The sequence below is a fragment of the Xiphophorus couchianus genome, chromosome 12 (genome assembly GCF_001444195.1).
Source record: "Xiphophorus couchianus chromosome 12, X_couchianus-1.0, whole genome shotgun sequence".
Lineage (NCBI taxonomy): Eukaryota > Metazoa > Chordata > Actinopteri > Cyprinodontiformes > Poeciliidae > Xiphophorus > Xiphophorus couchianus.
This window is the reverse complement of record NC_040239.1, coordinates 25,048,667-25,165,010: the sequence shown is the minus strand read 5'-3', so window position 1 is coordinate 25,165,010 and position 116,344 is coordinate 25,048,667. Positions and strand designations below refer to the sequence as shown.

At 39.1% G+C, this 116,344-nt stretch overlaps 3 protein-coding genes across 19 annotated transcripts; 2 read left to right on the top strand and 1 right to left on the bottom strand.

The window, feature by feature from the left end:
• Positions 1 to 1,682: 1,682 nt before the first annotated feature.
• stx2b (syntaxin 2b) lies at positions 1,683 to 9,077 on the top strand. 4 transcript variants are annotated; one of them, XM_028032675.1, is made up of 12 exons: positions 1,683 to 2,059; positions 2,967 to 3,128; positions 3,203 to 3,277; positions 3,361 to 3,460; positions 4,297 to 4,371; positions 4,449 to 4,522; positions 4,749 to 4,857; positions 6,575 to 6,648; positions 6,839 to 6,976; positions 7,057 to 7,167; positions 7,276 to 7,395; positions 8,441 to 9,077. In XM_028032675.1, exons 2-11 carry the CDS (start codon positions 3,099 to 3,101, stop codon positions 7,369 to 7,371), a joined length of 882 nt encoding a protein of 293 aa, XP_027888476.1. In that variant the 5' UTR covers positions 1,683 to 2,059; positions 2,967 to 3,098; the 3' UTR covers positions 7,372 to 7,395; positions 8,441 to 9,077. The 4 variants fall into 4 exon arrangements, with proteins under 4 accessions (XP_027888476.1, XP_027888473.1, XP_027888472.1 ...); XM_028032672.1 differs by lacking the exon at positions 1,683 to 2,059 and adding an exon at positions 2,653 to 2,808 and having other exon boundaries at positions 8,444 to 9,077; XM_028032671.1 differs by lacking the exon at positions 1,683 to 2,059 and adding an exon at positions 2,653 to 2,808.
• Positions 9,078 to 11,914: 2,837 nt separating this feature from the next.
• Positions 11,915 to 106,820, top strand: rimbp2b (RIMS binding protein 2b). Of its 14 annotated transcripts, XM_028033882.1 has the most exons (30): positions 11,915 to 12,008; positions 12,094 to 12,222; positions 27,981 to 28,103; positions 60,218 to 60,301; positions 68,845 to 68,934; positions 71,258 to 71,380; positions 75,494 to 75,598; positions 78,260 to 78,310; positions 78,715 to 78,735; positions 81,493 to 81,697; positions 82,033 to 82,181; positions 83,417 to 83,496; positions 84,164 to 84,273; positions 84,364 to 85,236; positions 88,294 to 88,445; positions 89,445 to 90,116; positions 90,323 to 90,472; positions 91,351 to 91,512; positions 92,820 to 93,599; positions 95,885 to 95,993; positions 96,428 to 96,553; positions 97,909 to 98,090; positions 98,840 to 99,008; positions 99,182 to 99,244; positions 99,830 to 99,933; positions 100,373 to 100,399; positions 100,938 to 101,009; positions 102,451 to 102,585; positions 103,469 to 103,513; positions 105,161 to 105,257. In XM_028033882.1, the coding sequence occupies exons 1-29, from the start codon at positions 11,943 to 11,945 to the stop codon at positions 103,493 to 103,495; spliced, it is 5,139 nt and encodes a 1,712-aa protein (XP_027889683.1). In that variant the 5' UTR covers positions 11,915 to 11,942; the 3' UTR covers positions 103,496 to 103,513; positions 105,161 to 105,257. The 14 variants fall into 14 exon arrangements, with proteins under 14 accessions (XP_027889683.1, XP_027889675.1, XP_027889674.1 ...); XM_028033874.1 differs by lacking the exon at positions 103,469 to 103,513 and having other exon boundaries at positions 68,848 to 68,934; positions 105,161 to 106,820; XM_028033873.1 differs by lacking the exon at positions 103,469 to 103,513 and having other exon boundaries at positions 105,161 to 106,820.
• A 439-nt stretch (positions 106,821 to 107,259) lies between these two features.
• piwil1 (piwi-like RNA-mediated gene silencing 1) lies at positions 107,260 to 115,215 on the bottom strand. The gene is made up of 21 exons (XM_028033888.1): positions 115,088 to 115,215; positions 114,560 to 114,870; positions 113,506 to 113,608; positions 113,107 to 113,235; positions 112,781 to 112,995; positions 112,431 to 112,552; positions 112,270 to 112,350; positions 111,800 to 111,997; positions 111,569 to 111,677; positions 111,248 to 111,374; positions 110,853 to 110,970; positions 110,534 to 110,648; positions 110,266 to 110,453; positions 110,014 to 110,086; positions 109,410 to 109,610; positions 109,099 to 109,202; positions 108,870 to 108,940; positions 108,614 to 108,767; positions 108,257 to 108,382; positions 108,032 to 108,179; positions 107,260 to 107,598 (listed from the first exon to the last, which is right to left on the bottom strand). The coding sequence occupies exons 2-21, from the start codon at positions 114,626 to 114,628 to the stop codon at positions 107,482 to 107,484; spliced, it is 2,568 nt and encodes an 855-aa protein (XP_027889689.1). The 5' UTR covers positions 114,629 to 114,870; positions 115,088 to 115,215; the 3' UTR covers positions 107,260 to 107,481.
• Between the last annotated feature and the right edge of the window lie 1,129 nt (positions 115,216 to 116,344).

Sequence of the window (116,344 nt, the reverse complement as noted above, 5' to 3'; positions counted from 1 at the left end):
TAAGTACATCTGACGTTTCACATCCGAGTGAATTTGCATATTTTCACTGTCATTTTGTAGCCACGTGTTGCCACATCTTCAATACTACTGCCGTTTGCTTCCCGTAAACAACTTCATTTTCTTCTAATCTACCTTTCCAAAACTGGTTTTATTTGTCTGTATAGTTCGGTATTTCTGATTGTTTTATATAACATTTTATATAATGGTGAAAATGCTCAGTTGTCAAGTATTATTTAACCGTATTTTTTTCTATTCTATACAATTTATATAAGGCTACACCGTATGTACATTGCTTTTCTAATGTCTGTGAGAGATAATTGGTGTCGTTTACCTCGACGAAGAGCTACAACAAAAAAACTGACTCATAAGCAATGATTTCAGTGCATAAGTACGAGATGGTGTGATAGGTACGAAACAGTAAGAGGAAAGGATGAAATGGTAACAAATAAGTGGAGGTATGAATCGAGAAAGTGTCTCACTGACGAAGCCCATTAGGACCCGCCATAATACCTCGGAGCAGCCTCCAGCTGCTTGTAGAAGCAAGCTCTGGCAAGTCGAAGCAAGAAAAAGTGGGGTAGAATATTACCAAAACGTTAAAGGTATGAAATGACGCAGGAACATGGAACATGGAAAGGAACAGCACCAATAAATAAACATATAAATAAGTAAATAAAATTAAAAAGGACTAAAGGGAAAAAGAAAAACAAACAACAAAACATGATACCATGACTTTTATGTGTCAACACAAAGACCTATATTTAACTATCACTTTAGATTTTTGAAACTTATAAGGTTTATTTTAGATTTACAATCGACACCTGCTCCGTCTCCCAATCTTGAGTCCAAATCAAGGCAAACAGTGCCACCTTGTGGTCAGGTAAATAATACTTTGGCCGTTTAATCCAATCCAGTTTTGCACATTTATTATTTATTTATAAAACCTTCTCATGTAACCCGACTGGTGTCCCTGCAGCTGAGCTTTTAAAAATGGTGGGGTTCACATTGTTTGACCTATCAGACACAGTTCAACAACAGTGTTTGGTTGTGTTTTTATTTTGTTTTATGAGATTTTCCTCTTTGTGCACTGCTAAAATTTAACCACTGCTGCAACAATTTGCATACATTTTTAGAAAGATTTTGATGATTAATTCATTACAATTGGAAACGCCAAAAAACAAACAAACTTTACATTTATTTACATGTTATTTAAATGGTAGGTAAATTAAATAAAGTCAGATTTATTGTTAATATTTTATTTAAGTGGAAATACAAACATCTGCATAATCAGTAGCTCATTAATACATGAATAGCAGGTGTTTGACATCCATTCATTGCCGTCTTCCTTACTCTACATTTAAAATCTATAAGCTTAAAATAGTCTTTCAACATTGCAGTCATTAGTGTGACGTCACAAGCTGCCACACTTCGGTGGCAGCTTATATGAAATATTTTCATTTTGCGTCTAATGCGGTTCGTTCCTGACAACAGCGATTTTGTTCGTGTATCTTATTCTTGAACATTGGTCAAGAATGTCCACATATTATCTTTTTGTTGGTCTCGGAAGTCATAGGTCTGCAATGAACAGCGCATGCGCTTACCTACTAAAATGGCGCGGGTCACTTCCGGTTCAGATTTTTGGATTCTCTTTATCACAGCTGATACCTATTAAAAGCTGCGCGGAAACTTAAGTCTTAAATTTCTGGTCCAAGAAAGAGACCTTCTCAACCACAAGACTACGGCCCAGCCGTAAACATGGATGGATGGAAGACTATGCTGACTATGCGTTAAACGTTGCGCTAACGAGTTTATGTTGACATTATCCAACATCTAAACAGTGAATCGAACATGAACCGGAAGTGTTCTGGCTGGATCTCATTGGCGGAAATCGATTCAGATACTGTTGCTATAGAAATCGGCAAGTCCTGTGTTTTTAACTATTGCGTCGGACGTGTTAAAAAAAAAAATCGATTATATATACAACAAAACAACATCAACAACACATTACTTGAGCAACGACTGGAGCAATTCTGCTCCGCCAGCAGCCAGAGTTCATCCAGAAGTGAGAAAAACCCAACATTTATTTTTGATATTTCACTTCCGCTTATCGGCAAGCTAATTTGCATATTAGCTAATATTTAGCTTGGACTTAAGTATTTAGTTGCGAGCTAAATATGTAGTGGCTATCATTCTAAATATTTAGTTATCAAGCAAATTTAGTTAGAAAATTAAACGTTTAATTGACAAAATATGTATTTTCGGGCTAAATATTTAGTTTGCAAAAATAAATATTTAATTTGGAGCAAAATATTTGGGTTGTAAACTAAATAGTTAGCTTGTGAAGTAAATAGTTGAAATTCTGCTAAATGTCTGAATAAAATGGTGAAAATGTAACTTTAAAAAAAGAGTTTTTTTCTGTCACAACTTAGAGTTGTTAATTTTTTATTGTGTAATTTTACAAACGGCACCGCGTCGTTTAAGCATAATTATATATTAGCATATTTAGTAATTTGTTACTAAAATAGAATTCAACCGCTTATAGATTACATTCATAAACTTGCTCGCTTGAACAAAATTTGTAAGAATTTTATTGCCCAATATTTGATGACCTCCAAAAACAAAATGGTCGTGTCTGTCTATTTAGCAGTTTTTGAGGGGTGACTTTTAATTGCTCTGCAGACAGAGTGGGTGTGTGTTGTGTGGAGGTGGGGAGTGTTGTTTCTATGTACGTGAAACCGAGCTGGGAAAGGAAGCGTATTCACGGTGGGGCGGTATTGTAGATCTGTGGCGGATTTCAAGCGTCGTCCTGAGGTAAATATACTCTACAAAAAAAAATACAAAATTACAGATACATTATAATGGGCTGTTTTGCAAAGGTGTCGCTTTAACCCACTTTGAGTACCAACTTCAACATCTCTGCGAGGGTTGTCTTGTCAAAGGAGATCTTATCAGTTGAACTTTTCCGACAGTCACCGGAGCTTCAGTCCTCACAATGGTGGGCCTGCTGTAAGACCACACATGGAGGTTTTTAAGAAGGATTGGGATATGTTTCGCTGAAATTACCTGAGAAGGAGATGCAAGGATCGGACTAGGAGAGTGTAATGAAGGATCGTCTGGCTGAACTGGCTGCTGTAAGTGCTACCTCAGCCTGGGCCGATACTGCAAGTTGTACAAAAAATGCATTCTTGTTTTTAAATGTTCACAGAATAAAAGTCAACTAGCGGAGGTTGCTGTCACTGAGGACTGCAGTGATGACTTCATGGAGAGTTATTTCAGGAGGGTAGGGATGGCTGGATGCATATTAAGATTGGGGTTAACTTCACACAACAATGAGTTATTTGTCTGCTTTTTCGACTAATTAAGGTGGAGGAAGTTAGGGGACTCATTGATAAAATCTCCTACCAAGTGGAGGAGGTGAAGAAGCTGCACAGCACGATCCTGTCTGCGCCCAATCCAGATCACAGTAAGTTTTTTATTTATTTATTTATTTTTATACAGGTATTTAAAAATGCTGTGTTTGTTTCTTCATATGTTCAGTAGACTTTAGTATTTTTGATGGTTCTTAAGGCTGAAGTAATCAAAACTATTTTGGGCTCAACTGGAGCTTTTTGGCCAACAGATTTACTTTACTTCTGGATAGAAATAAAAAGCTCGTGGAACGGAAACCTGTGAACAAAAAACAGCCCCAAACATCTGAGGCCGTTATAGGTTGAGATCTCACCTGTCACTGTTACAGACCACTCAAAGTCTCTGCACACTGTTATGTATGGAGGTGTATGGAAAGTATTGTTTATTATTAAAAATAAACAACTACATCAAGTGTTTTAAAGCCACGTGATGGGTAACTTCTGATAAGCGGTGTTATTATCCGTCTGTCCGTTCATTATCTGTTCTTATCTACTGATTTGCCCATCGTCCTGCGGAAATATCTATCATAAATCCACAGTAAACCTCTGTATTTACTTTCTGGAGATTTCTGTCTGAAAGAAATGTGTACATTTTGATTTTAAACAAATGATAGGAACCCTGAAAAGGACATGAGAGTCTTCCTGTTGCATAAAAGGGAGAACAGCAAGACAGTCCATGACAGATTACAATGTCTTGCCATCATCTGTATTTGTTTATTGATAACTGGGGAAAAACCCAGAAGTTGTGCATTTTGTTATCTTAGGATGGTTGATAGGTGTCAGGATAAAATTAGAGGAGATTCAAGTTGTACATAAAGACAGTAATTCAGTATGACACTTTCTTTTCTTGCCAATAAGTACAACCTGATGTATTTCCTTTCTGCATATGAAGGTACAAAGAGTCAGCTAGATGGACTGACCAACGATATCAAAGGGAATGCCAATGTGGTGCGAACTAAATTAAAATGTGAGTTTAGCTGTGATTGTTGCACTTTTCTGTCATGTGTTGTGTGAAGTCAGTTAATGCTGTCGTCCCTGTGCTAGTCATGGAGCAAAATATGCCAAAAGACGACGTCATTAACAGGGCTTCTGTCGACTTCAGGATCCAGAAAACACAGGTCAGACAGCCAGTCAATGGATGGATATGTGAAAAAACAATTACAAATCCTGTGTGGCTTCTTTCACACCCATTGAGCTGTTGCTTACCTTAATTTGGTGCTGTCAGTCAGTTTTTGGCAGAGCATTTCTGAAAGCATAATCAACTATTTAAATTCTAAAAATCTCAATGTGAACCACTTTTGGGGAATCCTCACTTTCTACCTTTATATCTTATCTTCTCATCAGCACTCTGTGCTGTCAAGGAAGTTTGTGGAAGTCATGACTCAATACAATGAGACTCAAGTGTCCTTTCGGGAACGAAGCAAAGGAAGGATCCAGAGACAACTGGAGATAAGTAAGGGATTCATATTAGATGTGCATTCTCTGAATGTGCATCCTTCATTGACTTATGAAGTACAGACCAAAACATCAGCTTAATTTCCTCTTGCAACTGCATGCAAACTTTAGATGTGTTGTTTTTATGAAAACTAAGTGAATACAGGTTGAAGGTTGACAGGTGGAACAGAATTTTTTTAATGTAAGCAGAAACAAAATATTTAAGAAGACTTGTATAGTATATATTTCTGTACAGTAGAATTTGTACACTACGAGCTACATAGCATGCAAACATTTAAAGTTATTAAACAGCTCCCAGAATTTCATACTGAATATTTGACTTTCTTTGTTAGAGATAACAGTCAAATCTATAGTTTTATGTCCATATTGACAACATAACAATAATGAGAAGTATATAATAGAGCTGTTTTCCTTAGTCCCTGTGGCTTTAATGATAGGCTCCATGACTCCACACCGCAGACAGAAGATACTGATACTGGAGACGTCTCCTGTGTTTAGGTTGCCAGGGAAATGGGCAGAGGACTCCGAGTAACCTGCGCAACAGAACACACACGCAATCTTCAATCTCTGCTCACATAGACTTACACAGTTTATTTAAATCACCCAGAATGGATAGAGTTTGTACCAGATGACAGGTCGGGCTCTTTGCTCTGTGTATTTTGCTCGGTTTGTGTCCCTGAGGAATAGGCATTGCAAGAGGTGTGACACAATAAGCCCCTGCACAGCGATCTCGCTCTCTAGGGAGAGTGTTTCACAACAGGAGGCAAAGCTTTCTGTTTGTAGTGTTTCAGCTGGAGCTTCTTTGTGAGCAATGTCAAGGTCCTTTGTACCTAAAACGTTATCAATCTTGGGAAGAAATAGAACCTCTACTGTTCTGTCAGAATTACAAGCGGCAATAAAATCTAATTATAAAAAACTAGTAGCAAGTAAATGAAATAAAATGTTGTTTCTGTTGTCCACAGGATATCAGCAAAGCGGTATGTTTCTTTAGATGTTAGGTAATCAGATAGCACTTGGGAGTGGAGCAATACCTGACATTCAGCCTGAAGCAGCACTTTTTAAGAAATCACTGTAACTCCTGAAGCAGCAATGTCTCTCTGTTGGCCTTTGTTTAGTCTCCATGGTAAATAATTGTTTGTTTTGACCCACTTATGACCATCATCATCATAACTTTCATTACTGCTTCAGAGATGGACTACAGCAGCAGGACGTAGGTTTCACAGCAGACCTTTATGGTCTGGACAGAAGGATGTTAGCTGCCAGCACAGATTACATCCATCTAGGTTTTAGAGATGTTGCTATGGAGTTGATCAATAACAAAAACACAGCAGTCTCTTACTTGTGTGTTCTTGTAGCTCTAAATAAACATCTGTTATCCAAGGGGTGTACTTCAGCCACATGTGTTTATCCCCAGCAGTCATTGTGAAAAACAGTCCATCACAGCTTACTTAAAATCAGACTAATACATAGTAATGATTAATAGACTAAAGAAGCAAAAATTAACCTCAGGGGAAGTTGTTATAAATATCTAAAAGCAATCATGGAGCAATTTGTAGTTGCAGTTTCAACTGAATAAAACAAAAAAAAAAACGGCAACATGGGGGCACATTAATATATCATGTCAGCAATGAGGGTTTACTGAAATCCCTGTTAAATTTGTTTGGTGAGTTAAGATTGGCGATTTCTGAAAAAGACTTAAATTATGTCATTTGTAGCTGGAAGAGTGACCACCAATGAAGAACTGGAGGAAATGCTGGAGAGCGGAAATCCATCAATCTTCACATCCGATGTATGTCTGTTAATTCATACTTGTGTCTTATTCTGATTGATTTAAAGTCTGTTTCTCTGATTTGGCCTTGTTGAGATCAGTTGGCTGCATGGAGGTTTATATCAGCTGCATTTTTTTATACATGTAGGAAATTCCATTAGGCATGTTTCAGAAAGTCCATAATATTTTTGTTTTCCCGTTTTCCCTACAGATCATTTCTGATTCCCAAATCACTCGTCAAGCCTTAAATGAGATCGAATCCCGTCACCAGGACATCATGCGTCTGGAGTCCAGCATCAGGGAGCTTCATGTGATGTTCATGGACATGGCAATGCTGGTAGAAACTCAGGTATTAGCTTACCTGGACACTTCCATGTCACAATGTCTGTCAAATATTGTCATTTTAGGGCTAATGCAAACTTTTAACAGGGGGATATGGTGAACAACATTGAGAATAATGTCTCTAATGCAGCTGAGTATATTTATCGTGCAAAAGAAGAGACTAAAAAGGCAGTGAGATACCAGAAGAAATCGCGTAGGGTAAGTGTTCTTTTTATGTCTAACATAAAAACATAAAATATGCAAGTTCAAAGAAGTTATGTTCAATTACAAAATATTTCAAGTTTTTGTTACTACTTTACTTTTCAGAAATACATGATCCTTGCCTTTGCCCTGTTGATCCTTCTTGCTGTCATCGCACTAATTGTTGGCCTGTCTGTCGGACTAACCAAACGCCCTCAATGAGGCCTGTTGTCATCATTGCATGAGGTAACAGACACACCACACCCACAAACTTCAGTTTTTTGAGCAGAAAATTTATTTAGCCATTCATTTTTTTAAAATAAGGTAATGTAGTATCTTGATAAAAGTAAGGATGCAGCAATTAAAGACTTGCATCAAATTTCAGAGGTAGGATTTTTGTTTTTAATTTTCAATTTTACTAATTCACATTTCTCTTTAACTGGAGTCAAAATAACTTTTCTAGCCTTCCAGCCCTGTAAGATTACAAACTGCATACCTTAGGTTCCCAGGCTCCTTCATTTCTGTCAGAATCATTTCTGAAAGACAAAGACAAAAATCACTTGGAGATGAGATTTTAAAAGTCTAAGATTTGTGATTGACATGATTAACATAACAAACAGTAAACTGGAGTCTCTGTCTGTATTCTATATAGATTGTGCAACCTCACCTTAACTGTAATATTCCTACAAGGCTTTCAGCATTTCCAGTATTGCAAACTCAAAGGAATAAAGTACCATATTTGCTGTAATATGATCAATGGTCCTGGTGTCTGGTGAAGCTGGCTCCTTGTCAGCCCACTGCTTCTCTAACTGAACAAAATGTTCAAAGACAAGTGTGAACTGATGTCCTGTGGCAAGTGCCTCCTATTGAACTTAATAAAGTCAAACAACTGCAGAGGAACAGAACTGCAAACTGGCAAAATGAGCAGCACCGTCCAAAGTGTAGCTCTTTCATCCTAGTAAGTAAATTAACAAGTGCTTTGCCTACATAGAAGGTTCAGCTTTTAATTTGCTGCCTCTGATTTCATTTTTAAACACATCACTATTACCAAAGTAGCTAAAGTTGAGTTTTCTTTTAGTTACAGCTTCCACATTGAGGAGTGTTGTTATTAATACAACCAGTAATTCTATGAGTGTGTTTATGATTTTGGAGTTTCAGACTGGCCAGTCACAAAGTTGAACACCCAAGTTCTCTGTTCATTTCTGCTTGAAAAGTTTAATGAATTTACTACTACTTTCTAGTGCTACTTTTATGCAACAGTGACTGATTTCCCCATTTGTCTTGATTTTAGCAGACATTTCTCTACCTCGTCTTGTTTGGAGGATCCTACTTTTACTGTTACTCAGAAAGGTTGGAGTCTAAGACTGATGGACTTCTTGGTTCACAAGATGTCAGAAAAAACGCTTTGACCACTTCCACCATATGATTACCCTCTTCCATTTAGTACTATTACAAGATTCATTTCCATAGCACAGAGAAGTAAGTATAATGTAGTGCAGTTTGCACAAGATTCAGATTTCTGTTTAACTGCACTCAAAATACCTCTTCTAGCCTCTCTGCCCTTTGTGAGCGGAAACTGTTTTATTTAATTTTAAAAGGCTCAAACATTGCAATCTTCTTGGATAATGTTTTAATGTGAACTTGTTTTGTTGTCTATCTTCTTTTTATGTATTACTGCTGTATGTTCATTCATTTTAATAGAGTATGAAACCATTAGGACTTTGGTGTACTTTTGAAATAGAAAAACGTATTGACCTTATATGGTGTGTAATGACTGAAATAATCGTGAAAAAAGTGATGCATTAATGCAGTACTCTTGGAAAATTCTTTCAGGAGCACCCATTTGAGTTGTTCTGTATTTTGTACTGAAACTAAATAATTGAATCATTTGTTTAAAATATTAAGAATAAAAGGTTTGTGCAGAATGATTTTTTTTCCCTTTTCATTGCTATGCGGATTGAATTTGATTAAAGTAAACATATGGGTTAAAACTGCACAGCTTAAAATTATATCTATATCTTTATATATATATATATAGATATAGATATATCTATATTATCTTCCACCGGTGCTTGGGATCCATCCATCCATCCATCCATCCTAATCTAGTAAGCAAAACAATGTCGCAAAAAAGAACTCGTTCTTCTGGGACAGAGAAAGTAAAGAGGAAGAATTGAAAAAGAAAAGCAAAGATAAAGGTATGTTTGCATGTCTCTTTGTAATATAATGCTTCGTAGAGCTGCTAATAGCTTGATAGCAACCTTGAACGGTCCAGTTCAACAGCCAAACTTTTATGCCATAGTCTTTGTATTTGCGTGAAACTAAGTTTAACATTAAATAAATTGACTCTCGTGGTTGGTCCTATATATGTTTGAGGTTTTTTGGCTTCAAACGTCGTGTTTGATAAGGAGCCGAATGTATAGTTTCTTTATTTTGTTTACTTCCACCTGAATATCACTGTTATCACTGCATACAGGAGCTCTAATTATTTTTCTTGATTGGAAGCGGATGGTTATTATGAATTTAGTTAAATTACTTGTAATATGTTTTACATGTTCTTTAAAAATCAGGTGTTCTATAGCTGTTTCACTTTTATATCTGTAATAAAGGGTGAAGCTGTAATGAGAAATGATGAAGGTGGAGCCTTAGGATCCTTGGGTTTACTTCCAAGTATAATGGAAATGGTGCCTGTGAGCAAACAAGGACTACCACTTCTGGGGCCCTCTGGACTCATACATGTTTAGTGTCTCAATTTAACATTTTCCAAATAATCCATCCATCCATCCATTGTCTGTTCACCCTTGTCCCTAATGGGGTCGGGAGGGTTGCTGGTGCCCATCTCCAGCTACGTTCCAGGCGGGAGGCGGGGTACGCCCTGGACAGGTCGCCAGTCTGTCGCAGGGCAAATTTTCCAAATAATCACTGTTATAATTAAGTTCACTATGGTAACATCAACACTGTAAATGCAATAGATAGTCTGAAAAATATTGTAGCTTACAGTTTGACTTCTGAGGCCAATTATGTTAAAAAGAGGCGTCAGGTTCCAGTATTTCATACATTGTGTATATAATATGTCAGAGTTTCGGAAAGTACGTGGTTTCTTTTTTGAGTTTATATTTATTAAAAAAAAATAATGACAAAGTGGGATATGTTGTATGTTTTTCAAAAATTTGGACTATCTTTACATCATTTTGAAATTTTATATAAGATTCTTACAACCTTGGAATTAAAACAGGGAGTACTTTAATTTTCTTTACCATTAGTTTACTCTCAATAAAATTTCCCAAACAAAAACACACGAACAACTTATTTCCCAGTGCTTGAGTAGACTAGGAAATCACATCTTTATTAAGGCAGATAGGATTAATAATGCAGATAAATAGACATTTAAAGGGTTTAAACCTCTTGGCACCTGCAGAAGTAAAAGAAAACATCTAAGGAACATACACGAGAACCTTAGTATACAGAGATCCAGCTAAGTGCACAAAGAAGAGCACAAGCATGTTACGATATATGAAGCATAATGCATCTTTTTTAATAGCTTATTTAGTGTTTTTTATTTCTATAAGTTCTAACAATGCCATGTTCATACTTGGCTCCTCTGGATCTCCAAGATCTTACTGCTACAAGATTCAGGTTAAAATTTTAACCTGAGGTCTTTTTGCTTGGAGTTTGCATGTTCCCTTTATAGATACGTTGTCTCTGGGTTCTCCAGCTTCCTTCCCCCGTCCAAAGGTATGTGTGTTAGGTTAAATGTGGACGTGTATGTTTAAGTCTCTTTGTGTTTCATGGACTGGCAACCCGTTCAGACTGCACCATGCCTCCTGCCCCACTCCCTGTATGGATAAGTAGGTTTAGATGATGGATTGTTTGATATTTCCACTTTGCCATGGAGATTATACAAGAATATTTTAGTTCATTTAGCCCAATTGACACATTTGTGCAATAAGATCCTTTTCATCTCTTCTAATTGTGGCTCTTACTAAAAGAAGTAACTAAGCAAATGTTTCGGTAGGACAGCTGGAGTTTATTTCAGGATAGTTAAGTAAATCATTTATAATTTGTTAGGTGTCTTTCTAACATAAACGTTAAAACTGAATCAAAGGTTGCATAAAACAGACATAAGGGTGTGCAAATAACGCAACCAGGTCATAACCTATTTATTTTTCATGGCTCAAATGTTGCAGCTCAACTGAAATCGAAGCTGAGAGCAAATAAAAATTCACCGGCAAGTAATCTATTCTGCCCTGGGTATTTAACACGCGGTTTCCACAGATGACACAGTGGAACCTGAATTGTACTGATGACTACTTGACCGCTGTGCTCTGTACGGTGTCATTAGTTCTCAGTCAGATTACACCCTGCATCTAGTGTGGATCAGAATGACAGTGGAGGGTTTAATTTTAGGATCCGGTCCGATAAAGAACCCAGTCTTTTAGACAATAAATTTAAGCATGTATAAAACTAAATAAAATGTATAAATACAGTATATTTCTATATTTTTTCTGACTTTTTAACTATAATACACTATTCTCTTGTTAGCGTACAGCACAGAAAGCTTTAAAATAAAATCTGAAATCCTTTGACCGATGACCAAAACAATTTATTTCATGCACTATACTTCACATCTCTGTTTCTGTTTAGGATTATTTAGGATGCACTTGTAGACATCCTTACATATCCCGTGGCAGCTGTGCTATCTTTTGTGTCTTTTTGTGCCTACAATAATCCAACATCCATTATTATGTAACTCTGCAGAATACAGATATTTATAATCTGAGCATGCTGGAGTTATGACATCATCCGGCACTGCTAACCATGACCAGCGTTGGGGGAAGCATGCAAACCGTTCTGTCATGGTGGGTTACTGCTCTTCACAAACAGGAAGTATCATTGAGACGTATAATGTGACTGATAGGTGGCTTATCTGCTGTCATGTACCAGGGGACAATGGGCTGTGAGAAGACTTGCGCGGCGGAGAAACTCCTGAGACCTCACAGGGAAGTGGTGGAAAGCCAGAAACAGAGGTTAGCCACAGCAAAGAGGAGCAGTCGGATGAGAAGCACAGATAAGGTGGGCATAGTGTGCTGTTTGTCAGTGTGCCGTTTGGTAAGCTTTCAGAGGAAAGGCTTTGACTGAACCGGGTCTGCGCACCGCCCGGATCAGCAACAGTTGATGCTTGAAGCTGTAATCAGGATTCAGCGACCGCTCTTCATTTTCAACAATCTTGCCCAGATCAGACTTCTCAGCACATCTGGTTTCCTACTAACATTTGAATAACTTACTAAACATAGGCTGCATTGCATTTTTCCTGTGCTTCTCCTTGTCACTAAAAGATTACCCAACATGTTATTATGTAATGTGCATTAAAAGAAATGTATTATTAAACAGAGATCTTTGCCTGTGGTCAGATTTGACACGTGAGTAACAACTGTGTGATATGCATGTCCGCATTTCTAAAAATGTATGAAATGTTTAATAACTCTGATAGTTTAGAAAAAAAAATTATGTAATACATCCTAGGATCCAAGACTATTTGTGTTTGCCGCTAAGTATATTTCCACAAAGGTTAAAAAGAAACACTGATTTCCCTTTTCTTTTTTCCCCCTCAGAGAGGACTGTGTTAACTACACAAATTACTATAAAATAAATAGCACAATCATATTTCAGAGTCCGCACCGAGAATCATTAGTACAGGCTCTTTCATATTAAACTTTAAGTTCCTATCTTTGCAGATTTTGTGCATCAGTTATTCATTCACACTTGGAGTAATTTTGTTTACTGGCCACTCTTCCATATTTTCCCAGCTTGAGGATAATGGCTCAAACTGTGGTTTGCTGAAGTTTTGATAACATAAGAAATAACTTTGTGATCCTTTCCAGACTGATAGATTATTGACTTCTCATCAGCTCTTGACTCCTTAGATGAAGGCATGAGGTGTTGGTTTGTGAGCTCTTTTGGCCTACTTCATGTTGTCACACATGGCATAATTAACAGATTTATATTTCAATTGGTTTGGTGGTAATCCATCCTGAGTGTGACCAGAGAAATTGAACCAAGAAAATGTAGTTGTTACATCATGGCGTTTCCAGACAGGGCCAGGTCGTTTTTAAAGCTAAATGAAACTGAATCATTATTTGAAATCTTTAAGGTGGGGAGGAGGCTTTCTTCACAACCTCGTATAAGATTGGGAAAATCTTGGTACCTAATGTTGAGGCGGAGGACCTCAACATGACATCCTTAGTACATAGAAGTGTCTCGTGTGGATTTACTAAGACTCCAAGAAAATCCTTTCTCAGAGGGCGTGAGGCATGTGGGACCATTATGTCACTGATATAGCATGGTGCCCTAAAGTCATACTCCATGTAATCCTACACTACGGGGAGAGGAGTAACACAGGTTTGTTTCTCAATAGCACTGACGGAGTTGGTCCTCTTGGTTTCACCAAACACATACATATTTGTCATCAGATATGATGTGCAATAGAAATCTAATGCCTAACTGAGCTCTTCTGTTTAGCTGTATTTCTCTCCCAGATGAAACCAAAAACACAGATACTACTGTCGTGTCTTCTGTGTGCTTAGTTTTACCTTCCCATAGACATTAAAACTAAGTGCTGATGTGTTTCCCTTTTTCCATTTCTGCTTTCTGAAAACAATGCAGATGGCTAGTTTGTCTGAGCTAGGTTCTGCTGAAGGCCGCCTTCTGCTTAATGGGAGATTTTTCTTCCCACTGCTGCAACATGCTAGCTCAGGAAGAGAGCCAGTTTGAGCTGTCGCATTTGTTTTGGCTTTCTTAGCTAGCATTTTGTGATTAACTGAGTTAGACTGCATAATAAAATTACAACTTAATTGTACAGTATGTAATTGAATCTGAATCTGTCTATCTGTATATCCACCAAATTACAGCCAAATCGAAACATTCCTGTGGTTCGGTGCTTTGTTCTTCTTGAAAGTCTTGGCACCTCAAAGCATTAGCTACTACAAGGCAGGCAGCTGTTTGGAACGTAAGCTACAAAAAGAATAGAAAAGAGTCTCAAAAAATATATTAACTTCTTTAAATCCATGTCATTTTGAACTTTTAAAATGTGAAGTGAAACAGTGAAGTATTGATTCGTTCTTGCCCCATAACCCTGTTTACTGTGTAAAACATGCAAAGGTTATTTGTTACGGTTGTTTAAATAGTCTGAGAAACTTACACCTGTTTCCATGAGCAGATAAGAGTTCTTTCACAAAGTTATGTGGACGAAACCTTCGGCATTAACATTTGCCAAGTAATGGTAAGACAGCCTAGTTCTCCACTGCGACAGACAGTTTGCTCGGTTTGCCTTTGGGCTCATGTTAGGTGGCACATTCTTGTCTAGATCTGATGTACAATTTTAGTTGAATAATAACACATTATATTCTTACTCTTCTTCTGCACTTCTAATAGGATCACATGTAGAGTTTTCTAAATGTGTCATACCACTGTTCTTCAGACAATCTAACTATGTGCACCCCTACAGGTAGAGAAGGGGTAAAAGGACACCACAAGAAAAAGTAAAGAAAGAAAAAAGTTTTTTAATTGACTGACTTCTGTTCTACCTGTCTGGTGCAGTTCAGATCAGCAATTTTACTCTCTTCTGAAATGAGGATGAAGAAACTACTTTTACTTTCAGAGTTATCCATTTTATAAGATACATGTTTGGCTTCAGTATTACTAATTTTCAGAACACCTTCAGATGTAAGCCTAGCTCTTTCTTGTTTCCACACTCAGCTTTTAGTTAACGCGAGTCTTTCACTAAAGGGAATGTCAAAGCAGTTGTTTACACCTCCAGACGTGTCTAAGTCAGTTTGGCTGAGGCAGGCCCAGAGCTGCTGCTGCGTTGCCCTCTGACATCCGTTGACAGCTGTCTGCACAGGTTTAGATCCCTTTTAACATTCGAAGGTAGTCAGGCATCCACTGCAGTACTATTTAAAGAATCCATAACGCAAGTCCAACAGCAGCATAGCTAGCTGGGACGCTACATGCGGTTACTACTGTCTTCCACGGTGAAAAGCAAACTAATTCTTGAAGATGATTCTGTTTATTTATTATTTTTAAAAAAGTGAAAAAAACCCCCAAAACCCTGTTTAGTCAATATGATAGAAGAGGTATGAATATCCCAAGATGTTGCTGAAAGCAGCCATTATATTTGAAACATCAGGTGTCCTTCCTGGTAATTTTCAGAGCTCAGCACCTTTTTTGATAAATGTTTAAACTGCAGTTAGAAGACATGCGTGGGACGCTTTGACATCAACTGTGTACCTAGTGTAGTATGTCTGTAAGCTTTTAACAGGTGCTGCACAATATATGCTCCCGACTGGAACTATACAGATTGTCCCGCTGGAGGGGAAGGGAGAGTCATAAAGGGACAGCTGTGGTTGCTAAGCATCCACAGTCAGCAAAGTGTGTTTGTTTTTGGGCCCGGCTCTTCCTCTGTGCTTTTCTGAGAGAAAAATGCAACACCATCGTCAGCCACAGAGGGCAGCCACACTGTACACGATGTTCCTCTCTGCTCCATATCTAAGCAGTTGGGGAGAAAAAAAAAACCCACACCAGGATGGTCAAAATAATCTCCTTTAATACCCTTCTGCACTTTCCTGATCTGAGATTGGATGGTAATGATGTTACTGCTGTTTGTGATAGCTGATTGGTCTGGACCACTGTGCAGTGAGTGAGGGTTTCACAAGCTCAGCCTCCAGGGAGGTCTTGGTGGCATAATGACCTGTGACGAGGCATGGCACTGTCCCGGTGTCAGTTTGCAAAAAAAAAGAAAAAGGATAAAAAAAGAAAATTAAAATCCTAGAAGGGAAGGTGCTGCAACAGAATCAGGAGCATATTGTGGGGTCGGGGGGGATGCCTGAGGAACTTATGTGACCTTGCGAGCTTAAATCCTGATGGCTCATCGACAGCGGTTGACGGGGCAGTGCGTTGAAGAATGTTCCTGGGAGCGTTCATTGATTGGACTGTTTGTGACTGCTGAGAATAAGATGGAGAATGACCAGTTCTGATCTAAGAAAAACCAAAGGCGTCCTGGAGAGGGAGTGCTGCTCGGTGCTGCTGCGCATTGCACTGCCTCTGCACCCCTGCGTGCTCGCATCTGTGTGACTAAGCGTGCGTGTGTGTGAGAGAAAGTGATAGAGAGGGAGAAAGCAAGGGGGCGTGTTGATGTGTGTTCTCTGCTGCACAGCCTCGGTAGTGTGAGCTGAACGATGCTCGCTGGCCGTCTCTCTCTCTCTCTCTTCCTCTCTCTATCTCTCTCCTTGTGCTTGCCTGGCTGTGCCTCTTTCTGCCGAGCACTGATGAACCATTTTATGCAACATAGCTGCCATAGCCATCCCTGCTTTTCTGTCCTCCCAGTACATTAGGAAACACATGGCATTTCATCGCCACTTTGTGCAAAGGTAATGTACCATCTACTGTCTGCTGTCAAGCTGTGTATGTTTCGCTGAGCCTCGGATTGTTGTACTGACTCTGCTGCATGTTCCTCGCGGTGCTGGCGCTGGTGTAGGGAGAGGGATGCTCAGAACCTTTCTTAGTGGCAAAGGTAATTGAAATGCACCCTGCTTCCTTGCTTACACTCATAGCCTACTTTGATATGAATTTCTTGGGAGATGAATGAGCCTGTTTTGGTCTGTGCTGTGCAGGAATTGCAGGCTTGACAGTCTACAGAGAAGCCAGAGGACACTGGATATTATTTGCAAGCAATAACTCATTGCCTTATTTTTTTTTTTTTAAATCGCTTCAAGTCTGCAACAAAATGCTGCAGCGTATGGAAAGAAGCATTCAATTATAATAGCAAGTGCTGTTTTTTTTTCTTTTTTTTTAGCTTTATGTGTAATGAACCAAATTTTTTGATGATTTTTAAAAAAATCCTCAAATAAAATGTCAGTGTTTTTACATCTGGTGGATGCTAAAGATGTGTGTCAGTTTTAATATATGAGAAAAGGACCAAGACTGAGGCTATTAAAGAGAACTTTCAACTAAAACTGAGCAAGTTGCTTGGATAGCTAGTATTAACCAAATATGCAAGGTTAGCCATCAAAACTGGGATTTATAGGAGCTCACTGTAAGTCAGCAGCTGATACTATGTTACTGGTGTGTAGGGGTGTCTGTATGAGTGTGTGCTTGCACCTCTCTGTTATGACATTTAATAGCATGTGTTGTAAGGGGGGCATTTAGGTTTAATAAATGTGTCTGTGCACATGTATGTTTTACCAATTGCTCCGGAGCTCACTTTGCAGTGATACTAAGTCCTATAGATGGCAGCCATGAGAATGAATACAAGGAGTGGAAGTAGACGATTGACGCCGGACTATTTGTTTTTTTTCTGTGGAAAAAAAACATTTCATGTTTTCTTTCTGCACGTTTGCACATACAAACAGCAGTTTCTTTTTTATTCCAAGGTCAATTACTTAAAAGGCGACCACAATTGGATTTGTCAGTCCCGTCTCACACCTCCTGATATGAAAGAGTGCTCCGACGCTCGCCTCCCATTCATACTGTAGCTCATCCTGCCCACCTTGACAAGCAGGCATGGCCATTCATCATTTCAACCATTACCCCTGAGGTGCTAGCAAGTGGCTTTTGTCTTCACTATGCACAAGAGACAAGCAGTCATCTTTCAAGCTCAAATTTCTTGTCTCTTCAGTGAGTTGAGGGCGGGGGATTTAACTAGAGAAAGTTCTGTTGAACATATTTTTTAAGTTATGGCTCTCTTCCTTCCTTCCTTCTGTCCTCTGGTTTTCCCAGACTACATATTTTTAAGCCTGTAATCTTTAGGAAAATTATGCCATAAATTTATGATAAACTCTTGTTTCATAGTTTAAAATTTACATAAACAACTCAACATAAACAAAGTCATAACTTTTTTATACAAAATGAGTGGTTGAACATGCACCAGCAATAAGTGAGTAAATCCATAAACTTTAAAATCTTTGGCATATGTAGAACATTCACCAGAAGGCGTTAGGTGGTGCCATCAGTAATGGAGCAGCTAGTGGAGTGTGTCAGGCATTTGTTGGAGGTTTGCTAGACACAGTTGATCTCAGATAGACATGATAAAATGTATTAACAGAGCTTGATGGAATTTGATGGGGTGCATGAGGCTAAGTTGTGGAACGGTAAGAATATCTGGCATTTAGGGCAAACATGAAAGGCTTCTGTCCCCCCAAGACGTGCTGACACCAAGGGAGTGTGTCAAGCATTTATAAAACTTTGTTGCAAGCTTACTTAACCATTAAATCACAAGAGCTTTGTGTGGACTTACAGGAGAGAAGGATACAACAGCTGTATGACTCGGTTCCATGCTGAGTTGCTCCTTATTTCCTGACCTGAGGGGCTACCACACGCTGCTGACCAGCAGTCTGTCCCAAATCTGTCATCCAATTTATCTGATATTGATGATGTTGTAATCACTGCTATACAGTCTGTTTTATTCAGAGTGTAGAACAGATATATATTAGGGCTACAACTATTTTTATACTACAACGATTGTTATTGTTAGATTATTTTAAAGATGCAAGAACAAATAATTCAATTATTTTTTAAAAATAAAATATTTTATTGCCGCCCTGCGACAGACTGGCGACCTGTCCAGGGTGAACCCCGCCTCCCGCCCGGAACGTAGCTGGAGATGGGCACCAGCAACCCTCCCGACCCCATTAGGGACAAGGGTGAACAGAAAATGGATGGATGGATGGATATTTTATTGCCTAAACATTGCATTCCTTTTGTGAACACTTGATTTTTTTGTAGCAAAGGTTGCATCTGCAGCTAAAACAATACTTGTGAAAAGCTCCACCTTTTCTGTTTGACTTAACATCAGTACAGTGTAGTGCTTATCTGTTGATTATTTCTGGATTAGCCAACTGATAATTAGATTGCACCAGGTGCTTAGAAGTAGAGCTGGTCAGTAAAGCAATATGATATCTACCATGTGATCAATATCAAAAATACATTCGAGAATTTAGATAATTTCACTTAACTCCGATCCAGAGTCACACGGCATTCTGACTCGCACCGGAACCTGCTTGGGAGGAAACAGTATTCACATGAGCACAACCAGTCACAAAAAGTCGTAGTGCGATGAATACTGTCAAAGGCCAGTTTGACAGCATTTTGGATATTTAAAACCAAAAATTAATCAATAATTATTGAACCAGGTGAAGCTAAACCTATGCCACTTGAGGAATTTTAGGTAGAACATACTTAAAGACAAAGGTGGTTTTTTTTATCTTAAATGCAGAATATACACATTTTTGTACAGTTTTGGCTTATTTACTACTCTTAGTGTATTGCTTTTTCAGCAAATGTCTTTATAATATACGTATATTCCACACAAGATAGAGCCCGGCCCCACTCTGGGAAACAGCAAGGATTAGCTGGTATATACAATAGATGGATATTTGAATGGACTCTGCACTGTATCATAATGATACAACTCATTTATGTCCAGGACATCTTCAGCATGTTCCAGCTTCAACTACATTAATGCATCTTAGCTGGATATTACTAATATACTTTGCTCAGAAATGACAGCAAAGCATGACAGCCTTCTTAAATAGTCGAGCTTTTTTGACAAAATTTCTCCTTTTATCCTGCTGCTGTTGCAAAAGAACATATTGCAGCAAATAGCACTGGCATAAAAAAACAAGTATACAGAGATACAATTGAAACGTAGTTGCTCATAATAGCAAATGACAATCAATAAAAGTGGTCTATCTAGGAGGGTTCAACTAGTCGCATAAAGTCATTGCATTGCAGCAATCCTTTCTCCTAAACAAGCATGTGACAACAGTGGAAAGGGACGACCCGCTTTTAATGGAGAGAAACCTTCTGGAGAACAGTTTTCAGTATCTGTGGTCATATCCTCGATGAAAAAAAATAAATGTGGACACTCTTTTACAGCAACAAAATCAGAATACAGGACACAGTGTTCACTGATGATCAGAATACGATCAGCGCTCCCTCCGGTGCCGGCGTCGAAGACACCCGTACAGCTAAACATGGCTGCTAAGTGGAGGGTTAGCAGTGTGGGTAAGGCATGGCTCAGCATGGTCCTGAGTGACTGAGGCTACGCTGTAGTAACAGCTGGAACAGTGCTGCTGCTGGCGCCTGGATGTGGCCTGGATAAAGCACGTGACCCTGCCACAGTGTGAGGCATTAGTGATATGAACAGCAGGGTCCACAGTGGTTGTTACATAACATCGTCTTCACTGGGAAATCTCTGTGAAGATGACTTCAGGAGACTGTGACTGCAGAGTGAAAGTGCATTATCATTGTCAGCATCCACATCACCGGCTCCGAATGCTGGTCTGTTCTGTGCATGGCAATTTAAGCATTTGCCTTTAATGTGTCTGCAGGGTGTTTTATTTTATTTAATCAGAATTTTATATACACATTCTTTGGCTTCAAAGCCTCTAGGTTTTATCTTGTCTACTCACATTTTATTGAGTACTTTTTCTTGTCTTCTTATACTTGTGAATATTGCTGACATCACTTAAGGTTGAAACACGGCTTCCAATTGAGACATTTCACCGTTTACACAGTCAAAACCAGATATTTACATACTCCGGGGCCCGTCCGTTTTTTTTTTCTTGCTGTGAGGCACTAGATGAAACTAAACTCTTCTTGATTTAGCTGAGCTAGAATTACAAATTAGTTGTGACTTAAGATGAAGGCTCTCACTTCTAATTGAAAAGATTTTCTTTGATCCATTACTGGTCTATTGCTTCTGGAATATAAAATAGAATTTGTTGGTCTGGAAAAAAAAAAGACATAAATGCACGTTAAATATTTTTATTGGAGGTAAGCTCAAAAGTCCTCGAGAAAAAAAAAATTCACAGGAAATCTCAACTTTAAACATATGGATGAACGTAACAGCGTAAGTTTACAGAATGGAGACAATGACTTGGATGTGAACTACAAGCTGGACCTGCTTGTGTTACACTGAAAGAAATGGATTGACTGTGAAATACCAGGCAGGATTTGGACTTTGTTTGTAGAGATGGCTTCATATGAAGTAAATATAAATTTGCATCTGAATATTAATACAATTAAATTAAATAATACAAATTGATTAATTAATACAGGCGTAAGTTGCCTGTAAGTTATCATTGTCACTACTGGTGATCTTATATGCTGTCCCTCACTCTTAGATATGACTCTGTTCCAAAGAAAATCCCACATTTATTAACTGCAAGATTGGCGTGATCCAGATCAGCATGGTCTGGTACCAACGTGCTTAGAGCTGCATGCATACAACGAAAGGATTGAATGTTGCTGCCTCTATGATCCTCCTGTTTGTTTTTCACATAGGGAGGAGGGTGAGTTACATTTCAGTTTTTTCTACGAGGAAGAGATGTGTTCCTGTATGAAAGCATCTTTTAATATAAGATTTATGAGCTGTTTAAAAAGCGGCTTTTTAGAGTTTCACTTAAGAGTTTGGCTGTGCTCTAGTCTGAGTTCAAGGAACAGATACTTCAGAGCGTTTTATGTCGCCCCTTTTAAGTTACAGGACAAAATCAGTTTTTCCCCCCTTTTCTCCTCCATCTATTAAATTCAGCAGACGCTTCAGCCGCTGTTTCTTCATAAGTCCGATGAGGAAAACATTACTGTGCCGTTTTTCTGTCAGCTTCAGCTACAGACGACCTTATGCATGTTTAAAGCGATGTGCTGAATTGAGGGTGTGTTCTTAGACTTCAAACATCTGTTGTTCTTTCATATGATTATAATCAGAACTATAGAAATGAATAGCATGTACAGTATATGTGAAGAATTGATTGCTGCAGGTGAGAATGAACCGTTTTCTGGTTTCACGGTGAAATACAACTTTGGTGAGTCACATATGCTGACAATATGATAGAATAGTGAGGATGTGTATTGATAAAATCAACAGACTATTACAGATAATCATGGAAATTAACTACAGTGCTTTGCAGAAGTATTCATACTGGGCAGTTTTTTTCTTATTTTGTCACATCACAAAAGCAAACATCAATGTGTTTTATGTGACTGTGCAGGACAATGATACAGGTCAAGGATTCGGTTGTGGAGAAGTTTAAAGCAGGAATAGGTTTTAAAACAACAACTAAAGTTTTCAACATTTCAAAGAGTTTATCCAATGAACCATTTGAAAATGCAAAGAGTGTCCAACAACTAAAAATCTATCAATACCTCAGCAAGAGGAATGTTAATTAGATAAATAATCATGATAACTCTGGAAGATTTACAGATATCTATAGCTAAGGTAGAAGAATATTTTAATACCACAATTATTAGTCATTCACCCCACAACAAATCTTGTCTTTATGAAAGAGACGCAAGAAGAAGAAAGGAAGCAAAGTCATATAAAGTCCAAAATGCAGTTTGTACGGAGCAATGTAGGCCACACAGTAAACATGTAGAAGAAGGTTCCCTGGGCAAATGAAAACAAAATTAAACTTTAGCTATACATGTAAAATGCTGTGCATGTGTGTTTGTGTGGAAAACGTCCCCTACACACCACTCTAACTACACTATACCCAGTGTAGTGTGAAATGGTGATGGCAGCATCATGCTATGGAACTGCTATTCTTTAGTAAGGATAAGGAAGGGCGGTAGAGTTGATTGGAAGAGAGTTGCAAGATAAATACACAATCATCCTGGAAGAAAAAGTGTTAGAGGCTGCATAAGACCAGAGCAGATATTCATCTTCCATCAGGTCAATGGCCGTAAACATACAGGTGGAGCTACAATGGAATAGTTTAGGCCAAAGCATAATTATGTGTAGAATGACCCAGTCAAACTTCAGACCTAAATTCAATTGATGGTCTATAGATTTAATAATTGATGTTCAATCTTAAGGGCTGCACAGTGGCGCAGTTGGTAGCACTGTTGCCTTGCAGCAAGAAGGTCCTGGGTTCGATTTCTGCATGGAGTTTGCATGTTCTCCCTGCGTGGGTTCTCTCCGGCTTCCTCCCACAGTCCAAAAACATGACTGTCAGGTTAATTGGTCTCTCTAAATTCTCCCTAGGTGTGAGTGACTGTGTGCATGGTTGTTTGTCCTGTATGTCTCTATGTTGCCCTGTGACGCACTAGCGACCTGTCTAGGGTGAACCTCGCCTCTCGCCCGGAACGTAGCTGGAGATAGGCACCAGCAACCCTCCCGACCCCATTAGGGAAAAGGGTGAACAGAAAATGGATGGATGGATGTTCAATCTTTGTTTATCTGACTATACTTGAGGTACTATTGGCAAACATTTAAAACTCTAGATGTGCAAATCTATTGGAGATCTAACCAAGAAGATTTGTAGATCAAATTTAGCTGAAGGCTGTTTTATTTAGTTCTGAGTCAGGAAGCTGTACATTTGATTACAGACCAATTTAGATATTTATTTATGAGAGTAAAAGATTTTCTTCTATTTCACAATCTCGTGCTACTTTGTGTTTGTCACATAAAATTCTAATGAAATGCTTTCCCGTTTGTGGCTGTAATGTGACAAAATTAGAAAAAGCTTAGGAAGCATGACTGCCTCTGCAAGGCAGTGTGCAGAAGAGGTCGAGTGGTTTTTGAGTCAACAGGTTTGTTTTTATGTTTGTTCTTGCGATTTGAAGCTATGTTTGAATTTGCTCTGATAGGCGGGCCAATCACACATAAAGGTGGGGGCTGGGGATGATTAAGTGGATCTTGCCAAAATCCACAGGCACTGACAATTATTTGTCAGGATTTGTTTTGTGATAAAACAGCTTATCTCCATGGATTTAATCTTGGAGTCTGTGCCTGCCTTTGTGCTTATGCTAAAGGTTTAGGTTATTGTGTCTGCCCCATATTCACGCTGTGCTTCACACAGCTTCAGACTGATTTTAAATTAACATCTTGCTAACTTGCTGAATTACCGTCCTTTCATATGCACATCAGCAGGCTCCGCATTGTTCCATTCACACCGCTTGCAAACACAACAAAAGAAGACTCTTCTAATGTGTAGCGTGTTTGTTGGACACCACTTTCAGTTTTCATGTCCTTAAATCAGTTACATTCTGCTTTGTGTACTGTCCACCTCATTGGAGGTTAAAAGCCTGCTTTTTGATGAAATGTTATTGGCAGGCTTTGCAACAGACACACTGTGCCAGTCAGTTGAAGTCATTGCACACCTCTGCTAATACTGGGAATAAATAGTGGGATGTAAAGTGGCTGCAGAGTTCTCCATTCTTTATTTTATTTTTTTTTATGTAGGGGTACATTTCATTCTATTAGAAGAAGACACATTAGACCAGAAAAGTAATATTTTGCAACAAAAACCAAATATGTTTTTGTCCAGTGGCCTCTACAACATAGTGGCTTCTGTTGTGCAGTGATTCGTATTTGTTGACTCGCTGATGAGGTACATTATGTTACAGGTCTCTTCAGGTTAGGTCAGTAGGCTTGCTGCCCAGTCCATTGTCTCCATGCTGGCCCATCAATGAGCATGGGTGCAGGATAATTGCATAAAGAAGCTGTAATAGGGGGAATTGGATTAGATTTGCCCTAACAAAAATAAATTAAAGAGGTTATCATGACATGCAGACTCCTAAACAGACTCATTATAGCTGCTCATCCAAATATAGCGTAATGCACTGCATCATTTGCTGTCAGTTAAGCACAACAATTTAGCAGGAGTTTCAACAAATAACATCATGTTTGACCAACGTGACGGCCCTTCGAAGCTTTAACCATTATCTGATATGAGATGTAGGACAGAACATGCAAAAGCGCAAAGGATCCCATTACAGAGGGGAAGAAATATTTCTTACTGCACTTTCTGACTCAAATGATCTAAAACTTGTTTCTTCCGTCTCCCAGATTTATAGACATCCATGGTTTTTTTTACTAAATGTTTCATTACCCACGCCGGGTGTCGGGGAGCCACTTTCCAACATTAAGGATGTTTGAGAAATAGAAAGGCTTATGTTTTTCTTAAGACCGTGCACGGATAACCTTTAAAATGTGTTTAGTCAAAACGGAGAGAAGAGATCAAAAATCTTCAAAATTCTTACTAAAAGCTATCGGAGATGTAATCTGTTTACATCAGAAAGGGAAAGGTGGATTAGTGAAAAAATATCAAAGGGGCTCAAGAATAAAATGTGGACCGTACTATTGTTGATGAGTTCATAGCCTCTTCCTCCTTCATGTATATTTTATTTGATTGTACTTTATTTCTCTTATAAGTAAAACTTGTCTGCAAGTGTCACAACTCTATATACATGTATATATACTGTACGTTCAAGTGTCTGTTTAGCTGGTTATTCTTTAAAGCTGTCATTTAGATTTTGGAGATTTGTTGACATTTTATATATTTATTCTGAAGGCAAAACTTCCAGTAGTGAATTTAAATGAAATTATTTTTTGTTTGTTTTTAAACGTATTTATAAATTTTTTTTTAAAAAAGCAGTCAGAAATTGCCAACTTTATACTAATTTGTTATTCTAGGATTTAACGGTCCTTTTAAAAAAATTTATTAAAGGCAATGAACAACAAAAATAAATAACATGCAAAATGATATTGCAACACATAAGTAACTGCAGACGATACAGCAACCTGCGTGCAATAAAATGTGGAGCTGTTCAAAGGCACAGTTGTTGCTTTGAGAGCCTTGCCTTGCGGCTGGGTAAGGTACAGGACAAAAACACCCCACTTCCAGATGTCTTCCTGGGTTAGGGAGAATCTAGCGCTGCCCCTGCCATGAGAAACAAACACTAATTGCCCACTGGCCCCTGGTTGGAGATGTGCAGCTGGGGACAAGTGGTTAAAAATAGCATCACTTGTTCCCATGAGTGGCGGGCACAAAGCAGCGCAGCATTAGTATTCAGCATTGAAACACAGAGTGGATTTAAAAAAAAAAGAAGAAAAAAGGTCATCTTCTGGCCATGGTAACAAATGTTAATGTTGGCTACCAACAGAGTACAACAGACTGGGGCAGTAAACTGCACCCTGGGCTTTGTCCCTCCATAGCCCACCTTACTGAACCACTGTCCTCTGAAAGATCCCAGGAAAATATTGCATGGAAGCAGCCAAGGGAATGTCATGACATCCGTGTTGTTTTGCTTGTAGCTCAGCAGCATCCATGCTTGTTAGATGAAGTGCTTCTCTCCACGCAGCGATGGCCCTTTACACTTGAGTCGAGTTACAGTTCTCCTTCTATGACACAAAAGCAGCATCTGGTTCCACCTGACTGGAACCATGAATAATTTAATGGTGGACATTATTATTTCCAGCCAGCACCACTAGCTTGGCAATAACATGCGACTTAGGTAGTGCTATCAACCTCAATCGCTAAGTGGTTGAACACAGAGAGGGGATGTTATTTTTACCTTGCTGGCATCTTACACTTTAGTGGGTTTGTGAGTATCTGCTTGAATGAGTGCTTCAGTGTTATTTTTAAGTAGTACGCTTTGCAGTGTTTGTTGGGTAAACAAAGCTGTGCTAAGCACTGAGGAGAGCTAATACAATCAAGATAGAGGCCACAATCTAGTTACCCTGATGCCACTCACCGAAAGCGTTCCCAAACAAAGTTCTCATGAGACAGCACTATTATTTGATTTTTATCACTTGAAATCTACAATTAAATACTGTATCAATAAGTTTTTTGTTCATTTATCTAACTGAAGCTATCCATTGAGGTGAAAACATATTTTGTTTGCACACCTCAAGCTGCTTGGTGTCAAATCACTTCACTGCTTTTGCTGAAAAGTCTGGCGGACCAGCATGAAATTCTCATGGTGTGAACACACTGAGTGAAAGTATCATGTACTCACTTTGTGTCATAATACAAACTTCTTTGTGAAATGAAGATAAGTTTGAATTTTAGGGTTATAAACCTCGGGTAACAAGTCAGCGGTCTAACACAGGGCAGCATCAAGATATAAATAAATGGACTGAACTTATATAGCGCGTTTCCAGTCATTTTGACCACTCATAGCACTTTACACTAGAGTCACATTCACCCAGTTGCACTCACAAACAAACACATTTATACACCGATATGCAGATCGGTAGGCAATTTGGGGTTAAGTGCCTTGCCCAGAGGCACATCGACATGTGGCAGGAGGAAGCTGGAATCGAACCTACAACCTTCCGATCGCAAGACAACTACTCTACCATATACCATATATGGGGCAAAAGACTGTGCATGTACACTCACTCATACCTAAGGGCAGAGACCAATTAACCTAACATGAGACCTGGAGAGAGCCAGGGCATGCATGGGGAAAAAGTACAGGCTGGGATTCAAACACATCACCTTCTACTTTTTATAATAACACAAGTACAACAAGCTATTAACTTTTGATTACAGAAGTTTTAAAACAGTAACAATTTGTGCTAATTTAGTTATTAGGCCATAATTGTCTATGGTATATTTTTTTCACTTCAAATTTTCCAGTCAAATTAATATTTTCTTTGAGCAAGGGCAAAGTGTAGCAGCCACCTTTAAGTAGACTAACCAACAGAGCACAACAGGTAGCGTCAGTGTGGCTCTGGAGAAACCTCTGGTCATGCTAACACTTTCCCTAGCATCACTTTAAAGTGATGTTAAGCCATAGAAACAGTACGGTGGAAAATTCTAGCAGTTTTGAAACTGCATCTCATTAAACATCTTTTACACCTTGATGCCGTCAACTGATGTGAACTGATGGTTCATGTTTCCAGAATAACCTTAAAGTATAACAGTAACATCAGTAATTCAGATATTGTTTCCAAGTACATATGTGTTACACAAGGACAGTTCTTTTCCATGGATTGCAGAAACGTAACCAGTGAGCAGTGATTGACTTCATCCTTGTGATCTTTTCAGCTGAAAAATTATGTTTTGCCCCTTCACTGTGTGGACAACGTTCATCCACTAGAGGACAACAGCAGAGCTCCACAACTACACCAAGAGTCCCTGAACCACCAAAAGCTCCATCAAAAGTTACTGGTGAGTGCTCTGTGTGAAAGTGAGATAAAGGCTTGTTGACGCTCACTATATCATGGGCTATTAGGGGCAGTTGGAGTCTCCACTGGAGGCATTCGCCTTCAGCTTTTTTCTGAATTTATTTTGCTCTCCCTTTAACTGGTGAACCACAGATAATCTTGCCTTCAGTAGTTGGGTTAATTTTAAAATGAGCTGTGCCTACTTCTGTTTATGTTCTTTGAATCCTTCCTGGTACCGACTGAGGTCAAATTTGCAGATTTATTGGTATTTTCATGAGTGAAAATGTTTAAAAAGATGTAATTTCCTATATAAAATGATATAATGTACTTACATACAAGATAGCGATGATTGTCAGTTTTGTACTCAAAGGTAAACTATGGATGAAGGTGCTTCTCGTTACCACACACATATCGACCACCCCAACTGGCTTGTACTGGTTTGGCTACCATTTTTACTTTAGAACTAGCTTTTCTTCAAGAAACCAATTTGATGATTTTAGTTTTGTGACGTACTATTCAGCTGAATTAGCCGTAAGAAGATGGGTTCACTGCAGTCATAAAGGCATGGACACAATCAACAGCATTGCTTAGGCAGGCTGTGGTGTTTTACAGTTTCAGAGATTCTCAATAAAATAACCTACACAACATTATGCTACCACCTCCAGCTTTACGCATTGATGAAAGGTGAGGGGAATCCATGCATATTTCTGTCTCATCATCTTAATATTCATCGGATCAGGCAGTGTTTTTTCAGTCTGTTGCTGTCTAATTGTGATGAGTCTTTGCTCAGTTTAGACTCAGTTTTCTCTTATTAAATAAAAGGAGGGGCATCAAGTATGGTCTTTAATCAGTCTCCTTAAAAGTTTGATGAGTTGTATGTTCAGCGATGGTCTCCCAGGTGTTTTGGTTGTTAAAAGTGGTTATTCAAGCTTCTGTTGTCTTCCTCTCATCTCACATCCGTCTCCCCATCCCACTTTAAACCCTCTCACCATGAAGCAGTTTTTTTTTCCACAGGACTGCTCCTCACTTTCTCTTTTTCTGACAATAAACCGAAGAGATGGCTGTTCGTGCAAACCCTTATAGATCAGCAGTTTCTGAAGTCTTTCACTGACAACTATGCTGCATTCAATCTTATGTAAATCCGATTTCTTCTTCGAACTTCAGCAAGTAGCTTGCATCACGTATAGATTACTAAATGTATTGAATTGCTTCTGTCTGCTTCCAGTAATTCCATGTGTTGTTATTCTGATCCGGTAGCCATGTTGCTCAAAGTTTTAAGGATGGTAAATGAGTTTTCTAACGCTTTTGCAGGCTTAGTCTATTTCAGGGATTCCTTGGCAATGTAGTCCCACATAGACTGGTGGTATTTCTGCTGATTTCTCCCAATGTGTGTAGACCAGTTTAAATAATCTCTGTTAATTAGATTCCAGTGCAGCAAAACAGAACGAGCTGAGTATTTATGTGTGTAATTGTGCCCACGAGGCTGCTGGCCCTCCTTCCGATGTCTCGTCAGCACTTAGCAGACTGTTGTTTTCATGTTATGGGTGACATCTTTTCACTAAGCCATGAACCGAAGCTTTGTTATTAACAGTTTTTGTGTGTTGATTCACAATGGAGCTGACATTTGCTAATGGTGTGATGAGTTTGAGGAACAATTTTGGCTGCATGGTTTCCAAATAACAAAGCTGTTGCCTCGATCACAAATTTTAATGGCATGCTAATTAAGATTAGTTCAGATAAAAGGCAAAAGACAAAGGCTTGGATTCTTAAAAGGCTTGCAGATCCCTCAAACCTTCTTGTCTCGCGCCGAGAGTGTGACCCCCTTGCGTTAAAGTCTGCCAGCTGTAGTCTGGTGGGGTGTGAGGTTAGCTCCAAGTACCATGATTGTTTACATAATGATGGTGGTGTGAACCTTATTTTTAAAATTTCTGCCCACTTGTGACAGAGCTGCTTGATAATTAGCTTGTCAGCATGTCTTCAGGGTTTGCTTGGCATTTCAGTCACGCGCAGCAGGATGCTCAAAGCAGCTGAGCATGGCTAGAAATGAAGTGGAAAGTAAAACATTTGTCTTTCTTATTTCCAAAGATCTTTGTATGATTTCACATGAAGATTGTTTAAAGACTTGATGATTAATGAGACTTATTTAGCAAGAATCTTTGACCAATATGTGCCAGACCTCATTTACTGGCACATATTATCATAATATTGGAAGGAATCTAATACCACAAAAAAATCACCAGTTCTTTGTAGTAACCATATGTCTGATTCTTTAGAGACAGACAACAGATAATGGAAAGGAAAAGTAGGAATTTTAGTAATTTAAAGTGTGGGTGAAAGGCAGTGATGTTGGGTCCCTCAGGAAAAAAAAAAGAGACGATGATGATGAATTCAAAACAATCTGTTACAGCGTCAATAATTACAAATATTACATGGTCCTATATAACACTGAGTGAGGTGATTATGAAAAACTGACAGAGTGGGGGACTTCTTCAGAAAACTCCATTAGCCTGCAGCACTGGTATTTTACGACAGAGATGCAATCAGCGGACTTCTGTTGATGGTGTTTTCCCTTTGATGCAGCTGACTGTCGCTGCGCCGTCATGTTTGTGAGCAAAAGTTTGAAGAACAAAGGCTGGTTTTAATAGAAGTGATGCTTTGAGTCTAGGGACAAAAAACATCTGACTATCTGAAAATGTAAAGAAAATAATCCAATGAGTTTCTTTGGTTAAGCACATCTACTTCAGGGATCTCTCCAGTGTATTATAAAACTGGTGGGCCACCAGGCGTTACTTGTGCCCCCACCAGGCTAAGCATTGCATATTTTTTAAGTCTTTTTAAAATGTTTGTATTTTTTAAGACTTTATAGTTGGTCTTCAGGTATTAATCTTCCAATCTTCTGATAATACATAATTATCAAGTGATACTTTCAAATTTCCTGTCAACTTTAAACATTTTTTAACCCAAAAACACGACTGGCTGCTGGATGAATGACTGACCTAGTTCCCAACCATTGGCCTTAGCAAGTTGTCCCGGGGAAACCTTGTACTTTCTTACATACATTTAGCTAAATTTGTCTATTGTGCAGTGTATTAAACTGCTGTCACACAGTTTAGTACACTGGCATTTTTTAGTTAAGTGAGTGCAAACAGGAGGAACTGATGGGGAATTTCCAGAACATCAAACTTCATGTATTTGAAGTATGTGTATCATTTTGGTGTGCTCCTGTCAGGCCAACCAGGGCCGGCCCAAGACTCCATGGGGCCCTAAGCGAAATTTGGTTTTGAGGCCCTCTAGTTCTGCTAACAACGTGGACTGACTGCAATCAGCAGCCCGATCATTAGGTCATTCACACACCTGCTATAAACTTATTGCATCTCTGGCAGTGCTGTTTACATTATATACATGTATAATATAGGATACATTTATTGGCCAACTGATTTATCGACCAGTTGATTTCTGGGCGCCGATTTCCTTAATTTTGGGGGATCATGATCGGCCGATACTTGCACGTGAAGCTGATCTTATCCCCTAATCATATCTTCGTCAGCAAAGGTTTAAAAATCAGTCTCTGTCCTTTTCTGCTCTACAGTGAGAGGTTTGACTGACAGACCGGCCCACCAGGTCAGGTCTGAACGGTTGGAGTTAACAATATTCACTCCATTGTTGCCAACTCAGCGACTTTCTTGCTATATTTAGCGACATTTCAGACAAAAAAAAAATCATATCAGCCAAAATCAAAATCAGCAGGTAAATTAATTTCTCTTAAGCGTTACTCCAATAGCTAAAAATGTAATGTATACCAGGTGAGTCTTTCTCCCCTGGAATGTGGACTGGTACCGGACTGATTCTGAGCCTTCAAAGGATTTTCACATAACTTAGAAGTTGATGTAAAAATAATGTTTGTTTTAGCCACAAAAAGTTTTAGTCATTCAGCATCCTGATGGGAGGGAACTGGCCGACTGGCATCATTTGGAGTTAATTAAAATGAAAGAGTCTGACAGGCTCATAAATAATAGTGAGATCTTTCTGTATCTGTGTGGGTATCAGCCATGTCAGAGGGGTCATAAGACGGAACAATAATGCAGAAAAATACAGATCGCATGTACCTGGGACTGATTTATAATCTGCATTCTCATGTAATTTAAACTTATTAAAATTCTGACATGGTCCTCCAAGTTCTGCAAAAGTCCAAAAAAATTTAATAGTGTATGTCTAAACTATTCGATTGAAACTGCAGTTTGGGAAACTGAAAAAACTGGGTGATATGCTGCTTGATCCGGTAGCTGCATTTATTTTCCTTGGCACTGATTGGCTGTACCCTGCAAGAGTGGAAATAAGACTGGCTAAGACTGTTTCAACTGTGTGTACAATATTAATGCAGACTAAGGTATATTTGGTCTTTGACATATTAAAATAGGCAGGTAGATTGACAGGATTTTAGCTATTCACTGTAGCTGTAGTGTCTAATCCCCGTAAATACCAGGGGTCCACAGTACAGGAAATTATTTGAGTCTTTATACTTCAGTTAAAATAAAAAATAGCCACTTAATGCCCACTATCATTTCTCTTGTGGGTCATTTTGTTTTTATTAGAGGCTGCAGTAAGACTTGTACACTTGTGACTGGAACATGAGTGTTACAGAGTCCCATGCATTATGCGCTTTTGCAAGTGGGGAGAAGCATATGGAGGCCATAAGTGCTAAAGATGCATAGCAAAAGAACATCAGCTATCAAGTGTGAAAACACCCATAGAAAATCCTCGTTTTGCTTTTAGACCTAAAAAAGTGTTAAAATACAGATTGTAAAACAAAAGCGAAATTAATTGCTTCACAGGAAAGCTCTCACTTTCATCACTTGCATTTTTAATGTAGTCTATTTCTCCGGAGACATAAAGTTCATCTTATTTGCTTTTTCATTACATCTCATCTAATGTCAGTGTAGTCAGATAAAAAAAAAACAAAGAAAAATATCTGTTTCTTAACAGTTAAGAAACTGAAGTTTCTTAACTTCAGTTTCAGAAAATATCTGTTTCTTAACAGTTAAGAAACAGATATTTTTCTTGGTAAAATATGAGACAGTTTGATGTTTATTATTTATTGTTTTGGAGTAGATGAGCAACAAGATACAAAGCAAAGCACAGTTTTTCCAGGAATAGGTTCCCTGCTCATCTACAAAAACAAAGAAGCTCTTTGCTTCATGCAACCCTGACTGAACACTGACTTATGTGGTAAAAATTGCAATTTTCTTAGGGAGTATAGAGCACAAGGGGAAGGAGCTGCTATGTTAGTGAAGTGACTAAGTATCTATTTATACTGAAATATCCTTTTTCAGACATTTTCGATATGTGGGTTGCATGAGCAGATTTGCTGTCTGTTGTGAAGATAATTTAGCAATTTAGTGTCTTGTGTTGTAATGTGATATGCAATGCTTGGCAAGGCGATTCTCCAAACACCATTTGCGAAACATGTGTTTCTCTTTCTCTCTGCTTCATTACTGTGCTCTTTATTCTTCACTTGAAAATTGATATGGAAGCCGTCTCTTTTCGGGGCTTATCGTCAGAACTGAGGGCTTATTTGAGCTGCATTCAGTTTGATGGCAAAGTGAATCATCAGGCCAAGAACCTTTAACACCCCGATCCCAGTATGGCAAAGTAGAGACATCATACAAAGCTAAAAATATTGAGTGTATTTTACGTTTCAAGTTTTACACATTTCAGCAGCAAGGCAGTTCAAAATGTTTTACGTCATGAAATAATTTTTACCATCCCAAATGCTTATGCAGCATAAGATTTACTGGCAGTGTCTGCACCTTATCATCACCTTATCACCTTGCGTACATAACTACACCTCTTGAACTTGTGATAGATGTGATAGGTGAATATGAAGTGGTGCATAATTGTGAAATAATAGGTAAATTATGTCTGCTTTTGCACTTCTTTTGTTTTTGTTTTTTTACCAATGCAGTTTGTTTGCTGCAACTGCAAACAAACCACATTTGTTTGCAGTTGCAATAGAAATTTTTTTGAGGTACCTCTCTACCACTTTTGCACATATAGAGACTAATATTTGGCAGATGTTTTGTAAAATAGCTCAAGCGTAGTCAGATTGAATAAAATGTGTTTGTAAGCAGCAGCTTTTAGGTATTGTTAACTGATTCTGAATAGGATTTATGCCTAAACTTTAAATACATACATGAATATGATTTGGTCCTAAACCATTACATTGTAGCTCTTCACATTGGAAGGGGAACCTTCAAATGTTCTAAATTTTTTTTTCAGCCTGTAACAGACTTACTGTCAGGATTACACTGTAGAGCCGTCTATTGTATCATCAAATCTGTCCAACCTCCATGTTCCTCCTGAGAAATGGCGATGCTGCCACCATCACCATGTTAGCATGATAGCATATTCAGGGTGGTGGTGCAGTGTTGGTTTTATGTGATTCATAGCAAGTCAAAAGCTGTTCAGTTGTGGTCTGTCCACACAAGAGCACCATGTCAAAAAAGATTTCTACAACTGCTTTCTATTATTTCCCTTCAACTTTAAAATTATGTACCACTTTTATTGTTCGATTTCTTAAAATCCTAATAAATGACTCTGAAGTTTATGGTTGTAATGTGGCAAAGTTTGTGGGGTATGAAAACCACCGCGAGGACTTTAAAGACTTTTTAAAAACATTGTTTTGTTGCAGCACACCGTACACTCTTTGAAGTGGGGTTATGTTTTTATTTATCTAAAATAATTTAACGACTGAGTAGGAATTACCTTTGCCAATGAGCTTGGATTGTAAGTACGTGTTTGTGTTTTTGTGCATGTATCAATATTAGAGGCTTTAAGCGCTGGGAGCAAACCTCATGTTTACATCACTTGTAATGAAATTAGAGCTGTGTGGCGCCCACACTACGGGCCTTCACTGATCCTCTAATTCAATTACTCCCCTTATTAACGCTCAGATGCTGCTGACTGACCCAGGACCACATTCTTCCCTTGCTACGCACCATTCACTCAACAGCTCCTTTTTTCTTCTCTAATGAACTGATTAGTTCTCTTTGTTTTATTGATGCACGTGGGTTATCCAGGATTCTCCTTGACAGCAGAGTATGACTATCTATCCTGAATCCTCCTGTGTCAGGATGACACAAAAATCTTCATAGGATAGTATCAGGTTCTGATGATTTTGGGACATTTGAGAAAATCCAAGTAACTGAGATTAAGGGTTTCTGCATTGGTGTGACGAGGAACAGGAACTGTCACAAACAAAGCAGAGTTTTGGGTTTTCCTCAGTTTAGTCATATGCTTTTGTCACTCTTCAATGTACGTTTTTATAGAAATAACACGCATGTTCACAACTACATTGACAGTATTGAAAATAAGGTGGTTATATGAACCATTAATCATTTATGGAGATGAAAAATAAGAACTGAATCCTGTTCATAACATAATTTTTCTCATAATTCCATATTTGCATGTTCAAGGTTTCCCTCAGAAAACTCGCTAAGCCTGGTGGTTGGGTGCCAGGGCAGTCATTCATCCAGCCGCCCGTCGTGTAATTATACTTTTTGAGTTAAAAAAATGTTTAAAGTTGACAGAAAATTTGAAAATATCACTCAATAATCATGTGTTAATGAAAGTTTGGAAGAACACCAACTAAAACATGCAAACATTTAAAAAAGACTTAAATAAATAAGCAATGTTTAGCCTGGTGGGAGCACAAGTAAAGCCTGGTGGCCCACCAGGCTTATAATACACTCGGGGAAACCCTGCATATTTACGTAACACCTAGATGTTTTCTCAGTTTCTCAATAGTTTGCCAGTCATTTTTCATAATGAAACCTAGAAGTGCTTCATCACTGCTTCATGCCAACAGCAAGGCGTAATGGCTCCACATTGCATCACATGATTACATCACAATCTACGCCGTGTTTTTGTTTTCTGCTGGCAAACAACTTGGTGATTAGCCGCCCATAGCTCACATGCATACCTAACAGTTGTTTTGTTTTCTCTGCACCAGTGAATAGCTCAGTCAAGAAACAAAGCAACAGTATTCATCAGTGTTATCAGAGTCCTTGCTTGGTCTCCTTCAAGGTCAGGTGTGTTTGAGCTCAGCTGACACCAGCCGCCTTCATGTGCGGCCTGGCCTGTGACGATAGCCACATATGTAAGCGTCACATTATACTTTTTATTCATTCAACAGCGCTGTGGCATCCCAAGGTAAAGCCAAAGGTTAGAATGTTGGAAAGCGTGCATATTGTGACACAACACCAAATATTGTGCATTGAATGTTGAAATCATAGAAGGTTTTCGAGCCGAACTTGCTACAACTTTAAAAACATTTGCTTCTTATCTCTGATTAAAAGCTGGAGGAAGTCCTTTATATGGATTTATCATATGTTTGCACAATCGCCCTGTTTTTTTTATCTGCCTGAGCTCATGCATGACACAATGGAGCTAAATCATCTTGTGCCAATATTTAGTCTATCAAAACTAAGTCACTGCCAAGTTTCTCAATCTCCAAGACCTGCATCGAGCTTATTAAATTTTCAATCTGCTACCGGCTCCCTTTCTCGCCTCACAGGATGAATGTGGCCTTTTAATAATGTAACCGGTTTTAACAAGATTGTAAAATGTTCATCTAACTTTCATAGACTCTTTTAGCAAAGTGACAAATTCATAAGATTGCAGGAATTATTGAGGCAGTCCATCAATCATTTATATATTTTTTCCTCCATGTAGATCTGAGTGATTTGCCAAAGTTTACAGCTTTCTGCAAAGAAGTTGCGTGCAACTGCGGCTTAGAAATAAAATAAAAGTATGACATAAGACATTAAATCACACTTCTGGAACCTAAGAGTACTTTAATGATCGCTCCTCTTCTCCTCTTCCTCATATCTAAGGTACATAAATTACACAAGTATAAATCTTGAAAACAAAGCTCCCTTCAAATGCAGCATCTGCCACAAAAGTTTTTTTTTTAATGAATTAGTTTGTAGTTGACGATTCCTCTCTGTTTTTACACACACTGTGTGTTTCGGTGACACTAGTCGTCAGGTCTGGGTGAAGGCAAAGTACATGTGAACGCCTCTAGCTGCCGTAGCGTGCACTCTTCGGCCTCTCAGGCATTGTTTGAGTAATGTGACCTTCATGGGGAGATTAAAATATGTAACAAGCGTACATTGATTTCTGGATTGGCCGTTGGTATTTATGGACACAGTCAGTGCATAAATATTGATACTTTTGCTGCTCTGGAGGGAGGAGGATGAGCTTGTCTTGAGAGCCAGCAGAGGGGAAACAAGTGAGAATAGAAACAAGGATTTGTATGTGATGTAAAAGTACAATTCATAGCGCATGTGATTTGGTAACCTAAATCAGCTTGTGACCCATCAGCTTTAATAGGGCCACTCTCATTACATGGTGGCTAATTACAATGCCTGTTATTTATATCGCTAAGCTTCAATATCTAGTAAACGAGGCGCTTCAAGGAGTAGTTCGTACCTACATCAAGTTAAAACCCACCTTTTTGTCTCAAAGTGCTATTTATGCTTTTTAAAAAGGTGTTTTATGATATTTTTAGTTTATGTTTATTTCTCTTTTTGTTTTTATACATGTTGCTCTTTTAGTTCAAGCTTATCTATTGACGTGTCTTTCAGTGGTTACTTTGAAAAGGAGATGTTTTAAATGAATCTCTTAGTCATGGTTACCTGCCTGTAACTATGTGCTGGCCTTATTGCTTTGCGTGAAAAAGGCATCGCAAGCAAGGATATTAATACTTGTTATATGAATGCACTCTAATCAACTATTTATTGAGTCATGAAGAACTTCCAGGAGAGAGAGATGTTCAGGTACTGTGAAGAAAGCTTTTATGTCTGAGAATGTCCACCGAGTGTCTCCTTAAAAGGAGTTAGCAAAAGAGTAGGGCTACCTCCAGTGCAGAGCTTGCTCAGCTATGGCGCCATGTGTGATTAATCAGATCTGGCCAATGATTCAGGAGAAGTTTGGCGATGAAGAATTCACTTTAAAGCGAGATGTTAAAGAAATAACAAAGTAGCTCAGAAAACGTCAATACGTTGACGTTTTGGCCGTTGACGGCCAAAATGTGGCTTTAGACACCTTACATCCTCAACTCAGTCAGGTGTAGAGATTTCAAAAGCTTCTTTGGTAAAGAGATTTTTTTACCAACACAGAATCAGAAAAATCTGCAACAAACCCCCCCAAAAACGACACATATTAGGTATTGTTGCTCTATTTGGCAAAGAGTAGAAAAGGACCGTATAACTAATTGGACTGTTTTCATTATTTACAAAAAATGTGGTTATTTATAGAAAACATGTCTGGGTTTTTTTGTTTTGTTTGGATATAAAGTATTTGGAGGTTGCTAATTGACCAGAGTCAAGTACCCGTTAATTAGAGTGGTGTTGGGGTGAAATTAAAGGCCGCTGAGAGCACCCAGCATTTCTCCTAGACAGAGAGAGGCTCGAGCTGATAACATGTTATAAGACATGTTATGAGCTTCGTTATTGTTTGCTGCAAAGCCCTTTGCTGTTTTCTCAAATTTCCCTCCTGTTGCAGTTGACAATTTCTTGTTCATCAGAGCATTTTGCTCAGATTTTCAGCATTTTTATTCCGAAAGCTTGTTGTTGACACTCATGCCTCTCGCTACATTTTGAAACCGTTGTAGGAGTTTTGTTCTTAGGAGGTTCTTCTTGATAAGTGTTAGGGGCAAGTGCTTCTGACAGTTTAAGTGGAGATGACTCAAAGTTGCATTACTTTTTCTTCAATGAAATGTGAAAAAAGTGGCTGTCAGGGGGATTCGTGCAGATTCCTTAGATCAATCTTCAATCTCTGTTTTTGTTTGTTCACTTGTCCTTTTATTTGTTAGAGTTTAGGTTTTTTGAAGTGATGTTCTGTAATGTTATTATTAGTAATAGATTCCATTCTGTAACTTGGACTGAAATGTGCATTTTGACAGGATACAGCCTTGTATTTAAGTGATCAGCCCAAATTATCTGATCGTGACAAGAAAAGCACAGGTATACAGTGCCATTCAAAATGCTCTGCAAAAGCCTGTTACACAGTCCAAATTATGCTGCACCCTTTGCAGACTTGGAACAACTGATCAGTTCCAGTTAAAGAGGACTGATGCTTTGTGCAGTTTCACTCGACATAACTTTAGTGTAGCAAAACGTTGAGTAATGTCAGCTAAAATGCTCTTGTATCCTATGGATGTAAATGATTTACCAATTGCCTTAATTTGCTAAACTTAGCTAAGATTGGGATCTATGTGACCAGCTGTTGGCCATTTAGGACTTATTTCTAACAAACCCACAATGTTGTGACCACTTCTTACTTCAGGTAAAAGAACAATTAATGATAACGACAGTGCATTTCTTCAAAACAAAATCTAACTAATCCTTCTCTATTTTCCAGATTTTTTTAGTTTTCCTATCAGCAATAAAATGTAGCAAGGGATAGGTTTCACACTTGCTGTTTGCTCAGGTCTCTCTCAGTATTTCAGCAGAGTTGAAAACGGATCACATCAAAGTGACGGACAGGGAGCTACTGAAATCTCTCATTGTGAACTGCATTGTAATCGTTGGAAAAAACAAACCCATAAGATTATTAAGGGAAATCCACATTCCTTATCTCAAATATGTACACCCTAACATACAGCTTTGCAAACATAAAAATATGAAAATATACTGCAGTTGAAATAAAATGGCCACACTTCTCATTGGTGATACAGCTGACAAAATCCCAGAGTAACAGGTGAGTTTTGTTAAGGACAATGATACTGATTAGTTAACATCTGGAACTAGATTCATTAATTAATATTAAGAAACCTTGAAACCTTTGTTGAGACTTTTACTTGAATTGTTACAAGTAACAAATGCGTCTCATACTTTGTGGAGTTTACTGAATATGTGGAATAATTTAATTGGTGTTGTTTGCAATGCTGTGCCATTGGCTAGCTGCAGCTACCTATACACACTCTGTAACTTAATACAAAGGGTTGGATGACAGCGAAGCCTTCGGCTGATGTTCAGGATCACGTTGCAGTCTTTTGCTGCAGTTTCAGAATTCAGTGAAGACTAGTTTGTCGAGCTTCAAGGCGCAGACATAGATGTGGAAATCTGTCACTGGCTACCCGAATGCGAGCTGGATATGAGGGAACTAGTCTTTAAAGCTTGCACATACTCTGTGTGGGAGAAGGTAAGGCCATTCTAGAGAGACAATTTAGAGAAATGATTCGCTATAGTGCTGAGGTTTGTGTTGCATTTAAGTTAGGGCTTTGCTACTTACTCTGCTGAAATGTTTAAAGTTTTGATTTGGTAATAAAGTTATTTGTTTGAGGCAAAAAGTAGTAATATATACAAAGTTTCCATGTTAACACAGACTTAACAGCAGAGATGGACAGCTATGCCTCCTTGTAGTGCAGTCAGGAGTTTTCTTACCCATTGTGGAAGGATCCTGAGTCAGACATTACTACGAAAGAGACATAATAGGGGCAGATGTCAGAGAAAGGCAGTGAAATTTATGCCAAACGGTTTCGGATGATTCTTTTGTATTAATAATGCCAGCAATGAGCATTTTTTTAGTTTTTCATAATTAATGACTTTTTGTCATAATGTTCCAACACAAAATGAATTCCGCATATCCATTTTCTCCTTTAATAGCCCGTCAAATATGAAAATGTTGTGTAGATTTCTATGTGTCTGCACAATATTGAGAAAACATTTGGGTGTTATTATTGAACGTTGCAACGATGTTAGTGACTTCAGTTGTCCCATATTTTTATAGCCTCTCAAAAAGAGCAATAAAGACCACTCTGTACTATACTCTATACGTTTTACAGCTGGTTTCAGCTCTGGAAATATATCTGAGATATATGTAAATTAAATATACATACATTTATATTTTGTATGAAAATCAGATTGTGCTTTTATATAATTATTTCTAAAGAAACAACTCTTGCCTATAGAGTTTTTTTCTGTTGGCACACTGGTATGTAAGTCATTATCAACTCAAGCTAAAAATGTAGAACTTATAACGATATGTAGGCTTTTATGTAAGGGCCACTTATTGAAAAATCCATGTCGGCATTTTGTCAAAGACAGCTTGAAATGCAATACTTTTTTGTTGGTATTTTGACAGTTTCATGAATAAACACTTTCCATACCAATAAGGAGATCATACCCACACCTGACACTGATGATAGTGTCCACTGTACTTAAGGCCACAGAGAGTTTTGAAGGCAATACGATCACAACACAATTTTCTGATATTTACTAAAGTCAAAGGTGAAGCTAATCTATTTGTGGAGAACAAAAATGGGAAACATTTTTTTGTTTATTTGTTTTTTTTGTGTGTGTGTGGAACCATGTACTGAGAATATTAAGCACAGAGCACAAAGTAGTCTACGTCTCCAGGTCTCGATGCTCATTTCTTAGTTTTTGCTGAAATATGATTTTTTGTGTGTGTGGCCATTCACGTGATTCAAATGATACGACCGCAATCAGACTTCTGCATGACCCCAAAGGTGCAACCCGCATGCACAGGAGACGTTTCACAGTAATAATGGATGCCACCACCCAGGAGCTAATAGGAATTCAAATAGAAAAATAAAGTAAAAAAATCTAATGAACACCCATTAAATAGCAGACATAAAATAACTTAATACACTGTTAATATTATGTATTACATGTTATCAGACTAATTATAGAGGGGAAAATAAGCAATTGTTAATTAAAATTTTGGGGGGAATTAATTTACATGATAATAATAGTTAGCCAACATAAAGTTTCAGTTTCTTTTTAGAGTCTGACATGTGGCATTTAATGATTCTGTTGCAATAAGTACTGCTTGCAACCACCATTCTAACACAAACCCAATATAGAGGTTTTCATTAAAAGTATTTTTTGTTCAATTTAATTCAGGTGATGATCCAGCCATCGACTACAATCTTAGTTAATGATGTGGCCCCTTGGGAAAATGAATTGCCCCCCCCCCGATATATATATTCAAGACACAGAGAGGAAATTACAGTGAAAAGCTGATTTTGATTGAACGTAAGCTGGATGACTGTTGGAAGGATTTCACAGCTAAAATAACAAGAAAAATGTAACTAATGTAACAGCAGGGGCCCAGTGTCTTACTGTTCTTTCTTTATTTTTTCTTCCTGTGATTGGATGTTTTTTTTCAGGGTGAAAGCATGATGAACTGTGGATGGATGGCTGAAAGAATTAGACATTACATTTATTCTTTACTTCCTCTGATCAGACAATTGCATGAGACTTTTCACACCCTCCTTGTGGGTGGCTAATTTGGAGCTTCTGTGCTGCGAAGAGATAGCAAGGTCTTCCTATAAGGGATGAATATGCCGTCATGTGTGTCCTTTCACATTGTTTGACATTTGCGGAGGATTTTAACCCTGGTGAAGGAAAGGGCATTATATGTCTCTTTACCACATTGCTGCCATAAGCGCCGCCTTTGACTTAAAGATTCCCTCACTCGACTTTCTCTCTCCGCGTTGACGATGACTCACACTCCAACACGCCCTGCAGAAATCCTCTCTCGTGCTCTCAACACACGGTGGGAGAGATAGATGGGAAGGAAGAGAAAAGAGGGATGCCACTTTCATGTGGCTCTAGCATACAGAGCACCAGTTCTTCTGTTCATGTGTCCTGATCTACCTGTTTTGCACATTTAGGGAACCAGCTATCGCTCATCAGTGAACCCTGTGGTTTTCCACAGGGTGGGAAGTCAGTTGAGCTACTATACTCGAGTGAATTTTGTAATTTATAAGTGCAACTAATTTGGCTCAGTTTCAGGAGTGTTTTTTCACTTACCTTGAAAAAGAAAAGTAAAAACAAATGCTAGCATTATTTTAGCAGCAGGAGCCGAGTGCACTGAGCATTTTAGTAAACGCTGCATCCGTAAAGAGGTGAGTGAAAACGCTGCCATTTATAGGTTTTCCCTCTGATCTTCTCACCTTAGGCTGCTCTCCAGCGTGTGAGTTAATACTGTGCGACATTTTTAGTGATGCTGAGGTCCACCCTGCACGTGCTGCACTGCCTGAGGTCAGCTGGCTTTGGGCTTCTGGCTCTCTGGAAACAGAAAAAGACCAAGGAGACGGAGCGTGATTAATTGTTATATATGTGCAGCCGAAAACATAACGGCCCGTCTGCCGCCATTTCCCAGAACACCATCCCACAGGCTGACAATTACATAACAGGGGCCGTCCGAGCTCCTCAATCGCTTTTGTTCGTTTTATTGCATGCTAATGAGGCTGCATGGTCTGGTTAGTTGGATGTCGAGTGGGATCACGGTCATTGAACGGTTTCAGATTCTTAACTGTGCAGTAGGTCTCTCCTCTCTCTCACTTTCACTCATGTCCCTTACAGCTGTGAGGTTTGGTTGTGGTTAAATGCAAAAAAATAAAATAAATTTAAAAAAAGCTGTGTCTCTAGGCTGGCTTAGATTTAGGTGCTACTCTGTGTGTGTGGGGTTTTTTTTTTCTATTTTAGAAATTGCTATTTTTTGTGATCTGTTTCAAAACATGGCCGTCTCATTTTCTCTGTGTGTGTTTTCATTTAAATAACTCCCTCTACCCAGAGGGCTTGAGTGGTCTCTTTGTGCTGTAGCCTTGTTTGCTTTGCTTGAGATTGCATGGAGTACCATTATGCAACCCCGTTCATCAGCCGCCGGGCTGCCAGGCATGAATGGGAGAATCCGTACAGCCACTCTCCCCCTCGTCTTACCTTTGTCTAATGCGTCCATCTCATTCTCCATTTCATCCTGACCTCTGGGGTTTTTTCTAGTGCATATTTTCTAAGATAATTGTGGTCTTTCCCTGACTAGATTGCATAAGCAAGCAACTCTGTAGGAGAGTTTGTTGGATTTATGGTATGTAACTAGGTCAGAGCAAAGTTGACTCTGGTTGAGTGTGAAGGCATGGAGGCCAGCGGAAGAAAGAATCAGTGATTTGTCCTTTGTTGTCAATGGTCTTACTGTAGGCTGTTCCTCTTGGTAAAACTGAGCAAAAGGTTATATTTTCACAAGATTCTGCCCTCTGAGTACACACACTCAGCAGTGCTGTTTGTTTGTGATTCTGTTCTGCTGGTGAGGCTGGTTTACCAAAGAGTTTATTGGAGGTTTAATTCTCAGCGTCTACTAATATGGTGGCAATCAGATATGCAAGACATTGGCACGTCTCATTCCTGTCTCATTTACAGCGATGTTTGTGTTCTCATTAGTCTACTTAATTTTCCATCCATGGCCACAAATTCCAGAGTTTGTTAGAGAATGTTAGTGAGCAAAATGGATCAGAGAAACATAGCAGACAAGTCAAGAATGAAGCTGTGGATTTGTAGATAGCAGCGCTTGATTGTAAAACAATATCTAAGCTTTCAGCTTCTCATAGAGCACCGTTCAATCCATCATCTGAAAATGGAAATGTCATGGCACAACGGCAGATCTCTCAGGGGGTTCACCACCTAAGGTAACAAGCCAAGCAAGAAGAGCAGTAGAGAATTGACCGGTTTCAGATTCTCTACTTTAAGAATATTCATTTTAATAAATATGATGGGGATATTTATGCTTATAAGTCCATGCCCACAACAAACTGAGATATTTGTGGCAAAACTTCAAAACTGACATTTTCACACATGTTTCAACCAAGCTTGAACTTTTTTTTTTTCAAAGATAATGGGCAGAAACTGTAATCTCTAGATGTACAAAGTTGGACCATGAATTGTTTTAACTTCTTTCTCCTCATTGTGTACTACTTGCCAATGATCCATCATATGAAATCGCAGTGAAGCACATTAAGATGTGTGGTTGCAATGTGTCCAAATATAGACCCATTCTAGGGCTGAGTGCTTCTGAATTCGAAGGAGTAGTATTTAATTTCTTGACGTAAATAAATATTTGCCTAATTTTAGTGACAGTTTCCTTTCATTCTGCAAAAAAGAAAATGTAAATTTCTGTGAAGCGTTGAGCAGTGCTGGATTTGTCAGATGCATTGGACAGCAAGGCAAAATGTTCCTCGCATGTCTGCACAACTGACTATACTAGAGAGAAACACTGCCCTTGATTGGCTTCAGGCTGGCCTACACAGGAGAAACGTAGCCAGGCGAATGAATGTCAGTGTCAATAAGGCTGATCAAGAGGTAGTGGAACACAGAGACGGGCTTGTTGTGGCGGCTTGAAGTGGGAAAAGTGAGAAGAGTGAGTCACCTAATGAGCCAAAGACGGCGCAGCGTCTGTGTTAGTTGGCAAAACTGCAACAGTAAACAAGCATTATTCGTCTGTGCCTGCAAAATGACACGAAATTATCATATGCAAAGCATTCACTAGAGATTATCACCTGAAGATGCTTGGCGACAGCTAATGCTTTTTTTGCTTTCAGACCGAGACTTTGATTCTTGTCTGACATTTTAGATGCAGAATTTTGATTGACAATGTGTGTCTCACTAACCATATTTGTGCATCAGGAATATGGAACCATATTTTGCATCAGGACTTTATTATTTACAAAGTAATGAGTGTGTGGAGGACGATACATGCAAAGAATAAGTAAAACCAGTTGAAAGTAGAGCACTGTTTTAGGAAAAGAGTACTGCAGAGAGCAGGTCTTTTATTACACATGATTTTACACATGATCCATGAAAAATAGAAATGCATGGCAGAAATAGCATGTCATCAATATTTCAGAGACCTCTTAAAAAATCTCTTGAATTATGTTTTTAAAGGAGCTTATTTCCTTTCAAGAGAGAGCTCCCCTAGTGCACGCACAGCAAAAGAGAGAGGCATTTTGTTTCGATACTTTAATGTCATGAATACATCGAAATAGACCAAACCATGAACACATAAAGGAGTAAATGTAAATTAACCAGAGTAAAAGTTGGTTCCTTGCATTTGTATTGGCATTTTTGTGCTCTCAATGAGTAATGTTTGTGTATAATATTCAGACAAAAATGCTTTGGATAGCAGTAATGCATATTAATATTTTTTCTGTATTTTTATATACACACATTGCTTATTTTGTGTTTAAATATGTATTTATTTGGATGGCAGATTAATGCTTAGTCACTTAGTGAGTGAAAGAAAAAGTAGACTATATAAGATTTTTTTCTTCAAACTAGTGCTTTTCTTTAAAAACTGTCAACATGTCACATGTTCATTTTAAACTGCAAATGAATAAAAAAGACAAGCAAAAAATTAAATATTCACAGCTTGCATATTAACAGGTAACCTTTTGTTATCAGTTATCATATTTGTCAATAAGTTTTTTGGGATTTTACTTGCTGGTCCAGTTTGAAAATTTACTTTTTAAAAAATAATTAATAATTAATTAAATATGTCATTAATCATAAAAATTCACACTTATAATAGCTGATGCAGATAATTAAAAAGTGTGAAATAATTCTGTCTGTCAAACTGACCCATCAAAATTGAGGGGTGGGCTCATGGGTTTGGCTAACACTGGATTTATTGAACTTCACTAGCATGATTTAATTGCCATGTAGTCGGGATGACAATCTCCATCTTCAGTGTTGTTTGCTAATTGTAAAATCTCTAGCTCACAGAAAAGCTCATCAAAATCTTCCATCTGCCATGAATTCAAAAAGGAGGCTAAATTAGTGGAGTTCAACAAATTACTGTTAGCCTCGCCCACAGCCCCGCCCACAACGCCGCCTCTAGCCCCGCCCACAATGCCACATCTAGCCCCGCCCACAACCCCGCCCCTGGGCGAGTTTGACAGAAAAAAATATTTCAATGTGATGCTGCAGGAACAGCAGCCATGAAATAATTAAACGCATATTTAATTAATTTTCTGCATCGGCTATTACAGCTATTATAAGTTTGCGTTTTAATAATTTAATGACATATTTACTAAATTAGTAAATAACTAAAGCCTTTAATTAAACATTTATTTATTTCATGGTCTTCTACTTAATAATTTAATCATGTATTTATTTAATTCATTTTGTCCCTTTTAATCTTCCGTAAAAATTTAACTCAGCTTTGCATTCTTTTAAATGTCTTTCTTTTCAACATATTTTTATATTTTTTTGGAATATAGCCATTTATATTATGTTTTGCATCAGAACTCCTCACCCTTGTACAAATAAAGCAAACAGAGTTTTTTCCAGGCCTCCAGAATAGTTCAATTGGCTTCTGATTTGATGGTGATGGAGTCGAGTGATTGACTGGTTCCTAGGTTGTTTTTCTGCTGTTTATCCTCTTCCTGGAGTGAAGAAATCAAAGTCCTGACAGACCCGCTCTGATCCTTGGATGGGGACCAGCAAACATATTGACAGCTGAGTCTTGTGAAGAACCCGCCGTCTACTGCAGCCCCTTGTTTATATGCTAACACCGGACCGAGTCTGACAGCGAGTTGTTCTATTTTCTTTTCAAACCAAACTCGCTAATGAGTGTGGCTGACTGACAGCAACGTAACGGGCAATGATGTATCATGTAAAAATTACGTAACATCACAGCATTTAGCAAATTTACAAGTTTATAATTAATTTTGTCTTTATTAGAAAATGTTATTCTTTTTTTTTCACTTTGTCACCTTTGCCGTCCTGCCTCCTGTTACAGCAACTCGGCTTTCCTGTTTCAAAAACAAATTCACGTAGTTTAGATTCCACCTTTCATTTTTTCAGATATATTATGTTGCTATTGCATGGTAATAGCAACATAATAATCTTAATCTTCGGATTAAGATTACTTCAAGTTGGTCTGTTTTTCCTTGTCACTTCATTCTTATCCTCACCTTTACATTTTGCACCTATTCATCAAGGAGTAAGGTATCCCAGTTTTCCTTCTATAGTTAACATCCTCACTTCTGTGTTTACTTTGTTTTTACCTCTTACCTGTCACAAGGACACCGGTGTCCTCTTGGGACCATTTTCTGACATGTTAGTGTTTTTTGAGGTGACAGCTGAGGTCAACGCAGTTCTGTTATACTTTTTGTAAGTTGTCTTTTCGCATGCTATCCTCTTGACAGAGTTTTGTATTTAGCTGTTGTTGTTTTTCTAATTTGGAACTGTAAAATTCTTGTACAGAAGTTTTAGTGTTCTTTGAATCCTTGTTTTTTTCTGAAAAGTACTGTAGTATATTAGGAAAGCACTTGTCCTGTAGGCAGACAGCTGGAGTTAAATTTCTATTGACATAAATACATCCAGCATAAATCCGTTACTGGTCTTGCATTTAATCCAGTTGTTAAAGTACGCCACACAGCTTTAGTGCAGCAAACCTTCTAGAAAACTGAGGCACAGAAGAACTAGTTGGGGAAACGGAGCCTTTACTCTCATCACTTTTACAGGTTTTTCCCAGTTAGAAATATTAAAATACAAGAAGGGGGATATAAACCTCACTGATTTGACATTTCTTTCTAGTAAATTGTTGTAGCTGAAATTAAGAATGTCTTTGTTTTTATTCATAATGTTAGTTTTTGATGTTTTCTGCAAATGTTATAATTGTCCCATTATTTTGATCAAACTTCATTTTTATTTTTTGTTTTATTATTCATCTATCTGAATAATAATAGATGAATAATAAATCTATTTATTAGAATTGGGTATACATGGGTATAAATACCCATGTATACATGGTGTACCCATAGACATGTATGGGTACAACTCATACTCATGTGGTTGTTGTAAAGCACTTTGGTCAGAAGAGACTGTTGTAAATATGCTATGTAAATAAACATTAACTTTGACTTGACTTCCCACCCCTAATGAAACAATAATGAGAGAACTTCATTCACGTAAATAAGAGGAACCATTCTCTAGCAACTTAATTTCTGTATTTTGCTCCAGTATTCTTCATTAAACCTCTTACCTGTTTATTTTTCATAAACTTTACCCACACTAAACACAGTCCACCTGTATTGCTTTAGAGCGAAAGGTTTCAGACAGCAGGTCCTGTGTTCACCACTTTTGGCTGACCAGTAATCGAGGATTTTGTAAACTGGCCATGATGGTTAGTGTTTATCTCCCCCTCCCAACCCCAATTGGAAGGCAAAACGTCTGTTTCTCATGTGACCGTGCCAGAATCTTGTGGTGTGAGAACCTTACTCTTTATCTCCTCCTGAGCACCACCTGTCTCTCATTACTGGACACAGGATCTCCATATCCACAGCCTAATTCAAGAGCTTCGTACACGAGACTCTGTCTGGCTTCACCGAGGCCAAAAAGCCAGCTCTGATGCCTCATTATTAACAATTCAAATGGGCCTGTACAACGGGGCTCATTCTTATTCCTTTCTCTTGCATTAAAGAGCCGTAGTTGGACACTAATGGTTCGAGGCTGACAGCAGCCTTCGGCGGACGTTAAAAACAGGTTTGAAAAAGGATGTCAAAGCCTGGTGCCTCTTGCTAAATGCAAGGATCCGTTGAATTATTTGAACGCCGAGCTTCTGCGCTAGTCTTTGATAAATATTTGCCTTTCACATGCCGTTATTCTGAAAAGGAAGTTTTTGCTCATTAAAAAAAAAGGGTGTAGAATTTATGTGTTAATTAGATTTAGTGAAGGAGAGGAAACTGGATGATCACCAGCTGTTAAGAGATGCTTAATGAATTGAAAGGCACTGAAGACCTGTTCCCTACACCCAGTGTAGCTCCTCCCTGCAGGATGGAGCAGCATATGTCTGTGGCATTGGCACAGGATCAAAGCGGGAGACAAGCCACCTCAGCTGGTAACGGCCCCCTTTCTCTCATAAAAGCCTGAATTATCTATGTGTGGAGCGCCGAGATGCTTGAATTGGTAGAAACCAGTCAATTTTGTATAGTTGAGCTTTCAACTTGGGAAAAACTAATAAATAATCAGTTTGCTGCATCAATGCTGTAATAATCTCACATCACCACCAACTGTGAGTCTCAATAGCCGCTTTGGTTATTTTATACATTTCCATAGCAGTTCCAGTCAAGGAATTAAAACTGCACATACCTTGAAATTATCCACCTAAGTCTACCTTGACATTTAATAGGTCAGTGATTGTTTATTACTAGGGACACCAGGATAACACTGGATCAGTACAAATGGGACAGCATGTAATATTTTGTGTTATAATCAGCTTATCTGGTGGTATGCCCAAGTGTGTAGACAAACAGCCAGTCTGGTTTATGGAGAATTAATGTAATCAGAGCAGGTTTGTGAAGTTCTCTCTTATTTTATTTACTCACGGGAAGACTTGCCCTAACAGAGGAAGTCAGGAGATACGAACAGTCAAATTAGTCATGAGGGTTTCTAATTGTGAGGTGAGCGAAACCTGGTCTGGTTACAGCATAATAAATTATGTGTATCTTTTTATTTTACAATATAAACTAAATATTACAATAAGAAAAAAATGCAACCTTTTAGCCACGTAATTCATCTATTTTCTTGGTTCATATTTACCTGTTTTTATCTGTTTCAAAAAGCTTAAATGTGAAGCTTTATCACTTTGATTTAGTGATAATTGTTTACTTGCTTACCAGTGATACACACAGTATGTACCAATTAAAGAAACTCAGTGTGTGCTAGTCATCTTTTTGCATGTTTTGTTCCAATTCAAACTTTAATGTTGATCTCTTCAGGGAAAAAAGACTGTCAATAAAATCCCACCAAGCATTATGTACGCTAGAGAAATGCTCCAGTTTCCAATATGAGCTTTTTAAAATTTATATTCACCTTTGTTGGTTTTTATGGCCAAATGGAAGCTCTAACAATCAGTTGTCAATAGAAATATTTCACTTAGAGAGAAATACTCCTAGAATTGCTGCCAAACGTTTATGTAGGCCGAGCGATGGGTCAGGGCAAAACATGTTGAATGAGCAGCAAGGCAGGTTTATTTGTATAGCACATTTCACCAACAAGGCAATTCAAGGCGCTTTACCTGACAAGATGAAAAAATAGGACAACAAACAAACAAGAAGCAAGAATAAGCAGGCATATCCAGTATCCGTAAAGAAACATCAAACAACTGAAAACATTCAGTATTGATGTTTAGATTTTTTTGAATGTCTGTTTTCTCAGATTCCCTCTCTGTCCTGATTTGTATCACTTTTTAAAGTTGCAGAACATAATGTTGCACTGCAGACTTAGCTTTGTCTGATTTTGATATTCCTAGATTTGAAAACTGGAAATTTTTAAAAAATATATTTTAATTATGTGTTTTTTCTTTTTTGTACAATAATTGTACAAATGTTGGCAAAAAATAATGCGAAAAATAGCAAATAGGTGCTCGGTTGAAATTTCAACATGGTGTCTTCCAGCACAGAGTTTGTGTACCTTTCCGGTGCGTGCATGTCTTTTCTCCGGGTACTCTGGTTTCCTTGTAAAACATTAGTTGAGTTGGCCGCTGGTTTAAGTGTTGTGTGAGTGCGTGGTTGTTTGTCCTGTGTCTCTGGGATGTCCTGTAAAGGACAGGTGTAGCCCACCAACCGCCCAGTGACATCTGGAGATAGGAACCAAGGACAAGTCGGTGTAGACTCTAGATAGATAGTCGGATAGAAACACAAAATCAGCCTTTTCTGGTAGTGCACCCTAACACTGAGTCACGTCTCAAGAGGTATTTTAGTAAAATTTAAACATAACCTCTCAAAAGAAAATTGCTTGTTGAGTTTTATTGGTACAGTATATTCCCATTTTCCTCTTTGTCTTTGAAGCGGTATACATAAAAAAATCTTTTTGTCAGGATTCCCTCTTGCATTTTTTCCACTTGTTGACTTTGAGCATTTGCCAAATTTACAAGCTCTTTACTGGCATTATTAATAGCAAATTCCATAATCTGGTCGTTTTGGATGTAAGGTTTAACATCAGACCACTAATCTTACATTCATTGCCATTTCAACTTCAGTTGATTTTTAAGGCCATTTTATTTAAGTCTGTTCGACCTCCTTGACATCTTTGCCCTCTCGGGAGAAATATTATATATGCTTATATATAATATGTTATTTAAGAGAAGTAAACATCTTCAATTTCATTCTATTCTATGTTTTTCATAATGATAATTTAACTCCTGTTGGTAACCAAAAGAGCCCAGTCTTTTCTATGAGACTGTGCAGGATGTACAGGAGTCTCTTTAAAGACAAAGTGCTACTAATCACCACCATACCCGAGGTGCAAAAAGTCAAAATCTAAAGTTTACAGCAGGACACAAAAATCATAACTTCCTCCCAACACATGTTTTATGGTGAGCTGCGCTGCATGGTTTATGAGTTGCTTCAGAGCCTTCTCCAGAGCACAGTCAGAATAAAAAAAGATGCATATTTATGAGAACTGTCTTGTGTTACAAGCTGTTTACTGCTCTGCCGTGAGAGAGGAAGGTTACCATGTGAACTGAATCACAGTCTGTGGAAGGCTTGCCAGCAAATCCAGCTGGGGATGAGTAAGCCTCTCCGTATCTGAGTGGGCAACGGCGTTGGGCTTCATGCATTTGCTCAGTTGCAGCAGTAATCATCATGTTCTCAGCGGCCCTTAAGTCAGCGAAATGGCTTCAGCTATGCATGAATATAAAACCTGTTTATTCTCTGTAACGAGGTTTTCTCTGTGTAACACGGCAGCGTCAGACTCAGCTCTATCACTGGGAATTGAATGAATATCACATCACCGCACCTATTTTTACATACACATCTATTGTGGATTGTTGCTTCATTTCCACCCAGGTTCAGGTCTCATCTGGCATCTTTGTGTCCATGAAGTGAGATTATCAGGTTTACAGTCGTTCTTCTCCAATATGCAGGCCTTCTTTTTCAAATTAACCTTGCCTGGCTGGTATTAGTACAGTTTATTATCCCACTGTACCCTCCCTTGCTCTGCAGATATCACTATATTTTAATCAATCAGTTTATAATTGAGCTTTGAGGCAGCTGTAGGCTATAGTTTCACCTTCTGCTTTTAAAATCAATATCCTGATTTGTCCCTCCATAACTTTGCACAAATTATTTCACTTCATGTTTTTCCTTTCATCTTTTCAGCATCTTGCGAAATTACCCATGCACCATTAAAGCCACAAACGTCCCGGCATTTTATTAGGGTTTCATGGACAAACTAGTGATTGATTTTGAAGCGGAAGGAAAAGCATTCATGTTAGCAATGAAGTGATCAGAATTTTGTTCCAATTCTCCCCAATTATGTTTTCTCTTTGAAATATAGCAAGATATGTGGGCAGCATTTGAAATTTTTTTGGAGGCTTGGTGCCATGTAAGGAAATTAATTATTTACATTAGGAGCAGAGGAAATGTCAAGCCATTGGTGCAAGAGAGTAATTGGTGTAAAACAGTGTTTATCAAAATTTTTTAAACGAAGATAAATGTTTAATATCTTATTGTGATGATTAAGTGTTTGCTTAAACAGCATCCTCTGTATGTTCCCTATAGAACGTGGATTCTAATCTTAACTCAGAGATTTCCTAAAGGCTGCCAAACTTTTCCAGTCCTGCATGTTCCTTGACACTCAGCAGTGGAAAGCTCAAACGAATAAACAGAGCAACTCTGCAGCAAAACGTTCAGCTATGTTATATGCTCACCTACTCACTTGAATGAAAATGTCTCAGCAAGTAGAAACTAGCTTTCTCTTGTCCCAGACTCTGTTTTTCTTTGACTGCCAGCAACAAACTGTTGCTCTAAAGTCTGACCAGTGTCTGGATCAGCCTAAAAAAAATGTCAACATGTTACTCTCACATCAACAAATTTTTGTGCCGACTCACTTTCAGGCAAAAAAAGTCGTGCAGTGTTTCTCCAGCTTAAGTCTTCTTAATCAATAATTTAATCCACACTGAACAGTGTTGTCAGCATGACGTGGTATTTTTGAGTTTACCACCATGCAGTCTGCATCGATGCATTTTTCTTGTCACTCACATTTCCATCCTAATATTTAGCAAGTATTTATTTTAGTCTAGTTCGTACTTATGAACACAAGTTGATTCACTGTCACCGTTTTCTGATCCATCATTAGGATTTTCATCGGTAATGTCTGTTATTCCTTTAGTCCTGTGCGCGTTTGGGTCTTTAGTAATGTGGTTGTCGAATGTGTGGGAGTTGGGGACCTTATTATTTTCTGAAAATATGTTAATTACCATTCAGTCTGAATTTTGTTGTGCTCAGATTCACATGTACACACGGGCAAACATTTTACACTTGCAGACAGCTGATGTGTACTTTATTAGCGCCGTGCAGGATCCTGTGTCTGCACACAGCTAAAACCTAAGCTGCACTGATTATGTAACCCACGCTGCCATTTCCAATGATTTGAACTCGCAAGCGCTTACAACGCTGGACTAGATTACTGTGTGTCTGGGCCAGGAGTGTGTGCACAGCATAGACATATGCTAAGAGGAACTGTCGTCTAGAGAACATCCTGAAAAAAAGAGTGTGACACTGCATTTGTCTCATCCTTCCTGCAGCCTCTTTAATGGCCTGGTCAGCTTGTAGAAGTTTAACCACAGACAAGATACATAAATAAAATATAATAGAAGGATGTTTACCTTGGAGGATTTAGAGAGGTAAAAATCATCTTCGTAGCATATGCTCCAGCTAGAGGTAGCAACTTGTAAAGCTATCAGTTTTTTTTAGGTAATCCTTAGTTGGGTCATAGCAAGATGAATGGCTGGGGCGGCCATATTTCATGCATGGATATTAAGAACGCTGACTTGAAATGGGAAATATTTTTTCAGGACTTTTGTCCTGACATAGTAAATAAATACTACATTTAAGTTAGAAGTCATCCAGTAGAATCGATGTGTATTGTTTGCCCCTCAGTTGTACTCCATGTAATTGGCGTAGTTGAAAAGCTTGTTTGATGAGCCAGTCTTTTGTGAGTTTCTAGAGTTTAATATGCAGTCTGGGTGCTTTCTTTTGTTCTTTTTTCATGCTTTTGATTGCAATTGTTAAGTAGTATGAGAAATAAAGTCACAGACAGGCTTTGCAGCTGTAAATTCACATCAGTGATGGTATGTCATTCAATATAATCTTATTTATTTTCTTAATGAAAGCCTTACAATACAGACTTCTATTTACATCTTGTGGACATGTAAATAAAATGGAAAAATACTATAAATATTGTACTGATAAACTTAAATTGATAATAAAATCCTTTTGAACACATGTCTGCCAATTTTTAGTCAACACTTACAGTATATGGTATCACTTTTTGGGGTTTACGTGAAATTTTGTGAAATTATATTAACTCACAAAACAAACAGATAAAAAATGTGTAAAAGGTAGCATTGATTTTATTTAACCTGAAAGGTTTCTGCAAGTTTTAGCTAAAATGTTAATCACTGGTTCCAGTTGACAGAGATTTTTAAATGCATTTAAAAACGTTCTCTATGTAAATGTCTTAGCTGGTCACTGCGGTTTGTTCATAGAAAATGTGGAGAAAATAATGGTGCATTCAGATGCACTATAAATGCTGTGCTGTGTTAAGCAAAACCCAGACACACAATTTAATTAAATATGAGACAGTTCCATGTCGAAAGTTGTGTGGCAGCTCTGTTAATGGCTATGTATGTGATGCGTTTATTTAGCACTGAAGAGTCCTGCTTTTTAGTTATGTTATAAATGTCTGAGTTATATCCTGTTTGTGAAGAATGTTCTATTTTTTTTTTTTTTGTCGAAAAACATTTCTTTCTGTTTCATAGGCGGGCTTATTACAGCATCCATGAGTACCCGTCATCCATATTCAATGCCGTAAGCAGTGAGCAAGCAGGAGAGAGAGAGCATAATGAGGTTACCCGTGCTCATTAGAGATTATACACACAGCTTTCCCAACTCAGAAAGATCAAAAGGCTGATCACTGAGAGTAGGATGGGGAAAGCCTCTTGTGTCAATTATTCATTGCAGAAATAATAGCAAAACCCATCAAAAACTCATCCTATCAGGATGTTGCGGTGGAGTGAAACCACAGTGAAGCCATCAGCAGCAGAAACAGTTAAGCAGCTCGAGTATTTTCTCCATAAAACCCTCCATGGGGTTTTCTGAGGAACTATCCAGGGTGCCGGTCACAAAGTCAGCTGTGTTTGTAGCTCAGGCTCCTCTTAGATATGTTTAAGTTATTACATGAACATGTTAGCAGAATTTTCCCCATTGCAGTAATAATTGAAAATCATTATGTTCAGTTATTGAAGGACCATCCATACTCTGGCTGACTTTTGTCCAATTTGAAGGGGTTTCTACTATATTTTTGACAAAATACTGATTTTCAACCACGCTCTCTTATGAAATGGATAATGAAATATGTTTCTACCTATGAGACATGTATGTCAGCTACGTGCAGTTGGTGTGCACTTAATGTGCCACTGTTTTGGTTACATAATCATTGTTTCTGCAGCGGCAGATTTACATACATTAATCAAATGAGCACATGACCAAATGCTTTGTATTTGATTTTGTTGCAGTATTGAACACAATTAAAACATAACATGGCGATGTGAACGGTTAAACAGGATTAAAGTGGGGGAAAAAAAACACAAGACAATTTATCAAGAATGACTGGGAAAAGTGTTAATCATTGTCTAATGTAACATTACAATATTATCTAAGGTGCTATTAAATAACTCAAACTATGTTTAGGAAGATCATAAAGAGACTAACTAAAACAGAACAGGGAAAAAAATCAAGGAAATCAGACAATTATAATAATGATTATAATTATTATAATTGTCCATGACCATACTTTAACAAGATCAACAAAACCTGCATAAGAAAAGGCACGATTGTGGAAATCCAGAGGAAAAATACTACAGAAAACATTAAAAAAAACCTGTAAGCCATAGACTAAAATCTCAGGACCAAATTGCAAAAGTACAGAAGTATAGATTTCTCTGGATACACCTCTCATGGATACATTTGCATTAGTGCCACAGAGGCACAAATGCTAGACACAGCCTAAGGGGTTGGTCTTTTGCATCTGTCTTCATCTGCTGTGCTGTAAACGCCTCTTCACTTATACAAGAACTCATTACTCACAATGGCAGCCATTTGAATCTTTTATCAGAGAGATTTTTAATTGAACATTGGCGAATGTGCTCCAAACAAATGGGCCTCAGCAAGCCTGCAAGTGGAGTATTTGTATGTGTCTGTATGTCTGGGTGTGCACGAGTCTCCGCCCGCACAAATGGGTGTGTGAAATATTCATCAGTGCCGTAACTGATTGGTTCAGAAAATTGTACATATTAGATATGAGCCCACACAGGAGAGGGCAAGCAAGCTGTCTGTGGAGGCTCTGAGTGATTCACACGCAGGAATCTGCTTAAAGGTGCTTTGTTAGCTTTCATTGGATTGTGCTGGTGGTTTCTTCTCTGAAGAAGATATAAACATAAAAACAGTAACACCTGAAAAAGAGAAGTATTTTCTGCCCTACCATCAAAACCTTAAATGTGGCATTTGCAAAAACCGTGATGAAACTGCTCCCCTTGATCCGGTGGGACTAGGACCAAACAGCTCACATGGGTTAAAACAAAGGATGAATATGGAAACACTCCATGTGGTCCTGTGGGTCTGGTTCCCTTCCCAAGGTCCTGGAAACCATATTAGAATACATGACAACATGACCTCTGAAGTAGCAAGACATGCGAAATAAAAGTCTGACAATAGACAAAAAAATTAGTGTTGTTGCTGTATTTGAACAAGATAAAGATTCAAAAATTATGTCCAGAGATCAGTATTGACAAATTTTATTAATCTTTTAAATTGAGCGTTATTGGTACGATATGTAAAACTGACCGATCATAAAAACCATTGTGTATTTTCATCTTGTTGACGTTTATGTTGGGGAGGATTATCTATGTGGTGTTTTTTATTTCTAGTCTATGTGACAGTGACAGCGATGCCGCTCAGGTTTCTGAGGGTATTTAACTGAAGCAAAGTAGGCAGTGTGGTCATTTTGTAAGGATAGGGAAAGATATATAATATCTATGATATCGGTCATTGGGCAAACCAGCGATATTAATATCTCGTATCGATATCTAAATATTCTTATCGCTCCATCCTTACAGAGAACTACTGTAAATGCTGTCCTGTAATAATGACATTTGTGGCACCATTGGTTATGTCCTGACATCTTGACATGACTACTCCCCAAATTAATCAATGAAAATCAAAAATGGGATGTTTAAAGTAAAGATTAATTTATCTGAGGGACTTTAAAACATTGCTACCAGGGGGACAAATACATGTACTCAGCAGGTTTATAAAATCTAAAGTACAGATGATAATCAGTAAGATTGACCTTAAAATGACTGTAACCACAACTCTACATTGTCTTTACTTCTCACTTTATTGCTTGAAAACAGAATCCGGTTTATTTCTTTTTATCAGATTGAAAGGTTTAAATGTTAACACAGCATGGCACCGTTAATCTGTAAGTCCCGCTATGAGACTTGGGGGTCAAAGACTCAAACATGCCTCAGCTCAGATGCTTAGCTCAGAAGGGTGGAGACAGAGTCAAAGGGTGTTTCCCTTCATTCACCGCATACTGTTCTCTGACCTCATTGCACACTATCTTATTAGATTTCTTTTTTTTTTATATTATGCACTTGTGAATTGTGAAACCAGCAGATGGAGCAAAAACGAAAATTTCATCCATTTGAATGGATTCCAATATCCCGCATTCAGAGTCCAGTCAAGCTGTGCACAATTACGCGTTCCCACGCGCAGCATGTATTATTTGCTGAGGGCTTCTGGTGGCTCCAGTGGTGCCTATTTTAGTCATGCTCAGGGGCATGTGGCGTTCTGCTGCTGGAGTACGTGCGCATATGTGCACCGCTCACACACACTGACAGATAAAATCCTGTTTAATATTAGAGTTTAATCTTGGAACACTCAACCTCAGACTCGATACCGAATACGTTTGGTTAAAAATAAAAACTATAAACGTAAACTTCTGGTGATGTAACTGTGTTAGAAAGTCGCACTACAAGATAAAAACGGGCAGAAGGACCTCTTGATTGCCATTTAATGACATGCAATAAAGCATACAAACCTGCTGAAGATAAAACTAACAAAACATTCAATCAGGACCAGCTTTGCCTGCTTCAGGATTTTTCCAAACAGCACTTATAGATTGTAGATTATAGATTGGACAAGCCGTCCTCTGCAAATATGGTTAAACAACTGAAATTCACTTATTCACAGGGAAGCTAATTGTTCTAACATTAGTCCATTTTACTATAAATATTAATGGTTTGTAAAACAAATTTTGTAAAACTTCTGTTTTTCCCCTCTTGTTTATTTATTACCTCTTTTTGCTTTTTATATGATGATGGCAAAATTTGTTTACATGGTGATTTGGAGTTGTTCTTTTTTTAAAGGCCACCTAAGGCTGAATCATATTTCTACCTGAATTGTTTCAATCCTCTTAAAACATTTACAAAATTGCTATCTCGCAATTGCTGAGTTCAGCACCGTCTTCGCCTTATGTGGACAGTGCCATTATGTCCTGTTGTTATGCCAAGTGAAAGCAAAATTATCAATTTTCTGTTAAGATAATAAAAAACATTTTACGCTCACTCATGTTGAGATTTTCTAAAGCGGATTCTTGGAAGGTTGTTGTAGTTAAATATTTCCTTTTAATGAATACATCACTATGAATTTGTAACAGTAGAGAGAATTTGATCGGGTATTTTAATATATTTTGAGTGTGCTTTAACACCGGGTCAGTCGTTTTGGGTTTTTTTCCACACATTCAACTTCCCTTTGGATTTGTTGAAACTTCTCCGCCAGAGTGTGTTTTCAAATTTACAAATGTTAACATTTGTTTTAGATGAGGCCAATTCTTTTTTGCATCAGTTTACCCTGAAGGAGCAGCACCCGTTGGTTCTGTACCTTGTGTGCATACTCGCATATGGGGTCAAATATAAGAAGGCTTGCATTACAAACATTTCTCTTTATGATCAAGTTCCACATCCTATATTTTCTTTGTTTTATTCATTCATTTTAAAGATTTACAGTGTCCTTTCTGTCCGTCTGAATGAAGCACATTTACATATATTTCACAGGTAATGTGAACATATACATACACTTTTAAAAAAACCTAATTACCGAGAGGTCCTGTTTCTATTTTCGTCCTGACGTGGCTAAAATCTTAATTTCCTGACATTTATTCTCTTCCTTTCTCTTCTTCTTCTTCTCAGGAGACTGAGATCAGCACCAGAAAGAAGGAGTGTGAAGCACTCGAAGCAGAGGTGAAGAAAAAGAATCAAACATGTCAGACTTTGGTAAGTGCTCCAAAAATATATCCTGGCCTCTGAATGAAAGGATGATGGTTAAAATTGATTTCCACCCGAGAGCCTTTCCCCACTATCTTCACAGCCAAACATCCCTGGAGAGAGAGAGTGAGAGAATGGGTGACAAAGATAGCTTGGCTCTCAAAAGATAGTGGGTTGTCAGAAATGACAAAAAAAAAACACAACAACAAAAAACACCCTAATCAGAAGCATTAAATCTAGCCTGATGCATATGAATATGACACAGTCATGTTATTGTTCATGTTTGTTGACATTCACATTGTTCAAGCCAATACTCGGTTGTCACTTTGTTGGTTTCTTTTGTACACACAACAAATCAAGTGGCTCCACACCATGCCACTTTGCAATATCCAGAGGTACACTGCAATATCTGTGTTTTTATACCACTGTAAAAGGTCAGCTGTGTTGCACTGCTTGTGCATTTTCATTTGGTGTTTCTTGAAGGACGTTTTCTTTACAGTGCCCCAGAAATGTCACTCCTGCGGCTGGAGTGGCCTTTACCCGATACAAAAGCTAAAGGGAACAAACACAGAAAAGGAGAAAAAAAAAACTGTGCAGAGAAGATGAAAGAAATGACTGAACTGCTTCCAAATAGCTGTTTTCTTTTATGAGACACTGTGGCTGTGATAAAGCAGTCATTATTTGCTTGAAAATATGTTCAACAGCATGAGCCAGATCCAAGAAAATGCTAAATGGTTCTCTGGACTTAGAGGTTTTAATTGAAACCAAGTGTGATTGCATGTACGCGGCAGTTGTAATGTTTAAGGAGAGTGGTCAGGATTGACATGTCTGGATTTGGATGATTATTCAAATCCAGACATGTTGTTTTTTTAATCCCCTCTTAGTTGTATTGACAAACCACTTAATTCAACTAAAAACACTTTATTTCAGTCCACTGCTTATAATTCACTTACAATATTTATGCTTTTTATTTATTTGTTAAATTTAAATGAACTACAAATTGTGAGGGTATTAAAGAAAATAAGTATTTCCTTGATTTAAGGTTAATGATTATATATACTCACAGTGAAATGTATTCAAAATAAATACTGTTTTCAATGTTTAAGCAATGTATGGGCTTTAGACATTTTATGCTTCCAACTTTTTGAAACAATATGGAGACAGGCACGTCCTGTTACAATGTGACTGCACTACAGCATAATAATAATAATAATAATAATAATAATAATAATAATAATATACGTTAGAACATGAGTGAGAGAGTTTGATGTTGAAGAACTTGGCCGTCCTGATCTCAAATTAACTAAACACCTTTGAAATAATTTACAGACGACACTGTGGCCCAGGCCTTCTTGTCCAACATCAGTGTCTGACCTCACAACTATTGGAATGATGGTTGGAAGTTTCCATAGACTCACTCCTAAATCTAAATTCCCAGACTAAAGTAATGATGCCACCACTAGGCTAATACATTCAGCCCATATTTGTTAGATTTCTTGAAATAGCATTTTTGCAATTTTTCTAGACTGTTATTAGAACATTTTAAGTAAAACAAACCAGGAAGAAACGGTGGTGAACCGGTGCCAGGACCAGGATGGCAAAGACTCCATGATGCATGTGGGGAGTGAGGGCCGGGTTATGTGTCAGATCCACCAAACGAGATACTGTAGCTCAGATTAATCCTGAATTGTGGATGGACAAGTAATGTTACATCTTATTGCTGTGTGTGAAATGAATGAAACCCCCAAAGAACTTCTAATCTATTTTACAAATAATAGTGTCTTACAAATACATATTTAAACATGCAATGTGCTGTTCTTTTGTTCCTCAAAACTCTTTGAAAGAATGCAGTGACTTGATCCAATCCCAGCTTGATATTGAGAGAAAATTGTACACAGTCAACAGGACGGATTGATGCGATCCAAGATGGAAGGAGGGAAGCTCCTTAAGTAGTCAGGTTGGGATCGTGTTTAAACCTCGAGTCGATGGGTTAGGTAGAGTTACTGTTGCTGTCAGTTCAGAGAGCTTAGCAGGACAGAAGCAGCCCTAACCAAATGGGGACCGCTGATCAACGTTAATCTGAGAGAAAACATGTGGGCTCCTGTAATCCTTGATAAAGGTTGGTTCAAAAAAATTGAACATGCTTGAAACAGAAGCAGGAACAAAATAATGCTGGATTATTCCTATGAAAGGTTGGAGCTGGAGGGATTGAGCAGTAATGGGACTATTTGGTCCAACATCATTTCAGTTTATATACTCTTGCTTCAAGCCCTTTAGATGAGCTGCCTTTGTGTGTGGCTCTCTGCCCCAAATAAATACTCCATTAGGACTGTTTTCTTTGCTGACCTCCTCCGACCTTCCCTACTCACGGCAGCCAGCGTGTCTCTCCTTGCCCATTGTCAGCCTGCTGAGTTCAGGGGAAGCTACCCGAGGGACAAACTGTCCCCACATGGTGAGTGGGACTGACAGGCTGGTCTCCACAGACTGCAACACGCCTCTGAAGCCTCCCTGTACCTGGCACGGCGAACAGAGACACAAACACAGACAAGTCCAATGAAGGAGATTGGGATGGCAAGCTGACAGTAATGTCACTTGCAATTTGCTCTAAACTGACTCGCCTCCCTCCTTGTATCAGATTTTTTTTTTTTCAAAAGTTTAAAAAAAAAGGTGTACGAACAAAACCAAGCACTTCACCCACTTTTTTGAAAGATTTTAAAAGTCCATTTTATGAACACTGACAGCTAATATATCAATATACACCAATTTATTTATTTTTTCTGACTTGAGTGCTGGAATCCCAGGGTCAGTAAACGCCTCCTGGTGATTCACCTCAGCCGTCATGTATATAAACACGCAGAGCGAATGTGAGAAATGACAGTAAACACTGTCACCGCCATCTGGCACCTCCACCTTCCCGCGTATCTGATGTTCAACCATCGGCCGTCACATCATCGGCCTCGGCTTGCGTTTAAAGCCTGTTGCCATGGTGACAAGCAGTAGCTTCGCCAGCATCGCTCAAATATGTATCATGTTTATTGACGATCAATACAAGGGCAGTCCGCCAGCGGACTCGACAAGATCCGGTGTGTCTCTGCGACGTTTCCCCAGAGTAGCTGGGTGAAATACCTGGAAACACAAGTAGCTGTAAACAGAAAAAAAAATAAAAAATCTTCTAGAAAAGGCATGCCTGGCATCTGTCATTGGTTTTATGTGCTAGGGAAATACAGGAACATCCTCATATGTATTCCACTTTATTTAAATGTTCCAGCCCTCTGGCGTTTTTCAAGATTAGTGTACTCGTGGAGGACAGGAAAGGCTGAAACATTGATTAAATAAAGTGGAATACATATGGAGCTGCAGTGTGTGATGCACTCCTCTGTCTTCGTCTATTACAGCTTTGAAACAAAATTTGTGTACGTGAGTTTACGAAGGCAAAAATGTGAAATGTTAATGTGGAAATACAGCGACATTCTCTGATGCATTCCACTTTATTTAAATTGTCCTGCCCTCAGGCTTTTTTTGAGCACTTCACAGAAATCCAATGTATGATTTGTTTTAATTAATTTTCAGCACATTTTTAATAATTATTTGTCGGTTTCAAAGTGACCATTGTGGGGTTTTGAGTCATTAACAGAGGGGTGCCAACAATTTTGTCCATGTGTGTACAGTTTATTTTTCTGTAATATAATTTTTAAAAATTATAATACTCATAAATTGTCCTTGATTGACACATTATTTGCTCAGGAACAGGCATTCAGGTGGATAGCTCAACTCGTAAAGTTTTCAGTTAATATTTAAGAGGTCCTAAGTTGGAAACTAACTGGTGTTGCTTTTTTGTTTGAGTCAGTTTTGATTAAAACAGGTCTATACAGATCAAATTAAACTTTGTCTTTTAAACCAAATATTACTAAATTTAGCCTACCTACCTACCTACCTACCTACCTACCTACCTACCTACCTACCTACCTACCTACCTACCTACCTACCTACCTACCTCTCTTTTTACATTTTAAGATGCGTTTTCCAACAAAAATGAAAAAACAGCTCACCGGAAATACTATATTATTGGGTTTTAATGTAAAGACACTGTTGTCGTCTTGTTTTCTCTGTCAAGCAGTCACACTAACGTTGCTACGCTAAAGTTGCCTGAGACTGCATCAATTTGCTTAATCAGCTGTCAGTCTCTTGGAGTGTTTTCCAAAGAACGACTGGACCCGGAGAAGCATATGGACTTTCATAATTTAATGGTGTTGCACAAATTGCATCCTGACACAAAAAAGAAAAAGTTAACCTCTCCCTTGGCAGAATCTGAGTGGACTGACAACATGCAGCTGATGAGGCAGATTGATGTTGCCTTTACCAACTTCACTCGGTAACACCAGCATCATTTGGTAAAGAAAACGGCGACACACTTAACAACGATCTCGTGTGAAAATACAGATTGTGTGGACTCTGTGTTTTAGCTTACGAATTAAATTTCAAATAGTAAATATTAAGAAATAGGAACAAGTATGAAGACGTGTGCTATGAAGCTATAAACTAACTGCGTTGACTTCATTCGAGTGTCAGATAGGACATCTTTCTTGTCCTAAAATGTTCCAATTTTTATGCCTCCTACTGCACAGCTGCCTAATGATATCAGAATGTAAAGGTCATCCGTAGGAAAGAAACATGGATGACTCTTCCTTCATTTACCTCTCTGACGCAAATGGCTTTGGTTAAAAATAAAGTCAAAAAAGCGACAGAAGCGACAGAAAGAAAGAAGAGCAAATGATGAGCTCTCCCATACTGAACAGAGAGTAAGTGGGTGAAATCCTTGGATTGCTTATGAGTTAAATGACAGGGTTGATTCATCTGTCAGGCTTATCAAAATTAACCATGCTGCTGTCTCGGACCAGGTTGAGTCATACAGTGATAGACAATAAAATGGCCCCTCTTTGCTTCAATATATTTTTTCTCTATTGTATATCAATCATGTAGCTGTTCTGGCTTTAACAAATAATATAAAATAATAAATAATATAAGCCCAGACAAAGTGAAAAATTAATTAACCCATGTTTATTCTTTATTTTTTTTAAATTTTATTTAATAATAAGCGTATGAGCGTATCTGAGAATATGATGAGTTTATGGGGTGGGAGTTCATAAGTTTCTTACTTCTTCCTACTCCTTTTCGAGCGTGTTAAGATTATTGCAGTACAAAAATATGTGTCTTTTGCATTCCTTGTTCATGTGTGTGATTTTATACTTTTATCGTGTTTGAATTGAAGAAAGAAAGAAAAACACTACAACGTTCTTAAACAGTCTGGGAAACGTTTGGAATTTGATTTGACTATTTTCCAGGTATTTTGAGAGAAGTATGGAAACAAAAGTATGAGTATGTAAAAATTTAGCTTTTTCCAGACTTTATGCCCAATGCAATTATATAAATGTTGTAACCTTCCACCCTTCACTATTTCTTTATATGCTTTCCCCCTTCCTTCTTTTCTTCCATTTGTTACTTCTTTTATTAATTTTTTTTCTTTGTGTCCTTCCTTCTTTCCTACCTTCTTTGCTTCCTTCCCTCTTATCCCTAACCTTTCTTTATAACTTTTTTTCTTTCATTATGTTCTTTATTTTTTTCCATCCATGCTTTTGTCCTTTCCTAAACCTGTGTTGTACCTCTCCACAACTGAAACTCTGTCCTGTCTCTTGGGTTTTATCATCTTCATGATGACGTTTGTTATCTAGTGATCTAGTGTTTCAAATTGTGATTAAATTACACAATTTGACGCTATTTACCAGCTATGTGACTTCAACAAGTTTCATTGCATTTTATCTAGAAGCATGAAACTAAAGGTTGCTGCTGGATAGATAGGCATTATTAGATTTTTTATTTTAAAAACCATGTATCATTTTCCTTCCACTTCACAGTTATGCACTTCATTGTGTTGGTTTGTCATGTAAAATTCCAGTCCAATAGGGAAACAGGCTTGTGAAACATGTAAAGGTTTCTGTGGCAAGAACATGTCTGCAAAGCAATGCACAATGAAGATTTTTACTTTAAGTAATTGGACTTTTGGATTGATTTGATTGTGCATTTTCTTTTCTTTTTGTACACTCACGTTGGTATTCAAACAAATGTGCCTCAGCAGAAAATCCCAGTTTTTCAGCTGAATAATGCAGCTCAGTGTAGGCTGCAGTGTTTTCTGCTTGGTATTTGTTCCATCTGTAAGCTCACAGACTCGCCACAAAAAATGTGTCTTGCCAAGGGATTATGACTTACATTGATCTGTTTAAAGCGTTAACGCGGCAACAATACAGCACAAAGGCATAGCTGATTTTATTGACACTGTTGTCTGTGGCGATATGTGTGTGCTATCACATCCAAAATTTGGCTGGCCTATCACAATTTCTCCAAGAACTCAATGATGAGTAAACTAGTAATTCGCAAAAGAAACCAAAATCTGTAACACAACATGGTTCAGTTAAAGCCAGTGTTTCAGTGATAATGATGACCGTGGCTCAGTGGGCAGAATAGACATCAATTTGAAATTCGAGCCACTTATCCCAGGGTTGCCTGTCAATCTGCATTTCAGTGTATAAATTGGTGTGGATGGGTAAATGTGGCTCTGGTATAAAGCGCTTCGAGTGGTCAGTATGACTGAAAAAGTGCTGCAAAAGTTCTGTCAATTTATCATTTAATGACTCATCTATAGAAAAGATACTGGGCAAAGAAGCATGGAGTCCAAGGTGAAAACCTGTGTTGATCAAAGGAACACAAAGACCTCTATCGTCATTGCCAGAAACATCTTGATGATCTCCATGAGATTTGGAGAAGAAGAAAAAAATCGTACCATCAGTAAAAAGCATGAGGTTTAGTGTGAATGTCTGGGGCTGCTGTGCTTCTTCTGGATAACTTAATTAATGCAATCATGATTTCCGGAAATTGCTAAAGTAGCAATCCCTTTTTGATTTTGATTGCAAGATGACTTTGGGTTACACAACACCCCAAAGTTCACCTCTTAAAGGCAAAAAACCCCAAATAAAATAAATGTTTGCACCGTCCTAGTCAAAGTCTAGCCCTAAATCCAATTGAGATGTCCTTGTATTACTTTATTTGATTTGTTTGTGCTCAAGAACACTCCAGTTTGGCTTAATTAAAACTACTTGGTGAACAAGAGCTAGTCAAATGTCCTCCATAATGATGTAAAAGACTGAATGCCAGTCACCACAAACACACGATGGCCTGATGTTGCCATAGAGGGCGACAACATCATTCCTAGATTTACGGGTGCAATTACTTTTTCAAAGAAGAAAAGGTTAATTTTTAGTATCTGTAAAAATGTTTAATGTCAGACATGTTCATTTTAAGGATGAAATTATTTTATGAAAACTGTATTTTATATTTGTTCTGGTTATGTTTGTGAAAACATGCTTAATATGAAACATTAATACAGAACAAGAAAGATAAAAACTTTTTTTCACAGCACTGCAATGTAAAGTAAAAGTTTTTTGTTCAGCTTTGGCAACTTCGGTATGGATACCTGAAAGACAAACACCTACAGCTATTGTTATTGACTCCAAATTGATGAATTACCGGCATTGAACACGAATGCCATTTAAGACATGCAGCTTATAGAAGAAGCACTGAAACAAAAGAGAACATATCTGATCTCAGACATGACTTCACATGTATGTAGTCTTCAGGCTGTTTACTTGGTAGTGCTTGTCCTTGACGACGTTTCTCCTCTGTTGTTTGCCTCTGTAGAAATTGTACGAACACCGGAAGCAGACAGGTAACACAGCTTTGTAAGGGTTTACAAACGTCACTCATAAATCGCCACAATAACGAAGCAAAATGTTTTCATCTGTTTAACAAGTGTTCTTCAGAATAGATCTGCCTTTTCATGTTCACTTTAATCTTCAGTTCAACTCTGAAGCATCCTTCATAAGTTAAACATAAGGCACCAGGAACAGACCCGCCATCGCAGTTCCACGAAGGGGTTCCGTTATACAGTAAATGTATCATGCATGAGCCTGTGGGTTTCCTAGCTCCCGACAACAACAACCCTTGGCTGCTGGAGCTGCAATAAATTACTCGTTGTGAAGAACCCAACAGTTGACACTGCAAATTGCTTCCACGGCACACTTCACAATTGTTGATTGAATATAATTAGTTTTCCCCTTCTACAGTGAAGAGATTGTTTTCTTTTACGCTGCACTGGGCACACATGAATTGAAAAAGTTTGCTACGCACGTGTAAGAGCAAAAAAAACAAAAGCTCTGAAGACTATATGTGTCTCTTCTTGCAAACAGTGCTGTACGCTTAAAATGCTCACATAAAAGCCACTTGAATGTCAATATGATTTTACTGCTGTAGTGACGCAAATGGCAGCTGCTTCTTTTAGTGATTCTATCCTCCACAAACTGCAGAACCTGAAGCAGTCTCCTTAGATGAATAATGCATGGGTCGTTGCTGACAACACGCTGGGTTTGAGTGCATTCCTCTTGTCTAATCATGGTGACTTTTCAGGTTCTAAGAGCTACTTTCTTTCTGACTCCTTTGCCTAGGAGAATGAACTTCAAGAATTCCTGCAGGAGAACAAGCACTTGAATCTTCAGTGGTTCAACAACAGCCACAAAGCATCTGAGTATGAAAAGGTAAGAGGTGAAAAGGCTTTGTAGAAGGCTTAAATACATCTTCACAGAGCTTTTAGCTTGGCACTCGGTTCTCGGTGTGTTTTTCTTCGTACATCATGGCCTTCCTCTCTTCGCTTTGATGCAGCACGGAAGCTTTCTGGGTCTTACATGAACTTAGCTACTGTATATCCAGCATTCTACTGTAGTGAAAGAAATCACTGAAGGAAGTAAAATGTTGTTGAGATATTGACACCCAGTCGAAATAGTTTAGCAAACAGAGACCTTGGGCCTTTCTATGAGCAAGGCAATTTCCTGTAGTAGTAGCTCAGAGGCAGGTGTTTGCCACTAAGGTTAAATGTTATTTTATCAGGATATGAATGACTCTGGGAGCAACGTTCTCATATCAGGCTGATATTAAAAGAAGCAGGGTGCAGTACAGTTCAGGTCTTGTCCTTTGAAAACACATTTTCAATCAGGTTCCTCTGGTCGGAAAGGTCCTGTTTGTAATAAACTGGCTTTAACTGAATCTGGTGTCATTTGGATCAGTGCGTCATGGTTAGGTCTGATGGGTGGGTTAATGTACACCAGTTGGTTTCGTGCTGTGTTGTGGCACTGCACACAAGCAGACTTACTAGTCTGTGTTTTGATTTGTTAGTGTTTGTACAGTTTATCTCCTTGAGGAATCATTAGTCATTCATGGCTGCTCTGAGGAAGGGGTTTTACCACATTACAGCTGCAGGAGCTAGTCAGCTCAGTGGCGATTAGGGGCCATTAAAAGTGCTAAGTAGTACTCCGTCCTTAGAAGCAGTGAAAAAACTGCTAAGAATTTGTTCAGTTTCTTTCTTCACACGATATTATACCGTCTCTAAAGAAAATGTTTGCTCAAAAAATTATTTCAGTGAATTGTGTCTGAATCACATTATCAGACACATTGATGTATCACATACAACGCCTTGTGAAAGTATTGACACCTCATCAAAATTATCATTTTTGTCTACTTTATAGCTCCAAACTTTAATGTATTTTCTTACGACTTTATTCGTCAGACCGAGAGATTATACATGGTTTTCTTTTTTTTCCACAAAAATAAAATCTGAAAAGTGTAGTATGGATTTGTATTCCTAATCCTTTGCATTGATATCTCAGTTGGTATAAAACCTGTTTTGCACTGTCCAAAAGATCTTAAAGTCTAGACCTACAGTTACCTGAAAATCAGTGGTATGACTTGAGAGCTGCTGTTTACAGATTTCTTCTTTTCTTTCATTCATTCGTTTTATTATTCAGTCATTTCAAACAATTAAACATTTAAGAAAAACACGTTAAAACTAATTCAAAAAAGCTCTAGCTAGTTTGAATTGGAAAGCATTTCAGTTTCTCAGTGTGCAAAGCTAGAAGAGAACAAAAGACTTATTGTAATTGGAGTGAAACATATTTGCAATTTTGTTTATTTATTTATAAATTTATTTATTTATTTCAAGACTATATTTGTAGTCTTGAATTGATCCAGACTACACTCTTCAGACTCGTATTTGTTAAAAAAAAAATGTTATGCACTACTTTAGCTAAATGAAAATTGTGACAAAATTGTGGAAAGTCATGTTTGAGTATTTTCCAAGGCACAGATAACAGGTGAACAATTATTTGTGTCAAAAGCAGCAGCTCAACTTTAAGCAGCTCTGCCTGTGAAAGGAAAGGTGTGAGAACGAAGTGGAAACGCAGATAGAAATATACAGAAAGATGAATGAGGAGTTTTGCACCTGTTTGCCTGCCAGAGGACAGATTTTGACAGATTTTGTCAGTATCGTAGCATTTAGCCATGCTTGATACAGTCACAAAACAATTCAGGTGTGAAGATGATATGGCCAATCTTGTAGTCAGTTGGTTCCATAACAAAAAGCATGTCAGAAAAGAAAAAGAGTGAAAGAACTGCGCAGTTATCGATTTGTTGTAGGGTTTTAACTACTGAGAAACATCCTGGTGTTTATATCTCAAATAGCAAAGCAATTTTAGATATACAATATAATACTGTATGTGAGTTTTTAGCATCTTTATGCCTATTTATCTTTAAAATTCATTGAAGAACTTGACTTCAAAGAAAGAAAACTGACACACAACAGCTTAAGTACATGGGTTGCAAAATGGTTTGTTCACATTTTCAAAATTGAAGAAAGAAATTAAATGACAATGCAATGATATGAAACGAGGATAAGATTTGACCAATGGATGAGTTGGCCTGGAACTGTTCACGAAACCGTAAATTGCTGTCTAGATCAAGAATCTAAATATTTTTGCCTTTGGACTGTCATCTTCCTCTGCCTTGACTCGACTTGTTCCATCTGAACAGGTGAAATCAGAGTATGCCCAGCTCAAAGAGAGGCTTGGTGTTGTGACGCAGGAGAGAGATTTAGCCCTGTGGGAGAGGAACCAGCTCCAAGGCAAACTGGAGAACCTAGAGCAGGTGCTCAAGGTAAGAAAACACGACCCGGGTGATGCCGCCATCTGTCCATTCTGTGTCCCCTTCTAGATCTTGAAGTTCATTCATTCTGGGATTTTGATGCAGGTGTTTCTATAGAGCACACCTTTTCTCCAGCCCCTCCTCTCCTACCTGTGCCACTGTAGCCTCCTCCTCTATGGTTTCTAATGTCCTCGACATGTTTGTTGCCTTCCAGTGTCGTGTTGGGAAGGTCTGACCTGGAGCTGTGAAAGAGCACAAGCTGGGAGCAGTCTGCCCTCTTTTCTTACCTATATCACTCTTATGTTGTCCAACTTCACTGGATCTGTTGCTTCCTCCCTCCCTCGTCCCCTCTTCCCCCCCTGCTAGATTTCTAAGGTATCACTGCTATGGCCACCTGTTTTGGGAGTAGCCTGAGTTATTCCCGTACTGAATGTTTCATGTCAGTGGCTGTGCTTTTGTCTCCCTTTATCGGCGCGATGTTCATCAGACATAAAAAAACAATCACGTGGCTTCAACAAACAGCACTGTGGAATGTGATTTATGCATGAGGCAGGATGAAGAGTTTGGCTTTATGATGAGAGGGGGAGGAAGAAGAAAGAGAAAACCTGGGTCACCATCCACGATGATGATGTCACCTATGAGTTTGACGACACTGCCGATTTTAGAACTTAATTTTCACTAGCATGGAAATGTCATTTGCTTTTCACCTTTGCGTGTCAGCGGTTTACACATTTTGGAAGCAGTGATGCGACTAGATGTCACAGGCATCCTGTGTTACAAAGTTCCTAGCATTCAGTCCCTTCTTTGGATGGCTTCTTTGGTTGAGATGGATGATCACAAGCAAGTGAGCACGCTGACAGAGTTTGTTCACCCTTTTAATGTCACATAAAAGCCTCCAGATTGATCATTTAAAGACAAACTCTCTGAGGACAACTTTTAAAGACCCCTGTTTAACAAGACTTTAAAGAGGCATAGTGATGCATAAAGGGGGCAGCAAACCTGGAGGTCCAAGTATATTTGCACTGCCTTGCAGGATTATTGATATCCGCTGAAAACCTTTTCACATTTTGTCGCGTTACAGCCACACACTTCATTTTGTTTTTTTGAATATTAGGTGATTGACCAACAAGTTGGTGTATAACTGTAGAGTGGAAGGTAAAAGTGAATTGAAAGTCAGGGTGCATCCGTGTTCAGCTGCCTTTACCCCGAATGCCATGAAATGCAGTCCAACTAAATGCCTTCAAAAATCGTCCAACTATCAAACTAAGTCCACTTGTCCTGTGTAAGCCTTAGAGCATGTGTGAAACTCAAAGCACATCTGCCAAATCCGGCCTGCCGTAGCTTTTTATGTGGCCCTCCATAGACTAGATATTAAGTCTGCTTAAATGTTATGTTATCAATCAAGTCAATGCAGTTTTTATCTGTTTACTGCCAATTTATATCACTCAGTCCCTCCAGTTTTTGGTGAATTGTCGTGGAAATTCACGCAGTCAACAAATCGCTGCACTCTTTTGTGCTAATACATAATTGGGAGTTTACTGCAGATTTTTCTCAAAAATTGTCAAAAACGTTCTTACTTGTACTAAACAGATGCATTAGCCTTAATTGATGTCAGATTATAATCCATAGTCTATGCAGCGAGTAATAAGACGTATTTACAGTCATAAATAAGCGCAAATATTTCCAAATTAGTACCACAAATGCTTTGATTCTTATTGCAATAAAATTCACAAAAACAATCGCAAAATTCTGGAGGGACTAAAACGATGTTCAATATTATTTAATTTTAAGAATTCATAAATATTTTTAACAGTTTAACAGGTTTTATCTTTACATTATGGCACAACCGGCCCGTTAGGAGCATTTATGAACTTGATTTGCTCCAAAACGAAAATGAGTTTGACACCCCTGCCTTAGAGGTTTATTAAGCATAATTAGTGAACAAACACAGTTAGGGTTGTAATGATTCCTCGAATGATTCGAGCACCTTGATTATTAAAATTTGTCGAGGAAAATTTATCTATCTCCAAGCTTCGTTAAATTATGTTTTATTGTGTTCTGTCTAGGTCATTATTTGCGTTGGGCAGAGTTCTCACTTCCGCCTATGAGTTGTTGCTAAGTGCTAGCAGCATAAGGTCCAATTGTCTGGGTTTTTATCATTTTTCGGGAGACCAATAAGTGTCCTTAAATTGACTGGCGCGATGCTTAGAGTACACAGCCTTTCTCCTCCTGGAACTTCGTGGTGACTGTTTCAAAGCGAGTGGTGGGAAGAGTTCTGCAGTTGTACTTATACAGGTGAGCAGATAAACTGAACACTGCGGGCAAATACCTGTCAATTAGTCTCCCGTTTTGGCCGGGAAATTTCTCTCTCTCTCTCTCTCTCTCTCTGTCTCTCTCATTATCTGATTACTCGATTAATCGTAAGAATAATCGATAGAGTATTCGATTGCTAAAATATTATTTTACAACAGGCCTAAACACAATTATGAAGACCAAGGAAGAGCAGAGATTTGTGGGATGCATACAGTTTTTCTCAGTCAAACTACTTGTTCAATCTTCAAATCATTGTGTGCACACCAAAACAGCCGTTTCTCATACATTTGAGCAAGTTACAAATGCTTTTGTATTATGTACAGTTCTTTGCTTTTTCCTACATTTTCAGTTACTTTTGTCATGTTAATCAAAATGTATTATGCTGGTTTCTGAATTGTCTCGACCTCCACAGCAGTTCAGCTTAAGTTTATTGTACAAGTCTCAAGATGCAAAATGCTTGAACAGGTTATCATAAAATGTCAAGCATATTTCTAGACATTTCCATTGGACTTTATTCTACATCTGACCTGAACTGGTAAATTGCTCCCAGACGAACACTGAGTTTCTCCAATGTACATGAAGCATTAGATTGCCCAACGATCAACCAGGTGTCTGAAATAGATTGAAGGTACATCTCATGTACTATCAGCTGGTAGGAATACAGCAGATATAGCCAGAGCACAGCACAATGTTACATTACTGACAATGAAAGGACAAGGATTTGGACAGGGTCAACAGCCAGAAAGAAGGAAAAGAAAAGAAAAGGAGGCTGCGGCAGAGGAGATAGGAGGCAAAACAGAGGAAGAGAAGAAGAGGCTGAGGACATCTGCTAGTTAGAGATAGAAAGTATATAAAGACTTTACTGTAATTTCTACAGCACTTCAAGTACAGTCTTCCTTACGTAGATGGTCTTACGTGCAGTAATTTTGAGAGATTAACTAAGGATTTTAAGAAATAAACTGGATTTTGCAGGTAATTCATGGTGTTTTGCTGTTTGTGCAAATTGTTTTGAGAAATGCACTTGCTGTTTTGCAAATGTCAAAAGTTACTTGAGAAATGCACCAAAGCGACAGAAAAACTGTGTTAATAGATTCTCTCAGCTGGTTCGCTGGTACATTCCTTGGTCTTCATGATGTTGTTTGTTCTCTAATGTTTTCCAACAAACCTTTGCATAGCGACGGGATTATTCAGATCTTCAATTAATGACAAGCTGGCTAATTACTGCCATTGTTTACTGTTCAGGTGACGTCTGAGGGCAGTATACTGGATTTTATTTAGGGGCAAGGGAATAAAGGGAGCTAAACATACAAAAGCAACACTTTTCAGATATGAACTAAACAGTAGAAAAGCATGTATAATTTCCCTTCCACTTGAGCTATGTGACGTTTTCTTCTAAAACGATGAGGTCCGTGGCTGTAAGGTGACAAAAAGTGGAAAAGTGAAAAAAGGGGTGTGAATACTTTTACAAGACAGTGTTTTGTGTTGTTGTTGTTTAAAATGCAAAGCATCTCCTGTCTTCTTTTATAACCTAAATTCATTCAGATTTATTTTGTTGATCATTCACCCGCTCACATGGTCTATTTTACAAATGAAGGTTCACGCCTTTGTCATTCTTCAAAGATTTAGGCATCAGCACCTGGCCTCTGATCCACTATTAGTCATGTTAACCTCTTCATCTTCAGTAAATACAGAGTTGAAGATCTGAGATGCTTTTTAAAAAGACGTCACTGGATTTCAGTCCCACTAACAGCAGCCCTCTCTACTCCCCCTCTTCTCCTTCTGGCTCTCCATCCCTACGTCCTTTGCGGACAGCATATGCGTGAGGCTGCAGAGCGAAGGCAGCAGCTAGAGTTGGAGCATGAGCAGGCCTTGGCTGTACTCAATGCAAAGCAGCAGGAGATTGACCTTCTTCAGAAGGTAAGAGAAGTCTGATTGTGTAACACTCAGCGCCAGAGGACTGGGCTTTTTTTTTTTGTTGCTCTGATCTTAGTATGTGTTACGGGTCAAAGAGCATTTTTAGTTGAACACCGTTGGAACACATACTGCGCAGCAAAGGCCAAACTTTCCTAAAATCCATCCATCCATTTTCTAACACCCTTGTCCCTAGTGGGGTCAGGAGAGGTGCTGGTGCCTATCTCCAGCCAACGTTCTGGGTGAGAGGCGGGGTCACCCTGGACAGGTCAAACTTCCCTAAAATACTCCATCAATACACTACAACCCTTACCTGTCTTGTTTTATCACCAACCCCCCCCAAAAGTTCATCTTCTTTATCCCTCCTTGGACACTCCTCCTGTTTGTTACACGCAAGCTCATTGGCAATTTGTAACGTAGAGTAGAAATGACAGAAAATAATAAAACAAAAAGCCTTTCTCGGCCATTTGATGGTCGAGTTTCCTCTTCTGTGCACTGGAGCTGACTGTAATGTCAAAGCGAACCCGGCAGTCGCTGAGATTGCTGATGGTGTGAACGTGATAGGAATTGTCACCAGTGCCATCTCTAGAAAAACAGTTTGTACCACAGTGTTGCCGTGGCTGTAGCACCCTAACTTCACAGTCAGCTTTTTACAGGCTGTAGCTCTCAGCTTTTTTTTTTCTCTCTCTCATTAACAGAAGCTCATTATGGGCTTATCTTCCTTCAGACACGGGCTGCTCTCTGTGTTCTCCCAAACTGATGGACTGCAAAGGAGATTTATCATACTGTAAAGTCCACACTTGCTCTTATATTCACGTGGAACAGATGTTTGTAGCTCCTACAAAGAGAAATGTCATGTATTCTGCTGTGTTCCCCCACAGTCACAGTGCTTTTCGTTATGTAAAAGCTCATTCCTCTCGCAGGCACTACAGAAGTGTTGCTAATTACTTTTGAAAACAAAAAACTCAATTGAATTAAATCTATGTTTATTTGCACAGAGCCTTAGAAAAGGCAAAGCAATTAATTTCAATTACTCCACATGCTCAATGGTGACAGAGCGATTTTTCAAAAATAGGCAATTATCCAATAACAAATGGAACGCAAACAATCAATGTAAAACATATAACCGGGGCATTGCAGATATGTCAGCAGTCTATGAACACACTTCATGATGTATTTAATGTGAACAAAGAACGGCATTCTGCGCCGTTTCTGTTTTCAGAGAAACCAGAAGCGAAACGGTTTAGATGTTAGAGTTGTAATATTAACTATACAAAATTATTCCATGAACATTTTGTCCCGCAATGCATTTTATGAGGATTTTATGCGATAGACTAACACAACGTTGTGAAGTAGCATAATTGTGAAGTGCTAGTATAGGTATGAGTTATGTTACGCTTTTTTAAAACAACTCTGAAAAGTGTGGCGTGTATTTGTATTGAACCTTTCTGAGTTAACACTTTGTCGAACTTCCTGCCAGATGCGATTACATCTGCTCGATCTCAGTCAGAGTTGATAGACAATCTAAAGGATTGTCAAAGATTTCCCATTGGATTTATGTCTTGAATTTAGCTGAGCCAATGCGACACATTAAAGTGGTCCAAGCCATTCCACTGTTGCTCTAGGTTTGTTTGTCGTGCTGCTTCTGAGAAGTCTTCTTCCAGCACCGCACCGTATTTAGTTTCTTCCATTGTCCATCAACTCTGAGCAGCTTCACTGCTGAGAAAAATAATCACCCAAATCATAATGCCACCAGCGCCATGCTTCAACTCAGATTTAATTTGTTCAATAGAACGTTCTTAAGGTCACACTGAACCAAAGGTTTCGATATGCTCTGATCTGATCAGATCCTCTTCTCCTACATGTTTGGTGTGATGGATTCAGCAGAGCTCTTTAAAATGTCAAGCGATGGGACGCTGTTTTACAACAGAATCTTGATATTGTCTCCTTAAAAACTTTCTCCCTCGATGTGCCTGCTTTGCTCTTTGGTCTCCATTAAGCTGTTTGTTCACTATTGTTCTCTAACAAGCGTTGGAGGCCTTCACCGAACTGCTGAACTTACACTGAAATTAAATTAAATGAAATTAAATACATGCAGACTCCATTTCCTAATTGGGCAACTTGTCAAGGCAGTTGGATTATAATTAAGGCTGTCAGAGTAAAGGGGGGTAAATACAAATGCACACCACACCTTTCCTTTATTTGTGAAACATGTTGAAGACCATGTACAGTATTTTTTTTTTAGTTCAAAATTAAGCACTGCTTTGTGTTTTTTTTTTTTGTCCAAAAAAAAAAAAAAATCCTAATAAAATACTTAAAATGTATGAGTATTTATGCTAGGCCACTGTATATTCACTGTATTGGAGAGACTTTGTTCTCTTATAAGCAGATTCAAACAGGGAATTAAGAAATCTCCAAACATGAAAACAGTAGAAGGAAAACCCACAATATTTAAGTACGATCTGAATTATCGATTTAATTAATACCCTGTTGGGTTTTATTGGCTCGGCATCTGTAGCAAAGGAAACTCTGTAACTTGTTGTCTTGTTGAGTTCTTGTGCCTTTAAAATGCCTCTATGCTGTTTGTGAAAGCCTTTCTCTGGTTTAAGTGATATTAAACATCAACAAAGAGTGCTACATGAGTGAACTGCCCCCTGTGTTTCCCAGGCTCAGGTTGAGGCTAAAAAGGAACATGAAGGCGCTGTCCATCTGTTAGAGGTGAGCGTCTGGACACGGGGGTGGGGGTTGGCTGTGTGTTTTTGTGTGGGTCTGCATGAGAATGTACCTCGGTGAGATCAGGTTGTGAGTAATTTTCTGATCTTTACTTAGTCACTTTAGAAAACCTTGACAATCGTGCTATTTCTTTCTACAAATTCTATTTGAATATATATTCATATTTGGTATTCTTTCATTTGTTTTTGAAATGAAAATATGCACTTTGGATCCATTTAAGTGACCTTTGTACAAGTTTGGCTATATGTTAGCATGAAGCACATTGAAATGTTTATATATACAGTATATATATATTAATATAATTTCAAGATATGTGTGAGTGATCACATATTTGATTTCTCTCCCTGCATCTCTTTTTACTGTATGGGTCTATGTTTATGCATAAACAGAACCACTTGGACAGCATGCAGGTATTTCATAATTGCTTTTATTTATTTCCTTGTGCTTTTTAGAACTACACTAGTAAAATACAATAGGATACAATAGACTATGCAGTCAAAAAAAAAAAAAAACATGTAATAGAAATGATGTTTCACCCCACTTCAGAAACTGTTATTCAATGTGGGCTGGGTTTAGAAATTTAGCAATAGGTGCTATATATCTTATAAATTTGCTAAAGTTAGTGGTGGAGGGGGGAAAGTAACATAAATCTGGTACAACCAGATGGAAATTGTGAGGTGTCAATTTTCAAAAGTGTTCTGAGTTTCATTTGAGAGTTTCATTTTAATCTTTATTTGGCTTCACTCACTGAGCAAAGGCTCATATTTTCCTTCAGAGAGAGTTTACAAGTGGAAACTCAGTCTGCTGCATCAGTATTGCTTGATCATGAAGAAAAATTCAGGCACACTGAATGTTTTTTTTTTTTCCCAGCAGGTTATTGTTCACAAACTTCATGTTTATAAAAATAAAATCCTAATTGTTTACATGTGAATGAAAAAAGTATCTTGTGCAGCCCCTTATTTCTTTACGTCTTCAAATCCTTGGAGCCTGACTCATCTCTTTGTGCAGTCTTGTTGAACAGCAGGATAGATTTTGTGATGTTCTTTTGACAGTGCAGCACTTAGCAACAAGTTGTAAACTTTGAAAGTATGAAGAAAGCTCTTACAGAGAAAACAGTGATTCATCTATATAGACAGTTCATCTAGAAGTAATTCACAATACGTCACTTTTTCCACATTCTTATTTTAAACCATGTTCCGAAATGTATTCAATTCTTGTTTTTATACTTAAAACATGTCACTTCCCATGTATTCACAGCCTTTATTCAAACTGTTGATGCACATCGTGCAGCAATCACAGCTTCAGGTCTTTAAAACATGAAGCCGTGAATTTGGCACAGCTGTTTTTGGACAGTTTCCCCCATTCGCCCAAACCACCCTGTTATCATCTTTGTTGTTTGCTTTGGTTTGTTGTCCTGCTGGAAGACAAACTCCAGGCCCAGAGGGAGGTCAAGAACACTCTGAACAGGTTTTATCCAAAATGTTTCTACATTCCTACATTCGTCTATCCTTCCGTCTCGAGTAGTCTTCCTGTTTCTGTGAAGAATATTCCTACAGCCTGATGCCGCAAACAACCGTGTTTCACTGTAGGAATGATATTAGGCATATCTTCCCTCCAAACATGATGCCTTGTTTTTTGCCAAAGAGTTAAATCTGTGCCTCATCAGACCAGAGAATTTTATCTGTCATGGTCGGAGTCCTTCAAGAACTTTCTTGTTAAATTGGTGGATTGATGCAGAAATGTTTGTCCTTCTGGAAGGTTCTCCTCTCCTACAGAGCAATATCAGCACGGCGTTCTTGATCACTTTCCTGAATAGGACGCTTCTCCTCTGATCCCTCAGTTTAGATGGCCATCTAGCTCAAGGGAAAGTGCTGATGGTTCCAAACTCTTCCCATTTAAAAATGATGGAGGCCACAGGACTCATCGGGGTGAAGATTTGTGCCTTGAGATAAATCGGGTTCAAAAACGTGCACATTTTATTCATTTATTTCCTAAACGAAATGTCTTTCACAATAAGGCTTGTAGCTTTTTCTGTTGTCCACTGGTTGTCCATTTTCCTACATTACTTTACGAAAAATGTTTGTTACATTGAAGCAATACTTAAAGAAATAGGGGCTGATTCAAGACTTTTATCTGTGGCAGACTCTAGAAGCTGAACGTTTTGGCAAATTATAAAATAAATTTTCTTAGTTTCTGGTACATTAACCTGAAATCTTAAAGAGAGTAAAATAATGCTACATGTTATTTTTTTAATGGCATGTTGAACGTTTTTCTGCATGTGTGTGAAGAATGTCTGTTTATATTCTCTCTTAGATTTGTAGAAATTTCACTGTTTGTCTTTATGTAGCATGCTGTTTGTAGCATGTGTAAAATGGTCTCAGAGTGTCCAAAACAGCACTAACTGGAGCTGTTTATGAGGAAAAGTAAAAACAAATCAAGTGCCTTAAGGTGTGTCTTTGGGTCAGACCGCTGAGAAATGATTGCTGATTAATTTCATCATTAGGCTTTTGTAAACGTGCTGCAGTGCCTGGACTTTCCTTGAGTTTGTACCTCAGCCTTTCCCGCCTTTTTACGTATATTAAAGCGGTTGAAATTTTTCTTATTGTATTCTTTTGTTGTAAAGACCACAACCAACAATTTTTAAGGTGACGATACATTTCTCTTTCAGGTATATGTGGAATAAACGTAGACGTCTTATTTGGTCACTACCAAATCCATTTTTGATGTTTCACTCTCAGGTTCAAATTGTTGGTTTTGATCTTTGCACTGTGATCTGCTCAATAAGAAAAATATACATTTTCATTCTCGTCGTCCAGATTTATTCAAAATCACTTAAAGGTTGCATTTTCTTTGGATTTTCCTGGTTACTTGAGTTTTTGTTCTGTAATGTTTCGTATCGTGTCACTTGTGGTGTGACGCATTACAACTGCTCTTATCAGTCCAACATTTAATGCCACTCAACATTTTATTTGCATGCATGCATTGCTGTTCGGCATGGGTTCGGCATGTGCAACGTTCAGAATAATGTCAGCATTATTTTTGTACCGGTCTTACTTTTCTCTTTGTCTATCCCTCCCTTTGACCTTGCCTCTTCGTGTGTCCACGTCTGCCTGCCTCGCTCTTTGCCTGTTTCTGCTCTATGACGTTCCTCCGCCCAACGTCGACAGGCCAAAGTCCGAGAGCTGGAGGAGAAATGTCGGTCTCAGAGTGAGCAGTTCAACCTCCTCTCAAAAGAGCTGGAGAAGTTCCGGCTTCAGGCTGGGAAATTCGACATCCTTAGCACTGAACCCTTAACTGTGCGTGAGTCTCCGGGGTCCCCCAACAAATCCTTGTCACAGCTCCTCAATGGATTGGCTGCTCCAATCGAGAAAGGTATGGAGAAAATCTTTGAGGTTTGTGAATTGTTTTTTTATTGTCATTTCTCTTTTAAAAACTTTGGACTGCTAACTATCTAATAAATATACAAGTGTAGCTGTATTGTTTGCACTCAGTCTGGTAAAAAAAAAAGGAACAGTTTCAAGTGTCAAAAGATTAGTTGGCTTCCTGTCAGTCTACTTTGAAAAAGGGACACTAGAGCCCACAAAAAAAGACCCTTTGCGGGGCGATAAAAAAAAAAGATTAGTTGGCAGTATATTTATTTTTCCTTGCGCCTTGTGTTGTTGTTTTTTGCTACGAGGATCTGATGAGAAGGCGTGTTTGTTCCACAGACAATGAGGGTCCAACAAGCAGATCTTTGATATCTGAATTCATTCGACCACTCCAGATAAGTGGAGACAAGCCCGAGCTCCTCTCTGTCAAGCCAACATTCCTCAGTCGCAGTCGAGCCAGCAGCCCAGCACGAGCTTTCCTCTCTGAGGTACCCGCCGGTGCCCACTCTGATCCGCCGTGGTCCTTTATTGAGTGTCTCTCTCTTCCATTTCCTGTCTGCTCTCCAAAGCGCAAAAAAACAATTTGGACACATCGGATCTGAGAGCAATGACGAGCTCATCCGTTAAACTAGAGGCTGTGGAGATGGAATTCTAGAAATTGAAAAATAAAAGTATTTACGTAATCCTTACTTCAAAGCGCTACTGTGGTTTTTTCTGCATTACTGGAAATCCACAGCCGCAATAAAATCTTCCTGCTTATGGGACTGAGGTCTTTGTGCAAACAAGACTAAAATGTAAACTGTTACAGCATTCCTCCTCAACTCTTTTGCAAGACAGATTATTGCTGGCTTTTGTTTTACACACCTCAAAATATAGAAAAGCACCATAAAACAGGATGTGGCTTCTTGGAAAACTTTTCACAATAAATTACAGCTTTGCCAATATTTGAAATGATAACTCTCAGACTTTTATAGATAAATAAATTATGACTTAATATATTGTAACTGTGCAGGAAGCTTTTGCTGCTTTTTTGTCAGTAACAATAATTATATTATATTATAATATATTTGAGTTCTTGTCACACACAGCCGCATTGCTCTTGGATCAGCATCTCTGTTTTCGGCTGATGTCTCCCTTCCCATTTTTAAGTTAAGCATCAGTCTAAATGAACAGCCAACATGCCAACACAGTAAATACTTTATTTTCTTGAGGTTTCGAACACCTCTAATTTTTTTGTCTTCTTTTATTTGGAAATATTTACCGTGTTTGCTTAGTGAAAATCTCTTCAGAGGAGAATGTTGTCAGCGCATTCTGTTAGAAAAACCTGATCAGTGACATACCAGCCTCCTTTCAGAGCAAATCAAGTGTAAACACTGCTAATTCTGGCCATTAGTGGATTTGTTAGTGTTTCAATACTTTTATTTTCCAGATATTTCTCTGCTATCCATAAGTGCTGTGTAGCTGGCACTCACTTTAATATGTGTTACTGACAAAGAAAAGAGTGTGAATATCCACACACCATGGATCCATTGGGGTATATTTTCTTACTTCTTCTCCGTCTAAAACTTTATTTCAATACAAACTGTTACACCTGTTATATTGTCACCCGTTACGTAGCACATAATTTTCTCTAAATGTGTTTTTCTGGTTTTTTGGTTGTGAAGTGAAGGAGAGCTCACAATGGAGCAGAAAACATGATTATTTGTCTGTGATGCTTCTTCAGATGGACAAAGGGCTGAGCTCAACTACCAGGTCCAAACCACGTTTCACAGGGAAAGTCCGTCTGTGTGTTGCCAGATATAGGTAGGTAATATAGAAGACAGCGTTTCACGAGCCTTTCACAGTTCAGCTATATCATTACACCGGAGGAATTTTTGTTCAGTCATTTTAGTTTTAAAGTTTAGGAATTTTTGCTTCCTAACCTCTCAGAAACTTAAAAGAGGAAGCAAATGTTGGAGCGCCTCATAGAAAATACTTACAGTAAACTCTAACTGCTGTATAATATAATGTAGAATATTTGCAGAAGATATATTTTCTGGTAATCCTACAGAGAGTAAATTTTTTTAAATGATTATATACACAAATCAGGCAGAACATTATGACCATGAAGAGGTGAAGTAAATAACACTGATTATGTATTGATCATGGCACCTGTTTGTTGGTAGGGTCTATTGGACAAAATGTGAATATTTTATCCTCCACGTTTGTGTTAAAGGCAGTACAAATGGGATGCCTGATGGAGAGTATTTGCAAATCTGCAGGTCTTCTGAGACATGCCTAGTCCGCAGTGGACAGTCTATCCCAAGTGCTCCATGGAAGGATGAGTGATAAAAGCTTGTTGATGCACAGACCAGACCAGTCAGAGTGACCATGCTGGTCATAATCTTGTGCCTGGTCATAAAGCAAACCAAAATGTATTAAAAAATCTCTCTAATTTGTCTTGTTCTATTATTTTTGTTTAATATTCTAGTTACAATCCTTATGATGGGCCTAATGAGCACCCAGAAGCAGAGCTCCCTCTGGTGGCAGGGAAGTACCTCTATGTTTATGGAACAATGGATGAGGATGGCTTTTATGAAGGTTTAACACTCAATAAAATGTTTTAGTCTTTTCTACTTTGCCACACAACTGTATAACCATTTATTGTTATTATTATTTTTTGTTTTTCAGGAGAGCTGCTGGATGGACAGCGGGGGCTCGTCCCATCAAATTTTGTGGAATTTGTCCAAGATGACGATACGCCCTCTGCCCAACACAGGAACACTACGGTTAAAGAACCAGGCTACCTCAACCACAGTAGCCTGGGGCCTCCGCGACATTCGAGCGGCACCGGCACAAGACCAAGCATAAGCAGCCTGCTCTCTGACAGTAAGCTAGACTGTCTAAGCACCAGCAGCTTGGACATGGACCTCCTGGGCTCCTCCAGCAACGGGACCGGAACCTTGGACGTCAGTATTGATGAGGTCGGTGAAGACATTGTGCCTTATCCCCGCCGCATCAACCTGATCAAACAACTAGCCAAGAGTGTGATTATTGGCTGGGATCCTCCTGTGCTGCCACCGGGATGGGGCCCAATCAGTGGCTACAATGTACTGGTTGATAAAGAGGTCCGGATGAGTGTCCCCTACGGGGGCAGGACAAAGTCTCTAATCGAAAAGCTCAATCTTGCCACCAACACGTACCGCATTTCCGTGCAGAGCATCACAGACCGGGGCCCATCAGATGAACTCCGCTGCACTCTTCTTGTGGGGAAGGATGTAGTGGTGGCACCATACTACCTGCGGGTGGACAGCATTGCTCAGAGCTCCGCTGAGCTGTCTTGGATGCCCAGCAACAGTAACTACAGTCACACTATCTTCCTCAACGGTGCAGAGTATGACATGGTCAAGGCTGGGGGCTACAGGTACAAGTTTTTCAACTTGAAGTCCATGACAGTTTACAAGGTGAAGGTTGTTGCACAGCCACATCAGGTGCCTTGGCAGCTTCCAGGTGATCAGCGGGAGAAGAGGGAAATCTCTGTGGAGTTCTGCACTCAGCCTGCAGGTCAGTCTCTGACACATAAACTCGCAGTATTGATAAGCAAAGATTTTTTGGGGTTGTCACATTTGGTTGTATTGCCATAACGTCCTCTGATAATGACACGGATTCTTGGTTGCAGAAATGGCATTGCTGGTTGAATGGCTAGTTTCTCAGCATAACAATATCACTACCATACTGCTTTAAAGTCCACGTTTAAATGGCAAGCCGATAAAGGGGCAGTATTATTTAAAGTCAAATTCTTTTAGCTTTACATCATGGTAGAGAATATTATGCCCTCATCAAAAACAGGGCACAGGGCATGGAGTGTTGCTTCGATGCTTTCATGCATGCTAATCTCCCTTGGCAACCATTCAGCCTTCCAAAACTCCTGGTTGGACCTAGCCCCGCCTTTGAGGGCGAAACTCTTCCTGGGATCTGCAGTTTCCAAGCTACGGAGTTTTTGCCTCACAGAGCAGCCCTCTCCCGACTCCCCCTATCAGCTCCTTCAGACTAGCAGCAGCAATTAGCAAACACCTGGTGAAACTGTGCATCTAGTGAGCTTATTATACGAGCTGCTTCTCAGTGCATAGAGGTTAATAGAGGAGTGGTCTTGTGATGACTTCCTGACTGCGGAATTTCAGAAAGACAGGAGTTTTTAAAGAGACAGAGACCCAATTTCAATGTATTAAATTATAAAATCAAATTTCCTTTAAGTCATATTTGATATATACAGCATATTTATAACAACTAAAGAACACATAGTTGCTTGATTGTGCTATAAAATGGCACAATGTAGTTGTAACATATAATGTTCCCCCTTTAAACATGCATGCCACTTGGAATCAGTAAAGAGACCCCGAAATGAAAGCAGACTTATTTCCCCTACTTTAAATACTTATAATTAGGTGCTATTCAAATGCAAAACTAACTTCAAAACCCTTTCTAGCTCCAGCTGGGTCTCTTTTAAGGCTCAACCTAAAACAGTTCTCTAGCTTTCTAGTCCCAAATTGCTTCAGTTACTCTTTACTAGAAGTGCCTAGTATTAATTAGTGTTTAGAACCGGCTTAAGAAATGCATCTTATGTGTAATGATTGTGTTACATATTTTCAATACAACGGCAGCACTGCAGATTCTTCAGTATTTAAGTGTGCCTTACAGATTTGCAAAAAAATTATCAGTTCTAACACCTGAACTCAGATAGTTTGATGGGTGTTGTTGAGACTTATCAAAAAGCAAGCTATCCAAAGAGTTTTGAAGTTTGTTTTTTTTTACTTCCCTGCTCGCTGTGTGTGGTGGCGAGATAACTATGGGTCGTCGTCTATTCTAACATCTGTATTACATTGTATTTATATCTCAGGGAAAAGAATTGCATGAATTACCAATTAGAAATTAAAACAAGTAAGATATACATTTAAAACATGGCTTAATTCTTATTAGTTTCAGTGAATTATTATGGGCCTCAACAGTGTGTTGCTATTTTATTAGAAACAATTATTTCTTAGCATGGGAATGCTACTTGCTACTAAACATACACCAAAATCAAGGCTAGATTATTGTAAAATCTTCTGTGTGAGATTTTGCTAATGCAATAAATGATGAATTTAGTTTAAGGCTTTTTACGCATCTTCACCAGTGATGTCTGCAATTACTTACTGGGATATTAATGCATGCAGAATAATCTAATCAGAAGGCTTCAGAGCCAGAGGTCATAACTGCACGGCATTGAAAACAAGACTTTCTTACAGAAGGCTTAGATCTCTCAGGCTTTTCTACCACAGGGCTTTTCGCTGCATTTCTGTCACCAGCTGTCTGGCTGTGGCAAAGCTTTTGAGAGGGAACTCAATAGGAGGTTCCTTCTTCACGGCCGCAGTGTTTAAATTCAGCATAATCATTCAGATGCGTTGGTGCGAGTCACTTCTCGAGGCAAGCAGGAGGTCAGCTTATTGTAAACACAACACTATAGGACAGATATAAGTCAAGGCTGGAAGTTGGAGCTGATATTTGTGCTGGCAGCTGATGCAGCTACATGCTGAGAGTTCATTAACGGATCTATCTATTGGATGTGTTAATTAAAGCCACCTGAAATAGCGTGAGTTGGGGTGGCGGAGAGCTGTTGTCAATATGAAAGACAATCTCTTGAAGCCCTATATTAAGCTTTTACGCCCAGCATGTGTTTTTCAAACAAGCCACTTCATTAGTGCTTAGTGATACAACATTTTTGTCGATATTAGTCACCCGGAGCTGCAATTCATTGCCTGAAAGGGAAGCAACTGTGTGCCCGCTGGTTACCAGAGTTAATGAAAGTAGCTGGAGGGACGTATTTATTTAAACTCTCATTTCAGTTTAGCAGAGGACATTGTTGTTTATGATATTGGGAGCGTGAAAATGACAGGAGAAAATTGAATCTCCAAGCAGTAGCTCTTCCTTTTTCCACGGCTGCGTCGTCTGCTGGCGGGAAAAGTAGAAACACGATTAGAATGTGTGGATGTAGCCTGTCAGTCCCATCCTGAGACTCTCACAGCTGCACATTGATGCATGGAGATACTTCTCCACGACTGCCGCTGCTCACTTCCACTCCAGGTGAGCAGCAGCACTGCACAGATGGTACGTTATTTAGTATGCAGCCAGCGCTGACAGATTGTAGAAATTGCTAACTGTGTTTCTCTTTGAAAATTGTCAGCAAACTCTGGCAGCGAGATATCGGTTTCCAAAGAAATTATGGTTGAATCTTGGCTAACTTGATTTATTGTTTTGTATGTAACAGCTACAGCTGAAGTGGAAAAAAATGAAGGCTTATACAATTATGTTAAGAAAAAGCATACACGACGAGACCCCAATGCTAGAACTGACAATTGATTCTTACATTGACTTTTTATAATGTATGCATTCGCATAGATACGAGAATATCCTGCAAAGTAGTTTTTGATTGTAATTATTTCAGACACGTCAATCATAATATTCTATTTAGAAGTAAGAGCAAAATATGTAACGATTGAATTAGTTTGCATCAGGTTTGATCAAATTGACTCAAATCTCTTCAGAGACTGTTGACCTTTAACCGGTGTGTGTCGTCCTCCTCAGGGCCCCCTCTCCCTCCTCAGGAGGTACAGGTCCAGTGTGGCCAGACTCCAGGGGTCCTGCAGGTCAGATGGAAGCCGCCTCCCCTGACACCTTCAGGAACCTCTAATGGGGCTAGTGTAATTGGCTATGCTGTTTGCACAAAGGGACAAAAGGTACCTTTTTTTGTTAGTCTATAATGCAGGTTGTAGAGGCTGAGCAGCTTTAGCTTCCTCCAGGGCTCCTACTGTGGGTAGATCTCTGTTGCCATCTCCTGGAGGAATGACTAAATGTTGATAACCCAGTCTCTTGGGACCAGAAAAAAAAGATATGAATCCACAGAACAGTCTCCATCAGTCCCTGCTGTGCTTATTATTATCCCCTTGACAGTTACTGGTTTGCAATTTCTGCACACTTGTCTGATAACTAGGAGGATAATTTATTGCAAGCTACAATGCTAGGAGAAGAAAGTCCATGAATTACATATGCTTATTAACTTTGAATAATGTTCTATAACTTACTGAGAGAGAGAGGAAAATCCAGAAAACAATTACTCTTTGCCCTGGTTGCCTGTTTTATGTCCAAATTCTAAGATTTAGCCATCATAGTAGAATTATAAAACCTGCAAAAATCACAAATGGTTGGAAAAAAAAGGAAAAGAGCTCTGGAAATATTTGTCCATATTCTACTTTCTGTAGATATTCAGACCTGCCAAAAACCAGAATCGCATTTTATACCTTTGTAGACTTTTCCTGACTGTGTAGGAAACCTTCTGTTACATGATAGATAACTTCTGCTTGAACCTTAAACCACTGCCCTCAACAAGTTTAATGGGGTTTTTTTGGCAAAAATATCCTGTGGACTTCATTCCTTCCCATGCATCACTCTAGCTGTAATGCGATCTCTCTTGATTTAACTGGAAAAGATCTATGAAAGACTGAAGTTCATAGAGTTAAGTTTTATTAAGCCTGAGAATAGAACAGAATTAGAAGATCTCAGAAGGATTTACAATTTGGTGTTGTTTAAACGTATTCAGTGACGCTGATAAATCAGTCATGCATGATTTTTTTTTTTTTAAATATACGAATCTTTAATTATCTACTAGAAATGTGTCCTTCGAAAGCTGCAAAATGTGACTCACCCACTGGTTTAAAAACTCTTCCTTTCAAATGCAGATAGCAGAGGTCTTGTACCCCACAGCCGATTATGTGAGCGTGGATTTAAACAGGATTCAAGGCCTGGAGGCCAGAGAAGTAATTGTAAGGACGTTATCAACCCAAGGAGAGTCCCAGGATTCCCCCGTGGCCACGATCCCACACAACCTCTTGGGCTCTCCGCGCCTCTCCCACAGAGTCACTGCACCTCCCCCTTCGATGCCCCATCCGGTGCCACAGCCTCATCCAGTACACTCCCAGACCCATCCTCCTTATCCATCGACATATCCCCCCAACCACCCCCAGCCCCAGGTGCAGCCTCTGCCCCGAGCTCAGCCCCACACGCTGCCCCACGCGCAACCGCACTCGCAGCCCGTCTGTCACCCTCCTCCTCATCCTCAGCTCCACTTTCAGCGCCACTCCATACCCAAGTCGAAACCATTAATAAGTGCCAGAGAGCCAGAAACCAAAGAGCACGAGGTGGGCCTGCGGCTGGCCCAGCCGTGGGAGCGGGCCCCCTCTCCGCTGCCGCCCATGCACGGAGCCAACTTGGAGCCTCCGCACTTCCCACCACGGCGATCCCCCTCTCCTCAGAGGATCCTGCCACAGCCTCAGGGAGTCCCTATACCCAACACCATCGCCAAGGCCATGGCCAGGGAAGCTGCTCAAAGAGCGTTTGCTGAGGGTAATCGGGTGCGTGATTGACTCTGCAGAGCTGAATGTTTCATAGAGATTTATTTAGAAGTCCTTTACATTAGAACATTTCAATAAGTTCTTATTCAAAATTATGTTCAAATACAATATAAAAACATAGAACACTATTTAAAGATGTGACTGTGCATATTTTCTCTATCGGCTCTCCTCTTTAAATTCTGATAGTGTAACGGTTTTATTGACAGGTCGAGAAGCGCAATATCTTCAGCGATCGAGGTAACGCCTTGCATCCACTCAACTCGGACGAGGAAGAGGACGGCTACGACTCTCCGCATGCAAGACGAAGAGGAGCCTCAGTTGATGAATTCCTCAGGGGCTCAGAGTTGGGCCGACAGGTACCTGTCATAAAGTCAAAGCTTTGCCCGTCCGTCTCTTCTCTGTAGGAGACTCGTTTAATGACTCGTCTCTGACTGATTTTTCGAAAGTTTTGTTTAGTTTTGATTCAAAACGTAAAAATAGAAGTAGAAAAGTCGCAACACTTCCATGTACCACATAAAATACGAAGCGATCTCAAATACATTCAGCTGATTTCTCAGTGCATTTCTTTGTTAAATAAATCACAAGATTTTAGTTGGAATTTTATGCTCCAATAATCTGGAACAAACTTCCAGAAATCTGCAAAGCAGCCAAAACACTGAGTTCCTTTCAACACCTGTCTTTGATTCATAAAAAACTGGAACATTGATCAATATATTTGGTTTACATTTTCTTGATGATATGGACGATGGCATTTGACAATAAACTAATGTTTAGTTCTTGCTTCATAATTAGTTACTCTTTTATGTTTTTATGGTGTTGAGAACTGCTTTGTTGCTGAAATGTGCTACGTAACTAGACTTGACTTAACTATTGTGACCTTCACATTTAGACTTACATGCCACTGGTTAATAATGAAAATAACAACTTTTATGTCAAAAAACTTGTCAAACTCACATTTTATTTGGATGTAAAGGACAGACCACAAGTTTTTTTGTGTAGCATTAATGTAACATTGTTATGGTTTCTTTAGAGTTTTTCTTTAGTCAACTTTAATGCTGTGTTGCAAAATCCATTTAAAGTCATTATAAAATGAAAAATAATTAAAAGAAAACTTTAAGGTTCAAAGAGTGAAATTTCAGCACATCTTACAATGTGTCAAATATTTGTATGTTACTAAAAGTAAAAGCTTGTCACCTTTCTCCTTTATTTGTTTGTTTATTTTTGGTTTGTCTAGCACCACCATCATCACTACAGCCACAGTGAGGAGTACCACACCGAGAGTAGCCGGGGCTCCGACCTGTCGGACATAATGGAGGAGGACGAGGAGGATCTTTACTCCGAGATGCAGCTGGAGGAGGGTCGCAGGCGCAGCATCAACTCTCACAGCACCCTTAAGGTACACATTTGACTGCACACCTGCCGTAGTCAGACTTTGAATGAAGGACAGCGTTTTTAGGGAGCTCTGGATCCATCACCTGCGTTGCATCAGTGCAGTCGGTGGCTTTGCCCAGCTGTACTCTTCATGCCTAGAATCAGCCCAGCCTGCGGCTACACACCTTCTCTCTCCTGTCCTGCTTCATTCATCCCAGGCTGTTCTCATGGAGATGGCTTTGCAAACATAAGTGGAAAAAAAAAACAAAACAAAACATGCATGTGAGAAGTAGAGGAGCGTAAACTAAAAGCACAAGCTTTTTATGGTTTGCAACGCCCCTTGAAGCTGTTGGTAATGCACCCAGGAGGCTCTGAAAGTAATAAAGTGAAATGCTGAAGTATGAGACACCAGTGCAAACTATAATGTACTGAACTGTATCACGGTCATGGCATATCGAGCACGTACGGGAATCTCATTTAAGTGATTACTTAAATGGAAATTTTCACTTTTCTTTGCGTTCATCGTGTCTGGATGTCTAACCTCAGCGTGTCCATTGTTGGCGTACAATCCTGTCTCTTCATTCAGTCTGTGAGTGTGTGGATGCACAGTCTGTCATCATGATAAGAACATGAAGCCATGAGAGTCAGAGTCACTTCACTAACTGAATGCATTAAGCTGAATAGTATTTACCTTTACTGCTATGGGAACTCAAAAATATTCAGGTGTGGTTTCTTTTCCAGTTTGAGCACCAGTACCGTGTCTCATTCTGCCATCCTAATCTGCAATAAAGTTTTGTCCTTATGTTCATCCTCATTAATTAAATACCTTTATTTTAGAATTTCTCTTTAAATATTGTTCCAGGACTAGCTGCAGATAAATGAGATGAATATTTTCCATCTCAAAAATATCTGTATATTTCATTTCGTAGCCACTCATCTTCTTGTTTGTCTCTGATCCGTGGTCCTAACTTCTTTCTGATATTTCACATTGTCTACATCAGTGTTGTTCTTTTAAGATGTTGCTCCATCTTTGAGTCTCCACAGATTCCTGTTCAGAGCATGCCATTTCCTCTTCACGGAATGAGACTGCATGTGTTTCTACATTGCCACAAATAACTAATTCTGTCTTTATTTTGTCTTTTTCCCCCCATTTGTTCTATTCACATGCTATGTTGTTTCCTGCCTGTTCTAAACCCTTCGAAAAACTTTCAAACTCCCCCACCCCATCGCAAAAAAAATTTTTAAAAAATGAATAAATAAACTGAACCTTTTGAATTGAAACCCTGAATGAACTATAAAATCGTGGAACGTTACCTCCTGGTCACGACATAGGCATATTACAAGCGTCAGGACTTAGCTGAAGAGAGAGACTGTTGGGATCTCCAGAGGGAAGTGGTGAAGCAGAGGTCGCTCCGCAGCAAGCGTCTCCACAGCATCCCGGAGGTGGCCGAGGAGGAGTCGGACAGCCTGGACAGCATGGGCCAGCATCTGAGCTTCAAGGAGGGTGGGCGGCCGGGCACGCCACAGACTCAGCGGAGGTGGTACCCCCAGGAGAGCCACCACGTGCGCGACCACCTCACCCCGGGCAAGAACATCCGTCTGCAGCGCCAGCGCTCCTCCCCTCGCTTCACCGACGGCCGCTACGGCTACAGTGCGGACGACCGCAGCTACGGACGACCCAACCGGCAGAACACCAAGAGCCCTGACAGCGGCTTGGACTGCGGCAGCGAGGAAGAGGGGTCCCTGGGACGGGGTCACCGAGGGTATTACGCCCATGAGAGCCCCATTCGGGGGCCTGTGCGCATCATCCACTGTGAGGGCCCGGTAGAGAGGCGAGCCCTGGCAATGGGCCGTAAACGAACTCTGACCCGTCAGTGCAGCGTAGAGGAGGAGTTCTCTGACGCCCCGGTGACTGCTGACAAATCGGTACACACGGGCGACTTTAGGAACAGGGAGCACATGGGGTCTGGTCGGGAGGTCGGGCCACGAAACTACTCCAGGGAAGGAGCCCTGAGCGAGGGCAGGCTGAACGAGCTGGACAGGGTCTATTACAGCCCCCACAGGGAGGCTAGAACCCAGTCTCTGTCCAGGCTCAACCGGGACCAGCCGCTGGTGTGTGAATCAGAATTTCTGCTGTATTTTCTATCAGCAAGCTGCAACCTTTCTTTTTATTTTATTTTATGTAAGCTCCCCCCCTTTTTATTTATCTTTTTTTTGTTGTTGTTTGCCTTCTTGTTTTTGATTTCTGGACGAGATGTCATGTTTCATGGTGGGTCTTATTTGATTTCCTGTTTTTGTGTGAATTACTTTGTTTGTATTCAGAACGTCAGCTGATTTTGGAGTAGCGTTTTTAATTACCTAAAGGCCATTTTAGGTTTGGATTCCTCATGTCTTTGCGGGAAAAGGCTCCATTTGAAGGAAGGTCTCTGTGCAGTGCATGGGGGACGTGCTGCTCATGCCTTTTCTTGCTTGCCTGTGCCTTCTCTCTGCCAGCTGCCGCCTTCATATGTTGCTGTTTTCGTCCCTCTCACGAGAGCTGCAGCCATAGCGCTCCATCCTTTGTTTGGAGTTTTATGTCAGCATCTCTCGCCCTTCATTGCTACAGTTAGGGGGGCTAAGTCAAGGCTTATGCTTCCTGCAGGATTTAATTTTCAGTCCATAAAAATCATCTCTTCCTAGAGATGCACCCGTCAGAATTTTACAACCAATTCTTTCTCTGTTTTTTTTTTGTAAAAGTTTGACCTGCTGGTACTAACCGGTACTGATTTCTACTTAGGAAATCTCTTAAAACTGTATACATCCTTGTTACAATGGTAGCTTTTTGAGATTTAAAAAAATGGCAGTTTTATTTATATCACCTTTCCACATAATAATTTGACATACAGTATTTACTGTACTGTATAATTCAAGTGGAAAAACAAATTTATTAGAGCAAAGGATAGGGGTCATTAAATTTAACTCAAATTAAATGAAAAAATTTAAACAAATAATCTGTTTGTTACCAAACTAGGTTGCAGCATTTGTAAAGTTTCCCTGTTTATTTTTCCTCTGAATGTGACATCATCTGTCTTGAGTTTTATTTCAGTTGAATTGTACAGGATAGATGTCACATGTGGAAAAAGTTTTTAATTTATTAATCATAAATTCATTGAGACTCACAAAAACCCAGTATCTTAACAGGAGTGTGTGCATTTTGAAGACATAGGAGCGACACTGAAATTATTAGTTTATGTGTGCAGTCATGTATTGGTTACTGTCTATTAGGACTCCAGTTTCACAGGAGTAGTTGTTGCAAAACAAAGACAAAAGATTATGGAGTTTACATTTTAAACCGTGTTTAAGAGCCGATGTCAGTGAATAACACGGTTAGCTTGTTAGCATTACTCAAACAGGTGCTTGAGTGTCGTCAACACTGCTACCTCTACATCAGAAATGATTATGTTCCTTAGCAGAAGTCAAAAGATCCAAAGGGGAAAAAAATAGAGTCACTTTAGTGGCTTCCTGTTATCTTAAAGTGTTGCTCTCTCTCTCTTGACCAGAAATTACCACAAATTCTTGTTATTTTCGCTCAAATGCTAGTTTCCTTTTAGATATGTTCTTGCATCTCTGTTCATCCTCTGACACCAAATGGCTAACCCTACTCAGTATCGTCAGTAACTGCTCTTTCTCGGATATGGTGTGTTCACGATTGAAAAACGGTGGGACATTTGACTTTCCGAAGCTCCGATCACCGGTCAGAGCTGGTCAAGCTGTAAATTGCTCAATTCCAATCGCTCGCCAATTTGTCGGTGCATCTCTACCTCTTGCTTGTGTCTTTTACTTTGTTCAGTTAAGCAAAAACAATCCTCATAACGTTTTCATACGTCACATGTTGTGATTTTTGTGACTGCCAGCAGCCACCCGTAGAAGCTGGCTGCTGGCCAACAGCGTCTTTATTCATTTGTCAGTCAGTGTCACTTTTATTTCGCTCATCTGTGTTATTCCAGCCTGTTTTTTTGTGTGGTTTTTTTGCAGTCATTTGCTTAATTTTCTCATCGAGAAGCTGACATGCACAGAACAAAACAAACCAAATTAATGGTCTTTAGCTTCACATTTAACCCTAACTGAATCTGAAGTCCACATCCTTGTGTTTGGGGTTTGCTTGCTTTAATTGTTTTAATGTTGGGTTAGTGGATTTCTTTGTCATTTTATCATTATTTTTGCCTCCCTAAGGACAAATGGAAGATATATCATTTGCTCTTATGGTTTTTTTAGCTTGTTTTTTTTTTGTTGTTGTTTTTTTTGAAGAGATTGTGAAAATATTCTTAGTTATTTTGAATGTTTTATTGTCTTGATATTGTTGACGGTTTACATTTCTGATATCTGATACCTTATTTCTTTATGTTTTGTGTCCTAAGATTATTGGGAACTCGCCATCACACGGAAGCCCCGATCGCCTGGACCACTCAGGGAGGAGGCCGGTTCACATCGGCACCCCTACGCAGCGACGACCCATCCCATCCATTGGTTAGTGAGGTCACCACATAAGGATCTCCACCTGCAGGGCGACTGATGTTTGTGCTAGTTATACCATGCGTTTCCCCCCCATAGAGCTTTAAAAACATATAGACCCTTTGTTTTTGTTGGGTGTTTGTGCGCCCTTTAGAGGTCCATCCTCATGAGCCGGATTCACCAAATGTTCACATGCAGTTTTGCCCGAGAGGTTATCGCAGACACACTCTCTAAGCCTGTTTTTCTTTTTTCTTTTTTGTGGGTTAACATGTTTACATGACCATCCAATCTGCCCTCAATGCAAACATTGCTGTTTTACACCCGTAGCCTCCAGAGTGAAAACCTTCGTCATCCTACTGTCTCAGCATGAGTGAATGGGCCGTGGTTCTGAGCGGAGTGTGTGAGTGGGGGATCTCTGATCATAATGTTGTGATTGGTGTCTTCTGTAGAGATCACCATGGACAGTAACAGTGAGGGGAGTGAGGGGAACCTCTCACCCGTCAAGGAGGATGTTTACTATGGCAGTGTAGCTCGGCGCAGGATATGGCGATCTTTGTCCTCAGAGGATCAATATGGTATGTGGCGCAGCTTCTCCTCAGGATGGCAAATCACCATAACATTGCCAGACAAGGCCAAGAATCCCTAACGGAAACAAGCAGTGATGTCATGGTGGCCTTTATTCTGTGCAGGACAGTTAGCTGCTGTGTTAGCATAGCTTAGCTGAATAAAGCTGACTGGGGAAGATTGGTCACTTTTTCCCTTTGCTGGAGAATGACTATCCCTTTCCTGTTCTTTCCTGTTTGTGCCCCTGCACCTGTAATCCCCACGAACCCTAACACACCAACTCTTCCCATTCATCTTCCATATCAAAGCAACTCTCCACCATAAGACAGTGTACCTCCTCCTTCCCACTACAGCAGCCATCACCTTTTCCTTCTCCCCCCTCCTTTATAGGGAGCAGATAGCTTCTTATGTTCATTTTTGCATGACCTTCCCCCTTTGCTCCCCTTTAACAAAACAGTGAGAAGGAAAGCCGGTATTGAATGAACTGATGCACTACTGAATGAATTGCTTTGACAAACTCTCAATTGTACATTCATTAACTCCGCTGCCATCTGAAACAAAGACCATTTGGCATCTCCCACACGACACACCTCAGCTTTCAAAGTTACTAGTCAGTCAGACTCCCAATCTGCCATTGAAACATTTAACATGGTGATCCATGAACTGCTTGAAAAAACTGATATCAGGTTCATCCCTTCCCCCTCACTGTCCCTGATATCTGCGTTGCCAGGAACCACCGGGGCATTTGATTTGTTACCTCCCACCGGAGCACGCCACATCCTGTCGCCTGTCCTCTGCTGCATGTTGCTTTTAGACGTGGCCTATGTGTTTTACATTATGCCTGCATGTGGCACAGGAATGCTCCTTCTGTTACGTGTAGTCCCAGTAAAAAAATGTAAAAAAAAAAAAAGCGTGCATGTCGATCAGCCTCTGTGAGATAAGGCAGTGAAACAGCAATGAACAGTACTGCAGTGTTACTCGTGTCTTGATGTGTCATTCCCTTGCACCCCAAAAAACCGCTCGTCCTCTTGTGTGTTTGTGCTGTAAGCGTGCTTTGTGGTGTTTTGGTTACTGACACACCAGCAAGCGAAGATGTGTGAACTAAGAACCTTGATGTGTTTTTTTTTTTTCTTCTTCTTGAAAGTAGTCTTCTGTAAGTGTCTGAACACAACAGGGGTTTAATTATTCCAAATGGAAACAAATAAAAGCTTCATTACGGCATTCGACCTCTGGCTCTTTCTTCACACGTCTCATTACGCTGTCCCCCTGTCAGCCACAAAGAGATATCTTCTGCTCTCGTTGCCTCTGCAGCCCGCGCGGCTGTTTAAGGCTGGTAGTAGCAGCAGAGGCCTCCTCTGTGTTTCAGACGGCTACGGCGGACGCAGGCACGGCCGGGGACGCCAATCCCCAGATTATTTTGAGGAGTCCGAATCGGAGGACCTGACCAGAGTGTTTGTGGCTCTGTTCGACTACGACCCTTTGTCCATGTCTCCCAACCCGGACGCCGCTGACGAGGAGCTGCCGTTCAAGGAGGGCCAGATCATTAAGGTAATGGCTTCATTCTCCACATCTCAGTCATTTGTATGTGATATAGAAAATGATCAAATTTATTTTTGTGATTAGATTATGCTGAATGCGTCAACATTTTCGTGGAAAATTAGATATTGCTTTTTGCATGTTTGTATTAGATAAATGCATGATGAATTGACCCCGATTTCATTAATTTTGGGAGATTGGTGATTGGCCACCGATCCTATCTGCCTCTGCAAAGGCAAATACAGTTTTTTTTTTTTAAAAAATCAGTGTTGACCAATATTGGAATTGGCGGGTCAGCTTGAAGAGTCCTACCTGGGTTAAGCAAAAAGAAAAAATAGATCAGACTATTTCTCGAGGGTCCAAAGTTGTCGAAATCAAGGCCCAGATTGTAGAATGAGAAGAGACCCCAAGTTTCTGTGTCCACTGTGAAGTTTCCACAATCTGTGATGATTTAAGGAGCCTTGACATCTGCTGGTGTTGGACCACTGTGTTATCAAGTCCAAAGTCGGAGCCGATCTCCCCCACAAATTTTTTTCTCCATCGTCCAGCAGAACTTGGTAACTGTCCACACTGCCAAAAGCACCATTACCTGTTTTATTCACCATTAGATCACTGCAAAAAATGGACTTGTAATGTTGCAAATTATTAGACTGAAGGATTCAAAGATTTTTCTTCTGTAGATAGGTGCTTTATCAGCACTAACGTCTCTGTGTCACCTCTTCTTTTTAATGCCACCTTCCAAATAAATCTGTTTTATTTAGGTATTTGGCAATAAAGACACGGACGGATTCTACAGGGCAGAGATCAGAGGTCGTGTGGGGTTGATCCCCTGCAACATGGTCTCTGAGATCCAAACAGAAGACGATGAAATGATGGACCAGCTCCTCAGACAGGGCTACCTTCCACTGAACACACCTGTGGAAAAGTTAGGTGAGATTGATTTTGTTTTTCTTTTCTGCCCGTGCTTTTTCCACCCCCCCTCCTATGCTCCGCTGCTATCTGGCCGACTCGACGCTGCTGCTAGCTTGCCTTTTACCGACCGACCTGCCTTTTATTTCCTCTGTTGTTCCAACCTAAATATGATTTTCTTCTTTCCTGTGAAGTGAACTGCGACCGTTTTAAAGATGGACGTTCAATAAATCGCAGGTCCAGAAAGTCCAAAAGAGGTTTGTGTGCACTGAGACACTCCTCTGCCTCTTCTGTGCTGTTTTCCCCTCTCCTTTTCATTTCCCAAACCATTAAATTCCTCCTATACTGGCTGCTTTAAGCTGTTGCTGACTAATACTTTGTCACAGTACACAACCGGATCATGTGATGTTGTTTCCTTTAATATAGTTTGCTTCTTTTTGTATATAAAAAAGCATACATTTTCTCTTTAAAGTTTTGTTTTTGGCCTGGTTCAAACACCTTTGTTGCTTCCATTTATTAAAACTTTTTGCAGTTAACAGAACTTAATATGTTTTATGTCAAAAATGTATATATTTTTAACAGCTTAAAAGTATTTAAAAAATCATATATAATTCAAGAGGGCTAGCATATCCTTCGTTTGGCGGGTATATCATAAATAGCAGGACAAAATATATTACATTATTTAACAACATGATCTATTTTCTTAGAAGCAAATTGTAAAGAAACGAGGGGGAGGCAGCTCAGCGATGATTCAGTGTACACATTTGTTATACCAGAGTGGGAGAAGCTTCAACGTTCCTAAAACCAAAACCTTTACATTTTCTCACTCTTGTTCTTCACAGAAAGAAACCGACGGAGCGGCCGTCAGTATCCAATGTCAACGCGGAGGATGGTGGCCCTGTACGACTACGACCCCCGAGAGAGCTCCCCGAACGTTGACGTCGAGGTAGCGATCTCTAGAAAATCACAACTTTTTAAAAAACTTTTCCTATTCGAAATAATAAAGCAGGGGGAACAAAAATGCCCAGGAAATGAGAAAATTCTATTTTATTTGCATGTTTTAGTTTACAACTTCAAGAAAACAGCAAATATGTTAAATAATAATATTATGTCTGTGTTTCTTTGTTGGGCTTCTTTGCATATAAAAGCAGATAAATGTAACCGTGTTCCTCCCTGGCTGATGATAAGTGGCTACGTTGTTAGATGTGTTTTCTGACAGAGCGTACAGAGATGTGTAGCTGTAGGTACGTTCACAGCTGACAGAGGCGTTAACCTCTGTAGTTGTACTTTGGGTATTGAAAATACTTTCCCATGCTGTTTCATTTGGCCCCTCCCTCTTGGTTTCACTCACTCTCACCTTTCTATTGGCACTGCCACCGACTCAGTATGAAGGCAGCAGACTGAATGAGGAGGTGAGTGAGGGTTGATGAGGGTACGCTACCGTCTACTGTGTGTGTGTGCGTGTGTGTGTTTCCTCCCTTGATTTTTGAACTGCAAAGGAAGAGGTAGGCGTCGTATGACAGGCCACGGCCCTTTTGTCCTTGGTGATCATAATTACCACTCCCTTTCCCCCATGCATCTCCCTCTCCTTCAGTTTGCTCTTTTGTGTCGATCTTTCTCTTATTTACTTTATCTGAGACGTGTTTGGTCTGTGTGGTCCCGTCGGCCAGGTCCGACAAAGCGTGTTTGCGATCCTGTCTTCCAGTTCCAACATCTGATGCATTTGCAGACGTGCAGTGGTCCATTCACTGAGGCTGAATTGACAAACTTTAAGATGCATCACATTGATTTGGAGAAGGAAGCACAACATTTCAAACTCATCGAACCCCAGTAGACTTGGTGTTTCTCTGAACGTCTTAGAAAAAAAAACAAAAAAACGGAGTCTGCTGTTAGCAGCAGTGTGAGGAGCAAAGGTCGACTCTATCTCAAAGTTTCTTCTTTTTTCGACAGGCTGAGCTGACTTTCTGTGCCGGCGATGTAATCACAGTTTTTGGTGAAATAGATGAAGATGGTTTTTATTATGTAAGTACTTCATAATTGTATCGCCTTGCTGTCAAAAAAAACAACACACACACAAATTGATGTCTTTAAAATGTTCTTCTAGGCTGCTGGAGTTTTTTGATATTTATTGAACAAAAACTGAAACATTCTTCACTAAGAGTCAGTGTCTTGGTGAAAAGACTGCTCTCGAGTCGCCCCGGTGACCGCTGTGATGTGTAGCTGTAGGTTGTTTTGATATAAAACTAATCCAATAATTGATCAATCAATTCTGAAGGATAATTCATTTAGCTGCTGTCTACCGAGACATTTAAACAAGTGAAGGCCTTTTGCATATTTATTTTTAATTCATATCTTTTACATTAATGAAGCCATTTCACCTAATAAATCACATTAAGATCAATTTCCAAACGATCTAACTGAATGAGAGGAAACCAATAGAGGTAGCGCAAAGATTCAAAAAATTCAAAGCAATGTTTTGTGAAAAATAGATACACTATCAAAGTATTGTCTATTCACTGTCTAATTAAGATGGTAAATAGTTTTGACTAAATGTAGAAACTCAAAGTCTTTTAGCACCAGAAAACCATCTAGAGGAGACGGAGCAGAACACCTCACTGTGGTCTGGATGTTTTTAACCTCACATCTTAGAGGACCAGACTGAATCTCCTGAAGACCTGATCAGGTGACTTATGAAAATATGTGCATATGTTGCATTAAAGTGAGAATAAGATTTTATATTTTTTTTAAAGCCACATTGTTAAACTCATAAGGAATCTATGAATGGGAACAATCCACACCTGCAAGTAAAATACGATCTCCTGCCTAGAGAAACGTTCACGTTCAAAGATGCAAGCCTGGAATCTCTCTGCTGACTAAAACTGACAGGCTTACCATTCACAGTCATGGAAAAATACCCATTTTATTAGAAAGCAACATAATGTCACTCAAAGATGAACTTTGGACTCTTTTCCTCATTCCGTGAATCCAGTTTAGAGGTGATTAAGTCATTTCACGTGTTAAAACCAACAGTCTATATTTCCAAAGGTTTACATGAGTAAAATCTGTAGTCCAGAGAAAGTCGTTATATAATTTATAGAATGTGCAAAAAAGTTATAATTTTGGGTTTGTTTGTCCCCCCCCCCTTATGGTTCATGACACGAAAAACATGCTCCATCGTTTGCAACACTGTTTATTTTATTTTATGTCTGCTGTTAAAGGAAAACATTTTGTTTGTTTTGAGTCTTTGCTATTTCTTTTACTACAGAGCAAAACGACTGACAATGCGATCGCTCTGATTCCATTTTTTTTTTTTTTACATGAATTTTTTACGACGCAAATCCGCATCAGTTTCCCATCTGGCCTTTTAAGCTCTCTTTAAGTCACTGCATCAGAAATGCGCAAACGGTCGCGGTGGCTGGCGTTTTGGGCGGCTGGCGTCTAACCGCTGCTGTGTGCTCCGCAGGGCGAGCTCAATGGACACAAGGGGCTTGTTCCTTCCAACTTTCTAGAAGAAGTGCCTGATGATGTAGACGTTTTTCTCACTGACTCCCCATCTCGGTATCCCCAGGACACTCCGGCGAGGATAAAGACCAAAAGGGTACATGCTCCTTCGCAGTACTAGCCCTCTGTCATCCATTTGCTCTTTTCTGTTCCCTCTATCTCCTTCAGTTCCGTGTCTGTGAGTGTGTGTCTCTCATTGGTTAAAAGGGATTTCTCACTTCAGCGCATTATACTGTAAATAAATAGATGTTTAAAATCTATGAGGAAAAAAAACAACAACTAAAGAGTAAACTTACAGAGGTACTTTTATTTTTCATTTTTTACTACTGTGAAAGGGTGTGCATTGTATGACCAATGGAAATACTGTATTCATAAAGCATTCTCAGAGAGAGTGAGCCGAACAGACACACACTCCTCCTGTGACTTTTTACCCGTCTCGGAAAACAACAACAGTTAACACTATTTTGCAGACGCCCGTGTAACATTCTAACAGATGCTTTATGAATATATTCTGTGTTTGACCTGATTGATTTCTATTAGAGTAAATAGTTTTGTTGTACTGAAAGATGATCTATGTAGTCTGTAGCTCAGCATGGTATAATAGTCCAGATGCATGACCCCTCGAACATTTTATATAAAAAAAAGACTTCAACTCTAGCATAGTACAACTTTTTGTATCTACTCCTGAATGCCTTGTTTTGTAAATTGCTTTCTTGTAAAGTAGCGAGCAAAGGTCACTTAGCCTATGTTACCAAACAAGAGAATCATTTCAGATGTGATTATTTACTAAATGTAAATTTGTGACGTTGATTTCTTTGTGTTTAACAAAACGATGCAACTGTTCGAATATTTATAGGTGTCATTAGATATTTCTTTCCACATGTTGTACTTTGCCATTTTCGTAGTGCTAACTATTGAAATGCCATCACCATATATACTTTTGTTTTTTATTTCTTTTCTTCACCTGCTTGGCAAAACAGAAGAAGAGTGTTCATTTCACACCTTAACGGCTCTGTTTCCGTCACGTAAGTGAGCAACTGAGGATACCAAGGTCACGCTCTCCTCATCTAATGCAGATGACCGGGGTATGCTTAGCTCCTGGTACGGACCACGTGCGGCCTTCATTCTTTTTGGACTTGTACCGTGTCTAGATGGTTCGGCAGATATCTTCGCTTCACCAAAAAAACAAAAAAAAAAACAAAGCAAATAAAAAAATAGCTTTTTTTCTTACACGGACACACTTACCCTAAGCCAACGCGTTAGACAAGGAGTGTGGTATCTTCAGTTGTTTCTCTGAGTGTTGTACATTACAATGTCCGTCTCCTGCAAAAAAAAAAAAAAAAAAAGTCTCCTGCTGTAACTCATGATATGCTGAAAGGCCATTCTTCCACAATTGCACTGTAAACAATGACAAAAAAAAAGAAAAGAAAATGTTGCGATTACAAGAACAGCAAATAATTCGACTTCTAACAGTGCAGTAAGGTAGAATACAAGACCTAAATAAAACCTATCCTGATAAAATCAAACATTTTATTTTTTTGTGGAAGCAAACATCTAGAAACATCTAAAAACAAACAGTTTTTCTCTGATTTACTTGAAATGCACATTTATGTTCAAGGTGGAAGGCCTTTCTGTTTTCGGCTAAAGTATATTCTTGTCAGTAGGAAATTACACACACTCCATAGCTCAAATTCTGCAAAATCGTAAACCGACTGCGGTGAAGTGAGCTTCTGCTTCAGAGATGTCAATATGTAGCGCAATAAATCTCGACTAACTTGCTTTTAGCATCTGAACCCGCTTGTAATTTTTTATATAGATAGTGTGGGTTTTCAGTGAGTAACTTCAATTGTGTGATGTGGCAAATACAAAATAAAGAATACATATCTACGCAAGGAAAGGTAATGATTATGAAATAAGAAAAGAATTCTGGAAATTGTGTAGATTTACGTTTTTCTTTTTCTTCAGAATTTCCGTAGTTTTGCAGAAAATGATTTATGAAAAAAAAACTGACATTAAAGTGAAGCTGCTGTTGCTGAGGAATGACACTGTATGTTAAAATACCTTTTTCTGGAAAAAAGGCGTCTAATCAACAGAACCACCTGAATAGAAGACACTGCGTCACACAGGTCAGAGACTCAGTGTTAAGTTTCATTTATTTATATTTACTGCACTGCAAATTGGAGTTCGCCTCGACAAACGTCTCCTCTTCTGAAGTGCAATTGAAAAGAGCCTTTTAGCTCATGATTACAGAACAGTAATGGTGACTAGTTGTATCTTTGTATCTCAGTTGCACCAGTATATATTTATATTTAAGAGGCAAGAAAGTGAATGTGATATCAATATGCCCCAAAATGTAAATCTGTTTGTTCTTTCATAGTCTTTCTTTTTTTGAGAAAATCTCACCTTTATTTGAACGTTGGTTAACTCCATCCTTAAATTGTGATGTGTTTCTATAGCGACATCAACAATAAATTTCACCTGGCAGAGGGAGTGGGAGGGAGGGGGATGTTTATCCAAGTGCACAGCATCCAGGGAGGTAGACTTAAGAGCTGTATGGTGGCCCTGCAGAGACAGAAAGGACTTAAGAGAAGGCGGGGGAGTAGTGACTGTGGTGTGAGAGAGACGGTTGGCCTTTTAACACCCTCAACTGTCCCTTACGGGTCTTCCATTAGGTTCCTTTGGACAAATCGGGTCCGCACAGAAGAGCACCCTCTCCCACAGTGCGTCCACACATCCTCGACTCTGGCCCCGCCACCGTGGGGCCCGGCAGTCCCTTCAGGGCCCCTATGGACGTATGCTCCTCCAAAAAGAAAAGGGGACAGCTCTCCAAAGGGAAGAAACAATTTCAAAGACTTGGCGCTGTAAGATAAATTTTGGAAATAGAGGCATCCACTTATATTGTAAAAAAATAATAATAAAAAAAAATACCGGTGCACAGGTGGCATTTGCGAGCTTAGCAAATGTTTTATTATTTTACATCTGTTGTATATTAGACTCTTTGTATTTTGTTATGGGTTTAAACTCCATATTTTCAATACTGCATTTCATATTATCGGCCCATGACCTCAAAGTGTTGGAAGACATATTGTGCAGTGCTGCGTACCTCCACGTTGCCGGCTGGTTGCCAGGACAGAGCCCTGAGCGTTCTGCACATGCTCAAAGCCCTGCATTTTATAAAAATAAAATAAAAGAAAAAAACAAAGAAAAAAAGTCACACAGGTCAGAGTTGTGTGTCTGCATTCAGAAAGCAGAATGTTCACAAACAAACAAACAAAAAAACGAGGGCTAAATTACAGCTTGGAGTTCTTATTTAATCAAATGCAACACGTGGAGCGTGTGGATTGGAGCTGGAAGAGAGCAGCCAGTTGAAACGGGAGCTTTACGTGCTTTTTACTTTCAGCACATTCCCTCCTGACTCCCCCTTCAGAGCACACGCAAAAAGGTGTCGGGCTCGTTGTTAAAAGTTGGGGCGCGCAGCATACGGACAAATCAGCAGAAAAACAAAGCAAAAAAGTCTCTCTTCTGCTCCATTTCAACAGCTGTGGCAGTGGCATGCCTCTCCTCCCCCACAGACTTGGAAAACAAGCACATTCTGTATCTACTACAGGGTCTCTGCAGTAAATACTTGTTGATCAAACCTCCATGTATTTGCCTTATAATCGCACAATGGTTAGTGATATGTCGAGCAGATGCTATTCCTAACTGGATATGCAGGGTGAGTCCTGTTTTCTACAGAGCTGCCAGACTCCCATGTCGTCGTTTAAAATCAAATAAAATCCTCCCTTCATAGCAAATTCTAGACTGATTAAAGAGTGAAGTTGTGCCACCATATTGATGCAGTGCAAAATAATAGGATTAGTTTGACAAACAAACCCTTAGGATTGATTTTTTTTTTTTACATTAGCACTAACATCATTGTGCAGCAGCTGATTTCCTGCATGCAACCGTTGAACTGTAGGTTTTAGTTACTTAACAGCAGTAAACTATGAGACACAAGGCTACCTCTATGCTGCCCTTCCCATCTCTCCAACTGTGTTCTTACACACCAGTCTGTCAGTGATGCCTGTTGTACGTCTCAAATTCCATTGCTGCAGGATACAAGTACTGTATGTCAATATATATTCAGATATCTACACCTTAATGTAGTGAATGTACAAAGAATTGAAAGCCAATGTATTATCCGAGCTGCCCAAACAGGATTGTGCAGACGTCCGACTTTGTGCATGAGCTGATCAGTCCGTCTCCTCGTGCCGTTTTTCCCCATTTCATCCTCCAGCACATTTAAAGTTGAGCCTGTTTTCTATATACAAGAGTTAAACTGCCAAAAAAAAATTAAGAATGTATGTAAAACATTCTAACTTTCTTACAATTTTCGGCCAAGCAGCCATGATAATCTGCAGCAAACTTATCATACGTTCCTCTTTATGGACCATGTCCACAGACATTGCTTTTATTTGAGTGACTGCAACTCTTTTTGTACTTTGTCCATTTGTAAAATTGTTTTTAAATGTTTATACTTGATTTTCAAACTGCCTTTTTTGTACATTTAAATTTCTAATCAGACAGTGCAAGCTTTCCCCATGGTGTCTTTAAGAGCATATTATGTCTGCAATCGTGTGCTAGCTTTCTGAGAAGAAATTATCAGCCTATACTGATGGTTACAAATTATTGTGTGGGTGTGCATGTGCAATCTTTTTTAAAAATAAATAAATTTAATATTTTTAAATGCTTGTGTTTTGTCTTGAAATGACAGATTACGAACACCAAAGTGTCTGAACATTTATTAAGAACAACCAACGTAATTCTGAACTGTACTACTCTAACAGTTTTTCTCTTGACAGTTTTTTTTTCTTTTTAAACACAAAACAAACAAAACTGTGTAACTTAATTACACATAGTATGCAGGACCACATACAAACTGCTTTTTTCTAACAAAATCACACACTCTTATAGGAAACTTAAGTGGGTGACAAAAGAACAAAAAAACGATCCTTTAAAGATAGAAAAGGTAGTCGTCAAGCTTGACGCTGGGCTGCTTGTGAATGCTCTGCCCAACCAGGAAAGCCAGCTTATGGCCGTACTGGCAGGGAGCAGGAACACGGATGATTCCCTGAAGCACAAACGAGAGGGGAAAACAAACATGAGCTACAGTAACAAATCATTTCTGACATTTTAAAAACATTAATCATATGCAAGATTTAGCATGAGCTTCATTACATTATAGGTGTAAGAATGTATCATGTTTGGGCAGATTGTTTTAGCCATCATTAGCTGAACCTGGAATAAATGGATTCAGGTTTTATCCGACTTAAGATGTATAAAACCTGAGCCAGTTTTAGCCAATACCAGAGATCTGAATCAAAGCTTGAGACGGCAGGAACACCCAAATGTGTAATCTCTTTTAAAACTAACCTGAATGCCGTTTAGCCTTAACAGAGCAACTTGATTAGGCTGAGAAATTATTTCAACTATCAGGTGATTTCTCCAAAGAAATATCCACATATCATTTCTCCTGCTGAAAATCCATGTCTAAACCAGCCCACCTGCCAGTTGTAGTACAAGTGACAGAGCTTGTACGTGAGCCGCTGCATGTGGTCAGGCTTCAGTCCGCTGGTGTCGTAGACGACGTTGTAGTGAGTGGGTGAAACGCTTCCGGATCGGACAGACTGGCTCACAATGTAGAAGTCGTACCTGGTGGGGAGAAACGTACAGCTCGTTTTATTTTCCAACTACAGCATCAATACATGCCTAGAACAGTTAAAGCGTACCACTCTGGACGGGTGACCTCTGTGTCAATGACGGTGCCCGGTGGTGGGTTGGTGAACTTGTCGCCGATCATGGTGAAAAACCTGCTGCTGATGCGCTTCTTGACCACCACCACACTCAACTTGGGCCTACAATGAAGAGATGAAGCTCATTATAAACACAAAGAACACAGGCTAGGTTTTAATGTATGCAGTAAATGTTGCGCCGATAAACCAGATCTGTGAAATGCTCTTATACCATTCCCTACAAACTATGTAGGAACCATGATGCATTAGTTCAACAGAGGAAACCACTGTATAGTATTTCCAAATGAACAACGCATTAGCTTTTGAGAAAACTTTTTTAGCCAACAAACTTACTCATAGTTCTCCCCCAGGGACTTGATCGAGTCCATCATCTGAGCCACCTCGTAGTTGACGACACTTTGCAACTGGCCGTCTCCTACTCCATCCCGATACACAATGATGCGAGATGGCAGGCAGTTATTGAACTTCAGGTAGTCTTTCAGGGCACCTGGGTAAAAAAGGGCAGTCTTCTTTTAAATACACAACAGTTTTATAGAGTACAAATGAGTACGGTAGAAAGATGTTGAGCAGAAAAAAAATAGAACCTTACCAGTCAGGGCCATTTTCAGTCCATCCATTATTTCCTGACCTTTGTGCTGCAGGACACACTTTGAGTACCATCTTGGAGAAGAAAAACAAGAAAAATCCTACTAAATAACTGAATACAAAGATCAAGGCGTCTTTTAAACAACCAATTCAATGCCATAAAGTGCCAATGGTAACCCCAATTAAACTACGAGTATGATAAAGCTGGATCAGTCTCTGTTGCGGTTGCTAACCTGCTCATGGTCGGGTTGAGGCTTGCCACCAGAGCGCCGATAGACCGCTTCCCAGCAGACGTGTCATGGTAGCAGTCAATGCCCACAATCATCAGCTGTTTGAGCTGCATGAATCATTTTGGTCATTCAGTAAAATATTTAGATCAAATGTTAATGCTAATCTTAAACACAAAGCACTAAAACCACTAAACTACTTTTACCTAAAACTAGTAAACATTACAAATTAATAATGTTTCTGAAAGAAAAACCATAAACCTCATCAACATGAAGAAATCAAGAGGCAGGAAAGTCAAAAATGTTCCTGGACTTACAGGGATCTCCACACTCCACAGCTCTCCTCCCATTTTGCAGGCCATCTGCAGGGCGATCTTCGTTGCCACGGTCATGAGCGCCTGAGGTCGGCTGAGGGTGCGGGCCACCACACACTGGCTGGGAGTTGGATAGTCCACACAAAGGAACTTCTTAATGCTGTCGTACTTGTCCTTGTTGCTGTTGGGAAGTACAACCACCACCTAGAAATTATAATTACAAAAATGAAGTTAGAAAATGGAAAATAATTTAACTATTCTAGACAAAGATTTTAAAAAAAAAGAGTTAGAATGAAGATATTCACATTTTTAAATTTGTATCGATGCAAGTTTAATGGAGCAGTATTGTGCTGTATACTTGAGGCAAAAATGTTCACATTCAAATTATTTGCAGTTTACATAATGGCAAATTTTACAACACTTGACGGGTGGATTTAAAAAGTAAGTCAAATAAAAGAGTATTTAAGAATATAGGTTGTTGTTGTCTATAGTCATATAGCATATGCTCTGCATTCAGGCCCATTCAATTAATAGCAAATGTCTAAGATCCTGTAATTTTCTCTATGGGGATTAATAAAGTTATATCTTATCTTATTCCAGAACAAACCATTTGAGTCTGTGGTCCCACGTTGTGCTGCAGAGCTTTGAGGAGAGATAGCTGATTGTCTTCAAACTCAATTCTGTATAGGAAGAAAAACTAGGTTAAAAGAAATACGAAATTAAATGGTCTTACTTACCTTGCAACATTTTAATAGTTAAAAATCTAGTTAATTGACAGCTATTCCACAACATTTTAGAGGGAACAAAATGTGATGGATGGAAATCTGAAGTAGAAACATTTACAAAGGGTTGCGCTCACATTATAGGCCTTTGCATCCGGATGCCGATGGGCCCCGAGACTTTGTGCAGGGTTTGCAGGAGGGACTGCGCTTCATTGCTGTTTCGGCGGGAGTGGAACAAGAGCCAGTTGTCCAGTGGGGGAGCGCTTATCACAGGTATCCCACGCATCTCTCTGGACCAGTCAGCTGATTGGGGATTGTAATCATACTAGAGGACATAATAGCAATACATAAACTCAGGATGAATTCAATTGATTCTAAGGGCAAAGTTCTGGATTGGGAACACACGGATCTTGATCCTTGGAAAATCCTCTCTCCTCCAAGGACTCTGCCAGTCAGACTCAGAAGTTTCTCGTCAAAGCTGAGTCCCCATTTCGACATCTCTGACTGCGCATCAGCGTTCCTTAGAGGTAAAAGAAACTAAGTTTGAGAACATGTTTGCAGAATGGCTGACACAACATTTGTGGTTTTCAATTAAAATATTAACATACTGGTATAGAATTAAGGCAATTTTATGAAACAGCTTTAAAGTAATTTTTTTAAGGCTTGGAATTATTGCAATGTTTGATGAGGTCATGAAGCATTTAAGCTGACTACTTCCACCTACTTGTGAATGCTTGTTATAAATCTGTTGAGCTGTCTCTCCCTCTGGTCTGGGCTCAGTCTGGTGTGCGTGCTCAACTCCTTCATTATGGTAAAGTCATTCCGCATCTTATCAGTCAACCCTGTCAAATATGATTCACTTTTTACATGTTCAACATTTTCAACAAGTTATGCATTACATCAGGGTTATTTTGACTAATCAAAATCATCGGCAGAATTTTCAGCAATTACTCAATTACCGGACATTATGCAGCACGGACAATAAAGACACTGAAATACATTTGTGCCAACAGTCAATGAAGCTTTATATAGTTGCAAATACATTTTCACTCCTGTCACAAATGAAACAATGCATCTTTCTAATGTTGCAGCTTAAAGGTGACTATGCAGCAGGTCCACCTGTGAGGTAGCACAGCTCTGGCACGAGCATAGCAGGGCCAGGAGGGGGCGCTCCAGCAGGGCCCATCTTCTTCACATGGCTAACCAGCAGCACCTGGTTCGTATCAATGATGTCCAGACCGTATTGCTACGGAAAGAAAAGATCCAGAGTGGAAAGGAAAAGAATCAGGCTGTTTTAAACTCACACAATTACTGTCAGAAAACGTTTCCTTTTGTGGGTGCGTCTTTAAATCAAAACCAGCGCATAAAACACTGTCTGGTGCCTACATTAGTCACTGCGCATGTGCACCAACCAAGAGCATTTTGTGTTTTAACACTTACGTTCTTGTAGTAGTTCTTAAAAGAGATTTCTGTGTCTCCTCTAGTGAAAGTGTTGTTGGGAGTGTGATCCCAGGCAATGTCATCAACCCTGTAGGTTTTGTTGTTGTACCTTCAAATAAAAAAAACATTATGTAGAAATCAGATCTGTATAAGATATTTATAATTATTCCAATAGAAGCCGCTCAAAGTTTCAAAACATGGAAACAACTACAAGGATGTGTCGGGTCTTACTTTGTGAGAATGATCTGACCAATAAGCTCCTTGGCACAGATGTCAGTGTAGCGTTCTCTTCCACACTGCTGCCTCAGGCTGATCATGAGGTCGAGCACCGTGTCACTACGAAGCACCTTGTGACTCACGTCGGTGCACATCATGATGGAGGACTCATAATTGAGGATGGTGGTGGAGTACCCCGGCCAAATTGTCAGTCTAAAAACAAAACAAAAAAGCCCTGGTGATCATAAATCTGAAAGAAACTTTAAAACAATTTTTTTCCTCCTTATTGGTTAATCGGCTTTTAGTTTCTATATACTTACTAGTTTCTTTAAACACGTATTAACTAAAAGACACAATTTTTCACTTAAGGACAAAACATTTGCTCTGCTCGTCAGTTGATTATATTGTGACTGATAAAAATTAATTTTGCTAATCTTGAAACATGTTGATTTTAAAAATCGCAAGCAAAAACACAACCAACATACCTGTGCTGTCGGATCTCATGTGGCTCATTGGGGTTGTAGTAGTTGCGTCCAATCTGCTGCATGTTCAGAACTCTCAGGATCCTGTGAAATTCAATGCAATAAATGAGACGACTACAAGTTCTCAATGAGGCTCCTGGTGTTGTTTTACCCCTCTGACCTACCGTCTGAAGATGAGGTTGTAAAACTGAATGCACACTGGTGATGTGGGTGGCAACTCGTTTGTCAAGGTGACGGTTATCAAAACCTTCTCCTTATTCCTTGTCTCACTATAGAGGACAGTCTCCTAAAAATTCAACAAATCATAAAAAGAAAAAGCTAAATAATCAAATAAACAGAAAGCTCATAAAAGTGCAAAAATAGCTATTTAATATTATTGTAAGAGCACATTCTTTTCCTATACATGACTGAAATCTGAAACAGTCTATTAGATGGTTTAAACTGGCTGACCCAGTTAAAACCATTAAAACATCTGGAGGAGGTGCTAGAGGAACTGAAGAGACTCATGCTGTACCTTGCTGTGCAGTCTGTGAGGCAGGAAGAGCAGAGCGCCATCGAAGTTCCGAGCTGTACCAAGGACCTCTGAGTGCTGGAAAAGGAGGGCTGATCTCAGGCGCCTAGACTCCATCGGGGGTTTGAAGTCCACATGGTACTGATACAGAATCCACTGAGGGCGAGACAGGATCCGGAAGAAGTTTGCAGTCAACTTGATGGCGGCACCGGATGTTCCTGTAGGAGTGTGCACACATATGACCTTTACGATGTTCCTCTCACAAACAAAAAAAAAAATATATATGTACATATATTTATATTGGTATATGTCTGTGGTAATGGACTGACCAGTCTTTGATTCCTTCACATGTTCCATCGCCTGTCTGGTGTATACTCCTATGTCATGAAAGTCCCGTCGGCGTCCACCTCGTTCTCCAAGCTTCACTTGCTGAAATCCAGTTGAGATCTGCAGAACAGCTTTAAACAGAATTTAAACTGTTAACAAAAACGGTGGGACAAAACTGAAAGTTAATACAGAGTACAGTGCAACCGGGAAGTATCCACATTTTATCAAAATATGGAAAAAGTGAAGATTCCCAGATGCACTGTAAATGTAGACTGAATTGTACAATAGCCATTGTTGGAGGGATTTGCAAACAAGTCCTATAAATGTGTCAAAAGTTAAGACTCCCATATGCTTTTTACATTTTAATCCCCTATTTCCAGCATCCACAAGCTTTATTTCACCTTCTCTGGCTATAGCTCCAGGAGCACCCTTCTGTCTGCCTCGGCCAACCAGCTCGCCCTCTGCTGGAGGGGGAGGTGATGGTGCCACCTCATGGGCCTGGGTCTGCAATAAAATTTCAAACGCGTTAAAATTCTGTTGAGGACTGGAATTGGAGACGCCTACTGTATTCACATACCTGTATACAATAAATAAAGAAAAATCAAGTAATTTGATTTGTGAAAATGTGCTTTAATAGCCAACAAGGTCTGGATTTCATCAAAAATAATTTCTATTTTAATTCCAGAATATGTAAACATGCTAATAAGATAATTGTTCAATTACAATATGCTACACAATCTAAGGAGCTAAGATTTTTTTAATATAAGCATTTTCAGTCACAACTTCTCGGGTACTAATGTGAATTTTAACTTTCTTAACTTTTATGCACAAATATATACAGTACAGATCAAAAGTTTGGACACACCTTTTAATTCAATGAGTTTCCTTTATTTTCATGACTATTGACATTGTAGATTCACACTGAAGGCATCAAAACTATGAATAACACATGTGGAAATATGCACTAAACAAAAAAGTGTAAAACAACTGAAAATAGCCCTTATATTCTAGTTTCTTCAAAGTAGCAACCTTTTGCTGTGATTACTGCTTTGCACACACTCTGCATTTTCTTGATGAGCTTCAAGAGGTCATCACCTGAAATGGTTTTCACTTCATAGGTCAACCTGCCCTGTCAGGTTAATAAGTGGGATTTTTTGCCTTATAAATAGTCATGAAAATAAAGAAAACCCATTGAATTAGAAAGGTACTGTATATGTATATATGTATATATATATATATAAAAAGTTAGTATGTTTTAATTTATTACAACCAAAATGGGAATATTTTTTACACATCCAAAGCCAAATGTTCATATTATGGACCATATTCTAAATAACATGTACAGTGTAAAACTCTCTCTCTCTTTTTTTTTTGTTAATAGAGTCCTTTTGAATGGGTCTCGACCAAAAGAAGGCAGCAGTGCAGCGTGTGTTTAGAAAATGAAGTGAAACTTGCCGCTCCGGGCGCCGCCGTCTCCTGACCGCGTGCTCTGCCTCTTGATCTTGCTCGTGCACGACCGGTCATTTTCGGTTACTCTGCAACGGCACAACTGCTAGAGGAAAACGGGGATTTCTTTCGCTTCTTCTTCTTTTTATTTTTTATTATTGTGGATGAGGAATTCCAAAAGCACACTAGCGAACAACTTGATGTACTTTAGTAACAAAAGCGCTCTGGTATGAGTAGCATACTACGGGGTTCTGAAAGGAGACGAAGGCCTCAGGGCTAACTTGCTGCTAGCTCGCCAGGTGCAAGCTAATTTTTGGAAACTGGAAAAAAAAATAAAAAAGATAAACATACATTACTGTATGTCATTTCAAATATATTTTTGTTTTAACAAATTTCTAGGCAAATTATAGAAAATTCACAAATTTTGATATATATATATATTTTTAAAACTCGGCAGCGAAGTTCGTTCAGAAAGCTATTTGGTCATTGTCAGTATGTTTTTTTGTTTGTCTGTTTTAATCTTTAAAGTTTACTTACTTTTTAAATAATTCTTCGCAAGCAGAAACGTTTCACTCAGATCCCATCCAGAATCGAAAAGACTAAACGTTGCTGCTAATTTGCTTTAGTACTCCAATGAAACATATATTAATACGCCTCTTGGATTTAATTTTCCTCCTTGTAATATGGCTTATAACTAAATATTGTGTCGTTAGTTATGTCTGTCTTTTAAAAACCATAACAGAGACTTTACACGAGGACTTATGAAGACATAAACACACGTAAAGTTTGGGAACTAGTTTTCCAGGCGGATTAGTCTTTTCAACATTTTGCAGTTCTCTGTGGGATTTTTAAGTAGTTGCTGTCGCTTTTATCGCCACTAGATGGAGACAAAGACAAGAAATAACTAACCGTCTATACTTAATTGTGGCCAAGGCACGCAAACTTAAACTAATAGATAGAGGTTCTGATGAAGCCCAGAACGCAAGCAAATGTTTGTGGCGGTACATAATTCACAAGAAAGTGACTTTAATACTTAGCAGCTAATTCATAATCTGTTTAGCTTTCTAAACGCATCTTAGTGACAATATATTTGTCAAAATGCCACTATATGGAAAAAAATAAATCAAGATTGCGTTTGGTATTAAAAAATCTTATTCGGGGCCATAAACTTCAAAGATGGAAGCGTGACCTAAGATTTTTTAGATTTGAACCAAGACCCAATTTTATTTTATTTTTTTTATTAGGAGAATTTATTTTATTTCAGAAAATGTTCAACACATAAAAAAGTTAACTTAAAATTTCTAAAGAAAGAGATGAAAAAAATAAAAATCATTTTATAAAGTCAGAAATTAATTTAAGGCTCTTCTTTCAAGATATGCCTCATCATGAGTTATTATTTCCTGAAAACCTTTCTACTCTGCTCTACATTCGACTATCTGAAAGAGAACGTGGCACCTCAGAGGGCATTTTGGGAGGATGTATGCAAGTCTTTCATGTCTGAGATCTAAGAGTGATTACATATTCAAACCTGAGGGACGATTCTAGGAGGACCTGCTTTTGTTACTGTTTACCTGCTGGAAGAAGACTGAGGGGAGATGAAGCAAAAAGGCATTGACTTGAATGTCATCAAGCCCGATTGTTGTGCAAAAGGAGGAAACATATATAGAGCTAAAGATGGGCAAAACATTTCCCATAGCACATTTTGGGAATGCAGCAGTTTGAGACATGATTCAACACATTGTGCCACCACAAATAACGCAGCCCTGTAAAAACTGATATAAAATAGGATGGGTG

Excerpts from the sequence above, each read along its gene's own strand:
- stx2b (XM_028032675.1), top strand. The coding sequence starts at position 3,099 with ATGAAGGATCGTCTGGCTGAACTGGCTGCT. Across the intron at positions 4,372-4,448 it reads GGTGCGAACTAAATTAAAAT|TCATGGAGCAAAATATGCCA; the intron begins GTGAGTTTAGCT and ends TCCCTGTGCTAG. Across the intron at positions 4,523-4,748 it reads TCAGGATCCAGAAAACACAG|CACTCTGTGCTGTCAAGGAA; the intron begins GTCAGACAGCCA and ends TCTTCTCATCAG.
- rimbp2b (XM_028033873.1), top strand. The coding sequence starts at position 11,943 with ATGACATCATCCGGCACTGCTAACCATGACCAGCGTTGGGGGAAGCAT. Across the intron at positions 28,104-60,217 it reads AGCTCCATCAAAAGTTACTG|GAGACTGAGATCAGCACCAG; the intron begins GTGAGTGCTCTG and ends TCTTCTTCTCAG. Across the intron at positions 83,497-84,163 it reads CTGTGTGTTGCCAGATATAG|TTACAATCCTTATGATGGGC; the intron begins GTAGGTAATATA and ends TTAATATTCTAG.
- piwil1 (XM_028033888.1), bottom strand. The coding sequence starts at position 114,628 with ATGACCGGTCGTGCACGAGCAAGATCAAGAGGCAGAGCACGCGGTCAG. Across the intron at positions 111,678-111,799 it reads GGTCAGATCATTCTCACAAA|GTACAACAACAAAACCTACA; the intron begins GTAAGACCCGAC and ends TTTTATTTGAAG. Across the intron at positions 109,203-109,409 it reads TGTGGAGTGTGGAGATCCCT|CTCAAACAGCTGATGATTGT; the intron begins GTAAGTCCAGGA and ends TGATTCATGCAG.